At 41.2% G+C, this 112292-nt stretch overlaps 3 protein-coding genes across 7 annotated transcripts; 2 read left to right on the top strand and 1 right to left on the bottom strand.

Annotated features, from left to right (window-relative positions):
- Nucleotides 1-1099: 1099 nt before the first annotated feature.
- Nucleotides 1100-57302, top strand: TBC1D8B (TBC1 domain family member 8B). 2 transcript variants are annotated; one of them, XM_027609465.1, is made up of 22 exons: nucleotides 1105-1421; nucleotides 4419-4487; nucleotides 16601-16711; nucleotides 19685-19803; nucleotides 20365-20590; nucleotides 21271-21511; nucleotides 24181-24388; nucleotides 25235-25402; nucleotides 31064-31213; nucleotides 31772-31922; nucleotides 32598-32812; nucleotides 40775-40892; nucleotides 41820-42105; nucleotides 43031-43160; nucleotides 44201-44299; nucleotides 47563-47631; nucleotides 47803-48043; nucleotides 48804-48869; nucleotides 50555-50638; nucleotides 51682-51738; nucleotides 52744-52841; nucleotides 54712-57302. In XM_027609465.1, the coding sequence occupies exons 1-22, from the start codon at nucleotides 1292-1294 to the stop codon at nucleotides 55105-55107; spliced, it is 3432 nt and encodes a 1143-aa protein (XP_027465266.1). In that variant the 5' UTR covers nucleotides 1105-1291; the 3' UTR covers nucleotides 55108-57302. The 2 variants fall into 2 exon arrangements, with proteins under 2 accessions (XP_027465267.1, XP_027465266.1); XM_027609466.1 differs by lacking the exon at nucleotides 4419-4487 and having other exon boundaries at nucleotides 1100-1421.
- Nucleotides 57303-70271: 12969 nt separating this feature from the next.
- Nucleotides 70272-109647, top strand: CLDN2 (claudin 2). 4 transcript variants are annotated; one of them, XM_027608070.1, is made up of 2 exons: nucleotides 70272-70385; nucleotides 107960-109647. In XM_027608070.1, exon 2 carries the CDS (start codon nucleotides 108143-108145, stop codon nucleotides 108833-108835), a length of 693 nt encoding a protein of 230 aa, XP_027463871.1. In that variant the 5' UTR covers nucleotides 70272-70385; nucleotides 107960-108142; the 3' UTR covers nucleotides 108836-109647. The 4 variants fall into 4 exon arrangements, with proteins under 4 accessions (XP_027463871.1, XP_027463870.1, XP_027463872.1 ...); XM_027608069.1 differs by lacking the exon at nucleotides 70272-70385 and adding an exon at nucleotides 86916-87038; XM_027608071.1 differs by lacking the exon at nucleotides 70272-70385 and adding an exon at nucleotides 99765-99872.
- RIPPLY1 (ripply transcriptional repressor 1) lies at nucleotides 81846-85070 on the bottom strand. Its single transcript, XM_027608072.2, is given in 5 exon segments — nucleotides 81846-82519; nucleotides 82522-82676; nucleotides 83247-83311; nucleotides 83933-84008; nucleotides 84865-85070. Coding segments are annotated over 5 exon segments (612 nt in total). The 3' UTR covers nucleotides 81846-82409.
- Nucleotides 109648-112292: the final 2645 nt, after the last annotated feature.

Raw genomic sequence — 112292 nt, 5'->3', positions numbered from 1 at the left:
TTTGGCTCCTGGTTGTGCCCCACCCCATTTTTTTTTTTTTTTTTTTTTTTAGTGAAATGGCCTTGAGGCTTTATTCTCAAAAGAGCATACCAAGAGCTCCTTTTTTTTTTTTTGTACATTGCCCCCCAACTCTGTCTTCTCGAACAAAACCGTTTTTGCGTTCAGTGCACTCTTTAATTCTGGCGGTCTCAGTTATCGAAATAAATAAAAACATCCCTCAAATAAGTCCTCACTGCGAGGTCATACAAATCACTGACCTCATTCACCTTAGTGTTTAAGCAGATGCCAAGGGTACAAAGAGGTGAAGGCTACCCTGAAAGGGATTTTTTTTTCCTTAAAGAGTTCAATAAAAGGGAAAAAAAATGCTCATAAATTGTTTAGATCCTGAAAAGGAAAGTCGGAGAAGACATTTTGTGTGGCTGATTGCAATAGTTAAATAAACAGATTGGGGTGGCAGTGGCGGGAGGGAGGCGCCCATGGCGTGAAGAAAATCCTGTGGCTTTTGGAGATTTTATAGTCTTCCTGTATGGGCAGAAAGAAACTGAATCTAAGATTTTGAATTAGACAAGGAATTGTATCAGACTCCACTTAATCGCGTGACCTTGGGTAAGTCACCTCACCCGTCTGTGCTCTTGTTTATTTATGTGCAAAGTGGGAAATAATATCCACTTCGCAAGACCTCTGTGAGAATTACGTGAGATAATGTATATGAATTCGCTTTAGTACAAAGTAAGAGCTCATTAAATGTCAGTGCTGCTACTGCAGCTTCCCAGAATGGGCCGTTCGTTACTCCAAAATTCCAGAAACTTTGTTTTCTACAGTTTATCACCGTCGGCTGTAAACGGATGAGAAGAAACAACACATTTATACCTGGGGCTCACTTATTTGAACAAAAAACCGCTTTAAACTTTAAATAGGCAAAATACACTTAAGTGGTGGCGGGACGCGCTTTGAAAGCACCCCCACCCCGTTCTCATCCCAGTGGATTGTGGAAATTGTAGTCCCTGGCTCTCGTTGTTTGGGCACAGAAAAGCGAGTAGGAAACTACAACTCCCAGGAGGCAAAGAAGCGGGACTATTTCCCAGTCGGGCGGTAGAGCTGTAGGAGGGAATTGGCAATCTCGCTGCCTACGTGGGAGAGAAGGGAGGGTTGGGGGAAGCGTGGAAAACCTGAACCCAAGCCGCTGCAGCCTGAGGAAGATTTGGTGGGAGAAGTAGAGGGAAATAGACGGGTGGAGGAGGAGGTGAGGAGGGCATCTGGGTCGCTGCTGCTGGGCGGCACAAAGTTCGCGATGTGGCTAAAGCCTGAGGAAGTGCTCCTGAAAAATGCGCTGAAGCTGTGGCTGATGGAAAGGTCCAACGACTACTTCGTGCTGCAGCGGCGTCGGGGCTACGGTGAGGAAGGCGGAGGGGGTCTCACAGGTAAGCTGCGGCCACCCGCACCCACCCCGGGGCCGTGCTCGCTGCCACTTAAAAGGCGGTGAGGGAAAACAGTTACTCGTCGCCACCCGCCGCTCGATTCTAAACCCCTGGCGGAGGGGCTGGGGTTCTTCTCCCGCCACCACATTTCCGTTGCCCTCCCTGAGTCCTGAGAATGTCTCACCGGGCGAGCAGCTGCTCTTTGGGTGGCAGGAGGAAAGGTTGGAGGGGTCCTTTCTGAGGCGGAGGAACAATCAGAGGCAGAGGACGGGTTCTTGGGCAAAGTACCTGCCCGGTCCCTTCCCACGGGGGCGGGGGCTGATGACGAGTGTTAGTCCTCGACAGGTAGCTTTGAAGCTGGTGACAGGGGCCAGTTCGCAGTTGTGGACTTAACTTTTTTCACAAAATCCCCTATCGATAATCACCATCCTGGGGAATGCGGGATGTGTGTGTGTGTGTGTCTGTGTGTCTGTGTGTGTGGGGGCGGGGAGGATGGTGAGGAGAAAGGGAGGAGCCCCAGTCACATCCTGAGGGATGGGCTTCAAATGAGAGATTAGGAAGCGGGGTGGGGGGAGCAGATCGGAGTGGGGGGAGGGCGAGGGATAGGTCTCAGAATTGCTGACCTCTCCCAATTTAGCATCTTTTACTTTGTCACCCCGTTTTCAGTCCTTGGGATCTTATTTCAGAGTAACCGTCGTAATTCGTTTCCCTCTCGAGGGTTTGGCGCTGCCCTTTCTTTCAAAGCCATGATTGTTACCAAACCCGTGAAACAAATGAAGTTTAACTCTGGCCGCCTAATCCATCCTGCCTTCAGTGATTTGATTTGCAAATCCAGAACTGTCCCTTGGTCAAGTGTTGAAAGCCTCCAGAGAATTTTGAGACCTCCCGTCTGGGGCGGGGGCATTCAAACTTTTGGACACTGGGGCACGCAGAGCTCTTTTTCGTGACAATTTGCAGTTTGGTATGGTGGCCTTGAAGTGGTGGGCCAGACTTCATTTAGGCAGCGTGATGTAGCGGAAAGAGGGAAGAGCACAAAAACCTGCGTTTTAGTCCTACGCTCATGTCTTGTTGAATGGCATTCGACAAATTCTTTAACTTATTCAACCATAAACGTCTGCTCTGTGCCACATGGAATGCTAGTGTACAAAGACAATTAAGATTCACTTCCCCCCCCAAAAAAAAAGATTCACTTCCCCGCCATTGAATTAATTGCTCATAACCTGGATAAGGGGGGAGAGGATCGGGTTAGGGGGAAGTAACCAGTAAACCAGGCAAATTATAATTATAACCAGTAACTAGTAAATCAGGCAAATTAGAATTAGAACCAAATAACTGAAAGGTTGTGTAAAGATTCATGCAGGAGATGGCATGGCTTTTCCTCTTCTGTGAAATGGTATCTACCTCACAGAGGTGAGAGGATAAAATAGGTGCCAAATCAATGTATGTTGTTAAGATGCTGATAAATGTGCACTGTTCTTTCCTCTTTTTCAAGCCCCCCCCCCCCCAGGGTGGAGATAATTCTGAGGTTCTGCAGCATTTTTTTTTTTTTTATTTTGCAACACCTCTTCATCTCATCCAGCATCTGAAAAGGTATTCTTGAAAATATGGCAACAAAAATTGCCTCATTAAACTTCACATTTTGTCATTTTCTGATTTTTAAAAATTACAAGTGTTATTTTGCAGAGGAGCCTTTCCATTTAATAGATGCATATATTTTCCAGATTAACATTTGAGAATCAGTCTTGATAAATACCAAGTGACATAATTTACCCTCTTTAGTCCATGGAGGACAGGTCAGAGTATATTTAAAGTAGATCTTATAGCCCTGTGTTACAGCATAATATTTTGGTTCCCCATTTTATTTGACCAGAATTTTGATGGTGCTCTTGTCCACATTACCAAAGAAGTATATTTCACTTTGTACAACTGTGTTCCTGGAAAATAATAGGTAAATCAAATTCTTGAGAATCAGATCAGTGTAATGTAGTATGAAATAGTTTTTCACTTCTTGCAAATTTCCTTTAAATAATCATTCCTTGTTTTCTGTTTTTAGTTTTTCATTTGACATATTTTCTTAAAACATGGACCAGTTGCACCAGTTTCTCTATTCCACCCACTCCCATGTACCCTTCAAACGCATATCTGTAGAATAAGAGATTTGTCCGCAGAAATAAACCAAGATTTCTATCGCACATGTATGTTGAGAATAGCCATAACCCCATATTGTGGTCAGTGTGTCTGTCTGCATGAATCAGTTTACCTGTGGTATGTTCAAAATGCTTGAAATTTCCACATGAGTGCTGCCACTATATTACATGTAAATTAAGCAAAATGGGTCAGAAAGGAGCAGAGGTGTTTTTAAGCTTTGTTTGGTTCTTTTGGGTCCAGAAGAAAAGTGTGTGCTGAGTTTCATAACTGCTCAGTTACTCTATTCTGACTTAAATTTGTGAAGCCAAGAGCTTTGCTATGCTTTACCGCAAATCCACATTTGGATTAGCTCTCACAGGAGTTTGGGTGCCAGCATAAGCTTGCCTTTGTCCATTTTGTTTGCTGAAATCCAATGTTATGTGCTACCCTTTTAAATGATTCCATTATACATTTTGTTTAATGAGGAAGAGATAATAACCACCTAGAAATGTTAATAGTTGTACTTTCTTTAAGATTTTATTCCTTTGCCATGTGATAATTGGCAATAACCACCAGCAATGTAATGACTTGAGCTGTGGATTTGAAGTTAGTTGACTCTGTTTTTTTTCTAATAATGGAATTGGGGCAACAGAGAACCCTAGGGTGGTTATAACAGGAGACTAATTTGTAAGTTAGAATTCTGAGGTCCTTTTCTAAATGAAACACATCTAAGGGATATCTTGTAGATTACCTATCACTTGCCTAATTTATCTTACTTAATTGTCCTGGTTCACAGCAGGGTAAGATGTCTTGTGGATATTTTTGTTATACATAAATGTTATTTTATAGATAAAGTAATTTTCTTTCATTTAGGAAGAAATTCACCCTTCTGGATTTTTGCAGTTACCTTACATTATCCCTTGATCATCCTGGCTGATAAGGGTAATGACTTTCCTGTGGCATCTAAATTTAGCACCTGGCTTTATGTAATTGAAAATAATTTATGCATATTTGGCTTATTAAGCACAAATCAACAATTTGCTCTGCTTGATAGATTGGAGCTACTACATGAGTGGAATTATGGGGCTACATTCTGGTGTATGGGACTTAGGAAGACCTATCAATCAGGAAGCTTTAATTTAGATTATTTGTTGAGACTATTTTATTCTTGAATATTCCATATCTGAAAAATGTAAGCAGGTTCTTGTGTGTTACATTGACAGTCTCCCTCAGTAGACCTTGTTTGAGGGTTGTAGAACAATACTAAAAAGTAAAATTTATTAAAATGGAGAAGTTTTAGACATTCTGTTTTCTTATCTCCTCTTTCATCTTAGCACCATTATTTTGAAATTAAATCATATGTAAAAACTAGAACATAATAACGTTTTAAATAAGCTTTCCATTTCAAAATGTTTTATGATTTTTTTTTAAAGATTTTATTTATTTATTTGACAGAGAGAGAGAGAGCACAAGCAAGGGGAGTGGCAGGCAGAGGCAGAGGGAGAAGCAGGCTCCCCGCAGAGGAGGGGGAGCCCGACACGGGACTCAATCCCAGGGTCCTGGGATCATGACCTGAGCCGAAGGCAGTCCCTTAACCCAACTGAGCCACCCAGGCGCCCCAAAATGTTTTATGATATTTATATAAACTTAACAAATCACCATGTAAATGATTCATCATAATTATACACATACATAATAAACAATAAAGTAGCCTTTTAAAGAATTTCTTAATGACCATCCCTCAAAAATATAAGGCTTTCTCTCTTTTTTCCCCACTCCCAACTCAAGGAGTCCAACTCTGAAAATGTTTTCATTTTTTTCTTAGCAAAATATGCCTGCATTCCATGTTCACAAAGGAACTATCTGATAAAATTTTTGGCTTCCCAGGTACCTTATTACTGGGACTGGAGTACCCAAATGGTGGCCATGATATCACATTTTAGATAAGGAAATATCAAATCCCCCCCTACACACACTATAAATTAATAAATATCATTTTGACTTATTGAAGAGAAAATCCCATAGGGCAAACTTCGGGAGGACAAATCACACTGTGTGCTTCCCTCCTTTACTCCCTCCTTGGAACATTTTGATCCATGTGAAATCAAGTAAAAAATTATAGTTGACCCTTGAACAATGTGGAGGTCAGGCATACCAGTCCCCCTATCCCCACCCTGCCATGTGCAGTCACAAATCCACATATAAATTTTGACTCTCCCAAAATTTAACTACTCACACCCTACCATTGAGGGAAGCCTTACCAATAACATAAAGAGTCAATTAGCACATATTTTGTGTATTATATACTGTATTCTTACAATAAAGTAAACTAGAGAAAAGAGAGTGTTAAAGAAATCATAAGAAAGAATAAATACATTTATATTACTGCACTGTATGTGTGGGAAAAAATCCACGTATAAGTGGACCTGCACAGTTCAAGCCCATGTTATTCAAGGGTCAAGTGTACTTTATTATTTTTTTTCAAGTGTACTTTAAAGATGGCTAAAATTAACAACATAGGAAGCAACAGATATTGTCGAGGATGTGGAGAAAGGGGAACCCTTTTGTGCTGTTGGTAGGAATGCAAACTGGTGCAGCCACTCTGGAAAACAGTATGGAGGTTCCTCAAAAAGTTAAAAATAAAACTACCCTAATATCCAGCAGTTGCACTACCAGGTATTTACCCAAAGGATACAAAAATACTGATTCAAAGGGGCACGTGCACCCTGATGTTTATAGCAGCATTATCAACAATAGCCAAATAATGGAAAGAGTCCAAATGTCCACCATCAATTGATGAATGGATGGAGAAGTTGTGACGTGTGTGTGTGTGTGTGTGTGTGTGTGTGTGTAAAATGGAATATTACTCAGCCATAAAAAGAATGAAATTTTGCCATTGCAGTGATGTGGATGGAGCTAGAGAGTATTATGCTAAGCAAAATAAGTCAGCCCGAGAAAGACAAATACCATATGATTTCACTCATACGTGGAATTTAAAAAACAAAACAGATGAACATAGGGGAAAAAAAGAGAGAGGCAAACACAAGAAACAGACAACTATAGAGAACTAACTAAGGGTTGCTGGAGGGGAGGTGAACAGGGGTGTGGGTTAAATGGGTGATGGGTATTAAGGAGGGCACTTGTTGTGATAAGCACTGGGTGTTGTATGTAAGTAATGAATCACTGAATTCTACACCTGAAACTAATATTGCACTGTATCTTAACTTGCTGAAATTTAAATAAAAACTTGAAACTACAAAAAATAAAATAAAGTAGAAAAATAAAGATCTTTTTAAAATAATTATCTAATTCCAGTATACTTAACATACAGTGTTATATTAGTTTTAGGTGTACAATATAGTGATTCACCAATTCTGTACATTACTCAGTGCTCATCACAATAAGTGTACTCTTAATCCCTTTATCTGTTTCACACATCCCCCACTCACCTCCCCTCTGGCATTCACCAATTCTGTATATTTAAGAGTCTGTTTTTATTCATCTGTTTGTTAATTTATTCATTTGTTTTGTTTCTTAAATTCCACGTATGAGTGAAATTATATGGTATTTGTCTTTATCTGACTTGCTTCACTTAACATACCCTCTAGATCCATCTATGTTGTTTTGAGTGAGAAAGGACAGCTTCATTGGTGGTCTAATGACTTGAAAGATGATCATTGTCACCACTTTCTCTTGGTAGTAGTGGAAGGATTATTGACGGCATACCTATAAGCCTCAGGAGTTTTTTAGATACCTGTTGATAACACTGTTCTCTCTTCTTTTCCCCTCCCTTGCTTGTTGCTGGAGTCTTTCTTTCCTTAAGCATACAGGAAACCACTACTCCACTTCACCTTAGGATCATGAATCTTCAATCCTCAAGAGTTAAGTTAAAATAACAATAATGAGGGTGCCTGGGTGGCTCAGTTGGTTAAGCGACTGCCTTCGGCTCAGATCATGATCCTGGAGTCCCAGGATCGAGTCCTGCATTGGGCTCCCTGCTCAGCGGGGAGTCTGCTTCTCTGTCTGACCCTCCCCCCTCTCATGTGCTCTCTCTCTCTCTCATTCTCTCTCTCAAATAAATAAATAAAATCTTTAAAAAAATAATGATGATGTGGATTGTATAGAGAGGGGTTTTTTGGCTAAGATATTGGAAATTTATAATGTAAGTAGGAGACTAGTATTTGCTCTCAAGTGGATTTCATTCTAATAAAAAGACTAAACAAATTTAAAAAAGTGATGATATTGACCAACTTTCATTTTTCCAAACCTCTTATAAAGCTGACCTTTCTCATTCAAAGAGATCTTTAAAAGTAACTTTTTACTTGATTTCACATGGATCAAAATGTTCCAGGGAAGGAACAGAGCACAGTATAATTTGCCCTCCCGGGGGTTACCCTATGGGATTCTCTTTTTAATAAGTCAGCTACAAGCCAACATCCATAAATACATCAATATACCACTGAGTTCATTGATTGCACTTGCCTCATTAACTCTACTACCTTTGTCTGCCCTGATTCTTTAATATTTTTATGTCTCTATTCAGCTATAATTGTTTTATAAAGGCTTTGTTTCCTCATCCATAAAATGGAAACAAAACTTGTCTTCCCTACCTCATGACATTGTTCTGAGAGTCAAATGAGTTTTAAAACTTGTGAGCAGCTATATAAACATCTGATATTCATTTATCTATTAATGGAGTGCCATTTTCTGTAGGGCCAAAGGAGCATCTATATTTATACCATTTTCCATAGTAATTACTTTTCCCATGTTGTATACAGAAATTGATTTGGAGTAGTAACATTGAATATGTCCAATCTGCAATGATTCCATTACAAAAGTAAAACACTGATAGTTATTCAATAATTTTGGTATGATTGTGATTATGCATTTATGATTTAAAACCAGAATAATATACAAGCATTTGAATAAAATACCATAGCAGCATTTCATTTTGATCTATGATTGCCCCAAACCTGGAAGTTCCCCAACAGCACTTCTACAGATAAAAGCATCACTTGTCTTACTGAGTGATATTGAAGAATACATATAGTTTTAGTCACATTAGTTATATTTTTCAAAACATGATACTTGAAGTAGAAATGAGTCAGCTGATGAAAACCCATGCTTCTCGTGGACTATGGATGTAAAGTAAGCTAAAAACTAATAATAAAATAAATGGCTCTATAATGTTTACCCTGTTGGAGTACCAGCTATGACATGTATTTTATGTTACCTTTACGTTAGAAAATCTGCCCAATTTTCCACCTTTTGCTGCTGCTATATAAGCACAAAAGATAAGAAGGAATTTTGTATGTGGTTGTAGAGGATACATTCATTTAACAGATACTTACCAAGTGCTTTCTAAAAAGCAAGCACTCTTTTAGGTGCTGGAGATAACAGCAAATGAGCAAAACTAAATCCTTATGCTCATGGGCTAACATTCTAGTTGAGGGAGGCAAATAAACAAGTACTACATGGCTGGTGGTGATAAGCCATATGAAGAAATACAAAGTAAGGTATAGTGATAGGGGAGGAGGTTGGTATTTTAGATAAATTTGGTCTAGGAAGGCCTCTTTAAGGTGACATATGAGCAGAGACCAGAGGGACTAGAGCATATGAAGCCAAGCGGATATTTGGAGGCCGAGTGAATATATATAATTCTTCTAGGAATTTTGCTATGAAGAGGAACAGAGAAATGGGGTAGTAGCTGGTTTCTGCCCTGGGCATTGGGTATACAGTAGTGAATAAAACAGAAATAGTTCCTACCCTTACAGAGTTCGTAATTTAGTGGGACAGACAGATAATAAACAAGTAAGCAAGCAAATATATAATTACTGGGGTAGTCAGTAATATCTCCCTGATTTTGGTGACTTACAGTCATGAATGAGGGGTGTTTGAGACCCCCAAACAATTTTCCAAGGCCAGTTCTGGTGTGAAGTATGCTTATCAGATGTCCTGTTAAATGATACAAAGATTCCTAAAAGCAGTGATTAATAACAATAGGTGGTATTCTGGTGGCAGAATTCCAATGTGATATCTCAGGAGCATCTTGTCAAAAAGCAGTTTGTATTGTTTTTGAATTAAATCAGCCAAATATGAAAACTAATAATATCTGGGATGTGGTTTGATAGAGAGAAATGAGGAGGACATTCTAAGCAGGACAAATAATATGATAGTATAAAATCAAAAGATGGCAGTCATTGGGGACACAGCAAATATTCCAGATTCATTTCTTTGCGGTTGGAAATATGAGACTCAAGATATAATGCCCTTAGCAACTAGAAAAGGTTGTTGAAAAGGAATGCCCGTATCTATAGAATAGGAAAACCTGATAGAGAATTAAAGGTACTTGAGAATTAAACCTTGTGTTTTTTGTCTCCACTATTCTTTCAACTCCAGTCTAGATGGTCTTGTTTTTTCTTCTCCCTTACTCCAGTATAAAGAAGTGAAGTTTTAAAACAATCACATTTGTTGATTTTTTTATCATTGTATTAGTTGTCCTCTCATTTTATACTAATGAAGATTATGGTCAGCTTTAGGTCTTTTTTTTTTTTTAAGAGTTTATTTATTTATTTGAGAGAGAGAGAATGAGAGACGGAGAGCACGAGAGGGAAGAGGGTCAGAGGGAGAAGCAGACTCCCTGCTGAGCAGGGAGCCCGATGCGGGACTCGATCCCGGGACTCCAGGATCATGACCTGAGCCGAAGGCAGTCGCTTAACCAACTGAGCCACCCAGGCGCCCCTAAATAACATTTTTAAAGTGCTGTATCATTTGTATATCTAGTTTTCAAGTAAATGTCTTTAAAAGAATGCAGGGAGAGGAAAAACAGGACAAAGAAGAGTTATTTTTATTAACTGTTTTCCAAAGCTCTTAGTGTAAAGTTGGCAGCTTTCAAAATGCCAACTGTGGCTATTGGATTATCCTAAAATAAGCATTCACAGTCCTGTTTTAAGGGCTTAGATCTGGTAGCAAAAGCAATAGAATCAAGAATACCCACAACCTCTGAGAACACTACTTTCTCCTATTTGAAAGTATTTTCTACTAAGTGTGTTGGCAGTTTACTAATTAGTTTGTTCATTAACATTTAATGAAGTTGAGATTATAAAAAATTCAGTAAAGGTGTACTTTTTTGACTTTGTAAACATGACAATTTATGACAAGATACAGAATCCACTATAAAGTTCTAGCAGTCATTTCTATGGCCAAAATTTATAATCAAACATTTTACTTAGAATGTAAATAAATCTTGTTTGTAATTAAGAAGTTCATTTAAATGACTCTTCTGCAGCTAGAGCAGTGTTGCCTTACACAGTGCCCTCAATCTAGTTTACAAGCAGAAAGAGACACTTGTCAAACTAAAAGTGTGCAAAATTTGTACACTGATAATGAGTACCACCTTCAAGCTGTGGCTGTTTTAACAGCCTCTCCAACACTCAGCCCTTGGGGTCCTACCTGTTTGTCATTATTATTGACGTAATACAAAAAAGAAATGTTTGGGGCTCCTGGGTGGCTCATTTGGTCCAGTGGCTGGCTCTTGATTTCAGCTCAGGTCATGATATTGGGGTCTTGGGATCAAGCACCTGTGTCCCGCTCCATGCTTAGCGAGAAGTCAGCTTCAGGATTCTCTCTCCCTCTGCCCCTCCCCCGGCTTGCTCTCTCTCTCTCTCTCTCTCTCTCTCTCTCTCTCAGATAAATCTTTTAAAAAATTTTATATGCAACTAATGAATTGTTGAGCACTACATCAAAAACTAATGATGTACTATATGTTGGTTAACTGAACATAATAAAAAATAAATTAAAAAATTTTAAACAATGGGGGCGCCTGGGTGGCTCAGTTGTTAAACGTCTGCCTTCGGCTCAGGTCATGATCCCAGGGTCCTGGGATCGAGCCCCACATCGGGCTCTCTGCTTGATGGGAAGCCTGCCTCTCCCTCTCCCACTCCCCCTGCTTGTGTTCCCTCCCTCTGTGTCTCTCTCTGTCAAATAAATAAATAAAATCTTTAAAAAAAATTTAAACAATTTAAAAGAATAAAAATTTTATCAAATTTGCAAGTGTCTAAAAATTGAAAGGGACAATTAACACCATAGATCAGTTATCTCAACACTGGCTGCATATTACGTTCAACTGAGAACCTTTTAAAACAAAGTAAATGACTTTAGGAGGGATGGATGACAGAAGATTGATGAAATGTTCGTAATTATTGAAGTTAGGTGATGGTCACATAGAAGTGTCAATATATTATTTTCTCTATTTTTTTTTACATTTGAAAAATTTTATAATACAAAGTTAAGGGAAAAAATAGAATACCCAGGCCATATCCCAGATAAATTAGAATCTCTGGGCTTTAGTAGTTTCAAAAACTCCAAATGATTCAAATTTGAAGTTTCAGTTGAGAGTCACTGTCATAGAAAATAAAATCAAGATTCATAAAGATCTGGACAAGTTCGAATGCTCAGTTGACATCAGTGGAATAAAATTTAACATGGATAAATGTAAACTGCATTTAGGGGTTTTTTGTTGTTGTTGTTTTAATCAGCTGTACAGGACAGAGAATACCTAGGTTGGTGCTTGTACTTGTGAAATAGATCAAAGTAGATTAGTCAATCACAAGTTTAATATAATATGACGTAGTGGCTTAAAAAGCTAATATGATCTTAGACTGCATTAATATAACCTTGGAGCCCACAATATAAAAAACCTGCATTTATTCAGACCATATCTGACATTCAGGTTTGAATGGCACATTTTATAAGAGACTTTGACAAATAGGTACGTTAAGAGAATGGTAGAAGAAAAATCTCATATAACAGACAATCTCATACAACAAACAATTGAAAGAACTAGGAGTATTTTAAGCTAGGAGAAGAGAAGAATAAGCAAGGGGAGACAAGATAATCATAATATTTGAAGACCCATTGTGTTGAATAGAGAATATGTTTTGCATGGTCCCAAATGCTACATGGAAATAGCATTTTATTTATTCTGAGAAAGACCTTTTTTTTTAAGTGTATAAGAAGTAGCTTTATTTTTTATCTAAAAAAGGTAAAAAATGTTCATTGTAAAAGTTTCCAAAAATATGTATAGGCATTAAGAAAAAATGATCACCCATCATCCTGCTGCCCAGTGATAACCACTGTAAGTAGGATCACCTACCTTGTTTGTGGGGCCCAGTGCAAAATGAAAATTCAGAGCTCTTTGTTCAAAAATTAAGAAATTTCAAGACAGTGACAGCAGAGAATTAAACTAAGCAGGGGCTCTTCTGAGCATGGGGCCCTTTGGACAGGTCACAAGCTCTTGAAGCTAGCCTTGACTATAACATTTAGATATATAAATCCTTTCATATTTTAGAAAGGACTTTCCAATTTTTTATTGTGTTTAGTTAGCCAGCATATAGTACATCATAAGTTTTTGATGTAGTGTTCAAGGACTTTCCAATTATTAGAAAGTCCCACCAAAACAATAGTCTACCTTGGGAAAAGTAGGAATATATAGGAATATAAAGGAATAAGCCAGGCTTTTTATCAGAAATACTATAGAGTGAATATGCTAGAGGTTGGACTACATGACCTGTTAGCATATTTTTCAGCTCAATGGTGCTTTATCTCTATCCAGCAAAAGAGAATTGGTTCATGAGCAATAATCATTACCTGCAAATAGCCTATTTAAAAAAATGGTAGAACCTTGCTTTTTTGTTATCTTCCTATGCCATTTAATAAAAGTATTGTGATGGTGTATATCCTTAAGAAGTTTGGTGTTATTTGTATGGCTGGATGCTACCAAAACCCCATAGACATTACCAGGATCTAGAGCTTTGGTACCTTACTCAATATAGACATTCAAAGGATGATTTGAACTTCTTTATAATTTTAAATCTCTTGTTCTGTCTTGTAGCTATTCTCTCAGTGTCTATTCTCTTCCCAATTTACTATAGCTATAGAAATTCCCATGTGTAGGCTGATTGATGACCTTGGATGTTCAGGCTGTCAGATAATAAACCTCTGTGTACATAGAAAAGCAACCCAAAGTTATCTGCTTGTTTTCTTGTACTTTTACAACCCAGACATTGGCACATATTAATTCCTGATTGACTTGCAAGGACTTGATGATGATTATAGCTTAATGAGCTAGAAGAGTTCCCCAAGTGACTGGAAATGTATTCTAGCGCTAGCTTCCAAATTATTTGTCATATAGCTTTATATTAACTGACAGATTTAATGTACTTATAAAAACTGAACAATTTCCTTTCTACATAGTGTAAGGCACTTATAATCTTGTGAACACATTTCTGCTGCTGCTGCTGCTGCAAAAAAAAAAAAAAAAAAAAATGGCCTTTCCTGTCAGTGATTTTGACTGCTTTGTCCCCAGTCTCACAACTTTCTATCAGAGAACTAATTGTTATTATGTTACTCAGGAATGGTTATCTGTGGCCTCTCCTTTCTTTTCTGCCTCCTTACACATCCACTCTCCCACCATTATTTTTCAGCTGAGCCATACTTTTTTTTTTTTTTTACCATTTTGCTCTTTCTCCTGTTCTAATATTACTTTTTCTAATGTATGTACGTAAGGAAATAGAATTTAAGCTAGTTTTATTTAAAATGTAGTAAAGCCAGGGGTGCCTGGGTGCCTCAGTGGGTGAAGCATCTGCTTTTGGCTGAGGTCATGATCTCAGGGTCCTGGGATCCAGCCCCATATGGGGCTCCCGACTCAGTGGGGAGTCTGCTTCTCCGTCTCCCTCTGAGCCTCCGCCTGCTCCTGCTCTCTCTTTCTCTTACACTCTCTCTCGCAAAAATAAATAAATAAAATCTTAAAAAATAATAAAATGTGGTAAGGGCAAAATAAATGATTTTCCTTATAAATTTGACAATACTTTTTTAAAATTTTTAGAATTTAAGTTTTTGGAAGGCAAATCTAGCAGCTAAAACAGTGCTGTTTAATAAATGCTTTTATTTAAAGTTATAATTCCTTTATTTTGACAATGTTGTCAAGTTGTTATATGTATATTTATATACACAGACATTCATACCCTTGGTTTTGTTTTTCAACTTGAAGAGAGTTACCTCTTTTGGTTCTTTTACTTCTACTCTTATCTTTCTTCTGAATATTTTCACTTTCTGGTCTTCAAACTGAGAACATTCTCCTTTTTTTCCATTTCCTGAATAATTTCAATCACATTGCTATGAAGAGGCTATCTGCAATGTTTAGCTCCTACTTTTCTTTATCCTTGATCTCTTAGCCAAATCCAGCTTCTCACAGTACCTTTTTCATGCTGGAAGTGATAGAATTATTTTTTTTCTTTTATCTCCAAACCCTCCAGGATTTCCGTCATTATTAGTTGAAATATAATCACTTCTTCTCTCCTCCTCATTCCCATTCTCTTTTCCCCAGCACCTCCTCTTTCATAATATTGTCTGGATTTTCTTATTTCTATTTCTTAAATTCTTCCATTCATACCAGATTTTTTTTTCATATCAGATCAGTTTTTTTCTTTGTAATCTGTACATGTTGCCATTGCCAAAATCTTCCTTGATACTTTACCTCCACTATCAAAACCCTCTGTCAGGTTGCTAATTGATATTATATAATGCTGCATTTGTGACCCCTGTTTTTATTTTTTATTGATTCTTACATTTACTCTCTTACCCTTTCCTTTCAGCTGAGCCAAATTTCTCTTCATATCTCTATTCTACCACCTAATCTTCTAATTTACCTCCCTCAATGCTCATAATAACTTCCTATCACACATCTGCCAACCTACCTATATTCTCATTCAAAGCTTGCTTGTAATCTTAACTCCTTTTAAGTGAGTAAAGAAAGGAAAATAGCCAAAAGCCTACTTTGTAATTGGTTTGAATTTTTTCTCAAATCTATATGCTGAATTAAAAATACCTTATAAAACAACACCAACACTCAACCAATCAAAGCTTACAGGAAAGGAAAGCAGTTTTATATATTTCAGTCATCTCATTGAAATTTTGCCCCTGTTGTGCCCAGCAACATGTTGAAAGTTAGGGGGCATACAAACCCAGAAGTAGAAGACATGATTATTGTCCTCTGAGAGCTAACATTCTAGGTAAAGAGACAATATGTGAAGTGTTTAGAAAGTAGCTTTAATAACTAGCCTAATAATCAAAATGCTAGGTTGTATTGTACAGACTTTAAGTGTTCAAAGTAATCAGGGAAAAGAGAAAGCATTATTACTTGGGGTTGCTAGTAAAGATTTTATGTGGGACGTGGGTCTTGAGGAAAATGTAGAATCTGGATTCGCGGACTGAGCTAGAAGACTTGCATTAACATGCATAGGTAAAAAGAGAATTGCTTAGCAAAGACTCTAACAGAGGAATTAGCTGATTGTTAAAGCAGCAAACTTTATTCTAGGGAGGAGTAGGAAATATAATCAGATAATTACATTGGAACTAATTGATCAAAAGCCTTGAATTCAAATTGAGGAATTAAAAATTGTTAAAAAGAAAATCCCCTTCCTATACATTTATTTAATCAACGTTTTACCTTGTTTAAATATCCAAGATTTGTTAACATTGAGTGCTTTATTATATGGTAAGCATTGTTCTAATTTTTATATGTAATAATAGCTCATTTCATCTTTTTAACAACCCTTTGTGGTAGGTTCTATTTTAACCCCCTTATTTTACAAATGAAGATGAAGAAAAAATAAGTACAGCTTGTTCAATTTGACACTAGTGACAAGAACCAGTATTCAAGTCTAGTAGATCTCTGGTACCAGAATCTACATTCTTATCTGCTATATATACAACCTTATAAAGGATATATATAAGTGCTGTAAATATATAGTGAGATTTGGACAATTGAACCTGACTTATGTTTTATTGAACGATAATTTTCTCAAGCACTACTCATGTTGGAGCACAGTAATCTCTTCATCCTGAATATATTTTTTCTTTAAGAAAATCTTTATAAGGAAACTTTGGGCTAGAAATTTTAAAAAAGATTAATCCATTGGTTGTTCTTCAGATGAAGTGATATTGGTTTTATGTTTTGTAAAATCTTTATTTCAATGGTCTCTTTATTACACCAGGGCTTCTGGTTGGGACTCTTGATTCAGTTTTAGACTCTACTGCTAAAGTTGCTCCATTTCGCATCCTACACCAGACACCAGATTCTCAAGTTTACCTGTCAATTGCATGTGGTGAGTACGATTTTTAAAATGTATAATCCAGGGGCGCCTGGGTGGCTCATTCCTTAGGCGTCTGCCTTCGGCTCAGGTCATGGTCCCAGGGTCCTGGGATCCAGCGCCACATTGGGCTCTCTGCTCAGCGGGAGGCCTGCTTCTCCCTCTCCCACTCCCCCTGCTTGTGTTCCCTCTCTCACTGTGTCTCTTTCTGTCAAATGGAGAGGTGAAATCTTAAATAAATAAATAAATAAGTAAAATGTATAATCCATTCTATAGTGGTTTGCCATTAGGATATTCATTCAGATAATCTTTTCCTACTAGGAATTACAAACTTTAAACACTTTTTAAACCTTAAAAATATTTAAAAACATATTAAAAGGGTGTGTTAGTCCCTACATTTTTCTTTACTAATCATTTCAGTTTTTTTTCCTTTGGATTAATTGGGCAAGGAAGATACTTCAGTGTGGAATATTTATTGCTCAGTTTGAGTGAAATAAAGGTTTATTAGTGGGAGGCAAATATAACATTTAAATAGATGAAGTTTGAGTTGGAGATATGGTTTCTGAGACATTTTGACTTGTCTTTTTAAATGCTTTATTTTTTAAACACAATTTATTTGGATAAAACCATTGGGACCACCAGCATTGCAGTAGGACCTGGGTAGGGACCGGAAGTGCTCGGCAGGGCAGCAGCAACCTTACTCCTTTTATATAGTGTGCACCCTTGTGCAGATGCATTTAAATCTTACACTGTGGTGAAGGGATGATTTTTACAATGCTGCAGTAGAATTGGATTACTAAACTGTGTTCTTGTCTGATATAGAAAATAAATGTTTGCATTATTTCCACATGGGGGAAAAATGTATAATCCAAACAAATAAGGATACTAAGAAATTGAATATTTACATTTATTTATACTCCCTAGTTTTAATTTAGAAAGGAGTTAAATGTGTAACTCTACATTGAGAGAATAGCAAGACATCTAATTGTTTAGGGAAGAAGGATTACAGATTATTACAATTTTTTTAAAAATCCATTAGTGTGAAGGACCTGAAACATGTGTTCCAGCAAATTTTGAGCAAACTTTGGTCAGCACTACTGCTATATGATTCCTTTCTTCAACTTACATCTGCTTCACCCAACTGCTGAGAAGATGAGAACTCCTCACACTTCATCTGTAATAACTCAGATTAGGGGAATCAAGCCCAAAACTAAAGATTGTCCCCTAAGAAAGTTTAAGCCTGAAAAATTGAAACATTTTTAGTTACACACCTACTTTCTCACAAAAGGCATTATATCCTTGAAATAAGAAGAGATGTCTTACTGGTAATGCTACATATTCATTCATGCTGAGGTAGTTCAGATGCCTCCATATATATATATATATATATATATATATATATACACACACACACACACATTGTAGATAGAAAATGAATTAGGATATTCTTCCTGATAAAACAACTCAAAATTAAAAAAAAACCCACAATGACAGTTTACTTCTTTTATGATGCCATTATAATGTTCTAAATTAAAAACCCGGATTTCTGGCCTTATTAATGTTGAAAGACTGCCTTTTTCTCTTTCATCTCCCCCTCTCTTAAGTAGAGAGATACACTTAAAAAAAAAAGCATGTGAGTTCCTGGATAGTTCATATGTGTGAACATACAGCATACCATGGATTTTTAAAGATATGTGGCTTATCTTTTGCATCTCCCTATATTTTTACTTTAGCATTGCCAGTGAGTGTTTTCTCTTGGCTCTCTTAAAAAGAATGCCATCTAAACTAAATGAAGAAAACATTATACCTGCTGATGTTATGAGACATTTGTAACCTCAACTCTAAACCTAGTTGGTAGAAATTATTTAGGGAAAAATATCCATTCTACTTTAAAGAGGGGGGATTATTATGTAACTTATTCTCCCAAATTAACATGATGCAGAAATATAATAATTACCAACTTGAAGCTTCCTTATACATAAAGGACCAAAATAAAGGCTTAAAATTTTCCCATGGCTTTTATTTGTGATTCATTAAAAAAGTTATTACACTTGGTATTGTGACTTTAGTAACATGAATACAATTTTTAACTGGATTATAAGAAATAGGCAGTTTTGCAATTTCAGTTAATATATCACTTGCATGTATCATAAAACATACTAAGGAGCCAAATGTGTCTTTTGAATGATATTTTTTATAATCCACAAAGCTGGGGAGGTCTTAAAAGTATCTTAAAGGTAAAGATCTTAAATATCTTTTTTAATCCGCAATGCTGGGGAGATCTTACAGGCTTTAAGATCTTAAAGATCTTAAGTTCTTCAAGCCAAAGCAACCCAGAGCTAACTGTAATATTTGACCCTCAACAAGCTACCTAACACTGATCCAGCAGGTCACATAGATTTACTTGCTACAGGGTTTCTAACCTCTTTGCTGAAACTTCTTTAGGTTAACAAGGCCTTTTAATGAAAAGGGTGACTGAGCAAAGGCTTCACCTTCTAAGATAAGTAGAGTTGCCACAGTTGAAATCCACATTTATACAGTGTGCATAGTATTGTCATGTGCATGCTGTTTGCAGTCACACAGATTATAGGGACAGTACTGACTGTATTACTTGAAGACCACGGATTAAATTATATATTTATGTTCTGGCACTCTATATATTCTCTTAAAAAACATTGGTTGCTGTAGGCACCAGTTATTGGCATCTTGTTTTCAGAATTTTATATCTTTTGTCATGAGTTCTATTTACTTTTCCCCCTTTCATTAAATATTTTAGTCTTTCATTTATAATAAAAAATAGTATTTATCCCTACATATACAGATGAAGTAGAGAATAAGTGTAATTAATATCTTTATTCTTTTATGATCATCTTTTCTGAAAACGAGCGAATATAATTTTATTTCTTTTTAAACTGAGCTTGTAAATATCAAGAGCAGTTTTGTTGTGGAGTTTCCCTTGAGTCTTTATTCTCTTTCATTATTAATCAGGAGCCAACAGAGAAGAAATAACCAAACATTGGGATTGGTTGGAACAAAATATCATGAAGACCTTATCTGTGTTTGATTCAAATGAAGATATTACTAATTTTGTACAAGGAAAGATAAGAGTAAGTGATGGATTTATTTTGTAGATGGAATACTATATCTTTGACCCTCTTATTTTAGGATCAAAGGCCATGTGGGAAGGTCATTGTTTTACTGACACCTTTCAGGATTGGCAGAAGTACACATATGAATGTCAGAATCAGTGCTAAAGAAAATTATGAGGTCAATGATTAGTTTTTGGTGCCCTTGTGAGTGCTCTTAGGGATATTTTCATTTCAGTATTTCATGAGTTTGGAATTTGGATGAATCCTTCACTCAATCAAAAAAAATATTTAGCAGCTTCAGTCCTGGGTTTCGGCACCAAAAAAACCCAAAAAAACAAAAAACAAAATATTTAGCACCTACGTTTGTGGTAGCTCCTTGTGAGGCATTAGAAAAAGCCTTATTACGAAATTAAAGAAAATTTGCTCACCTCTCTCCTAAGAGAAGCATTTATGTACACACATTTATACATATATGTAGCTTGTAGATATATACAGTTGTATTCAGTGAACTGTTTAAATATATAAAATGTATTTTTATTAGTAGGTAATAATTGTCAGAAAATATTTTGTCTCCTTTAGGGATTGATTGCTGAAGAGGGAAAACATTCTTTTGCAAAAGAAGATGATCCTGAGAAATTTCGAGAAGCTCTTTTGAAATTTGAAAAATGTTTTGGTTTACCAGAGCAGGAGAAGTTAGTGACCTATTACTCATGCAGTTATTGGAAAGGACGGGTTCCTTGTCAGGGATGGCTCTATCTTAGCACCAACTTTCTGAGCTTCTATTCTTTTTTGTTGGGATCAGAAAGTAAGTGGCTTCTGTTGCTTACCATGACTTTGAACTTGCTGACTGACCTGTCAACTCTGTGGGGTTGTTAGGTTGTATATAAAGCAATAGGATTGATATTAAGAGTAATTAAACTGTACATTAAAAAGTTCACTTCATCTAGAGAAAGAATCCTTAACATAGGAGCCATTGAAAGTATATATAGAATGCCTTGCATATTGTGGGAAGTGAGTGAATATTAAATGATGATGGTGACCTGGCACATAGCTCCTTTCTTTGTCTTGTTCTAAACCATAGACTCTGCAATTCATGTTTTAATCCTTGTTTTAGAAATACAGTATAAAAACGGTAGCCATAGTATCTAATGGCCCGCAGTTATAAAGAAGAATCAAACAGTAATGTTCAGAGCACACATATAGTTTTTACATCAGTGATTATGCAATTATGTAAAGTAACAGATTTAAATATAAAAGCAGAATAATTTTTTAAAAATTCTTTAAAATTGTATCTGTTCCTAGAATCACCAATTATTGTATGTTAATGGTTATGCTTCAAAATTTTAACTAATCTTGTAGTCTAAAGTATTTTAGTTGTTCATAGCATTTTTCAAGTGGTTAACTATTGTTTTAAAAGACCCGATTGATAAACGTTAATCAGTATTGAGAAATTTAATCATATCTGCTTATAATTCTTATTTGCAGTAAAACTCATTATCTCCTGGGATGCAGTCTCAAAACTTGAAAAGACTTCAAATGTTATACTAACAGAGAGTATTCATGTGTGTTCCCAAGGGGAGAATCACTACTTTTCAATGTTTTTGCATATTAATGAAACATACCTTCTTATGGAACAGCTGGCTAACTATGCTATAAAGAGACTTTTTGATAAGGAAACATTTGCTAATGACCCAATCCTTGATGATCCTCTACAAATCACCAAGAGGTATTCAAAGCTTAATTAATACTTTTCAAAATACTGTTTTACCAAAGAACAGTAACATTGATTATCATTAAAAGTTAACTGTTCTGTGTTATATGATAATTTTTCTTTGGAATTAATCATTGATGTGTGGGGTATTTTTTAGTTTATTCATATGCATTTCACAAATAGTATTCCCTCCATTAAGTTTAATCCTAAGAAGTAATAGAAGTTAAGTTTGAAAATTACTTATTGAAACCCCAGTAGGATTTGCCCTTGGAGTGCTTTTAGAAATAGAGATTTTTATACGCCTGGTTAGTCTACATTTCTCTATGAGTGGTCTAAACAGTTTCAGGTATGATATTGTAAAATGTATTGTTTATTTTTAAATATAATTTGTAGACAGCATCATTTTTTTAAAGATTTTCTTTATGTATTTGGGGGGGAGGGGCAGGAAGAGGGACAAGCAGGCTCCGTACTGAGCGCGGAGCCCCACTTGGGGCTCAATCTCACAAACCTGAGATCATGAGCTAAGCTGAAATCACGAGTTGGCCACTTAACCAACTGAGCCACCCAGGGGCCCCTAGACAGCATAATTTTTATGAAGAGGCAAGTTAGTGGAGCCAGTGGAACATGGGCTTTATAAGGAGAGTACAACAATGCTTGGACAAGTCATTATCTCTCAGGACCTTAATATCCTCATGTAACATTTCTACCTCAGAGAGCACTTGTGAGGAATGAACACTCTAACGTGTGAAAGCACTTTGTAAACATATGAAACACTAGATAAATGTTAATCATTATTAATGCCTACATGAGAAGTATCTCTGATAGCTGTTTGCTTCTCTATTTGGTTTGCTGAAACTGACCAGAGCCCTTTCATACTGCTCAACACTCAGAACAGTTGACTGAAACAAGCATGCCAAAGGAGAGGGAAAGAAGAGAGGATCTAGAAATAGCTAATGAATGCACCTTCTGGCAAGGAGCATGCGGGTATAGACTGTATGGGAAACTATGAGAGGAACCTAAGCCGCAGTCCTATGGATAGACCAGAACAAGTGACCTAGAGGGTTGTGTGATTACTACATAGCCCTAACTGGATATGGTTGTTCCATTTGCCTATTTCTAACCATTTCTAAAATCTGTATATGTAAGGACTTCTTTGTGAGTGTGTCTGCTTTTCTGGAAAATAGATCAGCAAGATGAATTTTTTCTATGTCCCAGTGTGCATGATTTATAAATAGAACTCTATAAGGATTAGGAATTCAGTTTATGTTATATTATAGTTGAGCATTTGTTTTTGTAGTTTGTTTCTTGATTGGCCACCATAAACATAAACTTTTTAGCCATTTTATTTCCCTTAGAATATCCTCTAAAAAGCCATCTATCAAGGAGTTATTCATTACCAAGTCTGTATTTAAATGATATAGGAAATCCATTTTTTGTCTATGTGTATTTTTAAGAGAGCCTACTGAAAATCATAGATATCTAAATCCTTTTTTCTAGTAAGTTAAAAAGAACAATAGATTATTTAGACTTAGCCTCCAAATGACTTTTTTCTAAAATTGAGTATCTTTATTGCTTCAGCTTATTGTTTTTACAAATATGTATTACTTCTATAATTTAAACAGTATACATTAGCAATAGTTTCGGTGTATATCCTTCCAGACTTTTTAATGCATTAATTAAAAAGTATTTGCAAAAAACATGATTGGGACTAAACATTACATATTATTCCATAGTCTGCTGTTTTCCCCCCTTAAAATAATATATCATGGACATCTTTTCATTTATATAAATAGACCTCATCTTTTAAAATAATAATAACCCACCAAATTATAATTTAAGTGAGGTAAAATTAATGTGGTTTTCTGTTCATCAGAATTATTTTGAAAGACATGATGAAATGCCACATATTCAAATAGTATATGCTGGGAGGATGAATTTGGTTTTAACTTTGTTGGCTTTGAGTTAGAACTTGCATAATTTACTTACTACCCCAGATGGCATTGCTGCTTAACACAAGTGTTTACTGCCTCTAGAAAAATTGTACTATTTTAAGCAATTGTTTTTTATTCATATATTTACATATCAGTTAACAAGTCATCTTCATTTCTTGACGCCTATCCTGTGCCCAATACTGTGCAAGCAGTGTTTATTTTGCTTCTAGTATGGCTTTTTTTAAAATGTTCATTTAAGTGTTTGTTTCACTTAATTTTAATATTATCTTTTATGTACTGTTCTTGTCTAAATTTTGATCCCATAAATTTTCATTTTTAAGTTTTCTCTTTTTTATTTTTCATTTTTATTTTGTTTGAACTGGGTGACTTGATTTTCTGATAACTACATATAAAAATTGTTTGCCAATATTGGTGTTAGCCATATTTGCATATTATGAATATATAATAATATAATAATAATCTTCCAGCAAATCACCCCTTAACAGATGGTTTAAAGTCCTACATCATCTCTAACTTTTGTGCATTGTAATTTAGTAATAAAACAAAATTGGAATAGGGAACAAAGAAAATGAATTTGTTATGAATCCGTGTGTTTCTTCCATTACATAATTTGTTGAAGAACATAGCATGTAATATTTCTCTTTCTGCTTTGGAGTACATTTAGATTAGTCAATATGGGCATGTGTGTACTTTAGAAGTCCTTATTTGAGCCCTCTTTTTTCTTTTCTACAGAGGTCTGGAAAATCGAGCCCACAGTGAGCAGTTTAATGCTTTTTTTAGGCTCCCCAAAGAAGAGACTTTGAAAGAAGTACATGAATGTTTCTTATGGGTACCATTCAGCCACTTTAATACTCATGGAAAAATGTGCATCTCAGAAAACTATATCTGCTTTGCTAGCCAGGATGGCAATCTATGTTGTGTAATCATTCCATTACGAGAGGTAATACAAATTTGGTTACATATCAATTTTAGTTTGAAAATGCTATCATTCACAGAATAAAATATCATTTAATTCTGTAAATTATTGAAAACTCTATATGCACCACCCTTTTAGTAATTTTTAAGAATCTTTTTTTTTTTTTTGAGAGAGAGAGAACACATACGAGCAAGTGGGGGGCGAGGAAGGAGGGCCAGAAGGAGAGAGAGAATCCCAAGCAGGCTCCATACCCAGTGTGGAGCCCAGTGCAGGGCTCCATCTCACAACCCCGAGATCATGACCTGAGCCAAAATCAAGAGTCAAACACTTAACCAACTGAGCCACCCAGATGCCCCAATAATCGTTTTTTAAGTTCAGTATTATTCTTCAGGATAAGAGTACTAGTATAAGAGCATTATAGCTCTCATTAAAAGTAAAAATAGAAAAAAATTAAAAATTTACAAACCAGATAAGGTTCAGGATGACTCAAGATGGAGCATGATTGCCCAGACATTTATAACATGAATACCAAGACTTAGACTATTATATTTGATACACACAGTCAAAAAGAATATAATTGGTAGCTTTTATGTAAGTTAGAAATAAATTGTCAGCATTGTAGCCCTGAATTTTTACATTTATATTGTCATTTTTTAAGGCTACATGTTAATTAAACCTTTTTCTTGAGAAGTGAAATAACTTGCACTGAGTTTACTTGTGTCAGTGGTGCAACTAGTACCCAAAGTCTATTTCTTAATAAGTCATACCATGGACCAAAGCTTTAGCCACAAAAGATTAAGCTAAACATATTTTGCCCGAAAGCGTCAGCAACAAGGGAGAATGGGATTCATTTATGTTTTCACCCCCCAGGTCTTAGCTATAGATAAGACAAATGATTCCAGCAAATCTGTCATCATTAGCATCAAAGGAAAAACAGCTTTTCGCTTCAGTGAAGTTCAAGACTTTGAGCAGCTGGTGGCAAAACTCAGACTCAAGTATGGGGCAGCTTCAACTCAGTATCACGATGTTAGCACAGAGGTAATTATATAGCAATCAAATCATTTTTTTTTAAAGGTTGTTTCATGTGCTCCATTCTTTCAAAGGGAACTCATAGTACTTTTTTTATTCATGCTTAGGTTTAAATGACTAAAACCAAAGAAATTACATTCTCTAAGCCACATTATAAAGCAGAAGTGAGAATTAACTTTATCCTTCTTTAGGAACTCATATTTTAAAAATTATTATCATTTGATCCTTCTTGACTATATCTGCAGTATCTCAGATACACACATCTTGTACTTTCATGTGACATGGCTTTTAATAACTCAAACTATATTTGAAAATTTAATAAGGCCTTAAAAAAAGGACTCTCCTCTGACTGCTGTAGAGAGACAGCAATTTTAAACCAGTCTAAATATCTTTTATTTAATATTGAGTAGTCCAGCCTCACTTACATAATATAGCCCAGAGCAAAATAGTGGCAAAGCTATTTACTAGTAAAATATTAGAGAAGGCAAATATTCTTGGCGAAGGGTGCTTAAGAGACTGATTTTGATATTTAGTGTGTCCTTTATGTAAATGTAGATACTTTCAATTCAAATTAATTTTCATTTTCAATGCCTAGGAAACTCATGTTTTAATAGAGTGATAAAACTTATCACATTTTAACTATTGTATTTTAATTAAAAATTCAAAGAAAAAATCAACATTGGCTTTATTGGCTATATTATTTGGATAGGATTATAGCAGCTTTTACCTCTCCAGAGTAGAGACTAAAAATATTATGCTAAGTCAATTATAATGCAGTATTGATAAGACTAGCTTTTTCCTTGATATTAGAAAAACATAATGAAAACATGTAATTAAAAGATACATATATCTCTGTTCCAGACCCAGAATCTTCATGTTAACCATCAAGAATTTTCATGCCCCAACTTTATAATCTTTCATTCTCTTCACGTGTGCACCCAGGATATTCCTTAGTTTGATGTTGAGGACACAGGTAAAACCTGATCAGTCCTGGTAGTTTCTCTCGCAGTGCTTCCATATTCTTACTTATATCACTTTTTTTCCTGTCCTATTCCATTTCAGATTCATTCTCTCTGTTACATTTAATGCTCTGCTTCTCTTTCTTTCTCCTCAATTTATCTGTGTCTCTTAAACCTGAAAAACTGGAATTTTCCCCCCAAAATTCTCAGGTGCCTCTAGTAGTTGGGTGTGATCAGTTCTGAGAAAGGATTTTGTCTCAACATGAGTTTATCATCTTTTCAGATGTATGTCAGAGTTCTAAGGTTTTCTAGTTTCTCTTCCCATTTTTAAAGGTTTTAGTAAAGGTATGTGCAAAATACCAGTCAGTATACTGGTTTGCTAGGAATTTTTTTTTTAAGTGTACCCTTTAATCCCCATTCCCTATTTGCCCCATCTACCACCTACCTCCCTCTGGTAACCATCAATTTATTCTGTATTGCCAAGAGTCCATTTCTTGGTTTGTCTCTCTCTTCTTTTTTCCTTTGCTCACTTGTTTTGTTTCTTAAATTCCACATTATGAGTGAGATCATACGGTATTTGTCTTTCTCTGGCTGACTTACTTCGCTTCTCATTATACTCTGTAGCTCTATCCATGTTGTTGCAAATGGCAAGGTTTCATTCGTTTTTATGGCTGAATTACACACACACACACACACACACACACACACACACACACACACACATATACCGCACCTTCTTTATCCATGTACCTGTCCAAGGACACTTGGGCTGCTTCTGTAGTTTGGCTATTGTAAATAATGCTGCAATAAACATAGAGGTGCATGTATCCATTTGAATTAGTGTTTTTGTATTGGTAGGATAGTTCTATTTTTAACTTTTTGAGGAAACTCCATACTGTTTTACAGAGTGGCTGCACCAGTTTGTATTCCCACCAACAGTGCAAGAGGGTTTCTTTTTCCTGCACATCCTCGCCAACACCTCTTTCTGGTGTTGTTGATTTTAGCCATTCTGACAGGTGTGAGGTGATATCTCATTGTAGTTTTGATTTGCATTTCCCTGATGAGTGATGTTGAGCATCTTTTCATGTGTCTGTTGGCCATCTGGATGTCTTCTTTGGAGAAATGTCTGTTCATGTCTTCTGCCCATTTTTAAGTTGGATTATTTGTTTTGTGGGTATTGAGTTGTTTCAGTTTTTTATGTATTTTGGATACTAACCCTTTGTCAGATACGTCATTTGCAACTATCTTCTGCCATTCAGTAGGTTGCCTTTTAGTTTTGTTTATTGTTTCCTTCACTGTGCAGAAACTTTTTATTTTGATGCAATCCCAATATTTATTTTTGCTTTTGTTTCCCTTGCCTTAGGAGACATATCTATAAAAATGTTGCTACAGCTGATGTGAGAAATATTACTGCCTATGCTCTCTTTGATGATTTGTTATGGTTTCAGGTCTTACATTTAGATCTTTAATCCATTTTAAGTTTATTTTTGTGTATGGTGTAGGGAAGTGGTCCAGTTTCACTCTTTTGCATGTGGCCGTCCAGTTTTCCCAACACCATTTGTTGAAGAGACTCTTTTTCTCATTGGATATTCATTCCTCCTTTGTCAAAGATTAATTGACCATATAATTGGGTTTATTTCTGGGTTTTCTGTTCTATTCCATTGATCTGTGTGTCTATACCAGTACAATGCTGTTTTAATTACTACCACTTTGTAATATAACTTGGAATCTAGAATTATGATACCTCCAGTTTTGTTTTTCCTTTTCAAGATTGCTTTGGCTATTTAAGTCTTTTGTGTTTCCATGTACATTTTAGGATTATTTGTTCTAGTTCTGTGAAAAATGCTGTTGGAATTTTGATAGGGATTGCATTAAATGTGTAGACTGCTTTGGGTAATAAAGACATTTTTACAATATTTGTTCTTCCAACCCACGAGCATGGAATGTCTTTCCAGTTTTTTGTGTTATCTTGAATTCCTTTCATCTGTGTTTTATAGTTTTCAGAGTACAGGTCTTTCACCTTTTTGGTTAAGTTTATTCCTACTTTATTGTTTTTGTTGCAGTTGTAAATGGGATTGTGTTCTTAATTTCACTTTCTGCTGCTTCATTGTTAGTGTATAATAATGAAGCAGATTTCTGTACATTGATTTTGTACTCTGCAACTTTACTGAATTCATTTATCAGTTCTAGTAGTTTTTTGGTAGAGTCTTCAGGGTTTTCTGTATACAAAATCATTTTATCAGCAGAGACAGTTTTACTTCTTCCTTTCCTATTTGGATGTATTTTATTTCTTTATCTTGACTGATGGCTCCAGCTAGGACTTGTAGTACTATGTTGAATGGGAGTGGTGAGAGTAGGCAGCTTCATCTTGTTCCTGATCTCAGGAAAAGCTTTCAACCTTTTACCTTGGAGTATGATGTTAGCTGTGGGCTTGTCATATATGGCCTTTATTATGTTGAAGTATGTTTCTTTTATACCCACTTTGTTGAGAGTTTTTATCATGAAAGGATATTGAATTTTGTCAAATGTTTTTTCTGCATCTATGGGTATGATCAGATTATTTTTATCCTTTATTCTATTCATGTGCTATATCACATTTATTGATTTGTATATGTTAAACCATCTTTGCCTCCCAGGGATAAGTCCCACTTGATCATGGTGTATGATCCTTGTAATGTGTTGTTGAATTTGATCTGCTAGTATGTTGTTGAGAATTTTTGCATCTGTATTCATTTGGATTTTGGCTTGTAATTTCTTGTAGTGTTTTTATTTGGCTTTAGTATCAGGGACATGCTGGCCCTGAAAAATTAGTTTGGGAGTGTTCCTATCCCCTTCACTTTTTTGGAAGAATTTGAGAAGAATTGGCATTAATTCTTTAAATGTTTGGTATAATTCACCCATGAAGCCATCTGGTCCAGGGTTTTTCTCTGGTGGGAGGTTTTGGATTACAGATTCAGTGTACTTACATGTTATTAGTAAGTTCAAATTTTCTATTTCTTTATGTTTTGTTGATAGTTCATTTTTTAATTGCTGAAAAATATTTCATTATCTGGATATACCACAGTGTTTGTACATTCACCTCTTGATACCTTGTTTGCCTTCAATTTTTGGCAACAATCAATAAAGTTGCTATAAACATTCACATGCAGATATGTATGTGTAGACATACATTTTCAACTATTTGGGTACATACCTAGGAGCACAATTCCTGAATCATATAGTAAGGCTATGTTTTGCTTTCTAAGAAACTGCCAAACCATCTTCCAAAGTGGCTGTACCATTTTGCATTTCCACCAGCAATGAATTAGAGTTCAAGTTCCATATCCTCATTAGCAAGTACTTGTTACTGTCAGTGTTAGAGATTTTAGCCATTTTAATAGCCAATAGTATCTCATTGTTTTTTTAATTTGCAATTCCTCAATGATATAATATTGAGCATTTTTATACAATTATTTGTCATCTTTACATCTTCTTTGGTGAGGTCTCTATTCAAATCTTTTCCCTACTTTTTAACTTGGTCTTTTATTTTTTTAAAAACATAATTTCCTTTCATTCTCTTAATATATTTACAATAGCTACCTTACATTCTTAGTTTACAAAATCAACTGGACCTCTCAAAGCCATTTTCTATTGGTTGCTTTTTTTTAATAGTTCCTGTTTTTATTTTTAAACCTGGCTTTCTTGGATTACCCCTAGTATAAGTTGGTGGTCAGCCAGTGATGGGTCAGAAGAGCTCCTTAAATGCCTTGAACCATTAAGTTTTCTACTTTTTACCAAGGGAATCTTTATGTGAAGATATACCTCAGATTTCAGGCAGTTTATAAATCAGTCTAGGTTTCATTGCTTACCTTCACAAAGTCAGCCAGAATTGAGTGACTGGGGCCTTCCACTGTCCCGTTTCTTTCCTGGGCAGTTTCACATCCCTGTACATGCATACATCCATCTACATCTCCAAGAATATGTTAGAATCTTTCAAAGTTCCCTGTGTTTATCTGGTTATCCAAATCTTCCTTTTAGATTTTTAGCCAGGCTCTTGTTTGCCCCAAGCTGAATCATAGCTTTAGGCAGCTGTGATTTTATCAGCAGATTACTATGGCCTTCTGTAATGCCCTGGGGATGGGGCTTTCTTCATTCACAGACCTGAGCTCTGAATCAAATCAAATGATAACACCCTGGGAATGGAGATTTTCTAGGTAGCTGTTAGTTTGGTCAAAATACTGTGTTCTGGGGATGGGGATTTTAGTGATCCACCAAAAGATCCACTGGCTGTGTTAATGTAGGCTTTCATGGCTACCATTACCTCTGAGCTTGGGAGGGAGGGGTGATGAGAACAGCCTCAAGTCAAAACTTCACAGAATCTGGTGTTCCTACTACAGTTCATTAGTTTCACTTGTATCAATGCTTTTCAGTTCATTCTGTACCTTTGGTAAATTTCCAGTGCTCTGAACTGGTACTTTTTATATCTTTTGCCAGTATTTTGTTGTTTTTATAGGGGAGTGGGTTCACTGAAGTCCTGAGTATGCTGTTCTAGATGTTGATTTGTTGATGTCTCTAATTTTGATAGAAAAACAATGTCTCTGTGAGACAGTGCTTTAACCTTTATTATGTAGATTGATTGTGGTTTATAAATGACAGATAAAGCATTAGCACTTTTTCTTCTTGCAGAAACTTAAGCATACATTTGGGACAATTACATTTTTTTCTTTTTCAGATTCCTATTAGTTCTGATTCTACAGACCCATCTGATAATACTGAAGTACGATCTTTGACATGTCAGAAAGAATGCAGTAAAACTGTGAACACTGAAGCCTTAATGACAGTATTTCACCCTCAGAATTTGGAGACTCTTAATTCCAAAATGGTAGGAAAACAAAATATTTAAATCTATGGACTGAAACAGTTGATCAAAAATAAAAATCTTAGAGCAGACTAGAAGGTATCACAACTGAAAACTCCTCTTTTGGTGGTTGAAAAGGTTTTCCAGCAGGTACTGTTGTGTGACTTGTTTCATTCAATTACACAAAAGGGCTGTTAACAAACAAAAGGGCTGTTATCAAGAATTAAGATAAGCAATGAAAATTGAACATTGGGTTTTATTTGCATGGATTGTCAATAATCCTAAAATCAAGGTGATTGGGGAGAATGATGGTTCAAAGCTTTACCTCTGAAGTATAATGCTTTTCCCATTTTTATATGAGTTTAGGTAAGAATTAAAATAGCAAATTAAAGCTGTTATGCTCACATGGATTCGGAAGATTTGTGATGAGTGGTCCAGTGTTTGGCCCCTCTGTCAATACTGATTTTGACTTTCTGTGTTCTTGATTTCCATAGGTATTGTTTCACAGTGAAGAGAGTTTTCAAATTATTTGAAAGAAGTTAATTTCTCACCATGTTTACTTGGTTGATTTTTTTGTTACAGTTGAAAGAAAAGATGAAGGAACAGTCATGGAACATCCTATTTGCAGAATGTGGGCGTGGTGTTAGCATGTTTCGGACCAAAAAGACTCGAGATCTGGTTGTAAGAGGGATTCCAGAGACCTTAAGAGGAGAGCTCTGGATGCTTTTTTCAGGTATTACATATATTCACTTTATTTTTTTCTTTTTTTTAAAAGATTTTATTTATTTATTTGACAGAGAGAACACAAGGAGGGGGAGCAGCAGAGGGAGAGGGAGAAGCAAGCTCCCCGTGGAGCAGGGAGCGCAATGTGGGGCTCAATCCCAGGACCCTGGGATCATGACCCCAGCCAAAGGCAGTCCCTTAACCAACTGAGCCACCCAAGCACCCCATATATTCACTTTATTAACAGACAGTAGCTATGCCCCTTCTAGAAGTTATGCACTAAGTAAGAATAATTACAAAGATGGCTAGAACAAAGACTTATTCATCATGAGTTCAGATTAGTCAAAGAGACTAAGGTAGTTCCATGTATTTACCTGCATATCCACACATCTACTGTCTGAGCAAATTAGTTTATTAGGCAAGATATGGCTAATTGGAGGTATCTCTATCTCCAGTGTCAAAGGAAAGTTAAGGGATAAAAACAGTTCATGAAAATTCTATTGGATAAAATTGGTATCCTGATATTATAGATTCTAGTGAAGCCTTTTCTTTTGTTTGTACTAGGACATTAGTTGAGTATAAAGCTAAATTTAAAGTAATCCAAATCTTTATGTATATATGCAAATATATAAATAGGTTTATTACATTCCTCTTCTTTTGTATGTTAATGCAATCATCTGTACAGGTGCTGTTAATGACATGGCTGCTAATCCTGGCTATTATGCTGAAGTGGTTGAGCAGTCCTTAGGGACCTGCAACTTGGCTACTGAAGAAATTGAACGTGATTTGCGTCGCTCCCTGCCTGAACACCCAGCCTTTCAGAGTGACACTGGCATATCTGCTCTGAGGCGGGTACTCACTGCTTATGCATATAGGAATCCCAAAATTGGATACTGCCAGGTATGGCTTCATTATGAACCCATCTCTATGTATGTTCCAAATGGTAAAATTAAATAGAGCTCCATTAATTTGAAAGTTATGATAAAGACAGAAGTTGGACTGAGATTGATATAGGGGGTATTTTTAAGTAGGATGGTAGTGGGAATACTTAAGAGAATTGATATTACTTCATTTTTCTTGTACATTTAACAAATATTTATTGAATTCCTGCTCTATAAAAGATACTGTGCTAGGTACTTAAGACATATAAAGATGAATCATATAAGGATCCTGCCCTTGAAAGTAACAGACGAGTAAGTATTAAAACATATTCATTAGCAAATAAAAATGAGTGGGGCAAATTATTAGAGAAATATAAAGTTCTATTAAGATTTATAATAGGGATAAATTAATTTCATCTGGAGGAATCAGAAATGGCTTCATGGAAGAGGTAGCATTTGTAGGTCTTGATAATTGGTGAATTTTGGATGTATGGAGATGGAATGAAAGAATGTTCTAGGTAAAGGGATTAGTGTAACAAAACACAGGGAGGTAAACATGGAATATATATAGAATCATGTTCTGTTCAGTAGAAATGTAGGGTGAATGAAGCGAAGTAGATAGAGAAAAAAATCAATAAGGTAGATTGGAATAGGTTAGGAGTTTGAATTTTATTTTGTAGGTAGTGGGGGAATCACTGAAAAAAAATCCTTTAGGAGCACACTATATTAATTAGGGATGCTAGACTGCTAACACAAATAATCTCAAACAGGTAATAGCTTAAACACAATAGAAGCTTCCTCAAAGGAATAAATAGAGAAGAGCAAGTATTTAAGTCAGTAGGCAGCTCTCCTTCATGAGATTATTCAGGGACTCAGGCTGACAGCAGGCCCTGTCATCTTCAAAACATGGCTTCCAAGATGTTCTTTCATTGTCATTACCCTTCACAGGAATCAGGAGAGAGCATGGAGAAACAATTGTGGTAGATTTTATTGGCTTGTAGGCCTAGAACGTGTGTACATCACTTCATCCACATTATGTTGGAGGATCTTGGTCTTATGGCCACACCTATTTATAAAAAAGTCTGCAAATTAGAGTGTGACTGAGCACATATATGTCCAGATACTATGGAAGAAGGGGAGATTAGAATGTGGTGGATAGCTAGTACTCTCAGCCACACATTCCTTTATAATGAGCTGAGCTCTCATAATGATTATGTATCAATCCTATCTTCTCATTAATCTTATCAATAGAGAATTTTTTGGAAAGCAATTTAAGTGAATGGATCACCTAAATTACAAGTATTTAGTGTATTTTAGGATCTCTGAGAGGTAAAAAAGAAGTGTAGTGCTTTTTTCCTCAAAGAACTAACATTGACAGAGTCTATGATGTTATCTGTATGTAGGAGTGTAGTGGCATCTTCAAAGTAGGTGGCACTTGCTTTTAACTTCTAAAAGATGAGAGAGGCTCCTGGGTGGCTCAGTCGGTTAGGCATCTGACTCGTGGTTTCAGCTCAGATCTTGATCTCAAGGTTGTGGCATCGGGCCCACGTTGGGCTCCAAGATCAGCACAGGGTCTGCTTGAAATGTTCTCTCTCCCTCTCCCCTGCTCACACACTCTCTCTCTCACTCACTCAATAAATAAATAAATAAAACTCTCTAAAAGATGAGAGTAAGGTTAGAAACGTGGAGGGCAAGAGGAAAGTTACTCTGAGTTAAGGTAATAATATAAGCAATACTGTTCAGGTGAGAATAAGCCTGCCATGGAGATCAGACTGGCTAGGTTCATGTTGGAATCAAGAATTAGGTTTGTGTGGGACAAGATCATGCAGAATCATTCAAGCCTGGGAAAAGTCTGAATTTGCTAAGCAAGTTTTATTGCTTTTGATCAAGAAGCCATGTGAGCCGTACTGACTTATTAGGACTGACTAGCTTGCTTATTTACTTTTTGTTCTATCCTCCCTCCCTCCTTTCCTTCCAGCTATTTGATCTATTTTCTTCCTTTTCTTTCTTCCCTCCCTCTCTTTTGTCTTTCCTTTACTTTCCTTTAATCTATCTTGAGATAAAACTCACATACCACAAACTTTATCCTTTAGTGTTTTTAGTATATTCACAATGTCATGCAAACACCATCACTACCTAATTCCAAAACACTTTCATCACCCCCAAAAGAAGCTCCATAACCATTGTTACTCCCCATTCACCCCACCCCCAACTCTAGGCAATCACTAATCTACTTTTCCACCTCTATGAATTTGCCTATTATGGACATTTTATGTAAATGGAATGATACAATATGTGGTCTTTTGTGTCTACTTTCTTTCACTTAGGTTCATCCATTTTGTGGCATGCATTAATACTTCATCCCTTGTATGGCTGAATAATACTCCATTGTATGGATATGCCACATTTGTTTATTCAGTGGTTGATGGGCATTTTGTGTTATTTCAATATTTTTGCTATTATGAATGCTGTCATGGATATTCATGTACAGCTTTATGTGTGGATATTGTTTTTTATTATTTTGGGTATATACCTAGAAGTGGCATTGCTGAGTTATATGCTCACTGTATGTTTAACATTTTGGGGCACTGCCAAACTATTTCCCAAAGAGACGGCACCATTTTATCTTCCCACCAGCAACGCATACTGAGGGTTCCAATTTTTCACATCCTTGATAACACTTTTTGTTGTCTTTTTGATTATAGCCATTCTAGTGAATGTGAAGTGGTATATTCATTGTGATCTTGATTTCCATTTGCCTAATATGCTTATTGGCTATTTGTATGTCTTCTTAGAAGAAATGGCTATTCAAATCCCTTGCTCATTTGTAAAGTTGGGTTCTTTATCTTGTTATTGTTAAGTTTTAATGATTCTTTATATATTCTGGATAGCAATCCCTTATCAGATATAATATTTGCAAATTTTTTCTCCTACCCTATATGTTGCCCTTTCACTTTCTTTTTTTTAAATATTTTATTTATTTATTTGCCAGAGAGAGAGAATGAGAGCGAGCGAGCACAAGCAGGGGGAGCAGCAGGTAGAGGGAGAAGCAGGCTCACCGCTGAGCAAGGAGCCTGATGTGGGACTTGATCCCAGGGATCATGACTTGAACTGAAGGCAGACGCTTAACCGACTGAGCCACCCAGGCATCCCATCCTTTCACTTTCTTAGTGGCGTCATTTAAAGCACAAAAGTTTTAATTTGTTTTAATTTAATCTAAGTTTTTTAAAAAGTTTTAATAATGTAGTCCAATCTATTTTTCTTTGTTGTATGTGCCTTTGATGTCCTATCTAAGAAGCCATTGCCTAATCCAAGCTTAAAAAGATTTACTCCTATGTTTTCTTCTGAGAGTTTTATAGTTTTGATGATTAAATTTAGGTCTCTGAGCTATTTTATGTTAATTTTTGTGTATGATGTATGGAGGGAGTTCAGCTTCGTTCCTTTACTTGTGGATAACCAGTTGTTCCAGTGGTATTTGTTGAAGAAACTATTCTTTCACTCATTGAATCACCCTGACACACTTGTTGAAAATCAGTTGACCATAAATATTAGGGTTTATTTCTGGACTTGCAATTCTATCTCATTGATTTATATTTCTGTTCTTATGCTAGTATCACACTTTTTTTTTTTTTTTACTACAGCTGGGTAGTAACTTTTGAAATAAGGAAATGTGAGTCCTTTAACTTTATTCTTTTCCAAGATTGTTTTGGCTCTTTTGGGTTCCTTGCATTTCCACATGAATTTTAGGATTAGCTTGTTAATTTCTGGGAAGAAAAGAAAAAGCCAGCTGGGATTTTGATAGTCATTGTATTGAATCTGTAGATGAACTTGGGGAATACTATATATCAACAATATTAAGTTTTCTAATCCATGAGCACAGGATATCTATCCCATTTATTTAGTTCTTTTTAAATCTCATTCAAAGTTGTTTTATACTTTTCTACTGCCTAAGCCTTGTACTTCTTTGTTAATTTTGTTTCTAAATATTTTATTCTTTTTGATACAGTAAATAGAATTGTTTTCTTGATTTAATTTTTGGATTGTTCACTGCCACTATATAGAAATAAGATTGATTTTTATATATACTGATCTTGTATACTGCAATCTTGCTGAGCTTATTAAGTTGTAGCAGATTTTTTTGTGGATTCCTTAGAATTTTCTACATATAAAACCATGGAATCTGAAAGGTGATATTTTTACTTCTTCCATTCCAATCAGGATATCTTTTTTTCCTTTTTCTTGACTAATTAACATGGCTATAACCTTCAGTACAGTGTTGAAGAGAGGTAGTGAGAATGCATATTCCTGTCTTACTATTTATCTTAGGGGGAAGCAATTAGTCTTTCATCATTAAGTATGATGTTAGCTGTGGGGTTTTTTTGTAGGTCCTCTATCAGGTTGAGGAAGTTCCCATATATTCCTAGTTTGTTGAGTGTTTTTATCATGAAAGGGTGTTGGATTTTGTTAAACAATTTTTGTCTATTGAGATAATCATGTGATTTTTTCCCCTTTATTCTATTAATATCCTGTATTACATTAGTTTATTTTCACATGTTAAATCACCTTGTATTTCCAAGATAAATCTCACTGGATCTTGGTGTATAATCCTTTTTATGTGTTATTGGGTTCAGTTTGCTAGTATTTTGTTTAGAATTTTTACATTTACATTGATAAAATATATCTATACATAGTTTTCTTGAGATACCTTTGGTTTTGGTATCAGGGCCTCATAGAATGAGCTGGGTAGTATTTCTTCCTCTCCTGTTTTTTTGAAGAGTTTATAATGAATTAATGTTAATTTTTCTTTAAATGTTTGGTAGAATTTGCTAATGGAGCCATCTGTTCCTAGAGTGTTCTTTGCAAGAAATTATTTCATTACTAATTCAGTCTCTACTTATTATAAGTCTATTCAGATTTTTCTATTTCTTCTTAATTTGGTCTCTGTAGTTTGTGTTTTTCTAGGATTTTATCCATTTTATCTAGGTTATCTAATTTGTTATCACATTCCTTTATAATTCTTTTTATTTCTGTTAAGATTGGTAGTAATAGGGGTGCCTGGGTGGCTCAGTCGTTAAGGCTTAAGCTTCTGCCTTCAACTCACGTCATGATCCCAAGGTCCTGGGATCGAGCCCCGCATCTGGCTCCCTGCTCCATGGGAAGCCTGCTTCACCCTCTCCTGCTCCCCCTGCTTGTGTTCCCTCTCTCACTATGTCTCTCTCTGTCAAATAAATAAATAAAATCTTAAAAAAAAAGATTGGTAGTAATGTTCACTGTTTTCTGATTTTAATAATTTGAGTCCTTTCTCTGCTTTTTATCTTTTTGGTTAGGCCCCTATGGATATCTCATTCCCCAGCTATTCATTTTAACCCTTTTTTAGCCTATTGTTTGGCCCAACTGTTATCCATTTCCTCAGCAAGCCATACTTGTTCAATAACTGTCTCCATTTGTTTCCAGCAAACACTCTGGGGAAAAGGCTCTTTGCTTACCCTGAACCCTGTGTTAGGTCAAATAAACACAGCCTTGTGAGTGGCGTCTTTCTGTGGAAACCACCAGACAGGTCAAATAATGACAATTATGTGGAAATGGGGCTCCTAAAGAGTTCTAGCCCCTGTCTGTTCCCTAAGGTGGCTCTCTGCTAGGTATTTTTAATCACGATTGCTGGAATGTTGGTTTTTAAGACTACTATGAGGCTGAGGAGGGGGGCTGGGTATAGGGCAATTTAAAATGCCGAAGAGCTCACTTTTTTACTGAGATTCAGCCATTTTATTAAACAAATGCTTTCTGAATTGCTCTAAGATTTTAGTTAATTTTCACAGTTCTGAAAAATTGACTCTGACAATATTCACCAGTGTTCTTGTTGCATGTATAGAGGAGAGCATTTTCAGAGGGACTTACTCTGCCATTTTCACTGACATCCCCTCCCATTATGACTTCTTGAATAGGAAAATTGACGGAGTAAAAACTAAACTTGAGGGGTACCTGGGTGACACAGTCAGTTGAGCGTCTGACTCTTGGTTTCAGCTCAGGTTGTAATCTCAGGGTCCTGAGATCAGCCCCACATTGGGCTCCACGCCTAGCAAGGAGTCTGCTTGAGATTGTCTCTATCATTCTCCCTCTGCCAAGCCACCCCCTCCCCTCCCACCTCACCTCCCACCCCCGCCTGCCGCTCAGGCATGCTTTCTCTCTCTCTCTCTCTCAAATAAATAAATCTTAAAAAAAAAAAAAAACTGAACTTGAGGTCAAATACTGTGCCAGATCTGGCAAATAATCGACATCCTTAGTACACATATCTATAAGAAAAGTATTAAAATATAAAAATGAGCAATGAACATGAAAAGATTAGTCATAGAACCAAAAGTACAGATGGGTTAATAAAGGCAAAAAAAGAAAGTTCAGCTTCAAAGAAATTCAAATTAAAACCATAAAATACTATTTTCACTATTAAATCAACAAGGACAATTATAATTTTTACAATTCTCAGTAGTATTGGCAAAGAAGGAGTGAAATAAACATTCAAACACTATTGGTCAGAAATATAAATTGGTACAGTCTTTCTGGAATACAATTTGGTAATAATGTCATGTCATTTAAAAGTAGTATTCTTGGGGTGCCTGGGTGGCTTAGTCAGTTAGGTGCCTGCCCTCAGCTTGGATCATGATCTCAGAGTCCTGGGATTGAGCCCTGCATCCTGCTCCCTGCTTAGCAGGAAGCTGCTTCTCCCTCTGCCCCTCCCCCCCATTTGTGCTGTCTCTCCCTCCCTCCCTCTCTCTCTCTCAAATAATAAATAAAATCTTTAAAAATAAAAAATAAAAACAGCATTCTTTGACTGAATACTTTCATTGCTGTGTATCTTTCCTGAGAGAAGAGTAAAACATTTGGATGAAGATTTATATAAAAAGATGTTCCTTGCAGTGTTATATATAATAGTGGAAAATTGGATCCAAACTAAATGTCCAACAGTAGTAGATTGGTTAAGTAATTTATAGTATATTCAATTTACTAGATTATATCATAGTCATTAAATACACTGAGAAGAATTATTTAATGCATCGAAAATGTATATATAATGTGATGCTAAGTGAAAAAATCAACAGTTTGTTCCAAATTTTAAAAGGTGAAAAAGGAAGGAAAATACACACACACACACACACACAAATACATCAACTTGTTAACAGTGGTGATCTCTGTGTAGGTAGGATACAGGAGATTTAATTTTCTTCACACATTTCCCTTCTTTCCAGATTCTATACATTAAGGTTTTATTCCTTTATAATAAGTGCTGTGGCTGAATGTTATATAAAGGTAATGATCTGACATTTGTATACAAGATAGATTAGGAGAAGGTTGGGGTGGGATAGAGAGGATAAAGCAGATCTAAAAGACATTTTATAAGAAGAAACTCTAGGCTCTAAAGATAAATTGGATGTGGCAGATAAATGGTTTCTAGCATGATCAAAATTAGGATAGCGAAGAAGAGAATCCTATTTAATAGAAAAAAGATGTTTATTTTTGAACACAATTGAGGATGATTGACATCTAGAGGGATGTTCTCTAGGTAGTTGAAAATACAGATGAAGTTTGTTTCTCCAATTTTAATATGTTTTTGAGCATTGTGGGTTTTTTTTCCAGATTTGCGATAATTAAGATATTTTACTCATTGAAATTAGTCTCAAATTACAGAGGTTTTACTTATTTTGTTCTATAGTCATATTACTGCTTTATTTTCTTTGAATTTACTGTTAAGTAACTGATTAGCAAATGTTAGCCTGACTTCACCTTGTTTTGCTTTGGACTGGCTCAGAATTCTTATGTTTCCATTATGATTATTTTTAATAGTTTTTATTGCTGAAAACTAAGATTTGAAGAAGAAATGTAATTATCACCCGAACAATATATATATATGTATATATATATGTATGTGTGTGTGTGTGTATATATATATATATGTATGTATATTTATTTATTTTTCTGTGAATTTTAGGCAATGAACATCTTAACTTCAGTGCTGCTTCTGTATGCAAAAGAGGAAGAAGCTTTTTGGCTTCTGGTTGCTGTGTGTGAACGAATGTTGCCTGATTATTTTAACCGTCGAATCATTGGTAAAACACACACATCCCATATATAAGCACATATTTCTTTTTTAAACAATTTATATGTCTCTTGTCTATCCAGTTATGTATCAAATGGAAGAAATGATCAATTAGGTTTTGAAATATACAAAATGCAAGCAATATCAAAATGTCACATTCACTGACATGCTCAAGAGAAGAGCTTTTTGTACTGAATGGGTGATTGGAAAGATTGTTTAATATGTTGCATTTTTAAGATAAAATACTTGGTCTGTCTCTTAATAAAATAGAAATTTTAAGTATACCTTGTCTGTATTGCTGAAACAGTGGCAATCTGAAGTATCCAGAGCTACTGGAACATTTTTAGTAGTTTCTTGATGAGAGAGATTTTTAACCAGCTTATGTGAACTGTATTGATATTTGCAAGATTTGAAAAAAGGATCAAGTTCTTGGTTAGTTACTTATATAATATTTTCTTCAGTCATCAAATATTTACAGATTTTGACACTACCACAAAACCACAGGTGGTCTCTACTTTATGCCCTCATAAGCCTTCAGTATCATCGCTGGGTTATTGATTATATTGTCTTTCATTACAGTTATTTGTATATTTATCTTAAGTTCTACTAGATATTAGGCCCTCTGAAAGTGAGGCTATTTCATTAATTGGTGTATCTCTTATGGTACCTATTACAGGTTTCTGCACATAATATTCAATAAATTACTGTTCAAATGAATTTGAACTGAGTTTCTCAAGTGCTTCTTTTTTTTTTTTCCTTGATGCATGACACTTTGCTAGCAGATAAAGAGATGTGTGAAATATAGAAAAGGCCCTGAAGAAGTTCATAATTTAAGGAATAGAAATGAGATATATTGGCATTCTAACAAGCGGGAAGGTATCAGAAACAAATCCTATTGAAAGGTGTTCATTTTTAAACTTCCTTTTATGTTCGCCAGGTGCCTTGGTGGATCAGGCAGTCTTTGAAGAACTTATCAGGGATCACCTTCCCCAGCTGACAGAACACATGACTGATATGACATTCTTTTCCTCAGTTTCTCTCTCATGGTTCCTCACACTTTTTATTAGTGTGCTGCCAATTGAAAGTGCAGTGAATGTGGTGGACTGTTTCTTCTATGATGGAATAAAAGCCATTTTACAGCTGGGATTGGCAATACTTGACTATAATTTGGACAAACTGCTCACATGTAAAGATGATGCTGAAGCCGTGACAGCTTTAAACAGGTACTGTCAGAACCATAGAGTTTCAATCTGGAGAGCCCCTTGGAATGTTGTTCAGCTGCCTTATTTTACAGATGAGGAAACTGAGCCCTAGAAACTTTAAACAGTTTGCCCAATGTCACAAAGCTAGTTGCATGAAAAATCTAGGACTAAAGTCCCCTTCTCTGTTTCCAAATAGAATATAGTAAGAGTAAATCCCTTTTGAAGTAAACCACTTGGTAACATACACATTTAGACTAATATTGTTGATTCAATATGCTGGGACTTTTCATAGTCCCAGTTTGAGCTATAAAGTGTTATTGTGTAAAAGTAATTTGAAAGGGGAAGGATGGTTGACAATGTTAAATATCCAGTGGGAGAAACTGGTCTGGTTTTCAAGTAATTTCAATCAGGTAGGCTGAGTTTCATTTATTCAGTGCTTTTTCTGTGAATGTTATTTTATATTGGAATATTTGTGTGTTGTGTGTGTGTATGTATGTGTGTATATGTTAAATGAATGAATATTTGATTAGGGTAACCATTGGAATGGTTCATCAAATATATTTTGTACAGAATAAAATCTAAACACTCTGGCATTCAGAATACCCTTGTGTTAAGGCCTCAAGGTACCTTTCTTATTTCTCCTCTCTTGCCTCTGCACACCTTATATTCCATCCTTACTGGGCTATGTGGTATTTGCTGAGTACTCTCTGAGCCTGTTTGCTTTCCTTGTGCTCTCCTCTCTGCCTATGAAATAATTTCTTCACCATCCCATTCCCTGCTCCCTTGTCCTCCTAATGCTCTAACCATCTTCAAATTCCACTTCTTCTTAAGACCATCCTTTGTCCTCTCAGTTGACATTAACTCTAACTAACTACAGAGAAATTAGCTGTCATTTCTTCTGCATTTTACTTCCACTAATTCTTGTATTACTGTTACTTTTGGATAGGTTCTTTGACAATGTCACTAATAAGGATAGCCCACTGCCTTCAAGTGTTCAGCAGGGTTCAAACATGAGTGATGAAAAAAGCAGTCATATTAGAGTGGATATTACAGATTTGATTAGAGAGTCAAATGAGGTAAGTTTTTTTTTATACCACAAATATAATTACATAGTATAGTTTAAATGATCGGTACTATAGTTCATAGCATAGTTTAAATGATTGGTACTGTAGTTCCATCTCTAGTGGTACATTAAGAGTAAGATGATAATACAAGTAAAAACATAATTTAAAATCCAATTTCACTTAGTGTATTTTTATTGAGGTATAGTTGACATGCAATGTTTATTAATTTCATGTGTACAACATAATGATTCAACATTTGTATTGTATACGTTGTGAACTGATCACCACAATAAGTGTAGTTACCATCTGTCACCGTACAAAGTTAATACGATATTATTGACTGTATTCCCCATGCTGTTCTTTAATCTCTATGGGCTTACTTGTTTTACAACTGGAACTTTGTACCTCTTGATCCCCTTTACCCATTTTGCACCCCCCCAACTCCCTTCCCCTCTAGCAACTACTGTTATGTTCTCTGTATCTGAGTCTGGGTTTTGTTTTGTTTATTCGTCAGATTCCACTTACAAGGGAAATCATGTCATATTTGTCTTTCTCTGACTTATTTCACTTAGCATAACACACTCAGGTCCATCCATGTTGTTGCAAATAGCAAGATTTCCTTCTTTTTATGACTGAGTAGTATTCCACTGTATAAAAATGAGTTCTGTGAACTGTTCCTAGGTTATATAGCCTCATGTGCTTCAGTTTGCTATCCTTTAATGAAACGCTATTCACTTGCTTTCACGGGTAATGACCACTTTTAAATATCTATCACTGTATAAAAAGGTGAAAATTATTCTCTTCTTAGAGACTAAGAATTTTTCCAATGTTCTTGTACTTAGGCTAGACACATAGTAGTTGGAATTCTCTCCAGTAAATATATAGAAAAACTGAAACGTGGGAGGTGAAAATTTGCATAACCACTGAACAAGTTAGGAAAATAGCTAGAAATAGAACCAAGGCCTCTGAGAATTGAGTCTGGTGAAATTCAATTGTAGGAAAAGTGGATATTTATTATGAATGAGTATCTACTGAAATCATATTTTTTGCAGAAATATGGTAATATTCGCTATGAAGATATACACAGCATGCGCTGTCGAAATAGGTTATATGTCATACAGACCCTAGAGGAAACGACAAAGCAGAATGTGGTGAGTATCTACCCTATGGGGGGAAACCAACTGGAGAAACAGTTTTTTTTCCAACTTCCTTTAAAAAATTGACATTCCATGTAAAGAAAATGAATATAACTAAATTTTTGAGCTAGATTCTTACCACAGCTTAGCTTACTGTAAATTTTTTTGAGAGGAAGTAAATTATTTTCTTCTAGCTGAATTATGTCGATTTCTCCAAAATATTTTGTTATTTGACCTTTAATATTGAATGCTATGATATAGGCATTTAAGCATAACATCTTTGTGATGTGCTTCATCAGTAAGAACAGCTGACCTATATAGTAGTCAGTGTTGCTAATATATATTATCCTTGGAAACCTAAGATAAGGTTAAAAAGATATAAAACTGTGCTTTAAATACTCTCTTTTTTAATATTTGGGTGGCTACATAAGAAGCTGTTAATATTCGTTGCCTCTGGTGAATGGGATTAATAGATTGCTAGTTGGAAGAGGGAGAGTTTTACTTTGCTGTATATACATCCTTCTGTACTGTTTGAGCTTATCATTAGCATGTATTGTTTTTGTAAACCTGCTTGCTTAAAGGCCACGTCCTCAGAGATACCAATCTGGGAAAATAAACATTTCTGAAGATTCTAGGTTTAGCTTTCAATTAAATAATTCAGTGATGTTACTGTGATGTAGTTAGCATAGCCCCCTTGTTTTGGTTTTTATATATTAATATTTTTTAAAGATTTTATTTATTTATTTGACAGAGAGAGACACAGCGAGAGAGGGAACACAAGCAGGGGGAGTGGGAGAGGGAGAAGCAGGCTTCCCACGGAGCAGGGAGCCCGATACGGGGCTCGATCCCAGGACCCTGGGATCATGACCTGAGCCAAAGGCAGACACTTAACATCTGAGCCACCCAGGCGCCCCTTATATATATTAATATTAAAAAATAAGTCATACACGTTTGCTGTAAATAATTTAAACATGACAGAAATGTAAAAAAGTAAAGATTCCCTATCCCAGGAGCAACCAGTATTAAAATTATTTGGCATATATCCTTCCAGATCTTTTTTCTTTGTATCTGTAGACATAAATGTGTGTGTGTGAGGGGGATGATATAGTTTGTTAAATGAGATCATATCAGTTACTTTGTTCTGCAGCTTACTTTTTTCAATCAGAAATATATGATAATCATTGCATATCAGTACATATAGACCCCCCTCACTTTTTTTTAACATACTGAATAGTATACCATAGTATGGATATACTATACAGTTGACCCTTGAACAACACAGGGCCCCGGTTCCCTGTGCACTCGAAAATCTACATGTAACTTTTGACTTCCCAAAAAGTTAAGTACAGTTGACCCTTGAACAACATAGGTTTGAACTGTGTGGGTTAACTTATACATGGATCTTTTTTGATAAATACAGTACTGTGAATGTATTTTCCTTATGATTTTCTTAATATTTTCTCTTCTCTAGCTTACTTATTGTGAGAACACAGTATGTAATATATGTAACATACAAAGTATGTGTTAATCTGCTGTTTAGGTTGTCAGTAAGGCTTCTGGTCAACAATAGGCTATTAGTCGTTAAGTTTTGGGGGAGTCAGAAGTTATCTGTTGATTTTTGACTGTGCAGGGGGTTCAGTGCCCCTAAACCCCATGTTGTTCAAGGGTCAACTGTACTAATAGCCTACTGTTGACCAGGAGCCTTATTGATTCATTCATGTTCAGACATTTTTAAAAAATGAATATTGAATGTTAACTTTGATCAAAAGAACTTTCCATATCTTGAGATTATATATTTTTCCAGCTTTGTTAATGTAGTAAATTATATTAAGGAATTCCTAATGTTAGACTTCTGTTGGATTCTTGAAATGAATCCTATTTGATGATGTCATATTGTTATTTTAATATCCTGCTTTGATGATTTTGCTACATAGCTTAGCTATGGTCTTTACATCTGTGTTTAAGTTACATTGGCTAACAGTTTTCTTTCTGTGTGTGTGCTAACTTTAGTTTTCATATCAGAGTTGTACTCATGTCATAGAACGAATTTTGGAATAAATTATATTTTACTATGCTTGAGATTAGTTTAGATCACATAGGAGGGGTACCTGGGTGGCTCATTCGGTTAAGCGTCTGCCTTCGGCTCAGGTCATGATCTCAGGGTCCTGGGATTGAGCCCCGCGTTGGGCTCCACACTCAGTGGAAAGCCTGCTTCTCCCTCTCCCACTCCCCCTGCTTGTGTTCCTGCTCTCGCTGTCTCTCTGTCAAATAAATAAATAAAATCTTAAAAAAATAGATCACATAGGAATTATACATTACCTGAAAGTTTGAGTAATTGAGCCTATAAAACCATCTGGATCTGCTGCCTTTTGGTAGAAGGCAGATTTTTTTTTATTACCTTTTCAGTTCTATCTGTTTAGAATTTGTTTTTCCTGGCTTAATTTTGGTGCTTTATTTTTTTCCTAGAAAATTACCTATTTCATCTAGACTTTCAGATATATTGATATAAAGCATATAGAATTCATTCAACAGATATTTAATGCTACCTCCTCTGTGCTGGACACTTTTAATAACCTCTATACCTATGTTTATATTATCATTTTAATGATGTTTATTTGTGCTTTCTTTTATCTCCCTTGTCAGATATGTGTCATTTTACTTTTTTAAAATTAGCCAACTCTTTTATTTATGGAGTGTTTTATTTTTACTTATTCGTTTTATTTATTGTTTTTAATTTCCACTGTTTTATTAATTCTTTTATCTTCGCTCTTGCTTTTAAATTTCCTAAATACCAAAACCATTGTACCATTGATGCTTATTCGTCATGTAGTAGGATAAAACTACATGTTTTCTAAGCTTCTTCTTGGATTATGTTTTTTGGCACAGAGAGGGGAATACACATCTCTCAGAATGTCTTTGAAGTGTTTAATGACAGCCACACTTGATGACTTGACAGACTGCTTCTGTGGCAAGAGAGGAATATGTGGAATGAGACTTAGAATACTGTTGCTTATATTTATAGACATTAAATGGATGTCCTTTGGCAATGATCTCTGGGTATGAAGGGATGAAGGTGAAAGTACATGTCAGAGTAGAATTGAACTGTAGTCTATGTACAGCCTTTTCAAAGGGCAAAATTGGTGCATTTATCTTTGTTATTCTTTTTAAAAGTTAGAAGAAATTTATTTTCTTCTAGCAGAATGAGATTTCTAAATGGATTCAAGGAGAATTTCAATACTGAAGTGTTAAATTCTAAATTGCTTTTAATCTTTTTACAGTTGCGTGTTGTATCACAAGATGTGAAATTGAGCCTTCATGAATTGGATAAACTTTATGTCATCTTTAAGGTACTGTTGTTCTTCTTCAAGTGAAAAAATAATACTTTTAAGCAAGATTTTACCACAACCACTCTTGAATATTTTATCTTTAATTGTTTTAGTAGGCATGCTTAAAAGAAAATAATTTTATAAAATTACTTTTTATGACTTACTGATTTTCCTCTTATTTGTTTTTCACAGAAAGAGCTGTTTTTTTCTTATTATTGGTGCTTGAGTTGTCCAGTCCTGAAGTACCATGACCCCAGTCTGCCATATTTGGAACAGTATCAGATTGACTGCCAGCAGTTCAGAGTGTTATATCATTTGTTGAGTCCCTGGGCTCATTCTGCAAACAAAGACTCACTAGCCTTATGGACATTCAGACTGTTGGATGAAAACTCTGACTGCCTTATAAACTTCAAAGAATTCTCCTCTGCAATTGGTAGGATGATGTCCAGTAATTTTCTTTTTTAAAGCCAAAAATAAAGGTACCCCTAGAAATAATTGGTACTGCCTGTTACTGCCAGTTTAGTCAGATTTTATCAGCCTGAGTTACATTATCTCCAGCTTTAGCAGTAAGTGGACCTTTTTCTGGGTTTATTACTAAAACTAAGTATATTGGTCCCATTTTGACCCAGCCCTCTCAGAAAAGCAAGCTGTTAGATATGGATGTTTTAAAGTTAACATGAAGGAAGCAAATGTCTGTGTCTCCCCCCACTCAGGCACATGGATACTTCAAAAGGAGCTTCCCCCTCAGTAAAAATCAACCACATAACCTAGAAAAGTGGTAGAGAAATAATCCAACAAACATGTACCTGCAGATAGTTTACCAGTTACATTGTTCCTTTGCTTTTCCAGACACCACAGCATACTTTCTTATCAGGGATTGCCCCCTTGAAGAGGAGTTCTCTCCTCAAATGAGTCATAAGGCCTCATTCAAAAGAAAAAAGAAAATTTAGGTTACGGGGAAGGGAAATCAGCAGGTGAGCATTTTTCCCTCTGATAAAGGGTATTTTGCTTATACTTGAAGGAGAGAGAATCTGGCTGACTGGGTGGTGGTTTAACTGTTAGCTTAAGTAACGGAACATTTTTGAATCCTAATTACTGACTAATATCTTCTGTAGCTTATTAATCTGTGTCGCTAGAATTGACTGAATGGTCTTTGAAAACATGATAATTTGTAATTGAATTTTATTGGACAGATATAATGTACAATGGAAATTTCACTGAGAAGCTTAAGCTGCTTTTTAAGCTGCATATTCCTCCAGGTAAGAGTTTAACAATCTTTAATGATATACAGGAGTTGATTCCATTTTAACAAGTATAATTACAGATATTCAAGTTTAATAAATCACATAATTTTCAATATGATAAAAGGTCATTACTTCATTATGGCCCATGGACCGTATGTCCAGTACTTTTGCTGATATATAGTTACAGTGAAATCTATGGAAGAGATTCTGTGTAACAGATGGGTTCACAAGTTTCCTTCAAGTTAGTGGTCAATTTAATGATAATTCATGTATAAGAACTACCTGACATTTACATATTGGTGTAATATTGAAATGTGATGTTGTTGTTATTGTTGTCATTGGGGAGTAGAATTTAACTTTAGACAAACTGCCAAACTCGTGGAATACTACAGATTATTCAGAAAAACTGAGACTAGGCAGCAGGAATGTTAAACATTTGGAAAGGAAGCAAAATAAAAGCTACCATTTATTGAGCACTTGCTCTGTTGAGGCATTTGCTTTACATGTATTCTTTTACTTAATTCTGACCGTATCTCTGAGAAGTGATAATGTCCTTCCAATTTCGATGATAAGGAAACTAAAGCTCAGAAAGGTTAAATTATTTGGTCAAGATCACATAGCTAATAAATTGCATAGCTGGAATTCAAACAGGTCTGACTCCAAAGCTCAGGTTTCTTTCTATTCTATCATACTGCCCTAATGTTACCATATAATGCCAGTTTACTTCAGTGTTTTCCACTGACCTTAAGAGGCTGCTTTCCCAGGCCTGATCCATATCTTGGGAAAAGAGTCTTAGCCTTTAAGCTAAAGGAACATTGCAAAAGTACCACTTAGTTTAGATAGGGTTAATTCACACAAGGAAACAGCACCTCGTAATTTGTCTAAAGCTACACCTGGGATTTCTTTTAGTCTTCCCAGGATAGCCAGGAACCATTCTTTTTTTTTCTTTTTTTTTAAAAGATTTGATTTATTTATTTGAGAGAGAGAGAATGAGAGACAGAGAGCACAAGAGGAAAGAGGGTCAGAGGGAGAAGCAGACTCCCCGCTGAGCAGGGAGCCTGATATGGGACTCGATCCCTGGACTCCAGGATCATGACCTGAGCCGAAGGCAGTTGCTTAACCAACTGAGCCACCCAGGCGCCCACCAGGAACCATTCTTTACCAGACCAAAACTCTAAAAGCTATCTTTGACTCTTCACACACTGAGATCACAAACAGAGCATTAAAAACCAAAGATAAACCACCTAATAATTTAATTATGGAGGACTTTACATTGTCAAGTCAAATTACTGTTGGAATGTTTAATGTTGCCATGGAATGAATATGCTTTCGGTAGGGGATCAAAAATGGAAAGAAAAACCACTGTGTATCTGTTACAGCACTCAGCTTCATGTTTGCCTTATTATTGAAGATGTTCTTAAATGACTGAGGTTACATTTTCAGAGATTTCAAAATGCCAGATTTTCTTATTTCAACTTGTAATGGCTCTCAGAAGACTATTAAGAAGCAAGTAAGAGAACTAATAGAACTCAGAGTGATCAAGTACTTCTTGTTATTTGCTATAGAGTAGAACCTCTTCTACATTTCTTCACATGTGTCTTTCTTATAGTGACCTTTTATTTAACTCTCTGCCCCCAGATTTGCTTGACCCGTTTCTGTCCCTTATTGTTAGTAAATTGATTTGGGTTATCTGTTTTCAGCTTATACTGAAGTGAAATCTAAGGACCCTTCAAAAGGAGATGAACTTTCCAAGGAAGAATTACTTTATTTCAGTCAGCTCCATGGTAAATATCTGTTTAAAATGTATCTTTTTTTGATGATTAGTCAGAGATCTTCCTGGCTTTAAATAATTTTTTACCCAGCTACCATTAATAAAATTTGAGTTAATTATACTTTATATTTCTTTTGTGCTACCATAACACTTAGCACAGTGCTAAATGCATGGTAAGTACCCCATAAATACTTGACTAATTAACTGAAATGTGTTTTGGGTTTTGATTTATGGAATTTTTTGTCTACTGGAGGATTAGAAAGAAAAAGCATTTTGTTTCTACTTATATGGCAGAAATTTCTAAAATGTATCCCACCATTTTCATGCCTTGTTAAAATACAGTGGAAACAGTAGAATCTTTGATGATTGAAGGTCATAGCTATTATTCCAACAGTGAATACTCATTATAAATCACTGTAGGTGTAGGAGACAGGGATGAATCTGTCTCCAAGACATAATTTGGAAGTGTTATGAGCTTATTTTTGTATCCTTTGCCTCTTTTTCATAAACATGAGTGTCTTATAGAGAGATAGGTCCTGATTAATGTATGTTTATAGCTACTATATGTTGGTGTTTGAACATTAAGTTTGAAGAAACCTTATAAATCATCTCGTCAAATCCCTTAATTTATATAGATAAGGGCACGGAGACACAAAAAGGAGAAGTGACTTCTGTAAGATTTCACAATGAGTTATTGCCACAATCAGGATTAGTAGCTCAGTCTTCTGATCTCCTGCATGCTTTTTTTTCCCCCCAATAATAAAAGTAACACAGTTTAGTTTGAAGAAGGCCACAAGGAAGAAAATACCACCAAGAAATAAGTAATATTTGTTATACTTCTAGGATTGTTTAATATAGATTTTTTTCCCAGTGTTCTTTCTACTATAAAAGTTCTTGAAATTTTGTCTTCTGATGAGAGGAGGTCATGTCAGCTAAAATTGGTTTCCTGAATTGAAGAAAATAACATGTGCCTAAGTCTTTATATAAAATATTATTTTACTTTCAAAAGGTATTTACTTGTTAAATATTTTACAAAATGCAATTGTTTTCCTCTAGTTTCTAAGCCTGCAAATATGAAGGAAGCAGAATCACCAAAAAACAGCCCTGAAAAAGGTACTATGATTAGGAATATCATTTAGCTTAAGTTACTGTTTTTGTGAATAGGGTTAGCTACAAAGGCAAATAGTAGATTCCCTTTAAAGGCTATTGATTTGTCCTGAGAGCCTTTTCACTTTTGTGTTAGTTTAACAATTTAGTCTTTCTTGTCTTGATACTTAAGTCTCACAACTTAGAGTACATGACCCATATTCATTTTACTATTTTGAAAATTATTATGTTGAATTACAAGAGTTAGTAGATAATAAAAGAAATTTAAACAGAAGTCTTCATACCCCCACTGAACTCCACCCTGAAGTAAATGTGAAAGCATTTTTTTCTGTATCCTTTCCGGACCCATTTCTATGTATACACAAACACATATAGACATCTCTTTTATAAAAAAAGAAACATTCCATAAATACTGTTCTACAATTTGCTTTTTCAATTTTGTGATATATCATGGACATTTTCATGTCAGTACATTTGGATACAACACCTTCCCTAGGTTGTTAAGTGTATCTACATAGTTTTCCAATAAGTCTCAAGTAATTATTAATAGTCACATTAATTATCTTCATTAAACTCTTCAAATGAATGAATGGATAGTAGTATTTTGAGATTTTTTAAGAAGAGCCACCATAGACCACTTCAGAATCTGCATATTAAGAATATCATATAGAAGCTATTTTAAACTTAATAGTATGCATGAGAACATCTACATGAAATTTACATTGTCAAGCCAGAGTGTACTGTTTAATCTAAAATGTGTCCTTCTCCCTCTCTCTTCACATCTTCCCTAATCCCCAGCCTTCCCAAAGTAAAAGTTTTAGTTTAATGGAACTAGAGAACATATTCTGAAAACCAGTGGGTGAAATAAAAGATAAATTCAGATAATTTTCTGGGTTATTTAAAGGTAGAATCTTGTATTTTAAATAATTTCCAATTGTAGTTATTCCTTCTGAGATTTGGGGAAATAAAGTGAACTGTTCATTATGAAATGGTTTTATTCCACTCATACAGGCAAAGAGAAAGTTGATATTCAAGCATATCTAAGTCAATGGCAAGATGAGCTTTCCAAAAAAGAAGAAAACATTAAGGATTTACCAAGAATGAATCAGGTATAGTATTTTCAAAGAAAAAATTCTAGGTTCTTGTTTGTTTTTATGAATGTGGATGTATCCGACTCTAAAATAGTTAATAATACTATTACAAAAATAGTTAAGTAATCTATGTATCATCTCTGTAAGCTTCAGATGAGCACAGAAGAGTAGGAGCAAATTTTTAAATGATTTCTTACTTTAAGCACTTAAATGCACTTAGTGTTTCAGAATAGTTCCTCTGCTATGACAACATTTGTGACTATAGAACAGATGTATGTATAAACATACATTTCAGTGTTTCCTATTTCCAGCTTTATTAAAAGTGTTCATTTATTCAGTAAACATTTTTTTTAGTGCCTACTAGATGACAGACCCAATGTTAGGTACTAGGAATAAGAAGTTACTAAAATAGGTCACATGCTGGTTTCTAATCATCTTGTATTTGAACCTGCTCGAACAATACTAATGACTACTACTTGACACAATTCTAAAGCCATCTCTTAAACACTGTTCGGTCTGTTTATGTTCTTATGTTTTTTAAATTAAAATCTATTGGTGATTAGATACTGAGGATTCCCAGAACTTTACCAAAATGAGAACTATCAAATAGCGGTGTTCCTCGTGGACTGGCTAATTTGGTAGCTGAATAAGTACTTTTTAAAATGAATTAATATGATTTTAGTCTAAAATTTTTTATAAATAAGCAGTACTACAGACTAAGGTAGAAAGAGAAATAAAACTTAAGAGTTTGATACTATTTATTTTGATTAAGTACATCCTTTGCATTTGCTTTTATTTACAGATAAACTTTTCTGTTAGGATGATTGACTTACTGTGTTAGAATTATTTTTTTTAATTGACAGATTCTTTTAGGAATGTCTATGGATTATTAGGGGCAATTAGCAAACACAACGGTTTATTTCTCCACTTGGGTCCCACCTCAGCCTTTAAAGAGAAACATGTCTAAATGGGCCCTGTGGAGCTACCTTGTACTGCTAGATAGTTCCCAAAACATTCTTCCATAAATTTAAGTCGTCCTAGTTGAGCTGCCCACACTGTAGCCCTTGAGAGTGATCTCCTTATTAAGCCTTTCATTAATATTGATTAATGAATGAATGATTAACATGTAAGGAAATAGGTGAATTTGCCTAATTAAAAGTACCACCGGGGCGCCTGCGTGGCACAGCCAGTGGTTAAGCGTTTGACTCCTGGTTTCAGCTCAGGTCATGATCTCAGGGTCCTGAGATCAAGCTCTGGGCTCAGGAGGGAACCTGTTTCCCCTCTTCCTCTCCCTCTGCCCCTCCCCCCTCGAATAAATAAATAAAAATTTTTTTTTTAACAAAAGTACCACCTACAGTCTTCTGGGTGGCTCAGTTGGTTAAGCATCTGCCTTCCGCTTGGGTCATGATCCCAGAGTCCTGAGATCCAGCTCCTTGCTCGGTGGGGAGGCTGCTTCTCCTTCTCCCTCTGCGGCTCCCCCTGCTTTGTGCTCTCTCACTCTCGCTCTTTCTCAAATAAATGAATAAATAAAATATTTTAAAAAAAAAGTACCACCTAACATTGAGGGAATGATGGCAGGTAAGCTGCCCAAGAATTATTGTGTGTGTGTATATGTGTGTGTGTGTGTGTGTGTGTGTGTGTGTGTGTATAATGTACTGCTATTAGGCAACATATGGGAAGATTTAAAAGGCATTTTAAAGGGCATTTTCTTCCATGGTTTATACCCATCTTTCTAGAACCAAGATTTATTTGTTTTGCTTTTTTTTTTAACTTCTATGGTGAGGGTTAAATGGTACAAATTCTAAATAGGAGACTGTTTACTTCTAAGTTCTCTTTCTTTTTGCTAAGTCTAATATCAAATGTGGTAATTCTAACTTATGTCTTTCAGTCACAATTCATTCAGTTTTCAAAGACCCTATATAATTTATTTCATGGACACCCTGAAGAAGAGTCGTTATATCAAGCCATTGCTGTTGTAACCAGCCTTTTGCTCAGGATGGAAGAAGTTGGAAGGAAACTACATAGCCCTACAGCATCAGCCAAAGAATTCTCTGGTACAGTCTGTGCTTCTGGAGGACCCAGTGAGGGGAAAACAGAGAGCCACTTGAAGAAAGATCCCTCCTCTCTGAGGGAAGAACCTCAGTGGTCATTTGCATTTGAACAGATTCTTGCGTCTTTGTTGAATGAACCAGCATTGGTGAGGTTTTTTGAGAAACCCATAGATGTAAAAGTGAAACTAGAAAGTGCAAAAACCTCTCAGTTAAGCTGTAGAACCAAGATATAAATCTCTTAACAGGAATTGCCTATTATAGACAAGTTTACTAAGATTCCTATAGCTGTCAGTTTGATTCTTGGGAATAGGGATCAGGGATTTATCTTGTTACCAATGTGCTTGAAGGTTAAAAAGGAAAAGATATGTGGAAGCACAATAATTCATTGCTTTGTGGTAATCTCTAATTTTGATATTCTTCATTACAAATGAACTTTTTATAGTTCACATGATATGCACTATCAGGGGAACATGCTAAATGTTACCACCAGAGGGCACTACCATATCACTTTTAGTAAGAAAATGCCTAATTTGTTCTGCTATTTACATATGAATTACTGACGATTTTGAAAATGTGATGTTATGTTTGAGTATTAGTGATGCTGACATGTCATCGATAAACCCTACTTTCTAAATTGCCTCAGTGCTATTAGAATGCTTTAGAAATCCAGGCTCTTAGATCTATAGCCTTAATTATCTAAGGGATTACCATACAGGGACCTCATTTTCAAGTTATCTAACTGAAATAATACTAACTTTTTAAAGTTAATATCATTCAGTTTTCTAATAATAAATGGTTTTTTAGTAACTTCTACATTCTTCCTACCTGAGAGCAGTTCAGAAGCTGCTGACACACTTCTAACTCTGTGACTGATAAAAACAAGTCAAGAACTCAAAATTCTGGGATTATTATTATAAGGAGAAACAATATTGGATTTAATTTTAAGCTGGATAAAGCCAGTCTCTTCAGAAGGGTTAAGAAACAGTTCAGTTAACTATATAGGTCTCATTAGACTGTGCAATTACTTGGAATTCTTCTGAGCACTGCTGTTTGTGGCATTTGTCTCAGAGTAGCCTGTGACTGCTTTGGTTCTAGCTTTAGATTTTGAATTTTCACCAGTCATGTTTTAAGCTACATTAGATAGACTGAATTACTGTGTTAGTCTGGCAAGTTCATAAAGTATACTTGTGTGTAATAATAGTTAAGGTAATTGCTGGTGTCTATCTAAAACGTTTTGACCATCTATCTGATTTAGATATGTGATTTCTATATTTTATGCTGCTTATATTTCAGTCATTACAATGAAAGCCCATTTAGAGATGATGGGCTTTTGTTAGCACTTTAAAAAAAAAACAAACAAACAAGCAAACCACACCTATTCGATCTTCTGTGCTATTTTAGACAAGAGCAATTTATTAATCAATTGACTTAGGAGATTGTGGGGAGAGATCATCCATTGGAGCTGCTTTTTTCACAAAAGGCTTTGGTTTTAAGCCCTTTGACTTTTCAAATATGAAACAATAAAAGGGCAAAAATTCTTTAGAGTAACCCAAGATGACGCCCTTTCTGGGAAGGAATTGGTGTAGTCAACCTTTGACAAGAGTCCACTGTGAACAAGGCCTAACACAAAGGGTTTCATCATCACAGAATGTTATTTTCAAAGAGATTCAAGGATTTTAAGTTGATCCTTTAAATTTCATAAATTGGACTTGGCCAAACACTTAATAGTGTTGTCTTTAAAATGATTTGGTCAACTTTTTCTTTTCAAGGAAATTATCACTTAAAGATACAGTTGGTAAATAAGCATCTATGCCTTTTCTCAGAAATAATTTGCTGAAATGTATCCAAATTTTAGAGTTTAGTTAATAGTTTATATGTAAACTATCATACATCTGCTATTTTGCAATGATTGTTAAATTATAGTAGGTCTAGAAAGACACAAGGTTCTGTGCTTATATACAAAGGTACTATTGCACATACTCTGTTGGATATTTTGTCAATTATATTTACAAAAAAAGATACTTTCTTAAGAGCATATGTTATTAATATTTGATATGATTTTAAAGTCTGAATATTGAAGTTTAACCTATATTAATAAAAATTGAATACTTAGATTTTTGAATTGCAAAATGATTATAAATGGAAGTTTAAAAGGCAAACATTTATTTTCTGAGTCTGCAAGAGAAATAAGATGAACACATAGTTTTATAGTTGCTACCTTGTTAAGCAAATGAGTTGTTCTTAATATTAAAAATCTTATGTAGTTGTGTTGAACTGAACCACTGCATTATACCTTATACATTAAATTAAATGTGTTATAAGGTGGCTTTACTTGTCTTTATAAAAATAACTATTACAGGGGTGCCTGGGTGGCTCAGACGTTAAGCATCTGCCTTCGGCTCAGGTCATGATCCCAAGGTCCTGGGGTCGAGCCCCTCATGGGGCTCTCTGCTCAGCGGGGAGACTGCATCTCCCTCTCCCGCTCCCCCTGCTTATGTTCCCTCTGGCTGTCTCTCTCTCTGTGTCAAATAAATAAAATCTTGTAAAAAAATAAAACAAATCTATTACAGTAAACATGAAAAATTGTTTACTAAAAGATATTACTGTTATTTATTACAATGTATTTTTATTTACACTTAATTCAGTTATCACTTGAGGACTTCTCTATTAGTTAAGGTTAGGTTGCAGAGAACAGAATTCACTCTAATTAGTTAAGGCAGAAAAGATTTATTACCAGACATGAAGTGGCTTACAGAATTATCAAGGGGACTGACTCTAAATTGAACTTTCAAGAACAACTTCCAAAACTACACCACAGAACCAGGCCACCAAGGGAGTTGCTAATTCTTCTGCGATTAGGAAACTGCTGCTTCCTGCTACCATGATGAAAAGCCAACACCACAGCTGCTACTTACAGATCCATGCTCCACCTGCTATGATTTATACCAGCAGAAGAGATGCCAAGGATCCCACCTCTCACCACCCACACTCTAGTGACTAAATTGCAATAGAACAAGCAAACGTCTTCGCAACCATGTTTACCAGCAGAAATGGCAGAAGCATAGCCTTCACCTCCCTTCTGCCATTCAAGTCTCAAGAGTATGCATCTGAGTGACCTATAATATATCCAGAATCCTAGTTGCAAGGGAATCTGGAAAATATCCTTTTAGCTTTTAAGCCTCTGCAGTACAGGAAGGTACACTAAGAGGCTAGAATGGACATTGAGCACTGCATTTGTTTTCTATTGCTGTGTAACAAGTTACCATGTCACACATTTATTATCTCACCATTTCAGTGGGTTAGAACTCTGGGCTCAGCTTAGCTGGGTGCTGTGTTTAGGCTCTCACAAGGCTGCAACCAAAGAATCAGCCAGGCTGGTTCTCAAGGAAAGGCTCAACTGGGGAAGAATCGACTTCCATGCTTACTTAGGCTTTTGGCAAAATTTATTTCCTTATGGCTATAGGTCTGGAGGCGCCAGCTTCTTGCTGTTAGTCAGTCAGAGGCTGTCCTCAGCTCCTAGAGGCTTCACTCAGTTCCTAGCAGCTGCCCTGAATTTCTTCAGGCTGCCCACAGTTCCTTGCCATGTGGACTTCCCCAAAATGGCCACTTACTTCATCAATCTAGTAAGGAGTGTCTCTAGAACAAGACGGTATTTTATATAATGTAACATCTCACAGTGGTGGCATCTCATCCCCTTTGTCAAATTCTGTTGGTTAAAGGCAAGTCACAGGCCCTACGCACTCTCAAGGGAAGGTTACACAGTGACATGTACATCAGGAAGCAGGGACCATAGGGGGTACTCCATAGAGTCTGTCCACTACAAGTACCTATCTATGTTATCCACCTCTTTTACCATGCAACATACCCTTCTTCCCATATTTATACATAAGAGCTAATAGCATCAATGGCCAGCTGCTGCCTGTCATGACCTAAATCCTCATACAAACAAAAATACATTAATCCTCTCTCCTGAGGGAAGATCCAAGTTTCTATTTGGTCACTTGGATCCATGGATGAGTGATACCTACTTGTCCTAATTCAATCTCAGTCCCATCTTGATATCCTGTAACGTGAACTAAAAAAAAAAGTTAATTACCATAAAACTCGCCTTATATAAAACAATAGAGGGAAAGTAGGGAAATAAACTGATTGCTATATGTAATTATGTACCTTAAAGAGAAAGGGAGAGACTATGGGTAGCTACTATGGTCCTCATTTCTGCAACTAGTCATGAGGCCGTGGTTGCGTTTTATTTTTTTAATTATCACACAATAAATTAACTTCCTTTTGCTATACACTTCTATGAATTTTAACACAGGTATATATTCCTGTAACCATCATCACAATTACAGTACAGAACAGTTCCAGCACCCCCCAAACTCCCTCATGCTATTCGTTTATAGTCACACTCTCCTCCCACCCAACAACCACTCATGTTTTCTGCCCACCATATAAAAGACCAGATGTTTGCTTTCCCAGAATCCCCACCTCCTGTGGCCCTGTGACCAAGGATTGCCTAATCAGATGCTTCTGCTTGGAATTTCTTAATATACAGCAGAGCATGATGGAAAGTGAGGTATACATTCTGGTGGCAGTGGTGGCATCCTCACATTAACATTCTGGTTCTGACATAGGACTTAAAGTGCTTTTGGATGCCCAGACTTTATTCTCCCTTTTGGGGAGAGCTTCTTAGTGGACCCATGAGCTCAACAGTTCAATAAAGTCTTTTTCCACTTTTCCAGCCAAAATCCGTTTCTTTGGCTATTTAAAGTAAGACTGATACATATGACACTGGGAGCCCTATACCACTAGATCCCTCAAAGCAACGCAAACAAATTATCCCGGTAGCTACATTCCTCGGCTTAAAATCACCAGTAGAAGGGTGTTTTATCCTTCATCTCACATTATACTGCAACTTGTTTCTATTATCAGAACCACATCTTTCTCCTATCCTAGAAGCATCAAGCAATAGATTTCCTAGCTTCTAATTCTACTTGTCTTCCTCTGCAGGTAATGTCTCCTTTATGGCTGCTTTTAAGACCTTGGTCTTTCCGGTGTCCTGCAGTTTCTTATGATTTATGTAGATTTTTAAAAATCCTGTTTGGGATTAATGATTAAATTTTGATAATCAACTATCATTCCCCAAGACCCATGTACCTTCTGCACCAGCCAAACAGGCAAGTTAAATGAGGATGTAATAGAAATCCCTCTCCCGCCTCCCATATGACTACATACATCCCTTATATCTTTGATGGGCACTCATTTCTGTGATTTCCCCAAGGATACAGTATTGACAGGTACAGCAAACCCTTCGTGGCTCTTCCTACCATAAATAGTCCTTACTACATTGGTCAGAGAGAAAATGTGATAGATCTGTCAGTTGCTGAGTATGGCTATTTTATTTCTTTTTAATATTTTATTTCTTTGTCAGAGAGCACAAACAGGGGGAGTAGCTGGCAGAAGGAGAAGCAGGCTCCCCGCTGAGCAAGGAGCCCCATGGGGGACTCAATCCCAGGACCCTGGGATCATGACCCAAGCCGAAGGTAGATGTTCAACTGACTGAGCCACCCAGGCATCCCTGAGTATGGCTATTTTAAATATACATCCATAAACTAAGAACTAACCATATGAATATTTGCAGATCCACTGGACCCACTGTAGATGGATTCAGGATAAAATTCTGTCTCTTGACTCCGTAAGCCCTGACTCTCACCAGTAGATGACAATTGTATTCTAAGTGGCCCTGGATAAGTGTGAATTCAACGTCAGTGTCCAGTCTCTGAAAAGTATGAGTATTTCTAGTTGCCCAGTCATGATTACCCTGGTAAATGGCCATAGGCCCCTCTGGCCAGAAAGAAAAAGGAAAGCCAGAAAGAAAATGTACAACATGCTTATGGTATTCATTGTGGAGTCCTTCTTCAAGTGTACCTGGCTTTCCCTTCAAGGGCCTCTGGGTATGTGAACTGACTCAGGCCTGCAAACTGGGGTAGAGGCCATGAATCTCCATCACAGTGACTTAAATTAGATCTTTGTTCACCAGACACATATTTTGGCTATACGGATCAAGTAAAAAATAAGTAGGCTGCTCATTTATTTCCATCTAAGGAAACTGAAGAACAGTTAGCCACTACCAAACTACTCTGCAAGTCAAAACATTCAGATTACATCTCTGGCCATGCTTCTATCACATTAACCATGCTCACCCCATCTCTTGTCATTAAGTGCTGCCACTTCGTCTTTGCCAGTCTAAGATCCCCTTATTGAAATTAGCAAGTTCCTTTCAGTGGCAGCATCTCTCATTTTTATCCCTGGCCTACTGAAGAGGAATAATATAAACTGTAGCGTGTTTTGGGAATAATAAGGCTCTTCTCATAAATATATTTTTCAATGCCTTGGGAAAGAGAACATCCCCTGGGTCCTCTTGGGAGACATAGTTAGGATGTAGGTTAGTGAGTCATATATCATAAATGTACTCCATTGTTTCTATTTCCTTGTCTTTGGAGTATCTCCTATACATTATACCAAGGAATATCTGGCATATCAACTTTATTTAATATGGGCTAGTTTTTAGCCTTTGGCTTCAGTCAACTGAGCAAAAAAGAACCACTTCCAACTGGGCAAACTAGTAATTTTTTTTTAAAGATTTTATTTATTTGACAGAGAGAGATAGCGAGAGCAGGAACACAAGCAGGGGGAGTGGGAGAGGGAGAAGCAGGCTTCCCGCGGAGCAGGGAGCCCGATGTAGGACTCGATCCCAGGAACTTGGGATCATGATCTGAGCCGAAGGCAGACGCTTAACGACTGAGCCACCCAGGCGCCCAGGCAAACTAGTAATCGAATCCAGAATCTCTAGTAAGTATTCAGGTGTTGATATATTTGACCTAATCTAAAATTACATTCCTTCCTCCATGGTATAGTATTCTCAAAATACATTCCTACACATATTCTGCAGATTTCTGCCACTATAAATTAGCAAAATTCTGTAATTATCTCCTCCCAGTTCAGACTTTTATTTGTATCCTTGGAGCAATTCTGTGACCTATAACTAGTTACAGGTCTGGAAGCAATGAGAGGAGGAAGGGGTGGTACCTGAGGAAAATTGACATTCCCTTGCAAGTAGCTTCAAGCAAGCGAACATTCCCTTCAAGCAACATTCCCGAGCTGGTTCAAGCAAGGCAGAACCAGCCTCATCAAATAGCATACTTCCACGGGCAAGTAAGGCTCATTGGTGAAATACTTAGAGTCATCTGAATTCACTCAAGTGTCCCCATTTCTATTCTAGGTTGTCTCTCTAATCAAATAAATGCCCTTACTTTCATAAAAGTGACCTGACAAGGCTGTGAGTTCAGCACATACTGTAATTGAACAACCCATGGGATCAGACTCTCATTTTCAGCTATGTCAGCTCTACTGCAACAAGGGGTAAGGGAATAGAAACTCCTAGTCCTCTTTTCTTTGAGCTTAGAATTTAAATCCTGCGATTGCCATTTTCTTTCTTAAACCTCTAGAGCACAGTTAGAAGTTATTCTACTCCACAGTCTTTGGGTATCATTAGCACCAAAATAATCTGTAGTAGCAGTTACCTGGTCTATCAAGCCTTGCCTTCAATAGACACTTCATGGTAAATGCCCACTTGTGATAATTTGATTGGTTTGCCATTATGTGCCATAGACTATCAACATCCCATCTTCTAATATTAACAGTATCATCACTGCTTTCAAATCCAATCATGCTATCTAATCGATCTGAGTTTCCCAGTTTCTTGAAACGCTATTGCCTTTAAGCACTCCTGCTACTACATTCTTTATTGGTCAGGGTTCAATTTTAGAGAACAGAAGCCACTATAGCTGGTCTGAGGAAGCAATTTATTACAGGGTGTAAAATGGCTTAGAGAGTCATTCAGGAGAGCTGTAGAAACAGATGCTGAGCCTTCAAAATGACTCTCAAAGCCACATCACAAAGCTAGGCCATCAAAGAGTGCTGCTTGTCTCTCCATACCATCAGGAAATTTCTGGTTCCAGAACCGTGTTACTCTTGCCACAATTGGGAAGCCCTTACTATTGCTATCAGTTCCAGAAACATGCCACCTATAGTACAACCTGCACCAGCAAAATGGGTGCCCTGTCACTGCCTCTGGACTCCCATGTAGTTAATATCTAGACCATGGGACCTCTGCTAACCCTCCTGAAGAATAACTAAACCAACTCAACCACTGTGCTTCTCAGCACAGGCAGCAGAAATGAAGCAAAAGCCATATTACACCTTCTGAATCGCATGCCCATGCATCGGATTAGCTGAACCTAAATCATATTCAGAGCTTCAGCTGCAAGGAAGTCTGGGAAGTGTGTTTGTATGTATACTTTCCATCACCTGCATTACAGGTTACACTCTAGGATGAGGATGGAATGGAGCTGAACGCCAAGTCACAGTATCTACCCTAGCTTTCATCAAAGACTTAGTATATTTGGCTTGAACCCCAATTCCAGGATCACAGGAAGCTCAGAGTTCTTTCTGTGATTTTGTCTCTATTTTCTTACGTTTCTCTGAATCATTCTCTGCTTCTAAATGCACACAGGCTTCCTGAGGCCTCTAATCAGAACCTGGCCCAAAACTCCAGCCCTCCACCATCTTCTAAAAGAAATCAAATCACACTTAAGCATATGATGACTTATGCATTCCGCCCCCCAAGATTTGTGAGGTTATAGGGGAGAAAGGCCATATCAAGGAGCATATAGCCATCTGCCATCTCATTGGGCCTCTTTTTTCTCACTTTCGCTTCAAGCTGATCCCTCAAGTTCATAACCTTCCACAAGTCCACACTCCACATATGACTGTCCCTGCCATTTGAAGCACTATGAGAAGCATAGGACCCTTCTTCTGCTCTGGGCTATTTCTCTTGTATGGTGAAGCCCACAAGTCCTATGTACAATTTCTTCAGGCTCCCCTGAAATTCCAGTAAATAAAGTAGTTTTTTTCATTTCATTATTGGTTACATATTTCATTAACTGTTATTGTTCTAATTTGCTAATCTTGTATCTTATGAAGAGTAGCTTATGTCCTCATGTTTTCAAAAGGAGTAAGAAAAGGAGAAAGAGCCAAAGACCAGTCACTTTAAATAAGACATGAGAAATATTTCGTTCATCTCCACCTCGGGGACTTGGCTTTTTTACATCATTATTTCAGTAATTTATTAAGAGTTGCTACCTATTCCCTGGTGACTCATTAATGGTATCCTAAGCATCTCCCTTTAACGAGTGAGACTTGCTCACTTCCTTGCTTACCACTCCTGGAGGAATCTCCTCACATGATTAAAATTGAAAATTGGGATTAGCAGTGGCTCTCTTCTTCCTGTTTCGTAATTTTCAGATGCCCAGGCTAATTGTTCCTCTCCTAAGCCAAGACCCAAATCAACAATATGAAAGTGGATGAATTCCAAATACTGGCTTTTATCTGATTACCAATTTCTAAAGAAACAAATACATAATATGGGTCAACTTTTTTTTTCTTTTTCTTCAAATTTATTAGATTTTTAAACAATAAAAACAAAGAAAATATTCTTGAAAAGACAAAGCTATATTGATGGGGAATAGATCAGTGGCTGCCAGGGGTTAGTGGCAGGGGAAGGTGTGATTATAAAGGGAATTTGGGGGGACTGATGGAACTATTCTGTATTCTGATTGTAATAGTGGGTACATGAATCCATACATGTGTTAAAACTCATAGAACTGTATGCCAAATGAAAAAATCAATTTCACAGTATGATAATTTAAAATAAAAATTTTCAGAAGAAAAAATCTTTTTTTTTTGTATTGCACAGGATGTATCTAAAAAGGTACACAAGATGCACATTTCAGTGATTTCCTCTGAGGAAGGCAACTAGATGGAAAACAAGTTGGAGAAATATCCTTATTCCTTGTTTACCTTGTGTTTTGAATTTTTTAATACATTATTTCATTAAAGTATAACATAAGCATACATTTAGATGAATTATCACCAAGTGAACACACCCACCCACGCAACCACACTAAGGGCACAATAAGGAATATTGCCAGCACCTCAGGAGCCTCCCTCCTGCCGCCTCCCATTCATTATCTTTTTCTCTCCTCCCCAGAGAAAACCACAATCTTGACTTCTATGACCACAGATTAGTTTCACCTATAAAAATTTATATAAATGGAATCGTATAATATGTACTCCTTTTTGTTTGTCTTCTTTCACTCAATATTATGGGACTCATTCATATAGTATATCGGCAGTTCATTTCCTTTTATTGTGGTGTGATATTTCACTGTATGGATACTCTATAAATTTTTTATCCATTCTACCATTGATGGACATTTGGGTTGTTTCCAGCTTTGGAATATTACGAATAATGTGGTTTCAAACATTCTTGTATTTGCCCTTTGGTGCCCCTATTTTATATATCTCTTTTGGGTTATCTTTTACATATCTAGGAGTGGAATTACTGGGCCAATAGGGTACATACATGTTCAGCTTTTTGGTTTTTTTTAAGACTTTATTTATTTGAGAGAGAGAGAGAATGAGCAGGGGGAGGGGCAGAAGGAGAAGCAGACTCTCCACTGAGCAGGGAGCCAGATGTGGGGCTCGATCCCAGGACCCTGGGATCATGACCTGAGCCAAAGGCAGACTCTTAACCGACTGAGCCACCCAGGCGCCCCACATGTTCAACTTTGATAGATGCCAAATGGCTGTACCAATTAACACTCCAATCAATTGCAAATAAGAGTTCTGGTAGCTGTGTATCCTCATCAACACTTGGAATGGTCTTCCTATTTTCATCTTAGCCATTCTGGTGAGTGTATAATGTCATCTCGTGGTTTAAATTTGCATTTTCCTCATTGTTTCTTAAAACAAATTCTATTGAGGTATAATGTACATACAAATTAATGCATTCACTTAAAGTGCATATTTTGATGAGTTTGACAAATTTATATACCCACACCACACTCAAGGCATGGAACATTTTCACCACCCTAAAAAGTCCCCTTGTTCCCCAACCAGGACAACTTCCTCTACCCTCATGCCCAAGCAACGCTTGACATGCTTTCTGTCATATAGTACATTTATCTTTACTAGAGTTTCATAGAAATTGAGTCACACAGGAAGTTCTCTTTTATGTCTGCCATTTCTTGCTCAGCATAATGTTTGTAAGATTCATCTATGCTGTTGCCTATACCAGAAGTTAATTCTTTTTAGTATTCCATTAGTATGAATATTTCACATTTTGTATATTTATTCACTTGTTCAGTGTCATTTGGGTTGTATCCAGCTTTTGGCTATTATGAATAATATTGCTAGGAACATTTGGGTACAAGTCTTTTTCAAAACATGTTTCATTTCTCCGGGTTAAATACCCAGAAATGGGAATGACAGGATATATATATTTTTAATCTCATAGGGAACTTCCAAACTGTTTTCCAGATTAGCTGTATCATTTTGCATTCCCACCAGCAATATATGAGAGCTCCAATTGCTTCACATTCTTGCCAGCACTTGGCATTCTTAAATTTTGTCTTTTTAATTTTGGCCATTCTCGAGCATGTGTAGTAGTATTTCATATTGTAGTTTCATTTTGCATTTCACTGATGACTGATGAAGTTCAGCCTCAATTAATGTACTTATGGGCCATTCTTGCATCTTCTTTTGTGAAGAGTCTGTTAGACTCTTTCATTGATTTAAAACATTTTTTAAATCAGCTTTATTGAGGTGCAAATCACATACAATAAAATTTACTGATTTTAAACAGTCTGCGGAGTTTTGAAGAAACTTTACACTCATTATAATCACCACTCCAATCAAGATATAGAACATTTCCATCAACCCAAAAAGTTCCCCTGGGTCCCTTTGAACAATCCCCTCCCTCCACCCGTGGTCCTTGGCAACACTGACATGCTTTCTTTCTTTCTTCTTCTTCTCCTTTTTTTTTTTTTTTGTTTTAACACTGATCTGCTTTTTATCACTATAGTTTTAGTTTTGCTTTTTCTAGAATTTCACATAAATGGAATCATACAGGATGTAGCCTTTCTTATAAGATTTTATTCTTCGTTTTCATATACTTCTAAAAACAGCTTTATTGAGACAATTTACATACTGTGAAATTCACCCATTTCAAATGCACAATCTGATGAGTTTTAGTAATCTTACAGAGTTGTACATGCATCATCACAATCTAGTTTTAGAACATTTTCATCACCCAGAAAAGAGAGTTCTTAATCTTCAGTCCCACTGCCAGCCCAGGTAACAAATGATCTACTGTCTATCTGGCTACTTTCACTTATAATGCTTTTGAGATTCATTCTTGTTAGCCAACTATCAGCAGTTAATTCCTTTTCATAGTCGAGTAGTATTCCACTGTGTGGCTATATTACAAAATGTATATGTATTCGACAGTCAATGTACATGTGGATCATTTCTACCTTTTAGCGTTCCGTGGTACAGGTTTTGTGTGGTCCTATGCTTTCATTTTTCTTAAATAGGTACCTAGAGGTGGAATTGTTGGGTCATATGCTAACACTATGTGTGACATTTTGAGGAACTGCCAAATTATTTTCCCAAGTGGCTGCTCCATTTTATATTTCCACCAGCAGTGTGTGAGTTGTCCAATTTCTCCGTATGCTTGCCAACACTTGTTGTCTATCGTTTTTATTGTGGCCACTCTAGTGGATGTGAAGTGGTATCCCACTGCAGTTTTCACCTGTATTTTCCTAACATCTAATGATGTTGAGCATCTTTCTATGTTCGTACTAGCTGTTATGGGCTGAATCGTGTCCCCCCAAAACTCATGAAGGGGAGCCTTGTCTGGTTGAGACGTAGTAGTCAGCCCCTGTGTGGGGCTGCATGGCACCATGGCCTGAAGAGGTAGCTGAGCTTGCATCCACCTAGAACCCTACCACACCAGACAGCATCCTTGACAGCTTGCTGAGGGCTTCCCTGAGGCCTGGCAGAGTTGGGCTTAGAGGCCCCGAGGCTGGCTAGTCCAGCTCAGAGTGGCTACCAGCGCTGCCATCAAATCATGGGTTGGGGTGGGGGGTGGCCTGTGGTTCACTGCTGCTTCTGGGTCTGAGCCCAGCCAGTGTCAGCCATGGAGAGGGCTCTGGGTCTCGGCAGGAAAGGGGTTGCAGCCCGCCCTTTTCCCCCCACCCCAGTTCGCCTGTCTCCACTTCTCACTGCCCATTCTTTTTTTCATATTCTATCTCTGAAATCCAGTGTGTATTTCACACTTACAGAACATCTGAACTTGAACTAGCTGCATTTCAAGTACTCAATTGGCATGTGTGGCCAGTGGCTACTGTATGGGACAGCACAGTTCTATAGCTTTACCAATATATTTTGTCTACTTATTCTGTCATTGACAGAAAGAGGTATGATAGAATTGTCCTATGACTATGGATGTATCAACTTTTATTTCTATCCAGTTTTGCTTTAAAAATATTGAGTCTAGGGTATTGTGTACATCAAAATTTAAAAATTTTATCTTTTTTTTGGTGAATTGAGTCTATTGTCATTGTGAAGTGATCCTTGTTATCTCTAGTTCACGCTTCCTGCATGAACACCTTAACCTCATTCATTCTCATCATGACTTATTTGCCATGGTTGCTGTGTAATTTAATGCTCTGTATATTGTTGACCTTACATGACATTATTATTATTGTTGATTTATACAATGTTTATTTAAGATTTCCTAACAGATTTACTATTTTTATTGTTCTTTATCACTTCTTGCATCTCTAAGCTGCCATCTTGATCACCTATATTTGATATTTCCTTTAGTATGAATCTGCTGGTGACAGATTTTCTCAGTTTTTGTCTGAAAATATCTTTAGTTCACCTTCTTTTTCTAAATCTTTTATTATGAGATCATTTAGGTTCACATGCAGTTGTGAGAAATAATATAGAAAGATCCCATATACCTTTTACCCAGTTCCCCCAAAGGTAACACCCTGCATAGATACGGTACAATATCACAATCAGGAAATTGACATTGATTCAATACACTGACCTTATTGAGATTTCTTGTTTAAATGTATTCGTGTGTGTGTATTTCATTCTGTGCAATTTTATCACTTGTAAAGATTCTTGTGACCACTACCACATCCAAATGCAGAGCAGTTCTCTATCAGAAGGCACTCTGATGCTACCCTGTTACAGCCACATCCATCTCCCTGCTGCCCACCCCAGCTCCAAAAACCACAAATCCAGTCTCCTGTTCTAAATTTTATCCTTTCAAACATTATATAAGTGGAACCATACAGTAAAGTGACCTCTGGGGATTGGCTTTTTTCAGTCATCACAATTCCCTGGAGATGCATCCAGGTTGTTATGTATATCAACAGTTAGTTCCCTTTTATCCATGATATGGATGTGCCCCAGTTTGTTCAACCATTCGTCCACTGGGGTACATGTGGACTGTTTCCAGTTTGGGGATATTATGAAGCAGCTATGAACATTCATGTATAAGTTTGTGCATGAACATAAATTTTCCTTTATCTGGGATAAATTACCAAGAGTGCAATTGCTAGGTTGTATGGCACGTACATGCTTAGTTTTGTGAAAAACTGCCATTCTCATTTCTCAGAGTGGCTGTACCATTTTACATTCCCACCAGCAATGTGTAAGTGATGTAGCTCCTCAGCATCCTCCCTAGCATTTGGTGTTGTTACTATTTTTTATTTTAGCCAATCTGATAAGCATGTAGTGGTATCTCATTGTGGTTTTGATTTATTTATTTATTTATTTATTTATTTGACACAGAGAGAGAGAGAGAGAGAGAGCAAGCACAAGCAGGGGGAGAGGCAGAGGGAGAGGGAGAAGCAGACCCCACTGAGCAGAGAGCCCGACACGGGGCTCGGTCCCAGGACCCCGGGATCATGACCTGAGCCGAAAGCAGATGCTTAAGGACTGAGCCACCCAGGTGCCCCCTCATTGTGGTTTTAATTTGCATTTCTGTGATGGTTAATGTTATGGCCTGAATGGTGCCCCATCCCCACCAAATGTGTACGTTGAAGTCCTAACCCCCAGTACCTCAGAAGGTAACTGTATTTGGAAAGGTCTTTAAAGAGGTGATTCAATTAAAACGAGGCCATTAGGGTGGGAACCTAATCCAATATGACTGGTGTCCTTATAAGAAGAAAAGGAGACACGAGGGGCACGTGTGCCTAGAGGGACGTCTAGGTAAAGAGGCTGCAAGAGAACAGCCAGCTGGTGTGCCTAGGTGGCTCAGTCATTTAAGCGTCTGCCTTTGGCTCAGGTCCTGATCCCAGGGTCCTGGGAGAGAGACCCACATCAGGCTCCCTGCTCAGCGGGGAACCTGCTTCTCCCTCTCCCACTCCCCCTGCTTGTGTTCCCTCTCTCACTGTGTCTCTCTCTGTCAAATAAATAAAATTAAAAAAAGAGAGAGAGAGCGAGCAGCCAGCAGCAAGCCAAGGAGAGAGGCTTCAAAAGAAACCAACCATGCCAACATTTTGATCTTGGACTTCTAGCCTTCAGAACGGTAAGAAAATAAATTTCTGTTGTTGAAGCCAGTTTGTAGTATTTTGATATGGCAGCTCTAGCCAACTGATATAGGTACTGATGTTGAACATCTTTTCATGTGTTTATTTGCCATGTGTCTATCCTCTCCACTGAAATGTCTCTTCATGTCTTTTGCCCATTTTCTAATTGGATTGATTGGGTTTTTTTACTGTCGAGTTTTGAAAGTTCTTTTTCTATTTTAGACATGAGGTTTTTGTTGGCCATGTGGTTTGCAAATGTTTTCTCCCAGTATACAGCTTGTCTTTTATGTAATTCATAGGATTTTGATGAGGTCCAATCTATCAATTTTTCCTTTATACTATGGTGATTCTGCTGTCAAATTTAAGAATTATTTGGCTACTTGTAGATCCCCCAAATTTACTTCTATGGTTTTCTCTAGACATTTTAGAATTTTGTGTTTTACATTTGTCTGTTATCCATTTTGAGTGAATTTCTGTGTAAGGTGGGAGTTTAGGTTGAGGTTCATTTTTTGCCTCTGCATGTCCAATTATTCTGGCACCATTTTTTTGAAAAGGCTCTTTCTTCATCGAATTGCTTTTGCACTTTTGTAAAGAATCAACAGGACATATTTGTGTGGGTGTGTTCACTTTCTCTTTTGAAAGGTATTTTTGCTGGACATCAAATTGTATATTGCTTTCTCATTTTTAAAAAGTTTCCAGCTGTTTGACAATATCATCACATTGTCTGTTGGATTCTATAGTTTCCATTAAGCTGTCAGTTTTATTGTTGCTCTTTTGAAGTTAATCTTTCTTTATGACTGCCTTCACCCCTAACAGTCTCAAAACAGTGTAGGCTTTTAAAGTAGCATTTGGAAAAAAGAGAACATGAAGTAAAATCACATCTAATGTTACCACCCTACCACAACCCCAGATTTGCACTTTTGGATACTAGTTTCTGTAAGCATTTTTAATTATGGCTAATTCTTTAATCCTCTGCCTATTTCTTTTAAATCATACCCTCTTCCATATGTTTTCAGTTGCGGTGTCCCCAACCACAATGTAATATTCTTGCATTTGCAAAACTAGATAATAAGGAAGCCTTGCCAACATCTACGTTTATAATTCTTATCTTCTATTCAGTAGTAAGAGATTTTTCCTTTCAACTAACTCTGCATGGGTTGATTTATGGTTTTATATATGCATTGGACATGCAGAGGCAAAAAATGAACCTCAACCTAAACCCCCACCTTACACAGAAATTCACTCAAAATGGATAACAGACAAATGTTATATATGGTTTTATATACGCCTAAGAGGGGAAAGGTACACAGAAGTGTCTAGTACATTACATAAAGACTAGTATCTCCACCCTTCTCTTTTTTAAAAGTAAGAAGAAACTTTCTTACTTTCAGTAATTTCATTTGTATTCCCATGACTCTGCCTTCATTTTCTTTTTTGTTTCAGCAAATATTTTGGTCAGTTGGAATTTCTCCTACCATTTTTGGTGTTGTAATTCTTTTATGGATTATTTGTAGGTTCCTCCACTGTTTTAGAGATTCTTCTTTTAATTTCCAGTAATTTGGGGGGGGGAATTTAAATAGTATGAATCCACAAAGTGGCTTCTAGAAAAAAAAATCCATTTTCCTAACATGCTGAATACATTCAGAGTGGCATATGTTCGTTTTACTCAAGTGTGCCGGCAGCCTACCTTGTGAGAAAATAGCATAAACTGAAGATTCTGTAAGCCATTACCAATGGTAACAATCAAAAGTCACCACTCCCTGCAATTCAAGCAAAGTTACTGCTTCCATATTCAGTTTTGTACAATACGGAGCCTCTTTGATAGCTTCCCCAAGTTGAGTAGGAAACAGAGTATCCAGGAAAGGTTGAGCAGACAGAAAAACGGAAATATTTCAGCAACCTCTAGGAGCAAAGTCGCGAGCTTTAACTTCTCTAGTAATTTTCCTGAATATCTTTTATGTCAGATCTCCAAAGGGTTTTTCTCCCAGAAATTTCTGGGGCTTGTGTTTGTGTTTTGAAAGGCAGACGATTACACTGAAGTTCCTTTCACGGTGCTTATTAAAAGACAACTGCATATAACATTTTACAATTTTCAGAGTGGTTTCATCATATAACCATCCACTCAAACCTCATTTCCAACAAAGCTGTGATGTTGATAGGCTAAAGACTGTCCCCATTTTAGAGATGAGGAAACTAAGTCAATTGTCCACGATATTACAGATAATGAATGACAGGACCTGAACAAGCACCTGAGTCAAGTCGGCTGATTCTGGTGCCCCTTCCTTCCCACCAAACTGCCCCCATGTGGTTTGCAAATGTTTTGCAATAACAGGATATATTAAATAGCCACGAATAAAATCTCCTAAATTTACAAAGAATGGATTTTTATTTTAAGCTTTTCTTACCTGTGGAAATTGCCCATCAGTTTGCCAGAAGCATTTTGATTAATTAAGTAAGTTCACGTGGATCTGTCTTAGCAGGGGATATTTTCACTCTTAGCCCAAGGCAAAGCTCCTGCTCCCAGGCTAACAATTTCGCTACATAGGTCACTTCTGAGTCCCCATGAGAGAGCCACCCACAACTAGAAGCTCAATATGAAATTTGAATTTAAATTGAATTTGCTCGCCAGGTAATCAGAGATCAGTGGAAGATGAAGAGATTTAATAAGTGCACCCTCTCTGCCTGGTGTAGACATAGGCTGGGACAAGACCAATCCTGGGCTAACCTTCCTAGATGCTATGGGTTCAAGGAGGAGTTTTTATGCCTGAATCCTACCACTCACCATTCTCCTCAAAGCTTTCCTCTCCGAATGCTGTAAGCACAAGGAACAATTAGCAGAACAGCAGGAAAATGTCATTTACTAATAAAAGCTTGATTTGAGGAATCAGCTTATGCCTGGTAACCCCTCTTCTCTTTCTAGCTTTCTGTTGCAGGGTTCTTTGGTTCTTACAAAAAAAATTAATTGGAAAATGCAGCTTATGCTACCCCCTCCCCTCGGAATCTGAGAAGCTAAGGTCTTCTCTTCAGAACAAATTGGCCTGACTTAAAATCCAGAGCAGAGGGAACTGACTATATATATAGTCAGAGATGTATATTACTTTTCACCGTGATGACCTTGTGGCCCTAATGATTCATCTCAGACCACTCAGATTAGTAGCTCCAATGCAGGGCGATCTAAGAAAGAGGTATATCAGGCACCTGCAATTGTAGGTGAGAGTATTTGCTCTCTGCCATGGACCAAAGCTGAAGCGTGGAGAGATGGTTAAAAATGTTCCCCTTCTCGAACATGAGAGAGAGAGCGACGGAGAGTACACTTGCTCTTCCACATACGTCTATTGGGGAAAGGATTTCAATGCTGGCTCCCTCTCTTGGGTTGCCATGGTGATGAGAGCGTGAAGAGCAAGTGACAGCAGAAAGAGGAATTCAGTGCCATCCAGAGATCCAGTGCTCTGGGGGAAGTAACGAGATTCTCCTCTCAGCAGAACCAAGCTTCCCGGGGCTTCAGGGTCGCACAGAGGATAAGGAGGGGGTCTTGCGCTCGATGATTTGTTATTTCAGCTGTGCTTGTGCTGTTGACAATGTGTCAGAATGAGAGCCGGCCAGCCTCCAGTACTGACGGTCGAACCTGCATCCTCTACCCCCAGAATCATGTCACATATTGCTTCCCTCGGTGCTTGCAAATAGGTGCTGCCCTCAGCACCCATGCTCATGGCGCCCATCAACACGTCCCAGTCCTCATACTAAGGACAGAGTTGCCCTTTTGAGCCCCCGATGGTTATGTCCAACAGGAGATGAGTGGCTAAAGCAAGCTGGCTGTGAGGACTGGGCAAAAGTTAATTTCTCAGCAGGGCACGCAGCTTGTTTGGGGAGATACTGTTCATCTCTCCTCAAACTTCTCATCTAACATTTAATTGTATTCTTGGCATGTGTTGGAGATGTGTCAGTCTCGGGCCACCAGTCCTGGGAACTTGCTGCCCTTCCTTTTAGGAGAAGAGTCATAGTTTAAGAGTTTACCAGAGATACAACTTGGCCTCAGTAGAGGCAAGAAATTTGTTGTCAGAGTGCAGCGATGTGGCCTCCAAACAGTAAGTCATGTACTGCCTTATCGATGCTCCATGTTTAGCCAGAGCTCGGGGCCCTGGGCAGTTGCAAGGGTTGGTGGAAAAGCGCTAAGACTCAACACAAGATTCTGGGGTCCAATCTTAACTCCTGTGCTGAACAAGTCACTTCTCGTCCCATCATCTTCAATCTCCTCATTGAAAAACGGGAATATATCTCCCTCTCTGATTTCATCTTATTTTATTTTTCTCTCCCTTCCCCTATGATCCTCTGTTTTGTATCTTAAATTCCACATATGAGTGAAATCATGTGATAATTGTCTTTCTCTGACTATTTCGCTTAGCATAAGACCCTCTAGTTCCATCCATGTCATCACAAATGGTAAGATTTCAATTTTTTGATGGTTGAGTAATATTCCGTTGTATATAGATACCATGTCTTCTTTAGCCATTCATCTATGGATGGACATCTGGACTCTCTCCATAGTTTGGCTATTGTGGACATTGCTGCTATAAACATTGGGGTACAGTTGCCCCTTTGGATCACTAAATTTGTATTCTTTAGGTAAATACCTAGTAGTGCAATTCCTGGGTTTGGGGGTGGCTCTATTTTCAACTTTTTGAGGAAACTCCATACTGTTTTCCAGAGTGGCTGCACCAGCTTGCATTCCCACCAGCAGTGTAAGAGGGAGACTCTTAATTCTAGGAAACAACCTGAGGGTCGCTGGAGGGGAGGACGGGAGGGGATTGGGGTACCTGGGTGATGGGCATGAAGGAGGGCACTTGATGGAATGAGCACTGGGTGTGATATGCAACTGATGAATCACTAAACGTTTGGCCCCCAAACATCCCAACCTCTGAAACTAATACACTCTATGTTAATTCATTGAAATTAAATTTAAAAAAAAGGAAAATGGGAATATATCATGGGGAGTATTACGAGATTCAAATGAAATCATGGATGTAAAGCTGCTCTGAAACATAGAAAGAGCCTGTGTAAAGCAAGCTTATTAACATTCACAGGATGTACAAAGATGTGGAGTCCAAGATTCTTGAGAGTATACATGGAGGGAAACACCTGTCTTAGCCCCGGTCTTGCCCGTAAGCCTTAGGTGAGTGTGTCGACAGTGCCTGCCTTGGGAGACAGCGGGTGTGCGGGCATCCAGGACTTAATAGAGCACGTTAGGGACGTCAAGAAGAGTCAAAGATGAAACTTCTAAAATGGTAAGATGTGTCAAAAAAGAACAGTGCTGGAGTGCCTGGGTGGCTCAGTCGGTTAAGCGCCTGACTCTTGATTTTGGCTCAGGTCGTGATCTCAGGGTTGTGAGATCGAGCCCTGTGTCAAGCCCCTTATTGAGCCCCACGTTGGGCTCCACACTCAGTGTGGAGTCTGCTCGAGATTCTCTCTCCCTCTCCCTCTGCCCCTCCCCCCAAGGCGCACACACACATACACACACTCTCTCTCTCAAATAAATAAATAAATCTTTTTTTAAAAAAAAGAACAGTGCTATATATATCCTTGTACCTCACATCTATAATGTGCCAAGTACTCTAAGTCCTTTACATGTATTATCTCACTTAATTCTTACACTAACCCTTGAAAGTAGTAGTAGTATCCTTATCTTACAGATGAAGAAACCGAGGTTTAAAGACCAATGTGCTATTTTGCCCATGGTCACTTAGCCAGCAAGGAGGAGAACTAAGATTTGAACCCAGGTCTAGTGTGACTCCAGAGCCTGTCCCCATAACCACCAGGTGCTAAATGGCTGGTCATAGAATCCTCTGGGTCAGTGGGCCTCTGGATCCCTTGCCTAGTGCTAAAGGTCCAGGCTCAGTCTCGAGCTCGGCCACTAGGGGGCAATGCATCTCGTGCTGTTACTAGACACCAGTTAACTTGTTGGGGCCTTGTGGGAGTTGGCCATTCTCTCCCAGGGTTGGAAGGCTTTGGGAAGAACCCAGAGCTTGACTCCAGCTTGTTCTTGGGCTTTCCCTCAACCTCCTTTTAATTTGCACTTGGCTCTAGGCCCCAGGTGTCCCCAATGATGAGGATAGAAATGCCTTTGCATGGCAGGTTACATGCTTCTCCTCCATGTCCGGCACAGGAGAGCATGCGGGCTGCATGCCCTTAAGGGCCTTTCAGGACTTCCCTGGGGGACTCAGTAGAGGGTGGGAGGAGCCTAGTAGTTAGGAGCCAGGACTCTGTATCTACACCGCCAGAGTTTCCCCTCAGCTTCCCCACATCCTGGCTGTCACTTAACCTCTCTGAGCCATTTCCTTCTCTGTCAATATGAGCATGGCACCACCCACCCTCTGGAGTTTGGTGAGCCTTGTTTGGGATAAAGTGTGTGCGGTGCAGGGCTCAGTGCCTGGCGCACCACCTAGGCAATGGGTAGTTCCTCCCTCTGGGCCCAGATTCTTCGGCCAGAAGGAAGCACGCTCAGCCAGGGCCCATTCCACTCAGAGGCCACACAGCACTGAGGGGCAGGAACAGAAGTCCCTCATCAGCCCCTGGCCCCTGGTAGCCCTGTGCCCGAAGAAGCCCAGGGTCTGTGGGAACCTGCCACTGCCGGGCAGGAGGCCCCCAAACGTCCCAACCTTGGTGACACCTTTCAGCATCCCTCAGTTTTTCCTGGCCCGGCATTATTCCTAGCCTCTGACTCACTTCCCTCCCGCCAGAAGTGAACCTTTGTTTCTCCCTGGACTCCCACAGACTTAATCCTTCCTCAAGCCTGTAGATTTCATCCCTTGAAAGCGTGGGGTTCTGGAAGGAGACAGACCTGAATCCTGCTCCTGCTGCTTATCATCATGGGGTAACCTGAGGCACGTGCTGTAATCGCTCAAAAACTGGCTCAGCCGTTTATTAACTGTGTGACCTTGAGCAGATTCCTTAATCTTTCTGAACCTCAGGTTTCTCATCTGTACCTAGCACTTACGATTCAGGACTGTTGTGAGGATTGCGTGAGGTAATACATGTAAAGTGCCTGGCACTTGGAAGGTGCCATGGATTACCAGCTGTGTGATTTGGGGCAAAAAAGAAAAACACCCAAAAAACCAAAACACTCTAAGCCTCAGTTTTCCTAACTGTACCTTTCCTTCGGGGTTGGTATATTACAAGAGTTCACCCTGTCAGGTTCCTAGCCATGCACCCAGTCCATAGTAAGAATTCAATGATTATCTGTGGTGCGCCTGGGTGGCTCAGTCAGCTGAGCATCTTCCTTTGGCTCAGGTCATGATCCCAGGGTCCTGGGATCGAGTTCCGCATCAGGCTCCTTCCTCAGCGGGAAGCCTGCTTCTCCCTCTCCCTCTGCTGCTCCCCCTGCTTGCGCGCTCTCTCTCTCTCTCTCTCTCTCTCTCTTTCTCTGTCAAATAAATAAATAAAACCTTTAAATAAAATAAAATAAATCAATGATTATCTGCTGTTGTAACTCTTATCCTCCTAGCCACCCTGTTGCCTATTCCCTCTGGATAGGGAAAGCTTCCTCTTCTGACTCAGTGTTATTATCTCTGACCCACTGACCCCCAACCATGCACACGTGGTTATCTAACGGGCAGGATGTCTCCTTTCCTCCCTAGCGCCCTGGTGTAAAAGGGTGGCCCAAGTTTCCTACTCTGACCTGTCAGGGACCTGGTGTCGCCTACTGTGTTTTGGGTTTACCCCCAGCAGGCAAGGCTCAACCTCCATGCAAGCACACAAACCCAGGTACAAAGACCTTGCTAACTCTTAGTTTTCTCATTCATAAAGGGGCATAATAATTGTGCCTACCTCCTAGGCGATCGTGGATGTTACGTGGATAGCAAGTAGATGGCAAAGAGTGTTGTACTCACTCTTTGTCAGGCTTTTGTACCTGGGTTTCTGTGCTTTGCGTGGGGGTTGCAAGAAGCTTTCCCACCTGGGAGTAAACCAGAAACACAGTACCCAACACCAGGCTCCTGACAGATCCAAACAGGGAACTCGGGCCACCTGACCACCTTGTTTGGGAGTAGGATCGGCAACCCTTTTACAACAAGGGGCCTGAAGCAGAAAGGAGACAAAGTGCCCACTAGATGAACACACAGGCTCAGTTGGGGGGGAGGGGAGAGATGGGGGTTGGTGATACCCACTGGGGCAGGGAAGGGGGCTTTCCTTGCCTAGAGACAGAGGAGAATAAGCAGAGAGCTGACAGCTCATTGACATCTGAGTGGAGTGGGCCTATGGGTAAAGGCATCCTGCGGCAGATAATGCGATCTGAACACGGGCACATCTGCCTGCAAAGCCCATACTCTTAATCATTACAATATTAATGCCTGGCACAGAGTAGGTGCTCAACGAGTATTTGTGTAATGAAGGAATTTATACTGCTGCCTCCTTCTGGAAAGTGTTCTCCCTCCATCTTTCCCTGAGCCCATCCTTCAAAGCCCAGCTCAGATGCAGCCTCCCACTAAACTGATGTGTCCTCTCTCCGTTGCTCTTGGGTGGGGGAAACCAGAGGCATTAGTGCTGGGGTAAGGAAGTGTGGGGCGCGAGGATGGGCCAGCTGTTGTGGAGCTGGAGGAAAGACTCTTGAGTTTTGCACAGAGACTTCTCTCCTGAGTCTGTGTACTGGATCTGAAGTTGCTACAAGGACCGGATACACCGATGACAAAGCAACTCACACTGGGCTCTGGTTACTCATAACAGTGAATTCCAATCACTTAGCAACCATGTGTGGGGAGGAGAATTGGAAGCCATTTCAGGGCAGGGGCCTGGGAGGAAAGGGAGACAAAATGTCTGCCACTGACCAATAGTGCGTGTGCACTGAGGAGGAGGAGGGGAGGGAAAGTGAGGGGAGCTCATTCTGACTTAAGAATTACTGCTCCAAGGGTTTTAGGGTCTTTAAGCACCTGAGGATTTAGGGATTTGTAATTCTATGCTATATAATACCCTAAAACCAAGGATATTGGGATTCCAAGGATTTCAAATACCTATAACCTATGGTACAAGGACTCAAGCAATTTTTGAGCTGTGAAATGCGGGGAGCTTAGGACCCAAAACAAGGATTTTAAACGGAACACTGGACATGTTAAAATACTAATCCCCCTTCGACTTCAAATCAATCTTGTTTTAACCCTTGCGACAACGGTTTCCAAAGGGTCTTCCCAACAATCTAGGGATCCCTGTGGGTGCCTCACAGAGGAGTGGAGAGAGTTAGTTTACAAGGGAGAAGACAGCAGGATGGGAATTCTGCATCAGCCATTGTGCCTTCCACCAGGGCAACTCCATCTTCACTTGGTTTGTATATTGGGCTGCTGTACTCAATTCAAAAGAGGGGTGTTCCTGGGGCGCCTGGGTGGCTCAGTCAGTGAAGCGTCTGCCTTCGGCTCAGGTCCTGATCCCAGGGTCCCTGGATCGAGCCCCGCATCGGGCTCCCTGCTCAGCAGAGAGTCTGTTCCTCTCTCTGCCCCGCACCCTGCTCCTGCTCTCTCTCTCTCTCTCTCTCTCTCTCTCTCTCTCTAAGAAATAAAATCTTAAAAAAAAAAAGAAGGGTGTTCCTGCTAAAGCACAAAAAAGAAGTTTTGAAGCTTCTGTCCTAGGAAAAAGGGACCAGAAACCTGCAGAGAGTGGCCCAGGAAGCCACATTTGACCTCTGTTGTTTGTTTGTTTGTTTGTTTGTTTTTTACCAAACGCCACAAAGATTCCTCAACTGCTAAACGAAATGGTGCCAGGGAGATCAGGTGGATCAGGATAAATCAGTCATTAGTTGAGTAAACCAGTCATTAGCTGACTCTACTGATAAGCTCTGCTTATCCGTCTGCTATAAAATTAATAATAACCACCACTAAAACTATAATTGTGATGAGTACTAGCGTTTATCGAACACTTTTACTATGTGCCAGGGGCTGTGCTAAGTACTTTACATGTATTATCTCATGGGATCCTCACAACAGCCCTGAGAAGAAGTATTAGTTTCCCCATATGACAGATGAGGAGACTGGGGCTCTGAGTGGGTAAGTAACTTGCCCAAGGTCATACAGCCAGAGCACGGTAGAGCCCGCCTTACTTACAAACCGAAACAGAATGGACTCCAGAAATCCCAGTAGCCAAAGTTCAGCTGTCTGGTGGCCTCGATTAAGGAATGAGGTTAAGTTTTGACCAATAGATGGCACCAGCGTGTGTGAGTTTGGTGGTCTGCTCAGGTCCGTCCAAATTCAGGCACTTCGCAGCGAGGGCTCAGAACTAAAGCAGCCCCATCTCAAGTTGAAGGAGGAAAGAAATGGCTAGCATTTTGGTCCTGAATCAGATGACATTAGCCGGTCCTGTTTGTAGCTAAGCAAAGATACGGGAGACCAGCAAGTGGAGGGACAGAGGCGGTTCTTTAAGAAGACCCGAGAATCTTTATCCTTCAACATTTCCTGGGCATGTCCTTTGTACCAGGCAGCGTGCTGTGTGATAAAGTCACATGGGGATATCAGACACAGCCACATAGGGACAGAGGCAGATGCTATGGTAGACGAGGTCCTGAATATATGGGGGCAACCCAACCTGGACTTGAAGGTCTGGGGAGGCTTCTCACAGGAATGGTGTCTGAGCTAGTCCTCTGGGCTGAAGGGGAACTTACCAGACCTACGAAAGTGGTAAGGCATTCCAGACAAAGGCTTAAAGCCACAAAAGTGTTAAAAAAACATGACACATTCAAGGACAGGAGCCATAGGCTTCAACTGTCAAGAGAGGAGTCTGAAGAGACAGGCAAGAACCAGGTGATTGAACAGCCTAGAATATCAAATTAAGGACTTCATTGGTGAATATATGAATAGAAAAGCCATAGATTCTCAAGAGGATCTGTGACCAAAAGAAAAAAAGAAAGGTAAGTCCCAGTTGTTGGGGAAGCAATGAAGAGCCACGGTAGGGCTTTTGGCAGGAGGACACTATGGTCTGATCTTGTGACCGGTGGGGAGGGCACATGGCAAAGGCGCCTGCAGAGGCAAGAACATTAGTTGAGGTAGTTGGGACGGGATAGGCATGAGGACCTGAGCTGTGGTAGATACAAAGGGAATCAAGGAGATAAAGTTGACGGGACTTAATAACGCCCCCTCTTGAACCCCCTCCCCGCATGCATACACTCATCTCCAGAGCTCAACTGAGGTTGTACCTCTGACTTTTCCCCCCAGCCACACTCCCAATTTTCAAGCTGCTTTTTGGGGGCCTTTTTGCTCCTTCCCTAAGCTGCCTTTGAAGTTTAATGGAGCCTGCCTGATTTCACAAGTTGACAGAGAAAGCCTGGCCCCATGCTGGGTCAGTCCCTGGCCCTGGATCCCCATGGAGTAGAATCTGTCAACTGACCTCAGGTAGGGTACTGAATTGGCCTTGAGCTGGTCTCTGACCCTCTGCCTGTGGCTTCACAACATGGCCAGAGTTCAGTTAAGAAATCAGCACAGTTCCAGGAAAAGGGCACCCATCATCTAGTTTATTTTTCTCCTGATTCATTTCATACCAACACACAGACCCCAGTGGATAGCAGGCAAAATGGAGGGAGGTCCCCAAAGCAAGCTGATTTCCTACATGCCCCCTTCCTCTCCTGCAAGGCTCCTCAGAGAGGTGCCCCCACTTTGCCTGGATCTGATGCTGGTGTCACTGGAGGCGAAGCCAGAAGTCAGGTCTTCTGTGGGGAGACAGGACTCTGGAGCCAGCTGGAAGGCTGGGGAGTCAAAGAACCCCGAAGAGTAACTGGTCCTCTCTGCATGGGTAGCCACTGTCTTGATCTGCTTCCGGGGGAGCTTCAGAAAGCTGGTCTTCCCCTAGAGCTCCTTGGACCCTCTCACTGTCTCACAACAACACAGACAATGAGATTCCAGAGGCCTGGGTCCACAGGCCAGCTGAATATCACCGCGGTGAGCTGGGGACTCAAGGACCCAACTTACAGTCTAGAGAGCTATGTCTGGAGATTCCTGGCTCATTGATGCTCTAGAGCCTTGCCAGTCATACTGAACCCCAGGCAGACTCTGACCGGTTCAGTTTGGGCACGTCAGGAGCGGGGAAGGAAGAGGAGCTGTGGCCGTGTGTGGGGCTGACCCTGGTACCCTCACACACTCTTCCAGCCCCCTTTCGTCTGTCTCCTCTTCTTTTCCTCTTCTTTGTCCTTTTCTTCTTCCTCTTCCTCCTCTTCGCTGTCTGAGTCCTCATATAGGTTGATGGTTGCCTGGACGGGGAAGTTCTGCAGTAAAATCTCCCCATCACTGTACAGGTAGTCAAAGGAGCGTGCTTTAGGCCAGAAGAGCCTGTGGACAGAGAAGAAATATGGCCCCTGACTTAGGTCTTTTACGTGCAGAGAGGCAAGGAAGGCCACGAAGGGAGTCAACCCCTAAATTCCTTCTCCTGCCTGCAGTAATGAGGTGAAAGGGAAAAGAAGGAAGCAAGCATTGTAACAGAACCTTCTAGATGGTTACAAAATGGCCCCAGGCGGGAAGGTCATATCTGGTGGGCCTAGAGCTGTGGGGAGCCCCTGCCCCGGTATCTGTCAACTCTGACATTGGTCCCATTCTCCCCCCTGCAGCCCCCCACTTCAGAAGTCTTCTAGCCAAGAATTCTCTAGCCCTGTGTCCTCCATGTCCCACTAAGGCTTCCTTTGCTGACCCCGCCCATAAGGGCTTATTCTTAGGGGTCACTGACAGATCCTCCAAAGAAGGCAACCTTGGTCGACTCCCTTAACCACCCTGGGCTTCAGTTTCCTGGTCTAAGAAAGAGCGATCCTGGCACTGCCTACCTCCTCCGGCTCCACAGGGCTGTTCTGAGGACTGGAAGAGCCGACGGGCCTACATCAGGTTCCAAGCTGGGCGCCACAGGCTTACCTGACGGGGTGATGGAACTCAGGGTCAGCCTTCGTGACTTCAGCCCCTGTTGGCCCACCAGTAGCCTGTCCAAAGCAAGAGCTAACATGTCGCTCAAAGTGCATGGCCACACGACTGCCTCCTCCATACCAGGGGTCACAACCCTTCATAAGACGATCTAGAAGAAACCTCAGCCATCTCTGGGGGCAGCCCCTGTCCCCCCCACCACCACAACAAGGGGCTCTATCCTGGTTCTGGTTGTAAAACAAGTGCACAGAGTCCTGGGGGTTGTTTGCTTTCCTGCCCCTGTTCTAACACCTGTTTGGAGACTGGCCAGGAGACAGAGTTCTACTGAGCCGCAAAGATTCCGCGGCGGGGGAGGGAGGGGGAGAGCCCTGGGGCTGCATGCCAGGAGACCAGGATTCTAGCACCAGCTCTCCCACAGGCTAGCTGTGGGGCCTGCCTAAGTCCCTCCCCTCTCCTGGGCACTCGTCTCTTCATCTTTCCCATTGCAGCAGAAACCCCAGGGCGGCCCTCCTCCCCCAGCTGTTGTGGAATCAAACGTGACCGAGGCTGTGGAGAGGCTTTCCCACGTCTGCAGCCCTGGCCCGAGGGCAGGGGTGCTCTGGAAAGGGACCTGCCTGGCCACTGTGAACGCACGTGGCTGCCTATGCACGTGACCGTGGGCCACAAGGGCTCAAACTCACCGAATCTACCGGTCTCCTCACCTGCCCCGGCAGGTCACTTGTAGAGGACAGCCAGGGCCTCCAGAGACAAGCTCCTCTAGGACAAAGAGGCAAGATCAATCTGTGGAGGAAGGAGACCGGAACTTGGCTCCAATGTGGGCTCCAGGAAGCCTGTCATGAGGCCCCTGAGCCCAGGTCAGTGCTCCTCCCCCCTGCTTCAACAATGTGATCATTGCTCTTGTCACGCTGGTTTGTAATGATCTGTTTACTCGCCGTTGAGCTTCTTGGGGGCAGACTTACGTTTGATCGTGTCTGAATCCCCAGTGCCCAGTACAACACAGTAGGCATTTCACTCATCGGTTGTTGACTGTTACATGCTTAGAGGGATAAAGGAGGGTTGGGTGGAAAATATCTGGCCCCCGGCTCTCCTACTCCAAGAAGTAGAGCTGAGAGTCCTACCATCTTCCTGCGCTGGGGAAAGGGGCCCGAACTATTCCTGGGCCCACTGCTTCCCCACTAGACTCCCAGAGGTCCGGACAAAAAGCAAATGGGAATCTTAAGGCGTGGTCAGGGAAGAGACTGCCGCCCAGTCTCTTTTGGGACTTTGGTCCTCTCTCACCCCCTCTTCAGCCTGGGTCAATGGAGGCCACACTCCATGGCAGCCTCAGTGGACTAAGCCACTTGGCCCACGAGGGCCTGGCTGCTTGGCTTTCAGCTTTGGCAATACCCCCTGTTCCCCTCCTGCCACCCAGAGGGATGAGTGAGGCGAGAAGCCAGTTGAGACACTCCAGCCTGAGATGTGGAAGGGGCAGTCTCTGGGGGCTGTGAGGCCTTGCCCTACCCCTCCACAGAGAGCGGGGGCACCCTGGCCATCTCATCCATTTCGTTGTCCTTCCAATCCCGGGACCCCACTAAGCCCGAGTTGGGGTCGCCAGAGGCCAAGTTCCACTTACCTTTCTCTGCCACCTACTCGTTGTCCAGAGGAGACAAGGGGCGATGGACTTAATAGGTCAAGGAGTGCCCGGGGGCACTGCACAGGGTTTGGAGCTAGGGCCAGGGCTGGGACCGGGGCAGCAGCAGCGGGAACAAAAGGGTCCATCCTTAGGGGGTCGAGGCCAGGCAGGCTGTAGGGGCTCTCATTTCTCAGAACCTCCTGCATTCTTTTGGCCTTTCCTGGGAGACCCTTTTATAAGGCCTGCCTGGACTCATAAATTATTCAGGGCCGAGCAGGGCTGGGGGACCTGGGAGGAGGGACGAGGATTTAGAACAGGGAGCTCACGGAGGGGGGAGCTGGGTCTCTGGGTATGAAAGCCCTCCCAGTTGAATAAACAGAGAGTCGGTGGGGGGTGAGGGGTTTTCTTTACCTCCAAGTCAGAAAGGAAAACACAGAAGGGGCAAATCACACACCATTTGTGCAAATTCCCCAGGCAGTAGCAAGGCTAGAGGCGGGAAGCTCATTAGCACCCCAAACCACAGAAAGCTGTCAGGCACAGAGGCCTGGAGAGACAGGCCTTTGGCAAAGCCAGTTCCCAGCAAAAAGGGACAGCTGACCCGGCTAAGGCGAGCAAGGGACTCACACATTATTTCGGCTCAAAACCCGCAAGAGATGTGCCAAGTGGACCTGATAGAGGGTGACTGCCATTAAGCATGCCACCTGGGTCAGGAAAATAGCAGGTTGGGGGTGGAGCAGGTCCAGCTGCCTGTGGGGTGACCCTCAAGCCTTCCTTCCACGCCCTATGCTCTCTGGGTCGGTTCCTTTGCAAAAGTGCCCAAATCTCCTCTCGGGCCTCAGCAGTAAGTGGTCTGGTAAAGGAGTGTGGGCAGCATTTCAGGGCTTGGAGGTCAGATTCCAAGTCTCAGAGCTCAGCCCCCAGTCCAGGAGCCAGGGTCCTGGTGGGGGTGTGGGGGGGGCGGGGGGCGGGGTGAGGCAGGGTTCCTTCTGGCCGCTAAACTGCCTCAGAACCATCCCCGGCCCAGGGGCCTCTATTCCCTCATGTGTGAGACGAGAGTGCAGGTCCAGTGGCCTCAAGGGGCCCTGCCAGCCTGAACACCCTTTGCTGGGTAAAGGGGTACTGACCCCGGGCCGGGGGGCAAGCCTAGCGGTTCCAGCACAGTCTTTGGCCTTAGCCAGTCTTCTGGGCCTTTGCCAAAAAGCTTCCAGTTACAACTGTTGGCGGCCTCCTTGTGCTTTAGAAGTCCCGGAATATTCCTCCGGAGCCCCAGCGTCCAGCAGCAGCATGGATTTAGCTTCTTGGGTATTCATCCTGGTCAGGTTTGTGATTGTCCAAAATTTGAAACCACCTCAATGTCCAATATTAGGAAACCAGCTACATTCATTAGGGTGAGCCTTTGCCCGTGAATACTAAGCGGCACTCACAATCAGGCTCTAGAAGGATAATCATCAGCACAGAAAGTGGGAAAGAACATCAGATCCTAACATCACCTGAGCACTTCGATTCAGGGGCTCCTCTTCTCTCTGTTCGCCCACCCCCTACCCCTCCCCACTTCGAATTCTAGCCCCACCGTGTGCCCTGTAGCAAAGGAAAATTGGAAACAACATCGACAAATGCCTCACTTTAGAAAGCAGGCTCAACAACTCCTGGAACAGTGAGACAATTGCACATTCAAATTGGCTTGGTGGAAGACTGGGGAAAGAAAACAAGTGGAGACTATCCAGGATGCCGGGGGCGGGGGGGGGGGGGGGGGGGTGGGGGAGGCTGCTTGGAAGAAGGAAGAAGGTGACTGCGGTCAGTTCTGGGAATAAGACTGTGGGAGATTTTTACTTCCTGCTTTGCGCTTTTCTGAACGTCCTCAAAGGTTGCACAGGATCCTGCTATTCTTTGGGCAAGAGAAAATAAAGACATGGGAAAATTAAAAAGAGAGAAGGAAATGCCTATCCGGGGAGCAGAGAACCCTCTTGGGGAAATGACCCATGCTCTGTGGGAGCAAGGCCGAGGCCCATGGCAGAAGCTACAGGGAGACACATTTTGGCTCCATCCAAGGAAAACTTTCTAACAGTCCAGCCGCCACCTAACCCAAGGGCCTGGCATGGCACCAGCCCTCGATAAACAGAGGTTTATTATATGTGTTGAAATGAGGGCAGTGGCATGCGTGGCCTCGGACCGAGGTAAGCTCTCTGGCCCTGCTTTGTGCGAGGCAGGCTGGATCCTGGGTCCCAGGGAGGGCAAAAGGAGGGCTGCTGGGGAGCCCTGAGTTCCTATCAGTCTCTGAGGGTTCTTGCTCAGTTGACCTCCAGAGGATGAGAAATTGCTGGGACGGCTTGGCCTCGCCAGCTCCAAGGAGGAGTGAGGCTGAGGGGGAGGAGCCTGGTGGAAGAAAGGCCTGGAAGGACCGGGGCCTGCGAAGGAGAAAGAAGCCAACCTATTGGCACTCCCCGGGATCTTTTTGACCTCTAGGTGGCTGTGAGTTCCGCAAGCAGGCAGGAGGGAAGAGGGAAGAGGGAAAGGGAGGAGAGGGAGACATTACTCCTGAGCCCAAGCTGACTCAGCCATTGCCACCCATCTTGCCACCTCCGCCCTTGAACCTGTGTTCATTCCTCCTTCCGTGTATGGGAGACGAAGCCCCTGGCCCCTCTCGGTGGGCTCTCCCCAGCCTGAAGGATTTTTAAGGCCTGCAAGTGCCGCTGGACAAATGTGGGAGCCTGGCTGTTTTCCCTTGCAGTCGGCACAGAACAGGAATGAGCAGGATGGCCAGCAGGGTGGCAAGGAAAGGCGTGGAACAGCAAAATGCATAACTTCTTGTCAGGTGATTGCGAGCCCACCTGTTTCCCCTAACAGCCCTGGAGCATCTCTGGGTTTGGTCAGTGACTACTTTGCCAGGCCCTTCTGAGAGAGCACCTCCGCCGGTCGACACCCCGCTGGGCACTGCCTGGCAAAGGGAGGGGCGAGAAAGAGGAAAGTGCTGAGGACCCTGCCTCCAGGTGCCTACAGGCTAGGGAGGGAGATAAAACCTGCACAAGGGCCAGGCGGACTCAAACAAGCTCTGGTGGGCCCTCGTACCCCTCAGCCACCCTCGAGTGTGTTCCCCTGTGAAGCCCCAACCCCAGCCTCCACATTCCCCTGGGCGCCATTCCAAACTTCCTTCAGCTCCCTACCATGTTCCTGCCCCACCCCTCTCCTCCTACTTCCCTGAGAAAACAGAGGCCTTCAAGCATGAATTACCTCAGTGCCCTGCCCCACCCCCCCAAAAGTGGCGGGCCTCTCCAACTTCCTTCTCCTCCAGCCCTCCCTTCTCAGGGGACAAGGTGCCCCTCTTGTTAAAGGCTAATCCCTTTATCTGGGCCTTGGCCTCATCCACGTGGACCTCCTTCTCTGGGCCCTTCCTCCAGACATTATTCCCCCTTCTCTTCAGGAAAGTCCAGTTTCCTTATACTAGCTCTTTCCTTTCTGATTGTAAAATGGTGGTCTCTTTTATGCCAGAAAATAAGGCCCCTCCCTCTCCAGATGTGTTTTCTTGCTCCCCTAACAAGTTCTCCCTCTCTCTCTCTCTTTTTCTCTCTCCCCTCCCTCGTTCCCTCTCCCTCTTCTTCCCATCACCCTCAAATGTACCTCAACCTACTACAATTTGGCCCCTGCCCCATCTTCCTAGTCAACAGGCACCACCAAAGGTCACCAATAACCCCCTAATTGCCAAATTCAGTGATCTCTTTGAACTCTGGGTGTCAAGAGACTGGGGGCCAAGCCCTCTTTTCTTAAACCCTCCTTCTGCTCTTGGCCTCCACAATGACTCTCTCGTTTTCCTCCTGCTTCTGGATCCACTTCTCTTGGTCTCTGTTGCTGACGTCCCTTCCTCTGCCCATTGGCCAGACCTGTGGTTCTCAGTTACAGTCCCCGAATTGGGCTGATACACAGTGACCTTTTCAGTGGGTCACGGCAAAACGGGAGACACATCCAAAGGAAAGCTTTTCAATAATCTAAACTTATTCACTTATAAAAAGGACTGTCTTTTATTCTGAGATTATGCCCTTCCTATTTGGGCGGGTGGGATAAGCAAAATAGTCTTTCTTTTGTGAAATGATCGCAATGGTGGATATTCGTTTTTTTTCTTTAATGAGGCAACTTGGCAAAATAAAACTTTGGTTTCTCTATGTCAGTCCCGTTAATGTTTGTTGAATGAATCAAAACCTGAGAATGATATTTCCTCCTCCGCAAAACTCCCCCGTACCTACCTCAGGAACCGGCGTCATACAGGCCGAGTCATTCAAGCGAAAGCCTCAACCATTTCTCCCATCTGTCTCCTCCGGGCTCCCCCACTCACCCCATTGTTTCTTCAACTGTAGCCTCATCCGTCCTCTCTCACCTGGACGCCTAGAACGACTTCCAAGGAGGTTTCCCCTTGTCTTTGACTTGGCCTTTCCACTCCATCCTCCCCAACAGCCACCCCAGTGATCTTTCTAGAACACACACCTGAGTACAGTCCTCCTGCACTGGAGAACGTCCAGTGATTCCCAGTTGCCTAGAAGAAACGTCCAGACCCCTACGAAGGGGATGACACCTGAGGCCTTTCGCTGCCTAAGCCCAGCCTGCTTCTCCAAGCTTCTGCCTCCAGTGGCCTCCACGCACCCTCCACTGCAGCTCCCCTTGACTTGACCTCCTCTCTGTAAACAGGCCATGGCCTTTCACCCCTAATCCTTTCAGGGTTTAGGGCCTCTGGAGGTCTTAATCCCACCTTGTGTCGGGCTTATCGTGGACAACGCTGTGGGTCACAACCAATGGCAGGGCTTAAAATCGATGGAGGGGGTCGGGGCCAGCATGAAGCCAAATGAACGAACAGCGACTAGAAGCGTGGGTCACATCTGGTAAGGATGCAGGTCGTTCTGTGAAATGTTTGCTTTTGTCATATGGAGATGGAGGTGGAGATTGAAGCATGCAAAAATGCATGTACTCTGTACGCCGTGCTGCAAAATACGTTTCTAGCTGTGGGTCACGGTCACCGGATTTGCACTCCGGGGCCTACACGTTGTTCTGTGATTCACTTGGCACTGCCCGTGTCACAGTCCTTGCTCTCCAAATGGGTGTAGTCTCCCTGGGGGGCGTAACAGAGGTCAGGTGAAGGGGCAATGCCGGGGAGACCTCTTGGAGGAGGGGGTGGTTGAGCTGGGCTCGGCTTAAGTCGGCAGAGAGAAGGGGACGTGTCATCCTGGCAGGCAGAGCTGGTACAGGAGCAGAGTAAGAGGAGGGAACATTTGTTAAACATTTATGTACCAGGCACTGTCCTAAGCATTTCGCATGGATTAATTTGTCTCACAAACAACCCTATGAGGAAGATACTGCTACAAGCCTCATTTTATAGATGAGATTAAAATACTTGCCCAAGGTCACAGAGCTAAACGTGACCAACCTGGGATTTGAACTCAGGTAGTCTCCGTGCTTTTAACCACTGTGCTGCACCACGGCTGGGGGTCGGGGAGGAGAGGGGGCCGTCGGGGGGACAGTAAGAGCCCAGGCCCTCAGGAAGAGGGCCGACAGTGGCAGGTGGAAAGGCCCAAAACAGGTTCTGCGCTCACCTTGGCAGAGATCTTACTCTTTCCCTCCAGCCTCTGACTCGAGCGGGGGCCCGCCCCTGGGGGTGGGGGGCAGGAAGCCCTAAAAGGTCAGTATGGGGGCCCGGCGGAGGCAAGAAGCAAAGCAAGGTCTGCTCTGAGAGAGGAAATAAGGGGAAGGTTCTCTCCCTCACCCCAGTCTGCCCCCAAAGCAAAAATAGCAAATGGTGCATGGGACCTCTGCCCTCAAGTCCAAATGTCCCAAATGTGCCAAATCCTGGACCCAGCCCCTTGGGTTCCTTGGACAGGGGGTCCCCTCTGGAGAACAGTTTGTTGCCGGGTCAGCCCTCCTCCCGCACCCTCTGCCTCTTGGCCCGCCGCTGGAGCCAGGCCGTGACCCATGTGGTGCAGGGCTCTTTTGGCAGACCCCCTCGCAGCTCCCCATTTGCTCCTCATTTGAACCACAGGGGCCTAGAAAAACAGAGCTCCGAGGAAGCAGGAGGGGCCGGAGGGAGGGTGCCTGGGGAAGGTCATGCCCAGCCAGGCTCCTTCCCTCCGCCATTCAGCCCATCCAGCCCCATCCCTGGCTCCTCTGGCCAGCCTCGCCAGCCCCTCTTCTCTGAGATGGCCTCTTTCCCAGCCTGGTCCCGGAAGCCTCTGGAAGATACGGAATTCTCAGGAGTGCATTCTCTTCTCTTTCCCCTTTGGCCTCGGAGTCCTGCTGATCATGCCTAAGTAAGGCCAGATACTGCCAAGTAGTGGCAGGTGTCTCCCCGGGAGGTGGGTCCCGACAAGCTAATGAGAATAGCCATCAGCACCACAAAAATAAGTGAGCATTTATTGAGCGCTTACGATGTGTCGGGCACTGTGCTAAGCACTTCTTTCTTTATTTCTTCATTTACTCCTTCAGGAGATCCTATGAGGTAGGTCCTGTTACTGCTCCCATTTCAAGGTGAGCAGGAAACTGAGGCACAGAGAGATGAAGTGACTTCCCAAATAGCTGGCGAGTGACCGATCTGAGATGGGAATGCAGGCCTGTTCTGTTTCAGCACCCCCAACCCCCACAGGAGACTGTAGAATACAGCTGCGTGGAGGGTGTGATCCCTTCAGTGGTCGCCCGCATGGGCTGCTGTGGCAGGAGGCAGAGGGCAGAAGGGGCCAGTGGAATTGGGTGACCAGTGTCACAACCTGAGCAAGTCTCCCCTGTCCCGTCACCAGTGCTCTGGGGCGGGGTGGATCCGTCAATGGCTCCACCTTCCAACTACAAAACGGGGCGCAGCTCTTCACTTCGCCCTCACCAGCCGCTGCTATGGATGGCTTGGGCTGCCACTCTAGCTCAGGTCCCTGTCAGCTGGGGTCTGTGTATCTGTGCTGGATCTTCACGTGGAAAAGCTTGGGCTCGTGACTCAGATACACTCAGGTGCGTCCCAGCTCCAACACCTAGCTGTGTGGCCCAGGGCAAATGACTTAACCTCCCATTTCCCAGTGTCCCCGTGGGTGAAATGACATAATAAGGGTTCCTACCTCGCAGTGTTGTAGTGAAGGTTTCACGAGAGGGAGTAGAGGTTGTTCAGTCGGACACGTCCTTAGCCATCAGCCTATGTAGCCTGTTATCATTATTATAATTATTCCTCTCTCCCCACTCCATCCCCGTGGTGAGGCAGAGCTTAGGCTTTGGGAAGCGGGCATGAGTTGGAATCCCTCCTCGCTAGTTTACCGCCCAGGTGGCCTTGGGTCAATTAACTAATCTCTCTGAGCCTCAGTTTCCTGGGGAGTGGAGTCATGCCCGTATCACAGAGCTGGAGTTGAGGATGAAATGAGATGCTGTAGGTACATTGGTGTAGATTCTTTTTGTCCGACATGCTTTCAGTTGTTTTCTGCACACGTGGCCACATTTGCCTTCTTACAACTCAGCTTCCACCCTGTTCACAAACCTGCACCAGCAACCCCATGACTGGCGGCATGTGACAGTCACGATTTTCCCTGAATTTTCAGCCTCACCTCCAACTCCCCAGCATTCCCTCTCACTTCCGGTGGGCCTTGCTGCTACACAGGCCCTGCACATGATCATCCATACCTCCCTGCCTAGGTCTAGAATGCCTCCTCTCTCCCCCCATGATTCAAATTCTACCTCTCCCTTCCATGTCCTCTTGGAACCCACACTGACACGAGGAAGCTTTCAAGACTTGCCATTATCCACTGCCTTTTCATCTGAGCTCCCTTTTCAGATGTGATGAGCCTCCCCAACGAGGTGATCAGGGAAGGGGCTTTGTCATCTCTCCTCCCTCCCATTGGCACCTGGCAGAGGACTGGGTCCACAGCAGGTTCTCATTCCATGTGAATGGAAGGTCTTTTGATGGCGGAGAAGTCAGTCCGAGACTATTCAGTCTAGCAGAGCCTTGGGGCTCTAGTGTTGGGTAGCAAACAGCCATGACAGGTGTAAGGGCCACAATGAGATTCTCTGTTAGTATTTTGGCCTTGCAAAGACAGAGCATCCAAAATCCCAGAAGGGGGCACTTTTAGAGGGTAACTTTTGACTTGGCTGGGACAGCTCAGGAGCAAGGCATGTCAGGAGAAGAAGGGGTACAGCAGAGGTCCTTGGGGGAAGAAATCTAGAAATTCTTTCCTCCTTTTTATTCCCAGCTGCCTCCTCTATGGGCAGGACAGGAGTTTCATCTCCAGGGGTACCTGGATGACTCAGTTGTTGGGTGTCTGCCTTCGGCTCAGGTCATGATCTGAGGGTCTTGGGATAGAGCCCAGCGTTGGGCTCCCTGCTCGGGTGGAGAGTCCGCTTCTCCCTCTCCCTCTGGCCCTCCCCCCTCCCGCTCATGCTCGCTCTCGCTTTCTCTCAGATAAATAAATAAAATCTTTTTAAAAAGTTTCTTCACCCTTCTGCTTACCTCCCCTTCCAGCTTTGGCCTAGACCAGCAGCCCTAAAAGTGTGACCCAAAGACCACTGGGGGCCACTAAGATTCATTCAGGGGACTCAGACAAGACTACTTGCATGATAATACTAAGATGTTATTTGCCATTTCACTGTGGTGACATTTGCCCTGATGGAGCAAAAGCGATAGTGGGTAAAAATGCTGACACCTTAGCTCGGATCAAGGCAGTGGCACCAAACTTATATTCATGTTATTCTTCATCACCAATGTATTCCTGGTAGAAGAAATGTCAGTTTCACTTAAGAATGTCTTGGTGAAACAGTAAAGATTATTAATTTTTATTAAATTTCAATGCTTTGAGTACATGTCTTTTCAAATAGTCTGTGTGACAAAATAGGAAGGGTGTATAAAGCACTTCGACTGCGTACTCAAATATGATGAGTGTCGTGAGGAAAAGCACTTGCGTGATTGAATTGCAAGCTAAACTAACCAGTTTTTCATAGAATGCTCTTTTTAAAAAAGATTTATTTATAACTGAGAGAGACAGAGACAGAGAGAGCATAAGCAGGGGGAGAGGCAGAGGGAGAGGGAGAAGCAGACTCCCCGCCGAGCCAGGAGCCCGAAGTGGGGCTCGATCCTAGGACCTGGAGATCATGACCTGAGCCAAAGGCAGATGCCTAACCATCTGAGCCACCCAGGCATCCCCTCCCCCCCCTTTTTTAACTTGAAAGAATGATTGACAGACAAACTATGATTATTCAGACTCGGGCCAGTGTTCTGTTGAAAATGAATGAAGTGATTCTGTCATCTCAAAACAATCAACTGATCGTATTTGTTGTCCATGATAACATTTAAGCTTTCAACTGAAAACCAGAATTTTGGAAAAGTTTATCTGTCACCGTGAGCTTGAGAGTTTCTTAATACCCTAAAGACATTTCTGATAAGATATTAATGAATGCAGTTTTTCATCCAATGAGTCAACAATTGGAAGATCTGTATAACTGGGTAGGCCAGTATTTCCCAAATGACTAATGCATAATGTTACCAAATCATGCATAGATACTAGATCCATTCAAAGTGCAAGATAGACCAGTGGGTTTTAATGTAACAGAGTACAAAACATTCATTGATAAGGTTTCAGAGTCAACGTCACAAATAAGCATCAGGAAACTACCACCTGTGAAGTTTAGGTGTAGTATCAAAGAATATCCGCAAGGTATTAGTTTTCTACTGCTGCCGTAACAAATTACCACAAACTTAACTTAATACAGCACCTACCTCTTATTTCACAGTTCTGCCGGTCAGAAGTCCAGGTGGGTTCACCTGAGGTCTCCACTTGGGGTCTCCCAAGACTGAGGTCAAGTTGTCTTGTCAGCTGAGCCGGCCCCTTAACTGGAGGGTCTGGGGAAAAGGTCTGCTTCTAGGCTCACTCAGAATGTTAGAAAAATCCAGTTTCTTTAGGTTGTAAGTCTGAGGTCCCCGTTCCTTGCTGGCACTCTCCTTGGAAAGGACTCACATGACTACATCAGGCCCACCTGGATAATTTCTCTTTGCCAGATAACTACTGGCATGATCATGGAAGTAATAACATCATGAACACCTACTCTCAAAAGGGGAGGGAATTTATACACAGGTGAGTGTCATTTGGGAGTATTCTTAGAATTCTGCTTAAAAAGCTATTTAAACAACACCTGTCTCTACGACATATCTTTGTGAGGCTGGATTTTCTTCATCTATTCTAACCAAAACAACACATTGCTACAAACTGAATGCAAGAGCAGATATGAGAATGCAGCTGCCTTTTTATTGAGTCAGATACGCAACAGATTTTGCAAAAATGTAATACAATGCTACTTTTCTTGCTAATTTTTTTGGTTTGGAAAATAGTTATTTTTTCATAAATATATGTTACCTATTTTAACATGCAATGGGTTTATTGTTTTAAATGTAAAAATAAATAGTTTTGGGATGCCTGGCTTTCTCAGTTGGTCGACCACGTGACTCTTGATCTCAGGGTTGTGACTTCGAGCCTCACATTGAGTGTAGAGACTACTTAAAAATAGAGTCTTTTTTAAAACTCAAAACAAAACAAACAAAAAAAGCAGAAAAAGATCTATAAATGCAGAGGACAAACTGATGGTTTCCAGAGGGGAGGAGGTGGGGGGGGCTGGACAAAATGGGTGAAGGAGAGTGGGAGATACAGGCTTCCAGTTATGGAATGAACGTCACGAGAATAAAAGGTACAGCGTAGAGAAGATGGTCAGTGATAGTGTAATAGTATTGTGTGGTGACAGACGGGAGCTCTGCTGGTGGTGAGCGCAGCATAACGTATAAAGAAGTTGAATCCCTATGTTGTACCCCTGAAACTAATGTAATGTTGTGGGTCAACTATATTACAGTAAATAAACAAATAGCTTTAAAACTTATCAGTTTTAATTTCTAATATGTTAAATATTAATAGACGTAACCCATAAAAAAACGCCCTATTGGAGTTTTCAATAATTTTTTTAAACTAATACCTTTTATTTATTTATTTTTAAGTATACATGTATGTCATTTTAATATTCTGCCTGACAGAATGTGGAAGGACACATAAAATTCATGCTTTTGAGTGTGCAGTTCCACGAATTCTGACAAATGCGTAAAGTTATACAACCATTCTGTAATGCTTCCAACACCCAAAGAATTCCCTGTGCCACAGCATTGTGGTCACCCCCTTCCCCCACCACTAACCTCTGGCAAGCACTAACCTGGTCTTGTCATTTCAAGAATGTCATGTACATGGAATCATACCAGAAACAGCCTTTTGAATCTGGCTCCTTTCACTCAGCACAATACATTTGAACTTCATCCATGTAGCTGCCTGTATCCATACTACATTCCTTTTCAGTGCTGAGTAGTATTCCATTGTGCAGATGTGCCGCAGTTTATCCATTCACTAGTTGAAGGACATTGGGTTGCTTCCTAAATAATTTTTCAGGGTGTAAAATCATCCTGAGACCACAAATCTTGAGAGATGATGGTAAGAAAAGGTAACAGAGGTATCATTTTTACATGGGAAACAAGTAGGTGGATGAAAGAACCATATATGGGAAGTAGAATTGAAAGGATTTGCAGATTGGATGAAATGGGGTATGGAGGGTGATAGGAAAAAAAGTGAAATTAAGTCTAATTCTGAGGTTCCTGACTTAAACAACTGGCTTTCTCAAACGGAGAAGACTGAGGTTTTATTTCAAAGGGAATCAAGGATACAATTTGGAGATGTTGAGTTTGAGATGCTTTTCAGTTAGCCAAATGGAGATGTCAGTATATAGGGGTCTGGCTTTTAGAGGAAATGGGCGATTTGGAGTCATCTGAGTACATGAGAGATAAATGGGACCTCCGAGAGTGGGAATGTAGAGCCAGAAGGGAGGCAGAACTAGGTCAGGCTCTTGAGGAACACAGATTTCTCGGAATCTAACAGAGGAGGAGGAGTCAATGAAGAAGTAGCCAGAGATATAGGAGGAACATCAGGGGAGAGTTGTATCACAGAGGTCAAGAGAAGCAAGGGCAAAGTGATCGGGGCACTGAGTTACGCTTAGCGGTCAAGGAAGTTAGGGACTGAAAGGTGCCCATCAGGGGCGCCTGGGTGGTTCAGGCGGTTAAGCGTCTGCCTTCAGCTCAGGTCATGATCTCAGGGTCCTGGGATTGAGGCCTGCGTCAGGCTCTCTGCTCAGTGGGGAGTCTGCTTCTCCCTCTACCTTTGTGCGTGCTCTCTCTCAAATAAATAAAATCTTTAAATTTTTTTTAAAAATTTAAAAAACGAAATGTGCCCATTATATTTGATGACATGGGGTTGGGGGGGGGTCATTTGTGACCTTGAGGAGAATATCTTGGTTTGGTGGAATGATAGGGATGGAATGTCTCAAATCCTCTCTCTGCCCGAGGTCCTAACTCCTTCTCCCATTGTCTTCTCATCCCTGCCCCTTTTGCCCCTAGAATCTCTTATTTCTCATTCTAGACTTATCTCTTTGTAGCACCATCTCCTCCCTCTCCCTCAAGACCTTGCTTTATACAGACCTCTCTGAGATTTTTTCCTCGAAGACTCCTACCTCTCCTTCTGCTCTCTTTCCTAACCCATCTCTCCCCAGACCCTCATTTTCCTGCCTTTATTATGTCCCGGCTCATTCTTCTCTTTAAGCAGATGCTGCTTTTGCCCAGACTGCTATTTTTTGCTCTTTTTTTCAGGCCCCTCTCCATCCCCCCACCCATCCAGGTTCTCTGGCTCTCAGCAGGGGTCTTAGTTGGTGACTAAGGAGCCTCGCAGACTCAACACTGAAGAGTCATATTCTCTGGCAGGATTCCACCAGGATGTGACAGTGCTGACCTGGAGGAAACACGGTGTTAAAACCGAGTCTTTGAATGATTGCCAGTCTGCTAACCACATCCTGCCAACACAGTGCCCTCATCCGCCCTGGCACCTGCCACTGAGATTCTGCCTTTTCCTACCCTCAATTGCACAGAGTCACTATGAGCTGATAAGGTGCCCCTCTACTACAAATTCTATCTTTCACTCAACCGAGGTTTTGCACTTGCCAGAATGCTTTCATATTCATTAGTCCGGCCTTGGGAAGTCAGCAAGGTGAAGTCTGGAGAAAGAAGATGTGAAGACTTGCCCCGGGTCACACAGCTGGTTAGAGGATTAGCCTGCTACCCCTCCCACCCCTTCAGTTTTGCTTGCTTTCATGCCCCCCCCCCCAAACTCCCCGGGCCTGAGCTCAGGCATGGCTGCCCTTTTAGCTTGTTGCAGCCTGCCAAGGGGTAACCCCTGGAGAGGCACCTGCGCGGGAGCATGGCCAGGGGGTGGTACACCAGTCACACTTTGCAATACAGTTCTGGGCCCCTTGGAAAAGAGGAAGATTTCTGGTTTGCTTCACTGAATTCACAGTAGGCAACAAATTTGACTGTTTGCTTTGATATGACTTCAAAAATGGAGTACAGAGTAATGAGTAAGAGTCAAGGGCCAGAGGTGGCTGGATTTGGTGCCCAGACCTGGCTCTGCTCTGCAGTAGCTCAGTGAGACAATGTATATGAAAACCCTCAGCGAGTTCCTGACACCCAGCGAGTGTTCAATGAACAGTGGCCACTGGCCTTATCATTTTTCCGTAGGAATCCTTGGGAGGCAGTTAGCGTAGTGTACTGGAAAATTCCTGAACCAGACACCTAGGGACTCAGAATCCAGGTCTAATTATCACTGCTCAACTTGCGATGCTGGCTGATTCGTTCATTGCATCTCATCAGGCCTAGACTTTCTCATCTGTGCATAGTAATGGCAGCCCTAGTTTTGCAATACATTGTATTAGCTTTTAAAGCTAATTCCGTATCATGTGCAAAGAGGTTAGGTTACGGTGAAAACACGGAAATAACAAAAATGCCTACTAGCGAATGGTTAAATAAATTATATTTCCATATGACAGAAGACAATGCAGCCTTAATGAATGATGAAGATCCGTTGTTTGATGGGCATAGAAATCAGGCCATGTCATAGCATTGCATTGCTTAGCAATGATAGAAGGTTAGCGAACTGTAGGGTGTAATACGATTCAATCATGGAAAAATATTTCTGTTCATGTCTTCTACAGTACATCAAAATGTTAACATGATTAGCAGTATATCCCTTGCCGGTGGTATTATGAGAACTTCTATTTTCCTCTTCATATTTTATTTTCGGAGTTCTTTGCAGTAACATCTAGTATGCTTCTAATCAGAAAAACAACAGCAAACAAACAAAAAAGCTCTCTCTTGCTCCAGTCCGAGAGGCAACCCAGTCACTGCTCTCTGCTCCACAGAACTTTCGAGATCCCTAAATGGCATGGGTTGGGTACGGTACTGCTGTGCGTGGGACTAAGGGGAGGCCCGTGGTAATCACGGCTGCGTAAGTCCCACCTTGTAGGAAACTGCTCTTTTGAACCCACCAGAGTCTGAACCCAGAGGCCACATGTTCGCCTTTGCACTTTGGGGGATCAACCGCAGGGGTGGGGTAGGGCTGGGAGCTTGCTGGAGAATAAAGCTGGGTGAAAGAGTCCACAGGGCTGTCTGCAATGCAGAGCTGCTTGGGCAGTGGCTCACCAGGGCTGTGTTTATGAGGCTTACTTCCTGCTGGGCCTCAAGGCCCATAGCCAGGGACACCTAATGGGCCTAACAGGAGCCCCCTCCTCTCCCCCGCCAAAGCTGGAATGTTCCGAATTCCTCCTTGGGCCAAACCCCTCTCCCCCCAAGGCCTCTCCTGGGCTCACAGAGATCACCACACAAAAGCCCAGCTGGAGTTTTTGACAGGAAAAACACAAAACTCACCAAACTTTTTTTTAAGTACCTCAATCTTCCACAGACTCCAGGGGTTTAATTCTGATCTGTAATAAGTCTCTGACCCAAGGCTGAGATTTGCAGATGGATTTTGCAAAGCTGTGGCTAACAATTAGAAATCCTTTATCACCTCAGCCTGGGGCCCCTTGCACCTTGCTCCCCTCCCTCAGGATCCTTTCCTCCCTCTCCAGGGCCATACATCTCCTCCAAGGCTCTGCAAAAGAACCACCTCGTAAGTGTCTCCATTCTGATTTATTTGCTGCCTCTTAAATTCACCTGTGGGCTCTTGTTTCCTAGTTGCTATCAGTTTGGCTCGTGGCGTCGCGAGGCTCGGCCATCTTGGGTTTCTGAGGGAAGGGCACGGGAGGGAAAGTTCAGGTGGCACTTGGGTTCGTAGCATTTGTTTCCTCAAGGCCACCACAAAGTTTCCAGTGTTTGAAGCTACAGGGCCAGAGGAAGCACTCTCCAAATCAGATAATCATTTCTGAATGGAGCTTTTGAGGGCAGAAGGACTGAGCTACCAAGATGGGAGGAAAGGAGCGACAGTTTACTCCTGTGCCCAACTGGAGGGGGATGAGTAGGACTGGGGGGGCGCCCCCCCCAGCCAGCTTCAGTGCCTGCTTCGCCCTGAAGCCTCAGGGGGGTCAGCAGAAGGCGGATTTCTGAATGAAGTAGTAGTCTCCCCCCTCAACCTCTTAAATAACCCTTCCTCCACGGGTCTGTAAGTCTGTCAGAAATTCCTTCTTTGAAGGAAATCCTGCCATTTGCGACAAAACGGATGGGCCTTGAGGGCACTATGCTAAGCGAGATAATTCTGGTGGAGAAACCAAATAACTGCGTGAGTTCTCGCCTCTTGGTGGAATTTGAAACAAAACAAAACAAAACAAAACAAAACCCAAGCGCCAAATAGAGAGAACAGACCGGCGGTTGTCAGAGGTGGGGGTGGTGGGTGGTGGGTGGTGGGTGGGTGAAATGGGTGAAGGGAGTCAAAAGGTATCAACTTCCAGCCGGAAGATAAATTCTGGGGCCATGAGGCACAGCGTGGAGACGGAAGCTAGCAATGCCAGATTGTATGTTTGAAGGTGGCCAAGAGAGTAGATCCTAAAAGTTCTCATCAAAATAAAAAGAATGTGTAGCTATGTGTGGCGAGGGATGTTAAGTAAACTTACTGTCGGGATCACTTTGCCATGTAGGCATATATTAAATCATTCTGTTGTACCCCTGAAATTAGTACAGTGTTACATGCCAGTTACATCTCAATACAAAAAGAAAGTTCTTCTTTGGACTGAGGCATTATTCTCTTCAAGTGTCCTCTCGGAAAATGGAGCTGGAAACAAAACATTAACCGCCTTTATAGCTCGAGAGATTGTAGATGATGTCTGTTCTCTAAATTGGGCCTGTGTTTTCTAGCATGGTAAAGTGCGAGCACTTTCCTTTGATGGTCAGGACAAAAAATGAACTTCTTTTTAAAGCAATTAGAAAATCCCTCAATCTGGTTGTAGTTCCCGGAGCCGATCCATCAACTGCTCCGAGGACACACCTTCCAGAAAGTTAAGGGCTTCAGGGGAATGGCTTTGCCACTTACTAGAACCCTCAGCAGCTGGGGGCGAGATGCAGAGAGGAGAGCAAGGGTCTCAGATTCCTGCAGGGGAGGGGGGGGGACTGTCAAGTCAGGGGATGGAGAAATGAGGCTGACTGGCAGAAGAGGGCTGTGGTGGCCTCCATCACCCCCCAGGACATCACATCAGCTCCTTCTTTGAGCCTGAGAACCCCACCTGTCTTATCCGGCTCAGTCTTACGAGGCCCCAAAGAAGGGGTGCCAGGCACAAGACTCTTGGGGCAAAACTAGGGAAAGGCAGGGCAAGTACCCAGGCAAGAAGGGGTTAATTCAGGAGCCGCTGTCAGTCCTGACCCTCCTAATCCTCTCCTGCCTTCCAATCCCTCCCCTAAGGAAGATTAGGTAAGGATCCTAAATGAAGCCTTCTTGCCCAGCCCTTGGGCCATGGAGTGTGGTGGCCTCATGCCCAGAAGACAAATTCAGCTGTCAATGCCTAGAGTTTTCTGTTTCTCCCAACCAGCCAGGGCTGGACTTCTAGGAGGATCCCCGAAAAAGAGGAATTTCCTTTAAAGCTGCCTGCTTCTAATAACAGCTGTTCAGTCTTCTATATTTGTCAACGTGGCTTCCTGTCCCCATTACCTTAATTGAGACTCAAAGGCTTGGAGATGAGCAGACTAGCGCCTGGACAAGTTAAGGGGACTTCCTCACCAGGTTCCAGGCAGGACTGAGACTCGAAGTCAGTCCTGATTCTCACTCAGGTCAGGGCTCTTTCTCTAAACCATCTACTGCTCATCACACAAATGAAAGCAGAATCTAGCCTGCCCACTATCCAACCGCCTGTTATTTTGTCCACTCCTGCTTTCCTGACCCTGGCTGAAAGCTGACCTCCTTTGGCCCATCTCTCCCCTTTGAATCAGCTCCAACAATGGGTTCTCCCTCCTGCCCAGCCATGCCAAGACAGATTCTAGAGACGCCCAGTCTCAGTGATGGCATTTTTAAAAAAAATTCTGTCTTCCCCAAGCTACTTTTCCTACTTATGCCTACTGAGTCAGGACTGACTCTGGGGAGAGGCTCTCCTTTTGGGGACACTGCTGACTCTCATGGGAAACTCAAGCTGGGCTCTTCTGCCACCTTCCCAACAAGGCTGAAGCAGGAGCTGCTCTCTGGGAGGCAGCGGGTCTGCTCCCTAAACACCTCAAGGTAGCTCACCAACACTTGCTAGAGACCCACACATAGATCGGAAATACAAAGGAAAAGTATGTAACCCAGCCTGGGTTGGAAGCGGGCGTCCAAGGAAGGTTTCAAGGGGAGGATGAGTCCTGAAGGATGACCAGCAATTAGCCAACCAAATGTTGGACAGTAGAATAGCATACTCAAGGGCTTAGAGACAGAGAGAAAGGCAAATTCAGAGAAATACACCTGTTCAGGTATGGATGGATTGTGTGTGTGTGTGTGTGTGTGTGTGTGTGTGTGTGTGTGTGAGAGAGAGAGAGAGAGAGAGAGAGAGAGAGAGACAGAGAGAGATAGAGACAGAGAGACAGAGAGACAGAGAGAGACAGAGAGCATAAGCATGAGGTTGGAGGTTATTGGTTGGAAACGAGGCTGAAAAGAAAATCAGGAGCCAGACAATGGAGAGCTTTCCTGGTTTCCTATTCTAGGGAGTTTGAACTTCATCTTGAAAGCAGTTAAGAGGCCCTGAAGTTTTTAAAAGCATGGCAAGGGGGCAGGGTGGCGCTTAGGATTAGATTTCCATTTTAGAAAGATCGTTGGTTACTGGGTAGATAATTGATTGCAGAAGTGGAATTAGAGACCAATTTGGGGTGCCTATGAGATTTCCAATTTCAAAATGAAGTTTAGGTAGTGGAGATAAAGAGAAGTGGATGCATTCAGAACATATTTTGAAGGTAAATCTCATAGGACTTTATAATTGATTACATGTCAAGAAGAAGAGAGGAAATCAAGACCGCCTGGCTTGAGTTGCTGGGAGGGATGGTCCTAGTGAGATAAGGAACACTGCATGAGGAATAGCTTGAAGGTAGTGAAGAGAGCAGATGATTTCAGCTTTGCGAATGTTAAGTTGAGATGCCATGAAAACATTCAGATGGGGTCATTCCAAATGCAGGTGATTATACAAATCTTGCGTTCATGAGACAGATTGATGAGACCACCTTAGAGAATGTGAAGAATGAGAAGTCAAAAAGTCCAGAAGAAACCCTGCAGGGAATAGTCAGATTTATACAGAGGGCACAAGAAGAAAAACTTACAAAGAAGACTTAGAAGGGGGCATGTGCATTTGCAACGACGTGGATGGAACTGGAGAGTGTTATGCTGAGTGAAATAAGTCAATCAGAGAAAGACATGTATCATATGACCTCACTGATATGAGGAATTCTTAATCTCAGGAAACAAACTGAGGGTTGCTGGAGTGGTGGGGGGTGGGAGGGATGGGGTGGCTGGGTGATAGACAGTGGGTAGGGTATGTGCTTTGGTGAGCGCTGTGAATTGTGCAAGACTGTTGAATCACAGATTTGTACTTCTGAAACAAATAATGCAACATATGTTAAGAAAAAAGAAAAAGAAGAAGATAGCAGGAGGGGAAGAATGAAGGGGAGTAAGTCAGAGGGGGAGACGAACCATGAGAGATGATGGACTCTGAAAAACAAACTGAGGGTTCTAGAGGGGAGGAGGGTCGGGGTATGGGTTAGCCTGGTGATGGGTATTAAAGAGGGCACGCTCTGTGTAGAGCACTGGGTGTTATGCACAAACAATGAATCATGGAACACTACATCAAAAGCTAATGATGTAATGTATGGTGATTAACATAACAATAAAAATTAAAAAAAAAGAAGGGGGCATGTGGGTGGCTCAGTTAAGTGTCTGCCTTTAGCTCAGGTCATGATCCTGGGGTCAAGCCCCGCATCAGCCTCCCTGCTCAGTGGGGAGCCTGCTTCTCCCTCTCCCTCTGCTGCTTCCCCTGCTTGTGTTCTCTCATTCTCTCTCCCTTCCTCTCTCTCAAATAAATAAATAAAATCTTTAAAAAAAGAGACTTAGAAGAATCATTTTAAGGGCAGGGAAAACCGGGAGTAGTATCACAGAAAACAAGGGCGAAGACAGTTCTCTGAAGGAGAGGGACAAAGTGAGATGACAGAGATATGACCATTGGATTCGGGGACAAGAAAACAGTGGGCAACCTTAGTTTCAGAGAAGGGCTAATGGCAGAAGCCAGACTGCAGAGGATTGAGCAGTGGGTGGGATGGGAAAGAAGTAGAGACACCAACACAAAACAGCTCATTTAGGAACCTTGACTGTAAGAAAATGATGAAGATAGGGTAGTAGCTGCACAGGGAGGAGGTTGGGAAGGGGCCTCAAAAAAAAAAAAAAAGGTGGTGTTTGAAGCAGTCCCCAGGAGATGCTCACCAGGGAGAAGCAGGACTTCCGAGCGGCACTGAAGGTGCCATTGAGGTGCCCGGTCATGATCAGGATAGGGTAGAATCGTGCCGGCTTCATGGTAAGAAAACCAATGCGTGGAAAGGACAGGTGCAGTGTCACAGCTGCTGAGCTCTGGAGCTGAGATTCGAACTAGATTTCCTTCCCACTCCCATCAGATGTGTATTGGGCCCTGCTCCACACTGCTTGGCATCCACATTGGCCTTGTCATGCTCATCACTGAGAAATAGTGTTGACTGGCAACTCTGTACCCGATGCTGCCGAGGCACAACAGAAGTGTAATTGAGGTTTACAATATTGAATAATTAATAAGTTTAATATATTTCCTCCCTCAAGTGGTTTAGAATTGGAAGAGACAAGGTATTCAGCAAATGCATATACACAGAAAATAAGAAATTCTGTTTCGCTCTCTCTTTCTCTCTCTGGCTCTCTTTCTCTGTGTTTGTCTCTCTGTCTCTCTGTCTCTGTTCTCTCTCTCTCTCTCTCCCCCTTTGTCTCTCTTCTCTCTGTCTGTCTGTCTTCATTTCCCTCCATCCTCTGATTCCCTCTTTCTACCCTCTTTCCCAACAGTGGGCAGCTCTCGCCCCTTACACTGAAGTGTCATTGGCTCCTTTAGAAAGCCCACATCTTATAGTCCCTCAAACCTCTTTACCACTTTTATTCACTCATTAAGAAGATATTTTTTAAAGATTTACTTATTTATTTATTTGAGAGAGAGAGAGAGAGAGAGAGAGAGAGAGTACGCAAGCACACAGAGGCAGAGGGAGAAGTAGACTCCCGGTTGAGCAAGGAGCAGGGAGCCCAGTGCAGGGCTCAATCCCAGGACCCTGGGATCATGACCCAAGCCAAATGCACTGAGCCACCCAGGCGCCCCAAGAAGATATTTTTGAACACCTGCTCTGTGTGTCATACTCTGTAAGGCACTTGCGATCCAGAGATTAAGACGATATAGTCCTTGTCCTTATGTAGCTCACAGACTGGGGAAGAATAAGGGTTTAAACAGGAAATTGCAACGCAGGGCAATAACTACTATTTGTAGCACAGTTTCCTCATCTATACCATAGGGATGATTAGCACCTACCTCATAACGTTGTGACGGTTAAGTGAGTTAACATGTATAGAGGGCTTAGAATCTATACATTGGTCACATCGGAAACACTATGTAAGTGTTGCTATTATTATTATTACTATTACTGTTGTTATTATTACTGTACTACCATGAGGGAGGTAAGGAAACACAGAAAATGCTGCAAGAACATGGAGGAGGGGCACTTGATCCCAGCTAGAGAAAGAGACATAGGAGTTGAACCCTAAACGGAGAGAAAGCAATATAAACAGAGGGAGAAGAATGCCAGGCAGCCTGCATAGAAGGAACAGCCTGCCGTCAGGTTTGGAAGCAAAAGACAACATGACATGATTGAGGAACTGAGAGTAATTTAGCTCAGCAAGAATATGAGGAGGACAATGGCAAGAGATGAAGCTTGAGAGGTCATAGAGCACAGACGAGTTTGGACTTTATTCTTTAGCCAATGGGGAGCCACAGGAATGTTTTATGTAGACACTTGATCAGATTAATGTGTTGAAAGATCACCTTGGCAACGACATGGAGAACGAATCGTAGGAGACAAGACTGGAAATAAGACTAGTTAGGAAGTCATTGCTACAGTCTGGGGGAGAGAGGGTGGTGATGCACTGACCCGGGCAAGAAGCAGTAGGGATGGGGAGAGGGTGCCATGGATTTGAGGTATATGCAAGAGGTAGACTTGGTGAGACACTGACCATGGAAGGTGAGGAACCAAAATGAAAGAGGTGTCAAGAATCACTCCCAGGATTTTGGTCTGGTGGAATGGATAGAGGTATGGTTCATTGATCCCCGGGGACCCAGGGAAGAGCTGGGTGCGATAGGAGTTTGGGGAAGGGTGCAATAGGAGAGGTGATAAGTTCTTTTTTGAACGTGCCAAATTTGAGGTGCCTATGGCATTTCCAGTGGACATTTTATTTATTTATTTTTAAAGATTTATTTATTTATTTGAGAGAGAAAGAGGGGGCACAGAGGGAGAGAGAATCTCTAGCAGACTTCCCGCTGAGTGCAGAGCCCAACGCGGGGCTCGGTCTCACAACCCTGAGATCATGACTTGAGCTGAAACCAAGAGTTGGATGCTTAACCGACTGATCCACCCAGGCGCCCCAAGGTGGACATTTTAAATAGGTGATTGCTCTGGTAGTCTTGAAGCTCAGGAGGAAGGTCTACGATGGAAATTCAGATCTGGAAGTGTCAGTGGATGGGTTGGAGACTAAGTCATGGGGGTGGGTTAAGTCCACTTAAGTCATGATCCCTATTTGCTCAGGGACAGAGGGTTGACTGAGAAAAGAATGGACTTCTGAGGCATACTCACATCGAAGAGATGATCAGCCTTGGCAAGTCCCTGCAGGGGTTGCTCCTTGAACACCACACAATCCTAGACAGCTCTGAGATTCTCAAGGATCAGCTCAGATGCCTTCCTCTTACAAAGCCTTCTACGGTAGAACAGCTTGCCTTTCCTCTGTCCATCCTAGGCTATCTGCTGGAAGATAGCCTAGGGAATTTCAGGACTCCCACCACCCCCAGGCCTTGGCACAACTTTTGCTCCAAAATCCTTCCACATTATCTCTGAGGCTAGGGCTGATAGGGGAACCTATGAAGAGAGCAGACAGGAAAATGTCGTTAGGCTGGCCTGTGGAGGGAATCTGGGCAGGGCTGGGCGGACCTGAACTCTCAGAGTGTGGACAGAAGTCTTTTTTGCCGATCCCAATCCGCCCTGGTGTCGATGTTCCCCTGCAGGGACTATGACCCGAAGGCCAGACCCCAGCTCTCCGGGCCCCTGGAGATTTGAGAGGCCTCTAATAAGCCAGAGTCCACAGCTATACCCTGGGACCCGTTCCTCCTGTTCCAGGCTCCCAGAGTTTGGCCTCGGTCTGCAGTTGAGGGGCCCTGTGGCAGTATTGCTGGGCAATGCATTAAACATCAGGCTGGGGAGACAGAACCGTGCCAGCCGAGAGCCTGCCTGGGAGCTAATGTGGCCGCCACAACCGCCACCTTCTCGGAAAGGAGCCACCCGTCCGGCCTCTGGCTTTGTCTGGCTGCCAACCCAACCCAAGGCATGTGCCTACGCAGGAGGCGATGACATTTTGGCTCTGCTTTCAAAGTTCTTTTTTTTTTCTTTCTCATGTGTTATTTCTAAAGATAACAAAGGTCAAAAGGCATCCAGCATTTTCTGGTTTCTCATAAGCTTCTGGTCAATATTTAATCTGGTTTATGGATTTTTTTTTTTTAGGCCTTCTAGATGCCTTCTTGAGCCTGCTTGTGGCCACCCACAGACACTTGTAAGGAGGAGAGAAATCGGCCCGCTTACAGACACTCTGAAATGAAGGATTAGAGGCCAGGATCCAAGGAGCAAGAACCACAGCCCGAAGGCAAGGGAGCAGGCCCCGACGACGCTACTGCTGAGAGGTCTGCCATGGCCTCTCTTGGCCTCCAACTCGTAGGCTACATCCTGGGCCTCCTGGGGCTGATGGGCACCCTGGTGGCCATGCTGCTTCCCAGCTGGAGAACGAGCTCCTACGTTGGTACCAGCATCGTAACGGCGGTCGGCTTCTCCAAGGGCCTCTGGATGGAGTGTGCCACACACAGCACAGGCATCACCCAGTGCGACATCTACAGCACACTCCTAGGCCTGCCCGCTGACATCCAGGCTGCCCAGGCCATGATGGTGACATCCAGTGCGGTCTCTTCGTTGGCCTGCATTGTCTCTGTGGTGGGCATGAGATGCACAGTCTTCTGCCAGGACTCCCGAGCCAAGGACAGATTGGCGGTGGTGGGCGGAGTCTTCTTCATCCTCGGAGGCCTCCTGGGCTTCATCCCAGTTGCCTGGAATCTTCATGGGATCCTGCGGGACTTCTACTCCCCACTGGTACCTGACAGCATGAAATTTGAGATCGGAGAGGCTCTTTACCTGGGCATTATTTCCTCCCTGTTCTCCCTGGTGGCTGGAATCATCCTCTGCTTTTCTTGCCCATTCCAGGGAAATCGCTCCAACTACTACGATTCCTACCAGGCCCAGCCCCTCGCAACTAGGGGCTCCCCAAGGTCTGGTCAACCGCCCAAAGTCAAGAGTGAGTTTAACTCCTACAGCCTGACAGGGTATGTGTGAAGAACCAGGGGCCAGAGCTTGGGTGGGGGGCGGGGGCTGGGTCTGTGAAAACCAGTGGACAGAGCCCACACCCCCATCCCCCGGGGCCACAGGTGAGGGACATTGGCACTGGATCATGTCAGGTGCTGCTGAGGATAGACTGACTTTGGCCGCTGGATCGAGGGAAGGCAGAAACCGGAACTGGTGTGACAGCATGTAGGGTGGATTGTCAAGATGCTTGCCGAGCCAACCTTTCTGTTTCCTTCACCTTGCCCACGGCCCTGCAATCTCCCTTCACCCCCACCCCAGTCCGAGTCCCCAGCCCTAACTCCAAACTCCACCCCTTAGCCTAGGCCATGCCACAGAGGCTCCCCTCGGCCTTTTGGTTGACCCGCGGTCCGTCCCCAAACCCACGCATTAATTGCATCCCACTGACTAAACCTCTCTGTGATCAAAGACCCTCCCTCTGGCTCATGCTGGCTCTTAGCTCATTGCTGGGGTGAGGTGGGGGTAAGGAGGGGTGGTGGCCTTTATGGGCATGGCTCTCACCAACCTCCCAAGCTTCTCTCCAAAGAAACTGGCCAGTAATGGAGCCCAGAGCATCCATCCCATTGTTCTTATGACTCCACAGTGTTCAGACTGGTTTGTGCATGGACTGAAATAAAACCACCCCGCGGTACCGAGGGAACAGAGAGCAACCGGGTGCAGGATGAGAGGGAGGGAAGGCGGCCAAGGACCAAAAAAAGACCTGACTCACAGGCCCGGGGCATTTCCTGGAATTCCCTCCCACTGTGGGTTGGGGATCTAGCCACCCCCGCTCCTGCTAGGGGAAAGCACAAAGAAAGAAGATAGGGTGGTAGCTCAAGGCAGCAGTGGATGCTAATGCCGCTGAGGAACTGCCTCAGGAGCTGCAGCCCCAACTTTCACCGAAGCCCCTGCCTCCCTCTGACCTGACCCCCTGCTAAGAAACAAGGCTGCGGGTCCTACACGGTGGTTTCCTCAGGAAGGGGAACCTGACTTTTCTAGAGATGGCTCTTGGCTGGGGGATGACTGCATGAGAGCCTTGGGGCTCCTTAGCGGAGACCACTCCTTGATGCGGCCTGAGAAAGAGTAAGAACTAGGGTCTCTAAGAAGCTGGGTGGGCATGTGAGGTGGCTCCAGTGGGTGTTTCTATCGGGCAGAGAGAGGTGGCTTCCCCAGACGGTCTTCAGACCTAAAAGAAAAGCAGCCCGAAGACTGCGATCAGTCCCCCAGGGTCTCCCCACAGAGCACTACAGAACCTCTGAGAGACGACAGCCCCCGGTGGGCCCCCTGTCACCCTTCAGATGTGCCCCGCCATCCTTCGCCAGACACCTCCGAGTTGCTAGAAGGCATCTGAGGGCTTTGGCATAGAGCAATAACGCCCAAGGAGCTGTGGCCCCAATCTGAGCGAGAGCTGAGCCGCTGCCTGGAAGTTCAGTTCCGGGGGCGGGGGCGGGGGGTGGGGCAGTGGAGAATATCTCCCAGGCAGACAGTTCCAGCTCCAAGGTGTGGAAATGCTCCATTTCCCCAGGGTGGGGGTGGGGGTGGGAGTCACAGATAGACCAAAGGCATTTTCCCTCATCCCCGCACCCCGCAAGCACTCCCGGCTTCTGACAAACTCCAGTCCACCTCCCCAAACCGCAGTACCAGCAGAAGGGGCTCACTCGTTGTCTCTAACATGCCTCTTGCCTCTCCACCTTCTTGCTTATGATTAAGCTCTTCTCCCAAGCTGGAAGGCCCTGTCGCCTTAGCTGAGTCCTCCTGCTGCCCGGAGAACTTGCTCAGCACCACCTCCTACACTGAGTCTCCTCTGACCACTCCGTCCCTCTTCTCCCCTCCCTCCTCCACCCCTCAGTGTATAACTATTGCTTCTTTGATGCTTATTATTCACAATTTTTGATGGATAGTTATCTTTTTGTGTGAGCGAATCTGATTTCACAAGTACATTGTAAACTCTTGGAGGGTAGGGGCCATACCTGAGATCTCTCTGTATCCCCCAGACTGTCTGTAAGAGTGCGGGACACATAGTAGGTGATCAATAAACACTTGTTGATTGAGTAATTTGGTTATTGTTTTATTCATTCAAAGGGGACCCAGGCAGGGCAGGTGTGAGAGAGAACTGGGCCGGGGGAGGGTAGGATGGAAACTGGCTCTTCTTCCTATTGGGTGGATAAAAGAATTCTAGACTTTACCAGAGACATTATGAAAACAAGACACCACCACCACCCCCCCCCCCACCTTCCCAGCGAAGCTTTACCTTTTCATCTCACTCAGGGCTCCTCCCTCTCCACAGTTCTTTCATGGAAGTTGTTTACTAAATGGCTGTGTGTTTATTCCTTTCGTTCTCTGAACCAGCACCGTGAGGTAAAGGGAAGTCGATCTGACAATCTCCATGCAGCAGATGGGGAAACGTGAATAAAGAGATTGTTTTTCCCAGGGCCGCATTGCTGGTGTTGGTGCCCCAGACTCTAGACTCCCCAAATAGGACTCTGCTGATCCACTCATTGGGAGAGCCTGCCAGGGGTCCCCCCAGGCTGCCGGAGGAAAGCAACTCATGGCCAGCAAAGACACACTGGGGACACACACAGTTCTCCTGGAGATCTCCCGTGGAGGTGATCTGGGGGAGCAGGACCAATTCACATTTGAATGAGACACGACACCTCCGTTCTAATTTCCCAAACTCCGGAGGTGTGAGAGTTTGGGAGGCCAATGATTTGGCCGTGTTCAAACCTCCGGGGGGAATGAACAAAGCCCAGTTCATAAAGATGTTAACTGTGGCATTGCTGACAATAACAGCTCCCCCTCCCCCAAGATTCAGCTTACGCAGGCCCTGGAGCGAGTGGGCTCTCCGAACAGAAGTTGAACAAAGGGTCGTGTCTCTGGCCTGGCACCAGGAGCCCCAGAGCGCTTGACTCGGGGAGGGGGCAGGGGAGGCTGCTAGAAGGGGTTACTTTGTTGTGTTGTGCTGAGGGCGCAGCCGTCTGGTCTGGGCTCTGAGGACCCACCACCTGGCAGCCAAAGCGCTCTCAGGTCCACAATTTCCTCGAATTGCCCAAATACCCGAAATGAAGCCAGTCTTTTTACAGGAGACAGAATGGAGGCCTCCTGAAAGTCACAGTGTCGGAGTCTGACTGTGAGCTTGGAAAATTCTTCCACCCAACAGCAACGTGGGCCTGGGATTCTGCCTGGGAAGGTGGAAGAGTGCCTTCGGCTCCTCAGACTCCCAAAGCTGCTTGCGATAGAAGGGCCTTCGAGGGAAATAGGGCCCAGGGCTTCCCCTCGTCTTAGGATGAGGCTGCCCTGGGACGTCCTCCTTCCTTGTAATCTGGGAAGATTGGACAGAGAAGTTAGAATTTCATCCTTAACTAGAAAAATCAGGGCAGACCGATAAAGAACAGCCGCTCCTTTTGGCCGGGTAAGCAAGGAAAGCCTTGCTCTAAATAATTTCCTCGAAATC

The sequence above is a fragment of the Zalophus californianus genome, chromosome X (assembly GCF_009762305.2).
Source record: "Zalophus californianus isolate mZalCal1 chromosome X, mZalCal1.pri.v2, whole genome shotgun sequence".
NCBI classification, from domain to species: Eukaryota; Metazoa; Chordata; class Mammalia; order Carnivora; family Otariidae; genus Zalophus; species Zalophus californianus.
The sequence above is the reverse complement of the archived record's forward strand: the minus strand, read 5'-3'. Positions and strand labels throughout refer to the sequence as shown.

Excerpts from the sequence above, each read along its gene's own strand:
- TBC1D8B (XM_027609465.1), top strand. The coding sequence starts at position 1,292 with ATGTGGCTAAAGCCTGAGGAAGTGCTCCTGAAAAATGCGCTGAAGCTG. Across the intron at positions 4,488-16,600 it reads GATCATCCTGGCTGATAAGG|GGCTTCTGGTTGGGACTCTT; the intron begins GTAATGACTTTC and ends TTATTACACCAG. Across the intron at positions 32,813-40,774 it reads CCAAAATTGGATACTGCCAG|GCAATGAACATCTTAACTTC; the intron begins GTATGGCTTCAT and ends TGTGAATTTTAG.
- CLDN2 (XM_027608070.1), top strand. The coding sequence starts at position 108,143 with ATGGCCTCTCTTGGCCTCCAACTCGTAGGCTACATCCTGGGCCTCCTG.